Here is a 131,660-nt window from a genome sequence, read left to right as displayed (position 1 = left end):
ATTTGGGTAGGGTTCCTGAACTCATTTGGCAAGAGTAAGACCAAAAAGGAAATTGCAAGCGGTATGTAGCCAACAAGGGAAGGTTTCAAATGATTGTGGAAAAAGTCTTGCAAAATTGAATCAAGTTTTTGAAATGCGGCAAAGTTCAAGCCTAAATAGTCCTATTAGATGAAAAATTATTTGATACTTCTAATGTACCATTATACTCCCTCTTTTCGCATGAACGATAGATCTCACTATTAGATCCACTGTAATTTTATTTAGACATCTTAAGAAAGTAAATTTGTATAATTATCATTGCCATAATAAATTAATAATTCAACTCAAAACCTACCTTCTCTTCTTCTACTTTTTTTTTTTTTTTTTTATAATTCAATAATTAACTAGTTAAGCTACAAGCTCTTAGTACCCTATCAAAGAACAGTAACGCTTTGTTTGTTTCAACAATGATGTTTTCTAAAAAATAAGTTATTTTCTAAAAAATATTTTCTATAAAACTATCTTATTTTCCCATGTTTGGTAGCAACTTTAAATGAGTTAAAAAAAAATTTCTTAACTTCCCTTATTTAGCTTGCTGTGAGATAGAGTTGTTTTCCAAAAAAATTTAATGGAAAACAATCTCTAAAAATAAGCCATACTTTTTATGTTGACCAAAGATAGTTTTCCTTTGACTTATCTTTTTTTATACTACCAAACACTGAAAATAAAGAAAACTATCTTTACACAAGGTTTTTCATTGAAACAAACGGAGCGTAAATAAACTATAAAAGGGTATAACTCAAATTCTAAATATCTAAATTCGCTTTAAAATGGAAAGATCCAATTTTGTTGTGACGATTATTTTGCATGTGTCTAAAAGGGTACATGGTGACATTTCATTCGAGTTACATTACTAATCGAATCTCATTGAATTTTAGATTTTTTTTTTTTTTGAAATATTAAATTTGTTAACAAAAGAGAGAATTCCCATTGTGGGTATAACTCTCCCTTTGCCATAGAGAGAATCAGAGAAATGCATGGGCATTATTCCAAGAGGTTGTAACAGCCATTTGGAGTAATGGCTAGTGTTGCTCAGCTTGGGGCTATGGCTATAAAAGGAGCCACCAATGAGTAATGCAATGCGTAAGAAAATTTTCTCTATCGTCTGTGGTTGAGTGTGAGGTATCTGAACCATGGAAATTGATGTATCACTCCTTTTTTTTTTTTTTTTTTTTGAAATTTTGATGTATCACTCCTGTAGTATGCACCATCAACAAGAGAAATCAATAGCAAAGTCGAAACTGTGAAAAACCACGTAAAACGAAACTGGAGTCCTTAGGTCATCTTGTCCTAAACAACATTAAAAAAAACTCTAATTTAGTGATATTTCAAGCCAAGTGAGGTAGGTCCGAAATTAAAACTTATTTCACTGAGCATATCATTTCGGATCAGATCTCTACTATAAAATTCAAACCAATTTTCTCCATTTCAAAATAAATAAGGAGGACCATAAGTTAACCTTGCTTATTGATGATGCATGGCAGGTCCCTCCTAATAAGGAGAAGTTATACCATGCACCAATTATATGTTTCCTCTCTCTCAAAGTTGGTGGGTCTCACTCCTTAGTAGGATCCACCAACTGTGAGAGAGAAGAAATATATATCCAGTGCAGGGTATATTTTTCCCTTGACAAAGTTGGGTTAGGACATGAAATCCCACGTATTCCAAGAAAACAATTCTTGCAGTGACTCCCTTGCGGATTTTGTTGTGAGGCCTTTTCATTGAGCTATTGTATAAACTTTGTTTTGATGCTTCTAGTTTGTGTTTGTTTGGTATGAGTTTATAAACTCTGTTTTTAGCTTTTTTGTATAGCTTTTTAAAAAAAATTTCTTCTCACTTTTTCGAAGTATGAGTATACATAAACATGTTACATTAGAATGATAATTATCTTGAAATAGGAACAAGTATCGGGGGGAATACAATAAGTTTTATTAATGAAATCATCAAAATTAATATTTTTTTAATTCCATATTTTACTATGTATATTTAAACATCCGACTTTCATATTTTTATTATAATCTTTGATTTTTTTTATCAATTAAAATTCTTCTATAAATTGGGTGATCATATCTTAAATTCCATATATAGTATATAAGTATATTATATTAAAATACAAAATCAAAATATTTTATATAATATAATATAAGACTAATAGACTCATCGTACGTGCTTTGCGTATGCAATAATGTTATATATATATATATATATATATATATATATATATATATATATATATATTTGTTTTTTTAGTTTAGTGTTATAATGCTTAAAAGTGATATATGTATAATTAACTGTTTTTTTAAGAATGAGGTAAGGTAATGTGAAATAATGTTTAAAAATGAGATAGACTGTAAGAAGTTAAAACCCAATGGGACATTTGAATTTATTAATTGGGATAAGAATTGTGATAAGTAAATAAATTTGAGATTTGATAAAAAAAAAAAAAAAGATGATATACGTTAGTGTAGATGAATGAAGATTTGTGATAACTATATAGAATTTGAATAACAAAAATTTTGGAATGTTTTTTTAAAGAATTAAAAAAAATCGTAGAAATTTCTGGATAAGAATGAGCAGTTTTTACTTTTTACGTGAGGTAGGTTTTTTTTTTTAAAAGACGTCATTTTGTATTTTTATTTTTATAAAGATAATTGAAGTATTTAAATTCAAATAGATAACAAGTATAGATAGAAATCAGATATTTGGATACAAATGAGTGGTGAGAATAACGGTTTTTTTTCTCTTTTGTACGTGAGATAGTGTTACTGTTTTAACCTTTTTTTTCTTTTTTGTAGGAAAAAAAATTAAACTAAAGGGTATGTTATTTCAGAATTTGTATGAGGATATTTTGGTACGTCAAAAATTGAAGATAAAACAAGAAAATCCTTTTATTAATAGTTTAAATAGATTATTTTATTTGAAAACATTGCCAAAAGTTAAAATAATCTTGTTCTGTTACAAACACTAGATAGTGAGAGAATATTTGAAGTGGAGGGCGAAAAAGCTTTAGAAAGGTCCACCCTAGATGGTCCCGCCAACCTTAGTACTAATGCGTCCCGCACAACTCGAACTCAAGCGCTAAGACAAAACAGACAATAGTATAACACTCCTATAACTAAACATTTTTTTTTAATGAGAAAGTATAATTCACAATTGAATACTAATTTAAAAATATAACTCAACAATTGAATGTTGATTATAATAATTGTTTCATTAATGAATCTGTAAGGTACAGGAATTCCAGTAAGATAATTGCGTCATGTGTCATACCCATGGCCGAGGAGGACTGTTATCCTGCCGAGGAGGCCATACCCTCGGATTGTAAGCTTACGTCAATAGCACGTCATCAGAAGAGGTAGTGTTGTACAGAAAGAGCTTTTGGGGAAATGGTCAACACTAACATAACTGGAAAGTTGGTGGCTACCACCACATTTAATGCATCCCACCAAACCTCCTGGATGCATTTATGTGGAGAAGACTCCTAAACAATGTTGTCTTGGCTGTCGCGACTCACAAGAGGATTGGGAAAGTGTCTGATGGGACAGGCACTCAAATAGTGGCCTAGATGATCAACAGATGGAGGGCCAAGATCAGCAGAAGGAGGCTATATAATGTAAGAAATTCTCTAGGAGAAGGGGTTCATCTAAAAATCTGGGAAGGAAACACTGTAGCAACAAGAACTGAAATTGTAACCAAGTCTAAAAGGAATATATTCAAAAACTACTTTCCTCGGACTTTGCCGATGAATGATTTCTTTGCATAAAGCTTGTTTTTTCTTTGCTTTCTTATCATCTTTAGACCGTTGTGAGTATTGTTCAATTCATTGAAGCCTAGTTTTTAGTCCACTCTCTACAAATTCATTGTTTTGGGCTCTTTGAACCTTGAGCCTATTATTTCCTGGGCTTAGGATCCAAACCTCGCCCTTACAAAATCTATTCCTATGTACAAAACGTGCTATGTGTCCTACATCCGTATGCATTATATGAAATTGCCATAAATGTATTCGCTTTGACCTTGAAGTGTGTGGTAAATTGACTTCTAAGATTTTGGAGGGGGTCAAGGTAAAGTTAAAAATGTGAAATCATAGTGTTGAAAGAGTAACTCTTAACTACTTCTAGAATCTAGAGCACAGAGAATGGTGTTCCTACTTCTCACATTCATAATAGGGTCTATTATGAATGTAAGAGGGGGTAGCTTCATTTCTCTATACTCTAAGAATACCTAATAGGAAATACTTAAGAATTTTCTGTGTTTGAAAAATGACCAATCAACAAAATGTTGTCATTTTTTCCTCTTTAGACCCCACTAATACTCCTACAGTCCTACTATCATCAAATGACCAAATTTAATTGTCTCTCTCTGAATTTGAAATTCCCATCATTAGTGTTCTTGACTTCTCTCACTTTTACTGCATTACATAATCTCTTGCCCCTTCACATCTAGAAAAGAGATGGCCACATGTGTGCGTGTGTGTATATATATACATATAAAAGATTAATAATTTGATAACTTTACTATTAGATTATATATTCCATCTATTTTAATATGTTCTTCAAATTTTGTGTTAATTGAGTAGTATTTTCTTTTTTATTCATAAATTCATGTATGGTGTATAATTTAAAATAAAAATAATCTTGAAATTAATCATTTTATGATGAAATAGTTATTGATATCCAATTATCTTCATTCTTTGAAAGCATAAATAGTATAAGACAATGAAATCCAATGATTGATTTGCTGAAATACTTGTTTGATAAAAAAAATTATAGGGTGGTATAACATTACAAAAAGTTATATCATATGTAACTTGAACCTAATCCTAAATGTGTACGTGTGTTAATGCACATCAATTTGGATCATGAACACCTACAAACTAAGGTGGATTTTATGCCAAAACATGAAGCCTAAAAATGAAATATGGGAGATATTTTCTCAAATTCGTTTCTAATTTGGGTTTTTCCTATATAAACCTCTTTTAGTGAGGTTTCCTTGATTTTAACCACCTTATGGGCTTATAATGAGGGGGTATTGCCTAATTTTGGCAAGATTTTGGGCTCATAATCGTTCCTTCTCGTAATGGTGAGTATCAGTCTGCCCATCCTCGATACATAGCCTTGGTACTCATCTTTGATACTCAATTTATTCCCTAGTTGAAGTTAATGGCATGCCTTGCTTGGGTTGGCCATGCCATTACCCAGGAAATATATCTTATCATGTCTCAATAAACATGAAATGCATCAAGATTCTTTCACATTTGAGTTCATTAGATTCTTCTGTACACACAGATACATAAATATATTTCTTTTATATATACCTTACTAGTTACAACTACACTGAGTACATTTGTCTTTCTTAGTACTCTTACCACCACCATTTTCTTTCTCTCACGAGCGTTGTCATCACCCAATTAAGGATGATAAAATGTCTTTACCCCATTTTTACGCAAGTTTTTCAAACTAAGACAAGGCACTCATAATCTAACCTTATCTCGTTCTATTGTCATCTCTATCTAAATTTAATTCCTTTTCATTTCTTTTTTATAGATAAATACAAGTAGCATACATAGCATGGCAAATAAATCAAATAACAATAAGAGATCTACAGTGTTTGGGGGAGATTACAATTAACACCAAGCTTCAAGTTAATTGCATGATACATTTAAGTCCCAACAAGAATATTTGTCACCAATTTGTGAAATGTGATGAATTCTAGTGTAATCTATTGTTGATTTAATTAGTAAAGTTTTTTATATCCAAATAAGTATTCAAAGTTAGTTTTCTTTTTTTTTTTTGAATGTCTTGCTCTTTAGCCACTTTAGACCCTTTCTCTCTTTTCTTTTCTTTTTTTTTTTTTTGGTGTCTTGTGTGTTGTCAGATGTGTGTGGGTGTTCACTTTGACCAGATAAAATCAGCTAGGCATTTTTTATTTTATTATATTTTTGTTTGTCTTGTGTGGGTTTGTTTTGAGGTGTTGTTTGGGCTTAAGTTTGCTATTGGTAAATTTATTTCAGATTTTAAATCAATAATATTGTTGAGGGAGGCAAAGTACAAATTTATTTAAACAAATTGCTAAAGTTAACACACACACACATATATTGAAAATTTGGAGGGAGGGGGGAACTTCCCCCCAAAATTAATCAGTATCTTTGCCTGATGATAAAAAGCAATTATCATAGAGCGGATACTATAGATTTAAAATAATATCATATCTATAAAAAAATAAAAAAAATAAAAACTCTTATAACATTGGTCATTATGTTTCCTATATATTTAAGTGGAGTTTGCATCAAGTAATCTATAAAACATGGGTCTTGTTAACAAATGCATTTAGGAAAATTATTAATAAACTATTTTTGAAAAGTTTTGACATTAATTTCATGAGAAATATATAAATCGTAAAAAAAAAATTAATATCTTTTTTTTTCCCTTAAAAAACTTTTAAAATATTTTTTAAATTAATACGGCATCCGTTAGCTTTTCCCATAAAACATTGAAAATTGTGTTATCTCCAAAAAAAAAATAAATGAAGCTTGATGTATGATTTTTTTTTTGTGGACATTAAAAGTAGCAGTGGGCATTTGTTCTAGCTAGCATTTAAGGAGTCTCTCTCTCTCTCTCTCTCTCTCTCTCTCTCTCTCTCTCTCTCTCTCTCTCTCTCTCTCTCTCTCCTACGAAAGGCTTATAAACTAACCTAACAATAAATACGATTATTATCACATCAACAATATAATAAATAAATAAATGAAAATCATTAGCCTACTATTTAAAAATAGAAAATGCTAACGAATGCCCTTAGGGCATTCTTTAATAATCAATTTAAAGAAAATTTTTATGGGGAAAGAAAGAAAAGTAATTAATGTTTTGATAGCTTTTTTCATTTCTTATAAAAGTGATGTCAAAACTTTCCTAAAATGGATTGCTAACAAATACCCTAAGGGCACTCATTAGCATGACCCTTTAAAAATAAATAAATACAATAGAGTTTTAACTTATGTCTTTATGATAATCCTCGGCCTACTTTTAATGTTCCACTTTTTGCTACACCTATTGTAGTATTTCATGCATTTTTTTTGTTCCTTATTAAGTAATCAGAATTTAAAATTAAATATAAAAAATACACATAGCATATTACAAATTGTGAAGCATAAAGTGAAACACTAAATGAAATAGAAGTTGGTGAAAAAATAAAAAAGAAAGAGTGGAACAAAAAAAATATTATAAATAAAAAAAATTTAATTACTTTTTAGTTTTGTGTTTAAAAAATTGAACCATCAATATATATGTCATATGTAGTAAAATTTGCAATAACTAAAAAAAGAAAGGGGGTAACATAATGAATGACATGTTATGATGGTTTTTTTTTTTTTTCATATACTTTCCATGTACTAGGTCTAGATGGACATTCAATTTTAATAAAATTTATTTTACAATATATTAACATGATGTATGCATTAGTTTCGGTCAACGAGTGTCGAATTTACTCCATGCACTTTGTTGAAAATTGGATTTAAAAAGAAAATATCACACAAACTTTTTCAAAAGCTCAACTATATACCTGAATGGAAGAGAATCCTTACTTTTTAGAGCAAGCTCTTTTCCATGATGTATTGTGCGTTACGTGATTTTCATTAATAAAGTTTACAGTCTCCTATAAAAAAAATTATAAAAAAAAAAAAAAAACTCAACTATATACAAAACAAAAAATACCCTTTCATCCACAATGCAAAGCACTAGCCTCTAAAATTCTTATTTAACTCAGAAATCCATGCCAAATCTACTACCATTCCAAATCAAAGGTTTGGTCTACTCCACCACCATCCCAAATCAAAGATCGCTTGACTCCACAATAATCCCAAATCAAGCTCTTCTCCATGATGTATTGTGCATTACGTGATTTTCATTAATAAAGTTTACAGTCTCCTATAAAAAAAATAAAAAAATAAAAAACTCAACTATATACAAAACAAAAATACCCTTCCATCCACAATGCAAAGCACTAGCCTTTAAAATTCTTATTTAACTCAGAAATCCATGCCAAATCTACTACCATTCCAAATCAAAGGTTTGGTCTACTCCACCACCATCCCAAATCAAAGATTGCTCGACTCCACAATAATCCCAAATCAATGATGCACTTGACTCCACCACCACCAAAAGGAGAGAGAGAGAGAGAGAGAGAGAGAGAGAGAGAGAGAGAGAGAGAGAGAGAGAGAGAGAGAGAGAGAGAGAGAGAGAGAGAGAGAGAGAGAGAGAGAGAGGACAACAAAAATTTATGTGTGTTAAGAGGCATTTATGACAAATATTTATCTAAACTTTAATTGTAAAGTTTTTATTAATAAAACTGGTAGAGTGTAAGTGGTGCAATTAATACTCTTTGGAAGAAAAAAAAATTAATGCTCCTTATCAATTAACAAATGTCTTATGTTAAAGATGTTACAACTACCAAGCACTCTTAATGTGATGATCACTCTACAAATACAGGCTCTTATGGGAATGAGGGGGTAAGGTCGGGATCCAAGTCTCTAGGAATGATCTTTATACATACATACACCTAGATTAGATTGAATATGATATCTATCTCAATTTTTTTAAAATGTTATTAATTTGTAATTTCTACTAATTAGAGTTTACAAACTAATGTATCACCAATCACTAGAACACATTTCAAATATATGTCATAATTACTTTCTATGATTAATGTCACATCAGTTTGTAAAATTAATATAGTTAAATTTGTAGTATCGATCTCTAGCATCAGACACGTAGTAGTGAATGTGATTGGCATCACATCAACATATTAAAATTTTTAATTACTTTTTTTTTTTGTATTTAAAAAGTCAACATGTTAATTTGTACAATATCATATCATATTCTATATAATAAAAGCTAGATCCTAAAAGTCATAGTTGCACCCAGTGGCTATCTTTTCTATGTGACAAAAGGCTACACTCACGTTAATTATTAAATTAGTTTTTTCTTATTATACTAATTGTTATGATATATTTTATCAAATCAATGGAAAGATTTAAGGATATTTTAATTTAGGTAAAACTCTATTATTTGAGTTTCAAGAAATTTAAGATTATATTCTAACTAATATTAAAATTTTATTTTAATTATTTCATAATCTATCATAATTTTTTATTTTAAGATGGATATTTTTTTTTAATTCCACGTATGGGATGGACATTCAGTTTCAATATTAATTTAACATTAAACAAATTAACATGAGGTTGTCACAATTGTGAAATGCAGAGACATCAGCATGACAATTTCAATCCCAGCTTCTTAATTCTTACAAGGCAACCAATAAGAAAAGAGACTAAGATGCCTAGAATTCCTCACTTATGATGCTTAACCTTGCCTTCATGAAATAATTCATTCATATTTGAGATTCAAAAGACACGTGCTCTTTATCTTTTTTAGACTTTAGCTAACACAAATTTCTAACCCTTTTCTTCTCCTAGAGATGCTCTAATCCCTTTCTCATTTTGAAACTTATTCACCTTTCCACCATCTCTTTTTTTTATCGGGTCTGCTCCCAAAAATTCCCGAAGACCAAATATGATTTACTTTACTACACGTCCCAAATCACGTGTATTAGAATTTTTTTTATCGCAGCCTTAACATGCTCACTTTGTAAGTAGCTTCATATCCCATTGGCAAAGTCCCTCTTGGACCTGCATGGCATGGTGGTCCAAAGACATTCATTTAAGTTTTTTTTCGTTTGAGATTCGAGCTCTCGAGAATGGTTCCTCAGTCCTCAGTCACACCCCCTCCATTCTCTCTCTCTCTCTCTCTCTCTCTCTCTCTCTCCCCTCTCATCTACGGGTGTACATTTGCCTCCCTCTTGCTGTGCCACTTGTGAATTATAAATTCTAAAACTTCTATAACCAGATATGAGATTGCATTGAGTGGGGAAGCAACATGCAAGGGCAGCATTCACATTGGGAATGACATATGCCATATGTAGGGAAAATTTAGCATAAAAGCCCAGAGTCTCCCACACATCCAGACTTGTAAAAACCAAATATTGCAAAAAAATTGCAATAGTGCTACAGTGCAATTCTATTTATTCACTTACTCTATCAATTTCTCTCTCTCTCTCTCTCTCTCTCTCTCTCTCTCACTGGGTTTTTGGGTTTTTGTTTTTATTTGAGTTTTGAGATATATTATTTTATTGTGTAGAAATATTATTTTAATGTGTTATATTATAAAATAAAAGTTGGAATGCTGAGAATATTGTAAAATGGTATGGTAAAATTGATAAAGTAACTTTTTGAGATGGTAAAAATAAAATAGGATGAGATAGAATTTTGGGATATGAATGCTCTAAACATTTGCACTGGCACTGCTATATGCCATATGTTGGCAAATTTTACCATTTTTGCACAAAAACCAAGCTTCATCCGAACTTGTATAAACCAATTATTACAACAACAACAACAAAAAATTTCAATAGTGGTACAGTGCAATTCTAAAGGTAAAATTGCACTGTAGCTCAATTCTTAAAAAAAAAAAAAAAAAACTAATATTTTATTCACTTACTTTATCAATTCCTCTCTCTCTCACCGGATCTTTGGGTTTTGGGTTTTTGTTTTTATTTGAGTTTTGGGATATATTATTTTGCTATGTAGAAATATTATTTTAATATGTTATATTGTAAAATAAAAGTTAGGATGTTGAGAGTGTTGTAAAATGGTATGGTATAATTGATAAAATAGCTTTTTGGGATGGTAAAATAGGATAGGGTAGAATTTTGGGATATGAATGCTTTAAGCTAGGTACTTATTCCATTATATTTCAAATAATTTAGACAAAAATAATACTAATGAATCCCAACCACACATAAACTTCACAATAGTCCTGTTTGATAAATTATAAACTGCGATGCATATGATAAATTATTTGTTCCAAAATTTAACCATTATTTTATTCAATAATTTTTATTGACAAAAAAAACTTTCTCAATTCATGAAAAGGGTGAAAAGATTTAACCCTTGTAATGTGCATAGCTTCCAAGTAAAACTATAAGACATAGGTTAGGGGTCAAGATACTTGCCAGTTGCCACCAGATAAAATATGCTGAATTAGTAACGTTTCTAGACAGCTTTGTTATTTGATTCCCACCTCCCTAAGTTTTCTAGTAATATACTTTTCCTTTCCTAAAAAGAATCAGATAGTGCCAAAAACTAGCAGAACAGCAGGGAAGAAAGCCATGGGTCCATATCATAGGATGTTTAAGCAAGTGAAACTGCATGGTTTTAAACATGATTGCTTTGAACAGGGAATAATGAAGTTGGACCCTTTGAACAGGGAATAATTCCAATGGTTTTGGATTTAAAGAGACTCTTATCTGCTAATTGGTTTTGACAACAATGATTAATCTGGTCCTCCTAAGCCTGTTTTATGTCTAGATCTCCTTGATAAATGAGCTGATTAGAACGTGCTGAGCATTGATATGAAAAAATCAATATAGCAGCTAAAGACTTGTTAGGAAGAACCTTTTCCCGTTTTAACATCCATGATCGATATAGATTTTAGTATATGACTATAAATTCATTCTTGATAGTTGAGCTACTTCAAGTTCCTAGTGAAAATATCGAACGGTCAGCCTTGCTGTCAGCTGTTTGCTATTCAAAGTGACCCCACTGCCTCGAAAGGGAAGTTTTTTTGCAGAAATAATTATAACAATGGAGTTTGATGAAACTATGAGAAGAAATTTACCATCGTATATGAAAGCTCAGATTTGTGTTAAAAATACAAGAGCTTATTTAGACTCCTAATTAAAAGTTACGGCTAGATTGCTTTTACTCTAACTTATTTAAGTGCGGAACAAAAGTAAATGAAGCGCAATAAACAGATAACTACTCTAATGCATAAACATGAACAACAAACAATAAAAGTAAAGCACAAGAGTAAGGGAAGAAAAATACAAACACAAGATAATACGTCAATGTGTTATCAAAGAAGAAACCGAAGAACTCGGCGAAAAACCTGTCCACCGCCCTCTAAGCGGTAAATCGATCTACTAGACAATAAGTTAGGATACACAAATAGCAAAAGACCCTCCAAGCCTAATCTACCTAATGCCCCTAAGCCCTTCAAGCTCCTACTCCAACAAGGCTTCTCAGAACCGTGTCTTGTCTAGCTTTTCAGATCCCGCAGTGCACCCAATTGCATCCGCCAAGCCTCACCGATTTCTTTTGGCAAATTTCTAAAACTTCCCAATCTCCAAAACACTCTCTACACTCTAAAAATGTGTTGATTGTGTTTGGGTACAAATCTCCTCTCAAGGCATGACAATGGGAGATGGAAGAAGAAAATACCACAATGATTTCTCACTAAAGATGAGTAGCTCTCTCTCTAAAAGATAGGTGTATATGTGTGTTGTAGAAAACCTATCTAGGGTTTTTCTTTTTAAATGGTCTTCTCATAATTTATGTGGATAATGAGGGTATATATAGTATGGGTGAAGGGTAAGAAGGTTATACTTAAAAATCCTTCAGGCAAAAAGTTTCGCGAGTACTTCGCGAGAAGGCCTTACTCGCGAGACACTCGCGAAATTAACAGTCTGGCACGACCTTCAGCTTCCAGCATGTGCTTCTCACGTGCCCTTTTCGCGAGATGCTCTTCTCGTGAGTTAGTCGCAAAATTGCACTTATTCTTCATTTCATGCTCGATTTTTCACCAACTTAATACTAAACTCAATACAATAAAATCCCACAAAATGCAAGGAATAAAATTAAAGAAAATACAATACTTTTTGTCATAAAATAAAGCCAATATAAAATATAGTTGTGAATCACAACTTTACAATTTAATCATATGAGTAGTCAAACAATGATAAGAAATGTCACTAACAATGCAGGCCAAGAGGCCTGGCAATAAGTCCAGATTACACAAGTACAAATTGTACAATACAAGGCAGCCTTTATATTTAATTAACACATGGCATTTATTTCCAGCTCTAACAATTTGGTGGGTGACAAAGAAATTAAACGTGCATGGATTTAAAACTAGATGAAAATATGCATTAAAATAAAAATACTCAAGGTAGCATAGGACTAGCTAGTAAAAAAGACTGGCTCTGGTTTTTAATTTGCATGGAACATCATATAAAGTTAAATTTTAAGATAAATTACGATTTGCACTCTCAAAAGTTTACATCTTTTCATTTTTGTATATAGCTACCCTTCTATCTACCTCTGTCCAGACTATGTCGTTAACTCCCATAAAACGAACAACATAAATAATTTTACTGTTTTTCTAATTTCAAAATTTTTGAGAGAAATTAGAAAAACTATTTTTGACTAAAATACATTTTTATATGTACTAAAAATTATTGTATGAAATAAATGAGTAAATAATCAAACTAAACTTTTCTTTTATATGATTCAGTCTTCATGGTAGCATCGCAGTGGCTTGCCTCACTAATGCAATGCTCAATGACAATATCATTGATTACTACCTTGTAATGTTGAACTGTCATGGCCTATCTCAATTCTCACATTGGACCTTGATCCTAAAGCCCATTGGGATCAACATCATTTTAGCCAGTGAGGTCGACATGGAAGAGGGGGTTCGTGTACCAGAGGCTGTGAAGCTTGTAAAATATGGCAGAGTCGACGAGGCCATATTGGATGGACAGAAAGATCAAAACGAATTTGTGAAAAAGGGAGGAGGATCCAAATATGAGATTCGGGGCAAAATGAGTGTTTGAATGGTGACAAAAAGTGAAAAGATTTGAGAAATTGAGATGGTTTTGCTTGATTGTCGTTTTGGTCAAAGGGGTTTGGGAGTTTTGGGAGATTTGAGCTAAATTCAGACAAGTCGAGTAAAATATGATAGGATTAAACAATAACCTAACGGTAATAAAATCATTTGTACTGCCTAATTTGTGGTGCCTAATGTTATGCGGTTCAAACTTCAAACTCCATCTTTCTCCTGCCCTACTATCTACCTATTTGAAAATAAGATAAGATTTTTTTATATATATAATTTGATAGTTACAACAATAGATCAAGAGGATTTGAACAATAAACATCTCTTTTAGAAATACCAATTGAACTACAAAACTCTTGAAACATATGATAAGATTATGTTTGTCATTAGGATGAAACTAGATTTATTGCAGTAGTCCAAGTAAATAGCAGTTGAGTTGTTTGGACATGGGTACAATGACATTGTCCCCGGCTGGTAAGGATGAAATTATCTTTTAAATATATTTAAAATCTTAAAAATAACAAAAACGGTAATTTTATAGGAAGGTGGGATAGAAGGTATCAATGAGATCCAAATGAAAGTTACGAGAGAATTTGAAAACAAACCCAACTTAGAGGGTGTCTTTTTTAATATTATCAACATAGTTAGGCTATAATCAGGTGATGATGAACAAGAAGGATGACAATTTTTGAACACAAACCTTCAGTATCACAGTGTGGAGACTCGCAGCTTCTATTTCGCCAAATTTTATGCATATTATCATTCAAATCTACCAGCAAAACAGGAGACCCCCTCCTCAAAAAAGGAGGGATAGGTGCATGCAGGAACATCGCTAAGAAGCTACCAAAAGTGACAGGAACATATACATCCAGCATTTATATCAAAAAGCTTAAAACAATAAAATACTGAAAACTTTAGAAGTAGCTTCAAAGAATAAGTTATATGCCAAGAGCCTGGTAGTTTAGAGAGATAACCAGTTCTCATGTACTGGGAGAACCAACTTTCAAATTCCCCATCCCCCAACTATCAAATTATCAACAAAAAATAAAATAAAAAGAAGAAGAAAGAAGAATAGTTAGACTAAGACCACTTAACACTAAACTGGAATTGCAGTACTAGGTGACAGGACCAAGGTTGTCAAAATCGGGATCCTACGTAGGATCGTAGGAGGTAGGTGAGATCGTGGATCGTAGGATCGGATCGTAAATCGTAAGATCCTATATTATTTGAGAAAAAAACAAAAAAAATAAACATTTGTATGTTAAATAATCACATAAATTATACATTCATTAATATAATTACCATACATCACTATATTCATTTATAAGCATCATTTAAAGAGGTCAAAAATCTCAAAACATGACACTCTATTGGAATATTTTTTATTCGGATCCAATTGGCACACTCTCTACATTAGAGTTGAAAATTTTGGTCTATTGGGATTTTATTTTTCATTTAAGTCCAACTGAGCAATTTATTAAGTTTAAAAACATTACAAGAAATAAAAATCGTTTGGGATCGTCAAAATCGTGTGATCCTATCGATCTTGAACGATCGCAAAGATCCTTGAAAGATCTTAATCGTTTTGAGCAGGTGAGATCGTAAAATCGTAGGATCGTAGGATCCAGATCGGGATTTTGACAACCATGGACAGGACTAGGGTCATAGTAATAAACTTCAACCAAGTCTACGTGATAATTCATTTTGCCACTCCAAACCAACTGCCAACCGCTGGCCCAGGGGGGGTAAAAATACAAGCCCCCCCAAAAAAATGTCTAAGTGACAAACTTCAAGGCCAAAAAAACATTTTAAAACCCCAATCTTCAAAGACATTTAATATATGCAACAAAGATCATTCACTGGCTATTAGAATTCATTCACACACATCAAGTTGATACTACTGGAGACTTTGGGACATTAGGAAAATAAAAGTAGAGAAGTGTCCTAAAAAATATCTCAAGTCTCTTTAAGCTATGAAACTAATAAAATGAGATACAAATCATCATAAGTACATGATGCTTATAATGACACATTTGATCAGCGCTATGCAGGTTACAGAAAATGTATGACATTCAAGCCCACCTCCCTCAAGGAGCACAATATTCCATTCCTTATGCCTCATCTATCTGCTCCTGCGTGAAGCAGAAAGAGCGTTGGTTTAGAAAACTTTACAATTTTGAGTCCACCATAAAGTAATTTGTAAGGCTTTAAAAACTAGAATGATTGTGTAAATTAAAATCCTGGTTTGACCTGTTTACACCCAATATTGGCCACAGATATAGTAACCATTCCAATTTGACTGGACAACAAAACTGGATCAGATTGATATACCAGTCACACCTATTAAAAGCTTTGGATTTACGAAGCAAGGCAACTAACACAACTGGCTGAAGGATGCCATTGGGTCAATAGATCCATAGACTATCATGAGGGTGAACATGCATTTATTAGTTCAACAGAGGACAAAATTGAGGCCATTGGGTGAAGGGGATAAATAAGAAAAAACATACATCCAAAAAGAAGTGGGAAAGAACATCAGCAGTAAATGAAGAGAGGAACTGATTGAGAAGATTTATGAGTCTGACGACTAAAGCCTGAAGCTGTGTAATATCCATGGCTGCTTAACTTCTATTTCAATTTCAGCACTTTTAGATTCAGAGTCATTTATTCAATCATTTATTTCTTTTTCTGGTATGTTTATGCATTGTAGCATTTAAAGCAACGGTCATCAAATTTTCCTAGTAGTTTCAACAACAAACAAAAGGCTTTGAAGGATTAGGGCAGGTGGAATTCATCAGAGTTTTGTTCTCCACTTCTCCAAACTGCCTCATTGATTAACCTTCATAGGCCTTAAGGGACCTGGATTATCCCAACTGAGCCACCATTCGCTCCGGCACATCCATGCTCAGAATGAATAGAAATTTTGGTACACAGCAGCATACTAAATTAACGTTACCAGATAATAAAAGGATATCTCCAGACCACCAGGGATTGAAGCCATTCAATTTTGTACTATATAGCACTTCTAGTAAACCCATTTCGTTTTTTCCAATACATTTAATAATTATATCACACCATCATCAGGATTTTTTTTTTCTAGTCTTCAAGAGGTTATTCTAGTGATGCTCTGTAATTTTTCATCCTGTATCTCTTGCAGGCCTAATTGTGCTTCTAAATGCTAGGTAATAATGTTTAATGATTGTGCCTCAAATAAAAATAAAAATAAAAATAATTTTTAAAAAAAATTTAATGATTTTGTTACCCCAGAATGACCAAATGCCCCTTTAATTTCAAGTTGAACTTACCTGCATATCTGAAGTCCAAAGAGTGAGGTTGTCCCTCAGCAATTGCATGATGAGAGTGCTGTCCTTGTAAGACTCCTCACCCAATGTGTCCAGCTCAGCAATAGCTTCCTCGAATGCCTGTGGATAAATACAAGGTTTAAACATCCAAATCAGTAATATTTTATGTAAATTAAAACTGATTACTATTACTCAGACTCTAGCAGAACATTCAACTTTATCATATACAAAAGTGGCCCAAGAAAAGGGGTGCTTTCATATCTACTATAGACCAAAATTTGTCCCATGTATTTATCATGCAGCTTTCATTCTTTCTTTCTTTTTCTTTTTCTTTTTTAACTTTTTGATTGTCCTTATTTTATTTTATTGTATTTTCTTGGTGGGGGGGGGGGGTATGATTGTGAATAAATTTTGTAGTTATAGTTATACCTTGATTAGTTCCAAAGTTCCTTAGGCATCACACCTTGATTTAGTTCCCAAAAAATGAACTTCCATAAGCCTATCATTCAATCCCTAATGTGCTAAATTTGCACCTTCAGTTGGTCACTCGTTCCAATGCAACTGGGGCGCTCGGTATCAACCTCAGCTTCTCTTCTAAAGAGTGTTTTTTTTCCAATTAACCAGTAGAGAAGTTCAAGAATACTTACACTAAATGCTGCCAAAAATCTGACACCCGTGACCCATCATTGCATTTACTGTTAGTCTGTCATATGTTCTTGCTTTGCTATTAACCAGGAAGTAAATAGAACACAGAGAAACCCCAAAACAAGAATAGATGACCTTTTATTTTCTTTTTCCTGAAATCCACCTTCAATTTTCATTGGAATCAAACCAGTAAAGGCCCCAGTCTACCAGTGATATAATGTGATCGTTCATAAGTTGTTAGATCTCCAACCTCAATGATATAGCCTACGTGCTTACATACCAAAAGATTATCTTAACCAATTTATTACACCAGAACAACCTCAACATAATAGTACCAGCAATATCATGTGATCTTCCTTTTTTTTTTAATAAGTAATATCATTTTATCTTCCATAAGCTGTTTGATTCTCCAATCCCTTGATGATATAACCTTCTAACCCAAATCCCAACAATATCATGTGTGTGTGTGTGTGTGTGTGTGTGTATTAGAAGCCACATCCCTTCATTACCACATAACAACCATAACTTTCACCAAAAAATAATAAATAAATAAAACCTAACCAATATCTTAATCACCGACCAACCTTAGCACAAGTAGTACCAAGCTACATCCCTCCAGCAGTTTGGTATGCTCAGAATGGAAATAATTTGCAGTGCCTAGTTTTAACAATTTGAGACGGGCATTGTGATTCGCATTAGGATTTAAACTCAGTTAGGGTTTTCCTAGGACATATGGAACATTTCATGTGGTTGAAGTTATTCCCAGATTCAATATGAACCAATATTGATCCTACTTTATGCCCAAATTGAATGGGGAAAAAAACTTCCAAGAAAAAGAAAGATCCAATGGCATCCACGATGATGGCATTCTACCACATGAAATGTTCAGGCTTTTGGAATTGAAGACAATGTACTTGCAATGCAAGTGACCTGGATATGGACCCTATTGTTAGAACAGATTGATTGAACCAAATATGGATCCAAATTTACTTTGAAAACGTGGTCCAGATTTGAAGTCACATTAATCCAGTATAAATTCTATTCAAACATTACAAATTAGTTTTCCCTATATTATGTCATACTTAATTAAATTACGCAACCTCGATATCACTCTTCAATTGATGCACGTAGCACCATGGTTAATTATTAAATGTGCAAATGCTGAAATGCAGCATGTACACGTATGAATTCACTGATTCATACAAGAAATAGAAGATAGATACCAAGAGACAAATAGGGAAATAGACAAAGGCATAATCATGATAGTGAAGCAGAGTATAAAAAATCAATAAGCTAGAAGTTTTCCAGTCCTAATCATATTTACAAAGACTCTTATTTGTATTCCATTCCATTTATATTTGCTTCTCCTTTTAGAAAAGTTTATATTGTTTGTTCTTCTCCACTGTACATGCGGTAGTTCATCACAAAAAGAAGGCACAAATCTGACTCATGGGGGTATTATGCAGGCAGTTGTTGTGTGCCCTGTTGGGCTAGGGTCAATCTGTGATATATAAGTAGGTATAGGTATCCCCAATTGTGATTAATCAGTTTGAAGTATTGCACAGCTATGGCCAGCCCATCTCTAGGTTGCATACCTTTACCATTAATGGTCCAACAATAAACCACATAAACTCACTGCGTACAGCTAGCAGCTAATCATGGAGTTATTTTTCCTTTTATTTATTTGGTTTGACAAGAAATGGGACTCTTTATTTTTCTGAAAAATGAAAATATATGTACATACAAATACAAACTTTGTCTATTAATAGGATTTTCCACCTGAAAGATATCCCCGAAAAACTTTGATGGTTCTTAAATCTTAATTCAGCAGTTAGACATGCTCATGCCATAAGAAGATACAAAGAACTATATTCCTAACTTTTAGCAGTCAGAGGAAAGGAGCAAACCTGTTTTGCCATGTTACATGCTTTCTCCGATGAATTGAGGATCTCATAGTAAAAAACTGAGAAGTTAAGTGCCAGCCCCAGCCTTATAGGGTGTGTTGGAGCAAGATCGGTGAGTGCAATATCCTCCAAGCCAATAAATAATCACATAAGTACATAAATGAGGGCAGGCCTCAATGAAACTTCTTCAACTTGATAAACGAAGCGCAGATATAAATTTTAGTTTCCTAAAATCCAAAATAAAATTCCCTTTTTGAGCAAAAATAAGCAAAGTAAACACCCTATAGAACAACCAACAAGAGATAGAGAGAGAGAGAGGAACACAAAATACCATTGCATCAGTGCAATTGTGCAAACATAAAAACATACATTAACATAGCTAATACTTTACAAAACATACATTAACTCTTTAACATCTCTACCCAAGTGGCCAAGCCCAAAAAAACTTTTAACATAGCAAATGCTAGCTGACTATTGATAATAGGTGACAAGCGATGCACGCGGCACCGTATTTCATTAATTAAATTCATGGTGGGACCTACTATTCACGCGAATCACGCAGAGAGAGAGAGTATGCATTTATAATCAATGTGTTTAATTTTAACAAATGATATTTACGGTGGAGACATAGTTCCAACTCAAGCTTAAACTGTTAATTAATAACTAATGAATTTAATCAGTAGTTTGATACCATTGCAAAAAAAGCTAAAGACTACAATTTAATAATTTTATTTAATTAGTATTCAAAAATTAATGAATAAAATTTTAAAAATTAAAATAAAAAAAAATACCTGAGCCGCCTTGTAAGAGTGCATAGTGTCCTCGGCGGCAGCTTTCCTCTCATCGCCGACCTTGAACTCAGCCAAATAGCGGTGATAATCTCCTTTCATCTTGAGATAGAAGACCTTGGACTCGCCGGTGGAAGCAGAAGGCACGAGGTGCGACTCGAGCAGCCTGAGAATTCCGGCGCAGATCTCCGTGAGCTCCGCCTCTACCTTGGAGCGGTACTGCTTGACGAGCGCCACGTGCTCCTCGTTCTTGCGCCCTTCTTCTTTTTGCTCGATCGAAGACACGATGCGCCAAGCGGCTCTGAGTGAGCCGATCACGTTCTTGTACGCCACCGATAGGAGGTTCCGCTCCTCCACGGTGAGCTCCGACACCGGCGTCGTTCCGGTGACCAGATTCTCCATGTACTGTACCATTTCTTCGTAGCGCTCGGCTTGCTCCGCCAGCTTCGCCATGTACACGTACTGCTCTCTGTTCAGTGAGGAAGCCATTGGACTAAACACAGAAAAAAGAGAGAAAGAGAGAGAGGAATTCAGTTTGAACAGGTTTGAGAGAGAGATGGAATATAAGGTGGTTTTGGCTGGCCTTTTGGATTTTTGAGACTGTGACCACTTGACGTACTTCCCGCGAGTAAGATTAACGTGGCCTACTCGCTTATTAGAAGGTTGTGATTTGGAAATTACGGCACTGTACGAAACGTGAAACTCATACCTTTTAAACAAGTGGAGGAATTTTAGTGGAATGGTGTACTAGTATTAGATTCATGTATAAGCTCAAAAAATTTTAAATAATTAAAACTAAATTATTAAATAAATAGTAATAATGAATTATAAAATAAGTAAATTATTTTAATAAAAATATTATTTTTAAGTTTTAAATTTTTATTTTTTTAAATCTCATCACTTAGTCAAAAGCATTGTAACTTAATATCCTAATAAAATATTAATTTAATAAAATGTAACTTGAGAAAAACAAAAAAACAATAGCATGAATTGTGTGGGTTTTAAGTTTAGAAATATTTTGTATAATAAACTTTTAGTTTAAGTAAAATATTATCACTTAATTGAAGAAATATATCTTAACAAAAAATATTTAATTAATTTACTAATTATTAAGAGTAGACATCTGGCATAACCATATCTTTTAAGCCCAATTTTTATGATACGATAATTAATTATAAATTTTTTTATAAATAAATAATAGAATTATTTGTGCTTATTTTGTCATTACAACCCGATGTTTGCATATAATATGATAATTTAATGAAAGATATTGTAGAAAGTCTTATGGAAACCTGTTTTTATGCATTTATTTAATTAACAAATAAGACAAGTTTAATGCTAAGGCTAAGTTTTCACTAGATTATTAAACAATTTTAACTTGAGCCTAATAATAATATGCACGTAAACAGACTTGTAATTATGAGGTTTGATTAATATAAATACTATAATATGTTTATATGTTAAAATATATTTATGTAAACTTTTTTTTTTTTTGACAAAGTTGTGGATTTTATTAAGTAACCAAAGCTAGGTCCACTTAAATTGCACCTAAGAGGTGAGGTGGGACATCTTTCATCCATAATATAAAACCTGTGACATCACTAACATGTAAAACATGTCTGGTAAAGTTGTGAGTTACAAAATTACCTTCATGCCTAATGTGAGAAAAATGAATATCTCTAAAAGCCTTTACAGTAAACTTAGTATCTTAAATCAAATTACCAAAAGAGGACATAGTGATAGAAGTAGACTCGTATCTTAAAGAGTTGATAACGATCTCTAAATCACCCTCAAGGATCACTGAGTCAATACCAATATCTAAAGCAAAATCCAAAGCTCTTATAGCAGCCAAAAATTTAATCTCCACAACTGAAAGCGACAAAGCATTAATCTGGGATAGAAAGGCAATAACTTGCCCCTTATCATCTCTAATAACAACCCCAATATCTGCTTGATCTTCCTTATTAGAATATGATACTACCGAAGTTTATTTAGAAAAAATTAATGGAACCACCGCACTCTTAATGTGGTAGTCACTTCACAAATATAAATGTTTGTGAGGTGTGAAGGGTAAAAGCTGAGGTTCAAGTCTCCAAGAGGGAGCTTCACACACATATACACTTAGATTAGGTTAGAGTAGAAATTATATCTTATATCAAAAAAAAAAAAATATATATATATATAGTGGTTGGAGGTAAATTCCAAATCAACTCTGGTATAGCTTGATGATGGGAGAGTCATAGTTAGGCACTGACAAGCTCACGTAATGCATCAAAAGCTCGTTGAATAATTAACTCAATTGGGAAGGCTTGTGGTGATATTCGAAGTTGGTTTCTTCCAAACCAAATAGTCCACGAAATCATGGAAAAGAGCTTTAAATTCTTGCCCAATTCCATGACCTATTAGACCAAAGAAAGGAAGTAAGGGAAACTCCTAGACATTCAAAAATCCCATTGTGAATCACCACCCCAAACCTCATAAAAGTTTAGGACAAAGCCACAAGGAATGTAGAACATCTTCTGCACTTTGTTTGCACATGTGACTTAAATTAGACCATGTAAAATTGTAAATAACATTGTAAGATATCAAATTATTACTTGTTATTTTTTAAAATTAAACAAATATAACCATATAAGGTTAGTTAATTTGATTTTTATGATTTTAAAAAAATTATTTTTATAAAAATATAAACAAAAATCATTTTATCTAATTTACTCAAATAATATATATTTCTTATTATAATTTGGTTATTGAATTATTAGCATAGTTTTGAAAATGGGCCCAAAAAAAAAATTCTACTATTTACTATATATGAAAAAATTATAAAGCTATCTAATAATTCATGAATAAACTCAAATTTATTTGATAAAAAAAATAATTCGAAATAAATGTAAATGAACCATTCTAAATTTTTGGACTTTTGTACTGGCAGAAGATTTGAACTCTATTTGGAAGGAGATGTATTGGGTAAATTCGTAATTTAGGTGGGGAAGAGGTGGCATATTATTGTGCTTTGGATTTTTGGGACGTTGTCGTTTCGGAGATCATTGTAGTTAACGGATATGCATTGTGGCGGAGTGGGGACACAAGAGTGGCGAGTATAGTTGCTTTGGGTGTACAAGCGCGTGTGGAGATATGAAATTAATGGTTTTGATTGGTCGATAATTATGAGAACGAGATAGAAGGTGATCTGGATGAGAGTCAGATTCCACCACTTAATACTCCAAGTCAAATTTCGGCGCCTTGATGGGATTAGAAGGAAGGAAGAAGTTTCTCAAAGCCCAAAAACCCCCCAAAAAAGAAAAAGAAAACACTAATATTTTATTATTATTTGTCCTCTGTCCTTTCTTTCTATTTTAGATTTATTTTAGATACAATAATATTTAAATTTAAGATGTCCGATTGATATTGATAATGATTACTTATTAAAATTGAAATAATATGGTAGACTTATTAATAACATTTAAAAATATAGTAGAGTTCATGAATAGTAATAAAAATAAGTTAAATGGTAAAATAAGCTGGCAAACTTCATCCATACCAAATAAACACTAGATTATTGTTTCTCAAAAAAATTTACTATTAAATTATCAACGTATTTAATTTTTATTGTAGAGGAGATTTGATTTAATGTGTTTTATTTGAAATTAACAAACTTGATCAATTAAGTTAATTCAAATATAGTGTGTGTTTGGCAAAAAATTATTTTTGCCAATATATTTTATTATTCAGTTTATTTTGTTACTATTTATGGGCCCCACTGCACTGTACTATTTCAGCTAACTTTTACCTTTATTTACAGTACTTTCAATAAAAAAATTTCACTTTCAACAAAATAAGCAAATCTTAAACAGACCCATAGTTTTTTTTAACTTTAAAATAAAACTTTTAAATTATTTCTCCCCCAACCCACCCACCTTTTTTTTTTATCAAAGGCATATCTTCCCTTATTTAATCTATTTATAACTTCTTTTAAAAATGATATAGTCTCATTTCAAATCATCAGAGAAATGTAATGACTAATGACTTTGAATGATGTGTATGTAATCATATAGCCTATTAGTTATTTAAACATTTAACATGGCAATTGTTGGATGAGCTAGTTTTTATTGACTTTTTTTTTTTCAAAGCTAAGTACAAGCACAAGAATACCTATAAAAAAGGCCAAAATGACCCAATAGCACATTTTTGCAAAATATATAGGGATGTACCACTGTTTCGAAAATATATAGCAATGTACCATTTTTTCGAAACTTAAATTCCATAAACTCGAGTTTCCCATGGAACTCAAGTTCCATAAAAAATGTCACAGTGGCACCGCTGACCTGAAATTTGTTTAATTAAAAAAGGTAATATGGGACTCAATTTCGGTAGAATCGAGTTGTTTGTAGGGTAGAACTCAAGCTTTGTAAACTTGAGTTCAGTAAAAAAAAAAAAAAAAAAAAAAGAAGAAGAAGGAAATAGAGTATAGGTGTGTGTACCTTCTGCAGAACTAAATAGCAAAGGGTTGCAACAGATTGAAAATGGCAAAACTTTGAAATGGCATAACGAATTAAGCAACCCAATCACACCACCCACCACCTAACATTGGTGAGCAACCCAAACATACCATCCACCACCACAACCGCCGATTTAAATCCAAACTCAAACCCAAATCACCTCCGCCACCACCATGGTGAAAAAAATCCAAAACTCCATCAACCAAAACTCAAACAAACCACCAGGACAAAAGCCTAATAACCACCAAATCTTAAGGCAAATGCCGGAACTAGGCCTAGTAACCACCGAACCAAACCCAGCAACCAATGCCACCAAGAGACACTGATCTGTCACATCCCCAACCATAACCCACCACCGTACCAAACCTAGCAACCAATGCCAGAATGAGTTGTCGATCTACCACATCCCCACCACACCACGCACGCTAATCTGCCAAAGGCCCACAACTCCACGCCAACGAAAAGCTCTGAGAACATAAAGGATTATGAGTCTGGGACTGATAGAAGAAGAAAGAAATAGAGAGGTAAAACAAAACAAACAATAGAAAAACAAGGTACTCAACTTCCTAGGGAATATGGGCATTTGTCCCTAATTTACAAATTATGTAGCAGAATACTCCTGTTTTGAAATTATTTAGCAAAATGCCCTTATTTTTGTAACTCAAAGTTAACAAAATCGAGTTACAGGTGGAGCTCGACATTAGTAATGTCGAATTCTATGCACATTTTGCCACTTAATTTTTTTAAAAAAATTTAAGTGAAATTCAATATTACTAATATCGAGTTTCACTCAAAAATATACATATAACTTGTTTTGAGGATATCGAATTTTAAAAAACAGGTTCATTTTATTAAATAGTTTCAGAACATGGCAATTTGCTGCATAGTTTGTTAATTAGGGGCAAATGCCCATTTCCCCCTTCCCTAAGCTCGAGTACTATAAAGAAGAACATGATTTCACTAAAATTGAGTTCAATGTGGCATTTTTTATTTGCAGAATTCTAGATCAACCATTAATCTCAAGTAGAACTCGATTTCTATGAAATCGAGTACTGTGCAAAACTCAATTTCCTAAAAATCGTGTTTCGAAAAAGTGGTACATTACTATATATTTCCAAAATAGTGGTACATCCCCATATATTTTGCAAAAATGTGCTATTCGGCCCCTTTGGCCTCTATAAAAAAGTAAAGTTTTAAAAGAGTCAAAAGATCATTGAAGTCCATTTTTAACCCTTAGAATTTAGTGTTGTTTATACTTTGGTTCCTTATATTTCAGAATTTTTATTTACACTTTTAGTTTATGTTTGATTTTATCTCATGTTAACATTGTCGTTCAATTATATTAATAATATAATCTTTTAAGTGCCAGGATTTGTCTTGCACACTCGATGAAAAAGCTCTTTGATATACAATCCACAAATTTGCTAGTTTCGTCTAGGTATGTTCCACGAATTTTTTTTGTTGTTTTCCATTGCATAGTCTTAAATTGGTCAGGTTATTGTTGTTCTCTCCTTTTTCTTTTTTCCCGATTTGACTTAGATCAAAATTTATTATTCCCACTACAAGTTGTTGTCAATTTGGTGTTTCGTATTTTGCTCGTCTTCCTAGTTGATTATAGGTTATATATCTACTGCTATTTGAATGTGTATCAACCAATATTTTTTTCCCTGGTCTATTATCATTTGGTACGATCTACAATGTTTTGATATATATGGTCTAGTATATTTTTTGCTAAAATGCAAAACTGACCCTCTAAGTTTCTTTATGACTAAGGTTTCTTTGTTTTTAAGAAAGCTTCTTGCTTCTCCTAGACAGTTGAATAGTTGCCCCTTCTCTTGGAAGGCGAGATAGTAATCCTTGAAGTAACTTGGTTATTTTAAGGTTTGTTGGGTTTTCCTTTGTGGGGTGGGGAAACACTTGCAGTATCTTTTCTCAGATCTCTATTTATCTCAGTTCTCTGTGAATTATCTCTAAATCATGGAGGATTTGACCTCTAATTGGACTCGTCTCACACTGTCAGATAGAGAGGGGCTGGGCTGTGATCTGGATGAGGAGTGTGAAGTGCAAGAGTTCATCATAGCAGCTAAATTTCTCACCAAACGTATTCTGAATATCAATGCCATCGCCAAGACTTTCTCCCCTCTTTGGTGATCCCGTAAAGGTTTTGAGATTCAGAATATGGACAATCATACAATGCTCTTTGTATTCGACAACAAGGCCGATGCAGATAAGGTGATCCTTAGCAAACCATGGGGCTTTAACTAGCACCTAATTATCATGCAAAGCTATGACAAGGGCAAGGCTTCGGAGGAGCTTAAGTTTGACAGAACAACATTTTGGGTGCAAGTGCACGGCATTCCCATTAGATTTATGAACGTTAAGGCGGCTAAAAAAATCTACGGAGTATTAGGTACAGTGATACCTACCTCAAATCCCAGTGAGAATAGGGGAGGAAGCTTCATACGGATTAGAGTCTTCATAGATGTTACAGTTCCGTTATGTCGAGGTCGCCTAGTGACAGTCGGAGGCAACAAAAAGGTTTGGATTAGTTTCAAGTATAAGAGATTGCCGAACATATGCTGCTGGTGTGGCTGTCTCGATCACGATGACAAAGATTGCGACTTGTGGCTGAACAGTGAGGGCTCACTTTTGAAGGAACAGAGGCAATATGGCCCTCCTATACTAGCGTAGCCTTTCTCACCATCTCGCAAACAAGTAGTTTCTGTTCCTGGGTTTTACACGACAAAGAAGTCCGGTTTAAGGGAGCAAGTTAAAGGTTCATGAGGGGAGAAGAGTCTTCACGAACAAAGTGATAGACACACCGGAGTTCATGCTCCGGCGCTGGTGAGGAAGAATCAGTCGAACAATCAAGGCATCATTAATCACAATCAAAATCACGAAAGGAAAGAAGTCCTTAGCTTGGTAATGCATGCCTCAGTAACGGTAGAATCAATTAATTCCAAGGGGTCTACCCAGCTACACCCAATTCCGAAACCTACGGAAACCCTAAACTATCAACCACGTGCCTCATTTAACCATCCAACTATTGGTGCAACACATGATGACATTTATCAGGCGGCGCCAATAGAATCCACTACAAACATTACTACCCAGCCAAATCGTAACACCCCATCAACCTTAAACATAATTTACAACCCTAATAATGTACCTCAGCCACACAATAACCACCCTAATAACCCTCCAACAACTGGCACCTCACATGACACACATGAGGCATGTAAGTCTAAAAAAATTCCAGCACAGCCGCGATGGACTAGGATTGTTCGATAGGCTTCAGTGCAATCTATTACCCAAGGCTGTGACCTTCAAAAATATGGTAAACGTAATCTCATGCCTGATGAGGACCACTCGGAGTTACCTTAAAAAAAACACAGGTTTCAAGGAGAGGTTTGGACACTTAATTCGAATTGGTGGAGGCTGAGGTTTAGCCCTGCCAGTCACCATGAATCTTTTAGTGTAGAACTGTCGAGGGCTTGGGAACTTTCGAACATGGAAAGAGCTTGGAGAAATAATCCGGGCGAAAGATCTCTCTATCGTGTTTTTAGCAGAGACATGGGCTAACGAAGCAAGGCTAGAGATTGTACAAATAATATTGACTTTGAACACAAGTGGTTAGCACCTAAAGAAGGGCGATGTGGGGGGTATTGCACTCTTTTGGAAAGCCTTGGTTAACATTGAAGTGGTGAATTCGTCTAATTACTACATTGTCACACTGATTAAGAAGGGCACAAATAATGAATGGAGATTCACAGGTTTCTATGGGGAACCAGAAACTTCAAGAAGAATCAAAGCTTGGGATAGCCTTCAATCTTTAAACCACCATTCTCAGGTACCGTGGCTGTGTTCTAGAGATTTCAATGAAATCATTAGGCAAGATGAAAAGAAAGGAGGAGCACTTCGAAGCAATGGACAGATGTAACTCTTTAGGGATGTAATAGAGAAGTGTGGTTTTATGGACCTTGGCTATGTGGGTACCCGATTCACTTGGAGTAACCATTTCACGGATGGGCACTCCTTATGGGAAAGACTTGATTGAGGCTTAGCAAACAATCATTGGTTCATGAAATTTCCAGGTTCTATAGTTACTCATCTCCATTGCAATTCTTCAGATCACTGTCCATTATTAATTAACCTTTCAGGGTTTGAACCACCACCACGTAAGCAACTCTTTAGATTTGAAGAAATGTGGTTGTTCGGTGAAAGATGTTTCAAAACTATGGAAGCTTCATGGTCCTTGGTACATGGTGGAGCATGTGATGAGTGCATCTTGAAGCAGGTTGAAACTTGTGGAAAAAATTTAGCCTGGTGGAACAAAAATATCTTTGGGAATGTCAGGAAAGAGTTGGAAAAGAAGAAAGCACAATTAGCTCAAGTTGAAAAGGAAGCAATTGTTAGTGGGGTGAACCATAAAGTCCGTGAGCTAAAGGAGCATATCAATGTACTCCTTCATAGGGAAGCAAGATTATGGTGTCAACGTTCAAGAGTACTTTGGCAAAAAAATGGTGACAACAACACCAAATTTTTCCACTGCCGAGCAAGTAAAAGACATAGGAGGAACCTGATCCGTGGGATTAGAGATGAAACAAATACTTGGCAGGTCCATTCAGAGCCAATTGCTTCGGTTTTCATCAAGTACTACCAGGACTTGTTTGCCACCTCAAAACCGGACACACATATGGATATTCTTGATCACATCCCAAGGGTAATTACAGAAGATTTGAATGCAACACTTACGGGTTCATTCTTAGAATTCGAAGTGGTCACGGCACTGAAGCAAATGGCCCCATTGAAAGCTCCAGGCCTGGATGGAATGCCTTCATTGTTCTATCAACACTTTTGGGGCTTAGTGGATAATGATGTTACGAGCTCAGTTTTATCCTAGCTTAATTCAGGTACTCTCCCTCACCCTCTAAACCCTGAATTGGTTCAAGAATATCACTCCATTGGTTTATACACTGTTCTTTACAAAATTTTCTCTAAAGTTGTAACACTCCATAATTTTATTACTTAATTAATTCTTATACGTAAAATTAAAAAGGAGGCTCACAATTAAATGGATTTAATTGATTTGAGCCTAAGATATTAAGATATATATATATATATATATACACACACATGTGTGTGTGTGTGTGTGTGTGTGTGTGAAGCCCAAGTGAGGTGGCATAAGTAAATACATGGGCCTTGATGAGCTTAAAAAATAATAATAATAAAAAAGAAGAAGAAGAAGAAAACCCTAGCCTTTATCTGAGTTATATGTGTAAATAGTTATATATATAAAAATAGGAGACCTCCTCTCTTTTAGCGGCACCAAGCAATCTTCTTGTTTTTAGTCTTCTCTGCGGCTGTGTGTGGGAGAATCAGGTCAGCCCTCCTCATTACTTGGATTCTTTTATTTATGTGATACCTAGCAAGTGTCTATATAGCTAAAGGGCTATTCACATCTCACACACCTAGGATAGAGAATGTTTATGTATGTTAGTCTATGTGCTGCGTAGATTACAGGTGGTTAGGCGTGGACTTAGGAAATTAGTTTGTCACCATGCTAATGAGAAAAAGTTGCTTGGGGTTTACTATATGATTGCACACACCTGCCAATGTTCAAAAGCTTGTCCTTATGTCTTACGGCATCAAGAGAGTTGTGAGTCATTTATTGGATGAACTGAGATATATAATGTATGGCTAGAGAATCATCCCACGTTTTCAAGGAGGAATAGTTCTTGAAATTGCTTTAGTAGCTAATAGGACAATAGGCATGAATTCCTAAAATCTAACATATCAATATATTAAATGTAGAAGGACATCTAGGCATACATTCTGATCTCAAGAACCCCCACTTATCCTTATATCATGGGAAATATCATGGGAAAGGATGTCCTATGGTTCTTATTATATTAGATTAGGAGTGATGGGTATAACTACATGACAAGAAAGGATGTGAATTGTAGATTGATGACATTTCCCTTATTCGGCCATTTTGAAGTCTTGAATATCCATGATTGTATCAATGGAAAAAATAGTTTTGGCAGCAATATTTTTTAAGTGACTAAATGAAAAGTTTTGGATATATTAGTATTGTCTAGGACAAAATTATTTAAGCATGAAAATAGATTTTTAAAAAGGAAATTGTGTATTGATGGAACTATCTTTGGTGTTGCTAAGTTCTGATTCTACTGATTTGTTGTGATTCAAGTGAGGTTGATTTCTTTTATTTTTGCAACTTAGAGGTAAGTGGTGTTTGCTAATTTTGGGGGTTTTCTCAAACAGTGTTGATTATTAAACTATTTTATATCAAATAAATATGTTGCTACTCTATATATATAAATGGATATTTTATAATTGCTTGATGTGTGCATTAATTATTCCTTTTATGAAAAACTTGTGTGAAAACCTAAATTTATTTAAATTTGTATGTGTGAATATATCCTTATATTTTTGAGAATTATGAATGAAATATTTTTATGTGAGCATCTTGAATGGATTATTTATGTGAGCATCTTGAATATGTTTTGAAAACCTATGGCAAGTTGTGATTAAAAAGCTCAGTATTATGTTAGTCCTTAGCAAGAGACAATCATACTGCAGCTAGTCCTTAGCAAGGGACGGTCCCAGAAAAGGGGACAGTGCACATTTGGTAGCACCTTAGCAAGGGAGTATACTATTGAGGATTCAAAAAGGAAGCTCCTTAGCAAGGGAGTGCACCTTTAGGTTCCAAAGGAACCATCCTTAAGAAAGGGGATGAAAAGGAGGTTCCAGTCCCAGAAAAGGGGATAGCACAACCCTGTCAACGGGGCGTAAATGTTGACCACGAGTAAAGCCTAGGAAATTGTGTTTGTGATGGTATTAATATATATATATATATATATATATATATATATATTATGATGGCTCGCAATATATTTATTTATTTTTATATGAAATATTTGATGATAATTGGTGATGAGGTACAAATTATGAATTTGTTGTAAGAATTATTTTTGAAAGGTTGTTCGCACGCCCCAATGTTAGTGAATTCCACTTATTGAGTTATCTCACCCCCTTTTATTTCCCCTTACAAATACATTAAAGGGATTATTGGAATAGAGATTTCTGGAAGTCAACAGTTACGAATTACTTTGTGGGACTGAAGATTTTATTATTATTTTTATGTTATTAAACATTGTACTAGAGAATTATTTTGAGGATGTATTATTTTTGGTGGATTAGAGCTCTGACATTTGCGATGAGATTTTAAGTTGCTGGTTTCTTTTATTCAATATTTTTTTTTTGGGATTTTTCAGATTAAATAGACTTTTATTGCCTATGAATTTTGGGGCGTTACAAAAGTTCTAGCTAATAGACTTAAGAAAGTTCTACCCTTAATCATCACCGAACACCAATCTGCCTTTACAAAAAATAGACTCATTACTGATAATATTTTGGTGGCTTTTGAATCATTGCATTGTATGAAAAACCAAGTCTCAGGAGATACAGGTTACATGACGATTGAGCTTGACATGAGCAAAGTTTATGATCGGGTTGAATGGGTGTACCTTGAAAACAATATGAGAAAAATGGGGTTTAGTGAGCAATGGATTGGATTAATCATGGCCTGTGTTCAATCAGTGACATATTCGATTATAGTGAAGGGAAAACCCCATGGTTTGATCCATCCAACTAGAGGTATTTGACAAGGGACCCTTTGTCTCCTTTTCTCTTCCTTCTTTGCACTGAAGGACTAAATGGCCTCATACAACAGGCGGCCGTTAGGGGGGATATCAAAGGGTTCTCCTTATGTCGAAGGGGACCAAAACTAACCCATCTTTTGTTTACAGATGATAGCCTAATTTTTTGCAGGGCAACCTAAAGGGAGTGTGGGCATATTTTGAACATCTTAGAAAGATATGAGAAAGGATCGGGGCAAAAGGTAAATAAAAATAAAACAACAATTTTTTTTTCAACAAATCAACCTCAGAGAGCAAAAAATATGAGATCAAAATAGCCTTGGGGTTACAGGAGATAGAGCACTATAAGCAATATTTGGGTCTACCATCCTTGATTAGGAGAAGGAAGAAACAAAGCTTCAACCTCATTAAAGAAAAGATATGGAGAAAATTACAAAGTTGGGAAGGAAAACATTTGTCTCAAGCAGGTCATGAAGTATTGATTAAGGCGGTCATTCAATCCATCCCAACCCTCGCTATGGGGTGCTTCAAATTACCATTGGGGCTTTGCCATGATATTGAAGCCTTGATCAAGAAATTTTGGTGGGGACAAAAGGGGGAGAGAAGGAAAATTCATTGGTTGAATTGGGAAGAATTGACAAAATCAAAATTTGAAGAAGGAAAAGGGTTTAGAGACTTGGCTTTGTTTAATGATTCACTTTTGGCTAAGCAAGCATGGCGACTCTTGAAAAATGAAGACTCTCTATCCTATAAAGTATTTAAGGCTTGGTTTTTCCCAAAGTGTTCGATCATGGAAGCCAAAAATTCTAAGGGGGGGGGGTGTATGCATGGAGCAGTATTTTACATGGGAAGAATGTGTTAGAAAGGGGTTGTAGATGGAGAATAGAAAATGGGAAAACAATGGGCATATAGGGGAGTAATTGGCTTACAATGCAACAAGCTCCACAAATTCTTTCTCCAATCTGTGAAACTTTGGCTAAGGCAAGAGTCGAGATTCTTATTGACAGTGAACCAAGGCAGTGGAATCACAGCATGGTTGAAGGTATATTTGTTCAAGAAGAGGCGGAGTTAATCAAGAATTTACCATTATCAACCGAGGCATGTGAGGACAATCTCTTCTGGCCTTTCACACACAACAGGGTGTATAATAGTAAATCCAGGTACCCATTTCTCAAAGTAGAAGAGGCTCCCAACGAGGCTATAGAATAGGTTGCTTCAGATAAGGCATTGTGGAAGGGTGTTTGGTCTTTACAAATCCCAAACAAAATGAGAAATCTGTTATGGAGAGCCTGTCGGAATTCTTTACCCACAAAACAGAACCTGGTTCGTTGCACAATCATCAACAATCCTCTCTATGACAGATGCAAGTTGGAGCCTGAAACTCCCCTTCATGCCCTCTGGTCATGCAGTGAACTGGACGTCGTATGGGAAGATGAATCATCATGGGCTTGTTGAGGAACCACTACATTCATGGAGTTCAAAGAATTGCTGTCATGGATGATTAGTACGCAATAAAATACAGAGTTATTCTCCGTCACGGTGTGGACAATATGGACACACTGGAACCAAGTCAGAACTAACCACCCTTATTGCAATCCCAACCAGCTCGCAAACATGGCCAAAGAACTCCTATCGGAATTCTAGGCGGTACAATAACCTCCTTCACCACAGTCCACACTGATCCGTGCTCATTGGAGAGCTCTTATCTTGGACATGGTAAAGGTCAATTTTGATAGTGCACTATTCAGTAGGGAGCAAAAATTAGGGATTGGAGTTGTTATATGCGATGCACAGGGAGCTGTCTTAGCCTCTCTATCCAGGATCCTACGTCGAACACACTCACTGTTTGAAGTTGAGGGTATGGCTGTAGCCTCTAGCTTGCAGCTAGCTTCGGACCTGGGGTTCCAAGAGGTCATTTTGGAGGGGGATTGTTAGGTTCTCATGCATGCCCTCAAACATGACAACCCTTTCTTGTCACTAGATGGTATAATGCTTGATGTTGTGAGGTCAAAGGCTAGATGTTTTAGTAAATTACACTACTCTCATGTTAAGAGAGAGGGTAATATGGTTGTTTATGGTTTAGCTCATTTTGCTTTAAATGTTTCAAATTATAGTGTGTGGATGGAGGATGTTCCACCACAGTTTCATTCTTTTGTTTTAGCAGATTTTGATTGTTTTCATTGAATAAAAGGCATTACGTTGATTCTAAAATAATAAAAAAAAGTTTCTTCAGATTTATTCTAAAAAAAAAGTTTCTTCAAATTTCATTTCAGTCATTTAACTTTGTTTTTGTTCATTTCAGTCCTTTAAGTTTCAGATTTATTCAATTAAGGCATTTTCATTAACTTTTGTTGAAATTTTTTGAAAAAAAACAAATCTGAAAAATATTTTTCAATCATTAATTGAATTTTTTTTATTTAAAAAATTTGAAGAAAAATTTATAAAATTGAAAAATTAACCATATCATATAACAAAAGTTGATGGAAAATCCTTAATTGAATAAACTTGAAAGTTAGAGGACTGAAATGAACAAAAGCAAAGTTAGAGCATCCACATCAGTGGGTGGAAACTCCTCTAAAATACAAAAATTCTCTCATTTTACACATTTTGGGCAAAAAAAACACCTACATAAGTGGGTGTAAACTAGTGTAAAGTTGTGCAATCATTTTCATGAGCTATAGTAACCGTGTATATATACACGGTTACTGTAGCTCCTCTATACATTATTATAATAATTTCTAATTTCACTCCTTTTTTCTCTCTCCTCTCCAACTGCAAAACGAACTTCCTCATGATCTACTTCTCCCTCTGATACACACACTCCCACAGACAAAATAAAAAAACAACCACAAAATCAACCAGAGACACCACAAAACCAAACACACTCAAAGACGGACACACCAACGGAGACAGAGAGAGTGGATTGGCGCTGTAGCGGATCGGCGTGCTTGGATCGGCGTTCTTCTCGCTGTGCTTGGATCGGAGTTTCAGATCGGAATGCTTGGATAGGAGTGTTTGGATCGGCATGCTTCTCGTTGTGCTTGGATCGGCGTTCTTCTCGCCGTGCTTGGATCAGAGTTTCAGATCGGAGTGTTTGGATCGACGTGCTTCTCACTGTGCTTGGATCGGTGTTTTTCTCACCGTGCTTGGATCGGCGTTCTTCTCGTCGTGCTTGGATCGGCGTTCTTCTCGCTGTGCTTGGATCAGCGTTCTTCTCGCCGTGCTCGGATCGGCGTTCTTCTTGCCGTGCTCCTGCTTGGATCGAAATTTCAAAGGAGGGTTTGGATAGAGATGAGTTTCAGAGAGGAGTGAAAATGAAGCCTAGAATAGTCTGAGTGGAGTGAGTGGGATAGGGGAAAGTGGGGAAGATATTAAGTGGGGTAGGTGGGAAATAATAAAAAAAATGAGAAAAAATATTATTTTAATAAAAGAGTGTGTATAATAGATAAACTGATGTGAAGATTTTGTAAAAGTGATGGTGTAAAATAGAAAAAGAAGAATTTTAGTGTAAAATAGACAAAAAAATTTTAAACGAGTTGGTGTGGATGCTCTTATAAGACTATAATGAAATCTGAAGAAACTTAGAGGGTCAGTTTTGCATTTTACCCTATATTTTTAAATCTCCCAGCAAAAATAAAAGTAGTTTTTAATTATTCCTCGCTGAATTTCATGATTTGGGTGTTTTCTTTTCATTTATAAATCAATAATATATAAATATATTTATATGGACAAAGTTTAGCTATAAAAATAGTTGTAACCTAAGGCTAATAAAATAAATGTTTTATGCATATTTTAAAAATCCAACAGTTGAATTGCATATATATATATATATATATATATATATTTTTTTAATGTTTTTAATACATATATCAAATTTATGTGAATCGATTATTATTTACTATATGATTTATAAACTTATATTTTATACATACTTTTAAACTATAAAAACTTGCAATTTAAAAAAATTTATTGGTGACATAACTATTGATATTTAATTTTTTAGAAATTTTGCAAGCATAGAGGATATAAGAAGAAGATATAATCCAATAATGGATTTGTTAAAATTCACCTCTAATAAAAAGATATTGAGTAAAGTTGTAGTATTAGACTGCAATCAATTTTGTAACTAAACTTTGTTCTATATGTATATGTGTGTGTGACTTTATTTCATAAAAGGCTAAACATTAAAATACTTGATGAAACATTTTTTTAAGACTCAATCAAACACTAAAAAACAACTTTTTGTTTAATTGGGGGTGAAAAAAGGGATATGGGGAAGGAAAGGGGATATGAAGATGTTATTTTTCATTATTTTATATTGTTAGACACTTTTTGTTTGCTAATGTTCTGTGTAATATTTAATTACTAGGTGTAATTGCTGCAATGTATGATGAAATTTAATAAAAATAAATGTTTTTTAATGTAAATTTTGATAATTATGGTAGTTATTAATAGGTATTTAATTTTTTAGAAGAATAGACATTAAATATAATTATGCTTGTATATAAAATTATATATATATATATATATATATATATATATATATATATATTGAGAATAAGTATATAGAGCTATCTATTTTAGCATTTTAAGACAATTATGATATGACAATATTGTAATATAAGGTTTAAATATAGAATAAAAGTTTAAATTCAATTAAAAATATAATATTATTTAGGTTAAAAAAAATTAAAATATAATAATGATATTTAAAATTAAAAGGCATCCAGAACCTTTGTAACACAATATTTAGAGTTCAACTAAAAGTTAAAAAAAAAAATGTTTTATACATATAATAGTCAGTAGCCAAAAGTTAAATAATCTAAAATAAATAATTAAACTTTCTTTTGATGAGATAACTAATTAAACTTATTTTTTCAAAAATTGACTATATAATTTTAATTGGAGTAATATTTTAAACTTTAGTTATATAGCTCACATAACACAAACCAACTTAATATTTTTAATACAATTATGAGTCACATGACGAAAGCACTCTATACAATAGGTATCACTTGTGTGAAATTGTGTGGTGAGGACTATTTTTTAATAGGGATAAAAATTTAAGTGTGTAAATATGTATCACTTGTGCCAATTGTGTGATGAGGGCTATTTTTTAATAGGGATAGAAATTTAAGTGTGTAAAATAAAAGGAATGCGCAAGATGATTCATGTGACATGAGGAGAGAAAACAAGAAAAAAAATATAGAGAAAAAGAGAAGATATTCATTTGTTTTTGGGTAAAGGATGATTCATTAGACAAAACTAAAAGGAAACAAGAGGTTCAGGACATATTCTGTTAAAATACATTCCATTGAGGTCATCTTCATAGATATCAATCATGTTTGCAGGCGGACTATCAAATAAAGAAAATTCAGAAGTTTGACTGAAGCCCATCCTAGCAAGTCTATCTGCACAACGGTTAGCTTGGCGAAAACAATGCTTAATCCGAAAATATTCATTTGTCACACACAACAAAAGCATGTTCTATGAAAGTATATCATTTATATGAATATTAATCTTTTAACTTTTCCTTATTCTATATCAAACACATAAATTATAGATTTTTTTTTTTTAATTATCATTTCACAGTTTACAAAAATTAATCTCCACAATCTTGGAAAAAAAGGGGAAGAAAATTGAGTATCACATAGACGAGAAATGACTTATTTACCCTTACCCATTTTTATTATTAATACAGTGCACTTTATTTTTGCCTTCTTTTTAATAAAATGTATATTATTTTTTGGTCCAAGGTTTTATTAGTTGTGGTTGGTTTGTAAGTTTATAATAATTAAAAAAAAATTACTTATTATAACATATTTTTTTAAAATTAAACTAAAAGAGAAACTATTAAAAAATTAGTTCTTATGTAATTGAGACATAATAATAAGCGCATATTTTTCTCCTCCCACATCTCTAAACTCTCACTCAACCAAACATATATGGTGAAAAGCTTTTTATTTATTTATTTATTTTTTCTCTCAACATTTTTCACATTTCCCACTTTCCTATCTACCCAACCAATAAGTCCATTTTTTTTAAATTAATATTAGTATTATTTTTCTTCTGCCGAGACAAATACACACAATTACACATTCCAATGCATTCGATAAATTATTGTTTTTTTTTCCTAATATTAAAAGGGTGAGAAAAACAAAGAAAGGAAACCCTAGCCACGCCCTCTTATAAAAAACAAGGTGGGCAACAACAAGTGTTCGATCCAAACCTCACTTCACTCTTCACTTCCGAATCCACAGCTCAAGCGCAGCAGCAACAGCCTCCACAACCATGGAGCTGTGCACCACCATCACAGCTCGACCCATCTCTAATTTCCACACACGCACACTCCTCGCCACTACTAAGCCTACCCATTTCCGCTCCAACCCTTCTCTCCCTCTTAGAAAATCGATTCTCTCTCCCACAACCGCTGGCCTACGCTCCCGTATGTTCTTTCTCGTAGTTTTAACATGATTTTTTTGCATTTGGGTCTTTATATTTTTCTGATTGGTTGATGGGTTTTGGATTTTTTTTTCAGGGCCGCTTTATTTTAACAATACATTTCCAAGAGCAGCGTCAGCTGAAGAAGCATCAGGTGGGGCAAACAGGTATATGGGTGAAGAGCGCGACAGAGTGATAACGTTGGATGATGTTTCAGTTCCACCAGCTGAGAATAAGACATTAAGTGAAAACGGAGCCACAGAAGTGCCTAAACAAGGTCCTCCTGCCGAGGAGAACCAAACAGAGTCACTTGAGTTTTTGGATCAGCTTAATATAAAGGTCCCTTTCAAAATCCTATAATTCTAGTTTTATGATTGTTTTTTCTTCACATACATGCATGTATCAATGTATATGTGTGTGTGAGTGAAAGAATTGTATGTGGGTTAATATCTGATTGTTTAGGAGGGTTTGGGGTTCTTAAATGGATGATGTTGATAAATATTGGCAACAGATTTTAGATTGGTAGTATTATTATGGTTAAAGATTTAAGATTTGAGTTCGAGACTGTTTCTCAGCAGTGTATTTGTTTGTATTGAATGATTGTTGTTGGTCATGTGGGGTTGATTATCTATTGAATTTCTGTTAGCAGATGCTATAGTAGAACTAATAATGTTCTTTTTATGACTAGTCATGAATAGGGACGTGTATTTACCCGACTTTACAATGTAGGGTATTAGGTGTTTGTAAAAGACAGATGAAGACAAAGCTGTTGGATGCTTGATTGAATATCTATCCTCTTTTGGTCTCTGTTGGAAATAAAAGGAATGCCTTTCTCATTCTTGTTTATAGCAAATCAGTCATAAGTTTACTAATAAAAAATAATCAGTCATGAATTTTATTTCTCTTTTTTCTTTCGAATCTAATTTTTAGAGAAAGGGGTTTGATGAAATTGCAAACTTGGTTGCTATGATGATTCTCTTAACGGTTGATAGTGTTCATGGAATGCTTGATGAAATTTCGACAGTCATGTCGATCCTGAGCGGTTACCTGAGCAACCCTAAATATCAGTTCTTAAAATACTTTTAACACTCAGTTTTCATTCTTTTTCTCCCTTTTGTTCCAATTTCCTATCAGTATGCTTTTACACTTCTACATTGTTTTTAATATATATTTTAGTGGGGAAAACGGAATTCAAATTTTGGTCTCTGCTGGAAATGAAAGAAATGCCTTTTTCATTCTTGTTTATAACAAATCAGTCACAAGTTTATCCAAAAAAAAAAAAAAATATAGTCATGAATTTTATTTCTCCTTTTCTTTTCAAGTTCAATTTTGCAGAGAAAGTGGTTTATTGAAATTGCAAACTTGGTTGCTATGATGAATGCTTTAAATGGTTGATAGTGTTCATAGAATGCTTGATGAAATTTCGACAGTCATGTCGATCCTGAGCGGTTACCTGAGCAACCTTGAATAACAGTAATTATAATAATGTTACACTCAGTTTTCATTTGTCTTCTCCTTCTCTCCCATTTGTTCCAATATCCTATCATTATGCTTTTACACTTCTACGTTTTTTTAACGTATTTTATAGTGGGGAAAACGGAATTCATTATGCTTTTTACACTTCTTTTTCATTCTTGTATAACAAATCAGTCACAAGTTTATCCAAAAAAAAAAAAAAAAATCAGTCATGAATTTTATTTCCCCTTTTCTTTTCAAGTTCAATTTTGTAGAGAAAGTGGTTTAATGAAATTGCAAACTTGGTTGCTATGATGAATGCTTTAAATGGTTGAAAGTGTTCATAGAATGCTTGATGAAATTTCGACAGTCATGTCGATCCTGAGCGGTTACCTGAGCAACCTTGAATAACAGTTGTTAAAATACTTTTTAACACTCAGATTTCATTCCTCTTCTCCTCTTATCCCATTTGTTCCAATTTCCTATCATTATGCTTTTACACTTCTTCATTTTTTTACAATATATTTTAGTGGGGAAAACGGAATTCATTATGCTTTTACACTTCTTTTTCATTCTTGTTTATAACAAATCAGTCATGAATTTACCAAAAAAAAAAATCAGTCTTGAATTTTATTTCTCCTTTTTCTTTACAAGTCCAATTTTTAGAGAAAATTGAGATTGGTGGGGGGGGGGGGTGACTCTCACTCACTCTTACTGTCTTACAGCTTGCCAGTGGTGCATTTGAGTCCTTATAGACCAATATTCATATATTTATTTGCTCTGCTTGCAGTTGGTCTTATTTTTTGTCCAGTCAACTGATATAATGCTTCCTCATATTTCTAAAGGCCTTGTAGCTGAATTGACACCTCCTCATGTTTAAAGTACTTGGGGGTCTAGGGGGGAAATGGTTCGAGGTGCGGGATTAGCATCATGTTGTAATTATCTCTCAAAAAAAAAAATTGCTTCTTCATATAAATTCAACTCTGAGCGCTTACCTGAGCAACAGAAAGCTCCCTCCATCCATTTTTTTCTTTTTCCCTTTTCTATTTTAACATCTATTATCCTATATTTTGGGGGCTCAAACTTATTTGTAATCTTGTTTTATATAGTCATATTTTTCCACAACGACGATCAGTTTTTGGTCTATGTTGCAAATGTTTTGTATTTATTTCTCATGTATTTAACTATTTATTATAAAATTTTTGAGAGGATATTTGCAACGTCTTGGTCCTTTCCTTCATGAAAGTGGCTTATCTTTCACATTGGTTATGATCCCATTTTACATGAAGGTGTTCTCATTTTTTTTCCTTCTCCAGTGTATGCTTTATTTCCTCTTTTCCTTTCCCCCTTGTAAATGTTCCTTTGTTTTTATTTATTGGTGGAGTTGCTGTTTTACTGCTTTTGACTTATCTTGAGGTTGATTTTTTTCTTTGTTCATTTGTTCTTCCCTCTAAGTGTATGTATGTGTATAGTCTTGCGTTTAGATTTATTTCAGCTTGGGGCCATGGAAGTAATAATCTTGAAATTTGTTCATAAAAAGTAAAATTTATAACCTTGTAATTGACTTATGGACTTTGTTGTCTGTAAAGGAATCAGTCACTAATGCTAGTGGTTCTTAACCCATGCCCCTGTTATGTAAGGATTGGAGGTTGAGTTTGTTGGTTCAATTCTCTGTGGCTGTTAGAGTTGTGTTATGATCAATAAAATTTGGTGCTAAATCAATTATGGCTGTGTGAGTTCAATCCCCGGACTAGCTTGTTGCCCCTCACTATCAGACCTTTAGGGGATTGTTTTGATTTCTATTTGGTCAACAACATACACTGACTAAATCAACTCTGCAGGTAAAGATAGCTAATCTAATTGTTGTTTTCCTACATTGGAGGTTATGAACTCCAAGCACATGAAAAATGTAGTGCACATGAAAATGAAGTCAAAATATTTTGTAATTATGACGTGTCAATGTTGATACTATACAAAACTTACACTTTTGTCTGGCTGAGTTGTCTTTGAATTTAATTCCCATATTTTTTGTATAGCAATACTGATGGCTTTCTCGTTATCATGCAGTTTGATTCGTACGATACATCTACCATTCTTCTATATGGTAGCGGTGCTTTGGTTGCCCTGTGGTTATCATCAGTCTTTGTAGGCGCTATTGAATCTATTCCATTGGTGCGTATGTGTGTGTGTGTGTTTTGGGTTAATTCCTTACCTTTTTTGGAACTATGAACAAATTTTATATTGCTTGTCTGGAAATTGATTTTCAATGTTATAAAATCAGTTTCCCAAGTTGATGGAAATCGTGGGTCTTGGCTACACATTCTGGTTCAGCTATCGCTATCTGATCTTTAAGGTAACCCCCCACAAAATGAGTTGAATTTAAAATTAATCCTTGATTGTATGAATAGCCATACTAATTAACTTCTATTGACTTGCAGAAAAATAGGGAAGAGTTGGCTGTTAAAATTGAAGAGCTTAAACAACAGGTTCTTGGTTTTGAGGAGGATTGATGTGGCGGAGTCACTTTATCTTGGCTTGTTTGTCTTGCAAGTGTAATCAGTGTAGAGTTTATACATAATTTCTAGTTAAGGCCATATATTTTCTTTTTCTTCTTTCACTGAAAGATTTGGATTGTAGTTTTATTTTTGATGAGCAAGTAAATATATTTACTTATTGTTCTCGCATAACAGTTAGTTCCTTTTCTCATTGGTGACAATATTAAATTGAGAGGGTGCCCAGGTTCAGCAAAAGATGGGGAGAAAAATATGCTGGAATTTGTGTTGGGGCCCTGCAGGAGATGTCCACTCGTCTTTTGTGTTGTCATGCTTGAATTTAGAGCAAAAAGGATCACTTAAAACTTTTACCATTTTTTTCACTGATTAGTTTACCAAAATTTGATTCGACTACGTGCTCAAAGCCAAATTGATAGAATACTTCCCGCTCTCACTCGCTACTTATGAAAGTCCGAAAAATATCATTATAAAATAGAAGGGTCTCATAAGCTGACTAATAGGTTTGTTGTGACCTCTCAATAACAATGTGGGTTATTGCTCATAAGAGCTTAGCGGTTGAGTATTATGAATTAAATTTTGTTTTTAGGAAAATGTTTTCTGAAGGTTGTGGAAAACTAAAATTGGTAGCATAAAAAAATACAGGTTAAAAAGGAAAACTAAAATTGGTTGATGGAAAATTGCTTGTTTTCCGCTTTTATTTTTGGTGAAACAATTTTTGGAAGCCTGACTCTCCTGTTTGAAGATGAGTTCTTTGTTCTCTCTCCTCTCTTGGAATGAGACCAGGTTGGCTCTCTACCGTGGTTAATCTTGTCACTGTCTGCTCTTCTCATCCTCGTGATGGGTCATCTGATCTCTTTGCAAAATTCTGCTAATAGTTCATGCCTTTTTGCAAGCCCAGGCTTGACCTGTTGTTGAAAGTTGAAACATTTCGGTTTAAGGTTTCAATATTGACCTCCTTCTTGCATGGTTGAGTCTAACCTCCCTTCTTTAATTGATAATATGGCTAGTGGTCAAGCCGGCCCTAGTTTAGTCTATTCTTCTTATGAAACCATAAGTTTACCAAATATTTTTAGACCAAGCAATGCAAACTAATAGAGATGTCTCAACTTTATATAGGAAAAAATCATAATGTGGTCTTTTTTGGTCGTTTTGTGCATGATATCAACTAGTTGATACTGATAAAGTGATAAGTGATTCTACTTCCAGTGAACTTAATTTTAGCCCTCTGTTTTCTGTGCCCAGCCCTGTTCTTACTCTTTGAAGGACTATATACACGTAAATCACGGTGTTACAATTTGAAGATCTAATTCCATGTTCGGTGTTCACGCAAATAAAATAACTAAGAATAATTTCAGTACCATATAAAATATTATAGTTTTTTAATAACTATTTTATTTGTCAAACTGTGACTAACTGCCTATCACTTACACATAAATCTATCACTTTTTTTCTACCACTTAGTCTGCTACACGGGCAATTGTGGCACAAGTTATGGCATTTTATGTGGTCTTAGAATTTTTGAATGAACAATGAATATCGGTTTTCATAAAATAATAGGTACTCAAATTATTCCCTTTTGGTACAGTAAGGAAGCTTATTGATTTTTTCTTTGAAAAACTTAATATAATCTTAAGTATCCAACTGACTTTGTATGATGCATTCAAGAATCCTTATGCTTTAAAAACTTTAAGGTTCTGTAAGTCACATGATCTAGACACAAGGCATGCGTGTAAAGTTGAACTCATCACCTCAGGAGATCACTATATCCTAAATCTTAAGATCATCATCCTTCCCTTCACACATTTCTTGTTAAACCAACATGATAATGGTATCTAAAAAAATAAAAAATAAAAATCATCACGGTAGTGCAACTTTTGAGCCATAGAATCAAGAAGATTAACAACGATAATTTAAAGGCTTTCCTTTGATGAGGGATAAATTCACCTGTTTTTTTTTTTTTTTTTTTTAAATTTTTTTATTGGAGATACTTTTAACTCTAATTGTTGTTATACTTTTTTCTCATGACCTAACAAGTGACTTAGACTGGCTCAAAGCCTTAGTAGCTTAGTGGTATTGCACAATCATCTCATTGAGAAAATCCTAGGTTCAAATCTCCCTTTTTCAATTGTTGCAAGGGAGAAAAATATTAATTGACAGAGTGATTTGTGTAAAAAGTTAAAAATAGTTGCATAGTATTACATGCTCAAAAGAGAAAATATGTATGGGTAGACGTTTTTGGATAGAGCACCCCTTATGCACAAATTACACTACATGCATTCCAAGTTTGCAATATGATAACCTCGAAATAATACAGTGATAGTGTTGATTTGTATCATCATGTGTGTGTTATAAACATAGAAGTTAAAATCCACATATTTTATAAGTTCCAATAGCATGTTGTATAACCGTACAGTTAGTATAACTTGATATTTTATCTATTACATTTCATGGGCGTTTTCATATTGATATAGTGGTTGTATATTGTTACGGTATGGTATGGTACCTAGAAAAAAGAAGAAAAAACAATGATTTTTTTTTTTGGATAGGTAGATAGTAAGAAAATGAGAGGAGAAGTTTGAATTACAAAACATAGGATAACACAAAAAATGCCATTATCACTGAGTTATCACTTAAACTCTAACATTGATTTCATATTAATTCTTGGTTATTACTTAAACGGTTGACCCGTAACCATGATTTCATAATATTTTTATGTAACACAAGCCTTTTTTTTTTGTAACATGGATTATGGACCCTAACTAATTATTAACAAATTAAAGTACGTTTACCTAGGGCAGTTTGAACATATGAATTTGGAATAGTTATTTTGTGAATTTTTTAATTGTTTTTTTATATGTGAAAAATGGTTAGAAAGGATGATCAATGTAGATTCCATACTTAGGCATTACCATAGTTGTCATTAACATCTCCCGGCCTGCCAAAGACAATTCTTAACTGTTGTTTTCTTGAAAAATTAACTCAGAATGCTTATTTTTCAATTTTTTTTTGAATGAAAAAAAATGTCAAAGAATTTTTTTTTCATATATTGTTACGGACCCAAATTTTTATTGGTTGCTTCAAGGGAACTCAAACATCCAAATTTGATAAATAAACTAATTTAAGGGAGTCTAGACCTCCGCGACTAACTAACAATTTATAATTTAGAAATTCATGACTGTTTTTTATTCATTATCAACATTTGAATTTATACAAACTTCCAAATAGATAAAGAAAATACTAACTTCCTATAATCTATTCATAAACTAATCATTATTCATCCTAATCCAAACTAACTAATCCTAATCTAAATTAATTTATTTAAATGAATAAAACATATCTCTTCCATTATTTATCCAATAGTAATTAAATAAAAATAGACTCATAACAAATACACACACACACACACTTTCAAATAGATAAAGAAAATACTATCTTCTTATAATATATCAGAAAAACTTATTTATTATTTATCCTAATCCAAACTAATCTAACTAATCCTAATCCTAATTAATTTTATTGAATAAATAAAATATATCCCTTCTATTATTTATCCCATACTAATTAAACTAAATTAGACCCATAATTAATTATATTAATTTTATTAGAAGAATTAAATTAAATTAGACTTTCTTTTTATATATATATATATATGTCTTAAAATTTACTAACTTTGTATACAATATAAAAATATTAACAATTATCAAATCAATAAATATCTTTCTTTACTCAAAAAAAAAAGAAAAAGTATTGCTTCTCTATATTTATAAAAACAAATTAGAAGTATCACTCACATTCTTTATTTTATCCCTTAGCTTTCTTGGTCTTTTTTTATTTTTTATAATATTTTTTTTTCCCATGGGAGCTTTCTTGTTCTGTAAGCTTCCACCGGAAAGGTAAAATTATTAGCAAAGATCCTTGGGTACCACAAAAATTCCAAGTCAGATTGAAAGCAAAAAGCCGTACTAACGTGACCAAACTAATCAAAATCCCAATAGTATTAGCGTCACCCACGGTGCACGGAAATAAAGAATAGAAAATTCGACCGTTTAAAAGGAAGCAGAGCCACGTAAGTCCCGCCGCGACGACCACTCGCACGTACGCTTCTGTTTGTTCCTTAAAACCTTTCGTGACCCTCCCATGTTCTATAAAACCTTCTATTTCTATTTCTGTTCAAATTTTTTAATAATTATTACTAGTAATAATAACATTAATAAAATCGAATCTCCCACTATTTTAATTTTGTTTTTTTTGTTTTTTTTCCAAAAATCTAAAAAAAGCCGAGGGAATATAAGTATATATAACTCGATGAAAGAGAAGGCAGAACCAATAGAAATAGAAGCAAAACCCATCAAATTCCGCAGTCTCTTTACACTTCGTTTTCTCTGTCTATCACTCTCTCTCTCTCTCTCACTGTAAGTAGTCTGAATGATCGATATCTCTGTCTATATAATACTTTCCATTTTTTGTTACAATACTTGCATGTGTTTCAACTAGGATTAGTAAGTTTTTTTTTCTTCTTCTTTTGTTGGTGATGTACATTCTGTGATTTTGTGTTAGTCAGATTCCGGTGAATGATTTGAGTGTTTGTGGTTTTTGTTGTGAATGTGATCATCACTGGTTATTTTGTGAGTCGGATTCCAAGAATCGTGAATTATCATGTGTTTGGTTCCCAAGAAAACTTGGTTCTAAGCAGTAATCTTGGTCCAGAAGTCACGTTTGTTATTGTTTATTAGTTTATTTACTGCAAAATATTGATTCTGGTTTTAGGATTTGTTTCTTACTCTGAGTTTGTTTTTTTCTTTGTGAAGAAGAAACCCAAGTACAATGTTCACGGAAGGACTTGACAGTGAGAATCTTAGATGGGTTCGAGGGGTAAGCCAGTACTGAATTGCATATATTTGTTATATTGTTTGTCTATGAAATTTTTTCGAGTTTTTGACTAGTTTGTTTAGTATGAGTTTTAGTGCCTTTGATTTTAATTTTGAGGATTTGTATTAGGAGGATGATATTCAGAGAAAAGAAAAATCTGAACGTGTTGACAACCTGAGGAGTAGCAATCGGGTCCTCCGATTGCCTTCTCCGGGCGTATTTGGATGTGCACGTTCACCCATAAATGCGATTTCAGTGTCGCAAACAATGCCACATGTGAGTGGCAATGATTGTGAGTCAGACATGGACTTATCCTCTGACTCAGAAAATGAGGTACATTCTTATTTCAGTTCGTCTAGAGAGACGATTCAATCGAAACAAGGAAAAGGGATCCGAGTTGGGCAGCCTCATCACACAGAAGAACTGTTGGATTCAGCCACCAGCAAAAAAGTTCCGTTTATGCAATCTATGAGTAACAAAGTTGGGGAATGTGACAGAGGAACCTACACTTTGGGTGATTGTTTGCCTAATGTTACTGCAGGGGAAAATGTGGAAAGAACTGCCAAGCAGGTTTCCTATTATGCATAATCATGTTGAATTGTGAATGCTTGCTATTGAAATTGTTTTACAGTAAAACAATACAAAGCTATACTGTGAAATATATGAAAGCAACGATGCCTGACCGCGTAAAGTTATCTTTACTAACTAAGCACAATTAGAACCAAGTTATATAAGGTTAAAATTATTGTTTGATGCCTCTACATGATGAAATGATGATCTTTCTATTTTTCCCCTGTGGGTTTGATTACCCTGATGATGATGCCTCTACCTGTTGCCATATTCAAAATTAAGAGGGTTCTAAATATTGCATAGTTAATTGTTTTGATCAACTTGTTTATAATTATATGTAGTGATCTAGTTGCTATGAACATTTTTTATGGTTATTGAAAGGTCTAAATGCTAGAGAAAGCTTTCTGATGGAAATAGTATAGGTACTGTCTGACAATAAGGCAAGTTCATCATCATTCTTTGCTGGCCTATCGCTTATGGGATTCATTAAGAGTGATAAGATAAATATTTTTATTAGTGCATAGTAAATAAGTTAGTCCTCCACAACCATTAACACTTTGCATACGCATAATACAAACTATACTAGGTTAGTAGGTTATACCAGAAATCAAGGGGTGGGCATTGTTCATAACCATAAATATTGACCTTTTTACTTTGGATGTAAATTTTTTGTTGCAGGAAAATTTTTTGAGTTATCTGTACATCTTTGTTCAGTGATTGGCTTGTAGCTTATATAGAGTTTAGATCAATATGCAGGTGGGCCATGAAAAAGCATTATTAGATCTGAAGCATAACTGTTGATGTTTTATATTCAATGTACAAACCTCTTATCTTATGGATGTTTATTTAGATTTTAGACAAATAGATAAGATTGAGAAAGGTTTCTTGCCAATTTTCTGCCCAAGTCATTCTCTTATTGATTGTGTAAATCTTAGTTTACTCTCATTGGATTCTCAGCTGGACAAGTGCCTGCAGGATTTTTATGGAAGAGGACTGCAGAATAAGAAGCCTTTGGATAATTGTATTCCCAGTGCGCCTCCATTTGTTGGGTCTGAATCTGACTTAGAGCAAACTTCTGAGCAAATTTTAACTTTTAAAGCACATGGGACACCTTCCCTTTCATATTCAAGTGTTTCTGCCACCACAAATGATTCAAAAGAATCAAGAAATACAACTGGTCATGGAATTCCTAACCAATCAACTAGGTTTGTCTATACGTGTTTTCTACATCTATTTATTTTGTTTATTTCTCTATTTACAAGAAGTTATTGGTGATCTGCCATTAGGCATCACGAGACCTCTGCTGGTTTTGAAGTCGATGCATCTTCAGTTTCTTTGCCTACTCAATGCCCCACGTTTCATGCAAGGTTAGTTAGGTTGCTGAACTATAATTTGGGCATACAGTTTTCTCTTGGTTTTTAACTTCAGTGTCAAAGATTACTGTGCCCTCTTGAGTTTAATGGTTATTAATTTACGAGTGTGGTTATTATTTTTATTAGTCCAATAACTATTTCCACTGTACTTTCTTCTGTGTTGCATGAATTGCATTCAGTGGGCAAGGTAAATGGTGTGCTTTGTTCTCATATGAAGCATGTTGTCGTCTCTGTCTTCACTCATGGTCTCAGCACCACTGCATGGAAGCTCCCTATTTCTTGAATGATGATTTTGCAGCGTTGCGAGAGGCATTTGGGTGAGTGCAAGGTGTCATTATTTTTCTTACTCTTGAGTGAGAATGTCTATTACCAAAAAAACAGATGTACAATGAATTCCAAACCCAATTTAGAGGTCCCTAATCACTCAAATACCTACTCAATAAACTTTTTTTAAAAAAGAAGCTACTCACAAAGAAACAGAAAATCAACATAAATTCAAGCATAATTAGAATGCTCAAAGGATGAGAAATTTTCACACTTTGGTTGTTTCAAGGTAGTTTCATAGCTACCTCCATAACTTTCTTATTTAGTTTCAATATGATTGACTTAGGTATCTCCTTATTCACTCAAATCTCAACACATATTCAGTCATAACCAAGTATTGTCCGATGACTAGTAGGCTCATCTGCATTCATGGGCTCACCAAGGATGCTAGTAATATATTCCAATCCTTCCTTAGACCACATTACTATGTGCAGGTTATAGTTTAACCCAAACTGGCATGCTGTCAAAAATAATCTTTCTGAATTCCAAATCATGGTACCATTTCTTGAGGACAATGAGACCCTATGTACATAAAGTCTTTCATCTTTTCAATAATGGTTATTTATGTATCAAATTTTTTTTTTTGAGGACAGTGATCTTGCCTACAATATTGTCAGGGACACCATCAAGTATGCCGCCCAAAATTTCCACATTGGAAAACTGGAAAATAAAAACCCTTTATATTTATTATTATTTATAAGTAATGGGACTATGTTTTTGTCTAGCTTATTAATACCCTTTGCTGCTTTAAGAATTATGAAAACAAGATTCTGTCTGTGTCCTGATATGTGGAAAGGAATAATTAGAAGTTGAGCTATGAATGGGAAGACACAGGGAGAGTTGTAGTTACGATAGGACTATTCCTAGGAGAAGCATTTCACCTTCTTCCCAAAAAATTTTCTAACTGTTTAAAACAACAAGTCAAAAGGGGGTAGTTGTTCATGTGACACTGGAGATGCTTTGACTCCAAGCAAAAGATCTTTTGTTCCAGTGAAGCTTTAGTGAATAAATCACGCTTTTTATTGGTGGTAGATTCTTGCTCTGTTGTCTCCTCTTTTTAGCTTTGGTTTGCATTTTAGCAGATGTTGGTACTGAAATGGGCTTAGGGAACTGAATCTTATTTCCCATAATTTGTAATTTGTATATATCTTATTTCTTTAATACACATGCAGTGCTGTCTAATGACATCATATTTAAGTTTAGTTTGCATTTTATAATTGTAACAGGTTTTACTTTCATTATTCCTCTTTTTGGCCTTATAATGCAGTTTACGATGTGTATTATTACAACCAGATGAAGAACTATTGGCGAAACGATCTCCAGAGATAGTCAGTGAGGGAGCTGCTCCAAAATCTAGGAAAACTTTGGGCAAAATGAAAATGCAGCTTCAAGGTACTGTCATATTATATTCATCAAGGCATTTTTGTTGTGGCTTTAATGATAATTTCAAGGCTTGATACTATTCATTTAATATATTTGGTCATTGCACAGTGCGTAAAGTGAAAATGGGTTTAGACCTGCCTGCTTGCTGCAGATTTTCACTTGTAAAGCCACAAATGATTAAATCAGGATCACTTCGTTCATATATCTCCAAATTTAAATCAAATCTATATTCTGAATGGGAAGCTACAAGGAAAGTTCAGGTTGCAAGTGATACTCCTGCAAATGGTTCACGCAGCCAGTTTAAAAGACAGGTCTCTGGGCTTTTAAAATCCGGGATGACTCCTATGCACAATAGTTCTTCAAAGGAAGTAGTGTCAGGTATGTAAGTTCCTTGTACTATCCTGGATTGGTTACATATATATATATACACACACAATTTGTACCTGTGAAACTTCGCCAAAGCTGGGAAGTAAGTAGTCATGACAATTGCATACACTCGTGAAGTTTGATCCCAAGCTTATGAGGATGTGAATTCTATAACACAATCACTCCCTCCATAGTCATACATTTTTGCGATGATTTTCCTCACAGTGCTAGCCCACATCATTTGCAGGCTTCTTCTTTTGGTTCGTGACTTACATTTTTCTATTGTCAAAATAACACTTATTCCTTTACTTGGAATTGCTTAATTTATACATTTTTGAGATGATTTTCCTCACAGTGCTAGCCCACACCATCTGCAGGCTTCTTCTTGTCATTTGTGACTTACGTTTTTCTATTGTGCAAAATAACACTTATTCCTTTACTTGGAATTGCTTAATTTTTAAGCCTTAGAAGCTACAAAGAAAACCTGCACATTTGAAGAATTTATGAAGTTCACTATTAGTTAAATCGTTCAGTGATAATCCAGATCCATCTATTCTTCTCGCATTGATTCATCAACGAGGATCATGTTAAAAGCCAGTCATTGGATGAATCGTCTCTCATCAGTGAAGTCTTTGGACATTCAGGACTTATAGCTTCAGGACATAGCTCCTCACTCCTTATCAATTAGGCAGGAAAATGACCTTTCTGGCTATCTTCGTCCAAGGGGGCTTAGGATTCATACTCATAGGAAATAGACCCTTCTGGTTTAGCTGCTAGGCATTTAGCTTGAGACTTCAGGACACTCATACAGTGGCGTACAAAGCTGCCTACCAGCTCTTTCAAATGGCTTAGGCTTGCTAAAGGATGGCCATAAGCTAGCTTTTTTTGGAGTTTAGCGTAGGATAGTACAAGAAACGGTTTGCCCCCTTTCCAAACCTCTCCTTGATCAGATTATGCTTTCTGAAATGTGGGCTGCATATTAGGGGGTGGGGTGGGTTAACTGTTTTTGAATGTTGTATGAATTCAATTAGTGTGTTGGGGCAGTACATTCACCCTGGCAGATCAATATGTTTTAGAATGTGGTTGTGTTAAAATTTTTTACATTTCTTTGTTCACTTCTTCAGGAATGAGATAAATGAAGGAAGAAAAACTAAAGCTCTTTCTGTGTTAAGAGGTGTGCACATAGGCATTAGAGTGAAACAGAGAAGAATTTTTTTTCTTCTCCTGATAGGAGCATTTTGTTACCCTGTTCAAATATGCATTGTCCCTCCACCATGAATTTTAGAAGAAATGAAACAGGAGATGGTTCCTCATGACACTACTTCCTATGACTTCCAAGGATTTTTCATGCTCTGACGGGCTAGCATAGTAACAGCAGCACCTTTCAGAACATCTCATGAGTGTGATTTAATGCAGTTCCAATTAAGTAAAGAAATAACAGATCCAAAATATCATTTAATTTGTCATCCTATGGAGCTTTCTTTACACTTAGCTTATATGGGTCTATGGAATAGTTGACTTATTAATTTTACATTTTAAATCCATTTCCTTTTAGAAGACATCTCATGGGCATGATTTTAACATAGCAGCGATAGCGCCAACTGAGTAAAGAAATAATAGATCTGAATTTATCATTTTAATTTGGCATCCTGTGGAGCTTGCTTTACGTTTAAGATTTTTAAGGCCCATAGAATAACTTGAATTATTCATTTTACAGTCTAAATCAATTGCATTTTTCTGATATTTACTGAGCAAAGAAGTCAAGAAAGGAAGCTGCTTCTGAATAAGAAAACTGTTCTCTTCTGGGCTTTAGGAGAACAAAAACTGTAGTTATAGGAAGCATGTGTCTAAATCCACCACACAACAGTGTAATGAGTAGCTATAACCAATTTATTTAATGTCTTCATGCTATAAGAGTAATATTTGATCTTCCTTTCTTTAATGAGCATCTTACTTAAGTTGATGAAATGATCTGTTATCAGAACGATATTCTTGTTGGTTGAGATTGAAAAATTCATCTGAGGAGGATGCAGTTGAAATGCAACCTGGATCTGGTGAAACACATGTGTTGTATGTACCTTTTCCTTTCTGTATTTGTTCCTTTTTGTTTCTTGGAGGTGTGCATTTGTTAAATTATTTTAATGTAGCTTTCCAGATAGTCATGGTGATGATCTGATTATTGAAGTTCAAGATTCCAAAAGACAGTATAAGGGTCATGTCCTAGCTCAAGTGGCCTCTATCGCTGATGAACCGGTAAGATTTTGAGAATTCACCTATATTCTGTATGGATTGGGTAGGGAAATAATTATACTTGTAGGTTTAAATATTGGTTCAATGAAGGGAAACAAGCTTCGATGGTGGCCTATATTTCATGAGCCAGAGCATGAACTGGTCGGCAGAGTACAACTCTACATAAGCTATTCAATAACTCCAGATGAGAATAAGCATCTAAAGGTACATGCAATATTTCATCCTTCAATAACTAAAAAAAGAAGATGAAGAAGAATAAAATTAATTCAGTTTACAATTAATTTTCTTTGGCTGTTTTGCATTAAAAGAAAGTTCCATGTAAAGAAATGTCAAGAAAGAGAGGGCCAATATATTCCATATTATGTCTTTGTATTTAAGGGATATATACCTATGAAATTAATATGTGTGTGTGTGTTTATAAATTTGTTTATGTGTGTTCTTAGGCTTTGTTTTTTTCAACACTATCAGTATTTTGGCGGCCAATATTCTTAAAATGCCTAGTTTCGATTGTAGTTCAAAAGCTGAATATCTTATGTTCTAAATAATTGTCTTCATATATAAGTAGTATTGGACAACTAAAAGGGGTTCGATTCCATTTTAATCTTATTTATTGAATGCACACATACATTTTCAAAGGTTCCTTTGGCTTCCCAGCCTGCCTTCTTTCTGTTGAAAGAGAATCCACTTCTTGCCTTCTTGGTTTGAAAAAATATCACCTCTGTATGAAATAGTTAATAATGTGGCCTACAGTACATATGAAATTGGTTCAATATCATCAATTGTTTAAGCGCAATCTTTACATCTTGATAATCTTGGCTATAGAATTAAGGTTTTGTTCACTTTTTTCTTCTAGTGTGGCTCTGTTGCGGAAACTGTGGCGTATGACTTCGTGTTGGAAGTTGCAATGAAAGTTCAACATATTCAGCAAAGAAATTTGTTGCTACATGGCCCTTGGAAGTGGTTAGTATCCGAGTTTGCATCTTATTATGGAGTATCAGATGCATACACCCGACTAAGGTAATGGGAAATGGTTGAATGGGTACTTTTATGATGTCAACTATGATAATTTTGTAATGCATAGTTGGAAATTTAAACTGCTATTACATTGGGTAATTTCTTATACTACTAGCAGATACCTTTCCTATGTCATGGATATGGCTACACCCACAGAAGACTGTCTGACTTTGATACATGAGTTTCTATTGCCAGTATTTATGAAAAGCAAAGGCAAGATTGCATTAAGTCACCAAGAGGTACGAGCTAATCTTTCACCACAGTTTTCTTTAATATTCATGCTACCTTTCATGTTTTTGTAGTCTTGGAAAAATTCTCAGCTTCATAAATAAAATTTGAAAGTCAAGATAAACAATGTTTTAATATTTCAGATTGTAATGATTTGACTGTGAACATGTTACAGTTGCTAATAATTTATCTCAAATGTGTTCTCTTCATTTGATTTTCATATTTTAAGTTAGTAGTACATTTACAGCAGGGATTATTTGATTTCTAACTTTGTGGATGTATTGCAAAATATCAATCAGAATCGTATTCTAGGGGAGATTGAGGATAAAGTTCAGCAGATCATTAAATTGGTTTTTGAGAACTACAAGTTGCTAGATGAATCTTCCCCATCAGGGATGATGGATGATTTCAAGCCTGCCACTAGGATGATACCTCCTGCTTTGATCCCTGCTGTTAAGCTATATGGTTTACTGCATGATGTTCTAAATCCTGAGGCACAGTTGAAATTATGCAGATATTTTCAGGTTTTAGAAAATAATTTCTTTATGATTATGCTTCCTTTTAATGTCTTTCCATTCTTCTGATGAAGTGCCAATGATTGTACAGGTTGCCGCAAAAAAGAGGTCAAGAAGGCACTTAGCAGAAACAGATGAGCTTATCTTGAGTAGTGAAGGGGCGACATTTATGGATCCCATGTCTCTTTCAACTTCTTATCAGAAGATGAATTCCCTTATTCGTAATTTCAGAAATGAAATTTTCACTGACATTGAAATCCACAATCAGCATGTGCTTCCAAGGTAAAATCTTCTCATTGTAACATTGGTAATTTATCCACATTAAATATGTAAATATTCTTGGTGTACCTCAGATGTTATGAATGTAATTATCTTTTTTTTTTTTATGGTTAATCTTATAATTGGAGGTTAGTTGGTATCTTCATTTGCCTTTTGGAAGCCTGGATTTCTTAGTTATTGACTTCTTGTACTATGACCACATTTTTGGACTCTTGTTGTTTCCTTGTTTGGGTAATCTATAGCTTTAAGTTCATACTCTATTTATTTAGGCATTTATCATCTAATTTATCCTGCTCCTCAATTTACTATTGTATAAATGCTTCCAAAAAATGAACAAAGTTTATTAGTATTTGGTCCTTGTTCTCTGTAATACCATGTTTGAAAAATAATAGCATCTGTCTACTTTCCACTCCTCTCTCTTCTTTTCTTTAAGTGGGGTTAGTGTCTATTTTCTCCTCTCTTGCTCTTTTATTTATGAGCCAAAGGTTTTTATATAGTCCTTATAACTAAGAAAATCTACATCAATGAGTAAGCGTCATCAAGAAAACAGTGATAATAATATTATGAGCACATGCCTTTATTGTAAATTCCTCCTATATTTGCATACTTTTACATATGGAAATGTGAACTTTATTAGATTTAGGAGCAGATAAAGATATGCTTGTGTTCACATCCTTTCTTGTGCAATTTTTAATCAAAAGTCATTGCATTATCTCTTTTCTTTTTTCTTTTTTTGATACTTTTCATGGTGATTCATGTAGACATTTGTTCTTAAAAGAGTAGTTTAAACAACTAATTGATATACCTGAAATCTTAATTCTCATTGGCATTCCATATTGACTTTTATGCAGTTTTATAGACCTTCCAAATCTTTCTTCAGCTATTTATAGTTTGGAGCTTTGCAATAGATTGTGTGCATTCCTTGTTGCATGTTCTCCTCCTAGCCTTTCAGCTCATGTTGCAGAACTTGTTATTGCAACAGCAGACTTCCAAAGGGATCTTGCAAGCTGGAACATAAAGTAATTATTTTCTCTTATTTTTACTACATACTGAAGTGTCATGTTTGTCTCTCTGTGATCTCTATCCACTAATCGTATTCTTCAGTCCTGTCAAAGGTGGGGTTGATGCAAAAGAGATGTTCCAAGACTATATTAACCGCTGGATTCAAGAAAAGCGTCTTTCTTTGCTTGAGTCCTGCAAATTAGACAAGGTACATTTATTTTTTTGCAGTAACTTGTTGAACTCAAGTTCGGTAGAATCTGTTGTTTATATTGGTAGCTTTATAGATTATGATTTCATGTTTACTATAGTTTCCTTACTTTTTTGTCATAATCCAAGGATGTTTCTGAACATGGATTTTGCTTTTCATTTTGCTCAATCACTACAATTTATAGAAAATTTAAGAATGCCTTTGTAGAGCTTTTAGCCAATTTAAATTTGCATAATATTTCCTGCATGACTGGGTCAGAAGCATGTAGACACCACTTGCACCAAACATGAATATCTGAAAGGAACTCTCAGATATTCACATAACACATAACGATTAACATTGTAAATTGATTATTTTCAAGGTGAAATGGTTAGGTGTCAGAACCCGATACTCAACAACTCCTTTTGTTGAAGAGTTGTATGATCGGCTAAATGAAACATTGGATGAATATGAAGTCATCATTTGTCGTTGGCCCAAATACATGTGTCACTTGGAGAAGGTATGTCCAAATATGGTTCTTCATTACTGGGCTTTCTTTTGTTACTTTATTTTTGGCTTTCTTAAGTTTTGTCTATTGATGGATTATGAAAGACAAGACATGGAGGATTTGAAAATTAACCCAAACTTGAGATTGCATGTACTCATATGTGTTTTGGCTTCTCTTTTTTTATAAAAAGGTTATAGAAGATATTGAGAGGGCAATTCTTGAAGCTTTGGACAAGCAGTATGCTGATGTTTTAACACCATTGAAGGACAATCTGACATCAAAAATATATGGCCTCAAATATGTCCAGAAAATTGCTAAACGAAGTGACACCTACGTTGCTCCAGATGAGGTTACTTTGATTCTTAGTTTGTATAGCTGCACTGGTATGTTTCTTTTTATATGGGAAATTATAACATATATTTTATTTTCAGTTAGGAATTCTTTTAAATTCCATGAGAAGGATGTTGGATGTGCTGCGGCCAAAAATAGAAACACACCTGAGTTTGTGGAGTTCTTGCATCCCTCATGATGGAGGCACTACCAGAGAAGATTGTTCTAGTGAAGTAAGCGTGATGCTTAGAGCCAAATTCAGAAGTTACCTTCATGCAGTTGTGGAGAAACTTGCAGAGAATGTGAGTACCCTTTGAAAGAAAACTTAAGATCTATTGTACAAAATGTTAAAGAATGTTGCTAGAACATAAATTTACTAAAAAAGTCTATGATTATTGAAGACAGGAGTTTGATAAATCAATCTCCAATGCAAGGTGAAATTAAAGTGATTGATAGCAGCCTCAAGTGGTAGCACAATGGCTGGGGACCATGTATCATGAAGCCTAGCTCACTAGTACAAAACTTAAGGCGAAAAACTTAATTATCTAAAAAAGAAAATAAGTGGTTGGTAGCTCTTAGTTTAGAATATTTTAAAAAAAATTTGACTTGACAACCAGCTTTTTAAAATTTGTAGGTTCGGTAGATATTATTATTATTGCTTTGGTTATGAAGCACCTTCATTTTTTACTATTCTTACAATCTATTAGATCTCTTGTTTATGGTGATCTTTTATTGCCAACTATTTTTCTTGACAACCAATGCAATGGTTCCTATAAATTAACATCAAATTCCAATGAAAAAACATGATTTTCATCCATCTGTGGCCATATTGGCACCCCCTTATTCTTCTTTTATATTTCTTTTTCATTCAAAAATAGCACAAACCCATTGGGTTTTGAACCAATGACCTCACCCAGTGGAGGAAGTGCCGTTTGAGTCAAAGCTCAGTGGTGGCATGTTCTATCTTTTGCAACACAGCACATCTTCATATCCACTTAAATCAGTTGAATTAGATTTTGACCATTCAAATCGGTTAATGGGTTTTGCCTCTGGTTTTTTTTGGTACATGCAGACTAGATTGCAGCATGAAACAAATTTGAAAAAGATCATTCAACACTTAACGGAAAATGCGGTAGAATCAGACATACAAAATAGAATGCAGCCTTTGAGGAATATCCTAATAAGGACAATAGATCAGCTCCATACTATCGTTGAACCTAATGTGTTTCTAGCAATATGCCGTGGTTTTTGGGACAGGATGGGGCAGGTAAAATTATACTTGGAGCATTTCATCTTCAAACTTTTCTGGATTATGAATGTGAGTTGGTTTTTCATTCTTTACCTTTCTCCACAGGATATACTACGTAGTTTGGAAAACAGGAGAGAAAACAGGTCATATAAAGGCTTGCGAATTGCAGTTTCTGTAAGTAGAATCACAGCCACTAACTTTCTTCTTGAAATTGAATTTATCTGTTGCAGGACAGATTCAATTCAATCTTATAAAATTCTAAGTAAAAATTAACTTGTGAAAGTTTTAACATCCAATCCTCTTCTATGTGGAACTGATGAACTCTACACCAAACCGTCTTGGGCTGATTGTAGGTCTGGCCACTGCTGTCAGTAGTTTAACTATATTATCATCATTATCATTTGAGCTGACATAATTTACATACCGGGAAGTTAACGACCTTTCCTCATTTAGTTGGAAAAAGAATATAAATTTTTCCTTCAACTCCCTCTTAAAACATTACATCGCACCTCACATCTCAAGTATTTAGAAAATATTTGAAAAAATGTGCTCTCTTGTTCTTTTGAGATGAATGCTGAAAAAAATTAAATATTGGAGTTTTATTCTCAATTTCTTATTATGACCTCCAAAACCTTGTTGAACCAATTTTTAGCCACTATTACCAACACTGGCTTTGTTCAATTGTAAGCTATATCCACCATGGTTGGTCTTACATCCACCACTTCAACCCTCCACTGGAATTCACAACCACATACCACCCAAACCACCACTGTCATACCCTTCCTTGGATTACAGCTTACTCCGCCACCATATTTTGCTTAAAACTGCCTATGAAGAACAAATACAAGGAGAGAGGGACTATGTAACAGTGGGGATGGATTTTACTCAATGGAAGGGGAGTGAAGAGAGAAAAAATTGAAATTACAAAATTACTCTTATGGTTCCTTCAAGACAATGATATTAGGTTGACATCATTTTGGTTCATAAAATTGTTGTATTCTGCTATTCTTCCTCAGTGAGAACTATGTTAGTAACACTGTAAATGTAAATATATCTGCTAATCTACGTATTTATTGGTTAAGTCCTGCTCTTGGTTTGGAAGTTCTCGACTACCAAACCTAAGCTAAACTGTCTGTGAGACTAGTGGTGATAATCTCCACTATGTAAATTGGACTTGTGACATAATTTTATCAAGTGGCTTTGTTAATCTATCTGGACAAGCTCCAGCTGTGTTTAGTTATCAATTACACTTGCATGATATCACTTACATGTTTGAGAATGAGAGAGCATTACATACCATGCTGTATATGCCACTCTTTGACATTCCTATTGCGTAAAAATAATTGCAGTCTGACAATGCAGCCAAAGAACCTAACAAACATCTGTCTGATTAATAGTTTGATGCGTTTGGAAGTTTTCAAACCTCTTTGCTAGATAGGTTTTGTTTTGGTTTGATCTAGTCATAAACTTGAAAGTATACTTAAAACGGAATTGGCATACAAGAAGTTTCAAAGCCCTTTTATATTATCAAGAAAACCTTTTCATTGACATATAGTTTTATCTTCTAATCATCTGTGTTGTTGAATTCATAGATTTTGGATGACATATTTACATCAGAGATACAGCAATTGCTTGGGAACACACTGCAAGAGAAAGATTTGGAGCCGCCGCCAAATATTATGGAAGTGCGGTCCTTGCTCTGTAGTGATACTTTTAAATACAAGGACAACTACTATTAGTTCTATTTTTTTCTGTAAATACAAAATTAATGAGAGGGTGTTCAGTTTTAATTTCATACCATTGGAGAGTAAACGAAAAGTGGGCATGGGGACAACGAATCATCGTTGATGATACAGGTACGTAGTTCAGGATAATGCAGTCTCCTACCGACAAGTTTTTGGCAATTTTGAACTGGTTCTCTCAATTTTTTGTAGGTTGACCACCATATCCTCAATAATATATTTTCATTTCCTTTGTTCCTTTCTTTCCTTTTGGAATATGTAAAATTTTGGGAACTCCATAGTGTCCTAGGCTATTTTTAAGTGGTCTCAATTTTTTTTATGAAATATTGTAAATAATAATAAAAATTTTGTCATATTATTTTTGGCAACTATCTTTTTGCATTTTATTCTTTGAAGATCTTGAGTGCTGCTGATTTAGGTTTCTTTGTATTATTTGTTTTGGATGCATGAATAATGAGTTCCAATGTATGTTTGATTGAAAGTTAGTTTGTTGTGACATGATGATGAGCTCCACCCCACTTCGTCACGTGTGACTTCAATCAAGTCTAACCTAAGGTTTTCTTTTTGAGTTGGTTAAAGACTCGAATGGTGCAAGGCTGACTACTCAACATAGAAAACTTTGAGGCATAAGAAGGTCGTTCCCTGTGCGGGGAAAACATTGCACATACACTGCATCTATATGTTTGGTAAACCGTTGTTGTTATACCACGTTGCCGTCAATGATTTGTCACTTATTTATATCTCATAATCAGCAGGTAATCAAATGCCAACCAAGTGTATCAAAATTTGTTGGCCCTTCGAGTTCTATTTCTATGTACAATACCATGTTTTATATTTATTTATTTATCCTTTAAGCGGTGCTACAAATACTTCCAATTTAAGTTCTAATCGGTCTTCCATAAAAAAAAAATCGGTCTTCCATAAATAAAAAAAAAGTACAAATCCGTTCAACTACGTTCCTTATTTGACGTGAACAAGAACTTTGTTTTGGTGAATGTCCTTTTCAATTACGTTCTTTATTTTTTCCCAAAAATTGTCTTCCCTCTTGCCTTTTTAGCCAATCTTTTTATACTTTAATTTCAAATGAGGCTTGCGAATTCAAACATGGTTAAAAGTTAAAACTTAAAATTCAAAGGTCCTTAGAGTCTTTGAATTTTGCATTGGCAGAAGAGTTGGCCTAGTATAAAGTCAGAGCAATAAATGTATTAGTATGTATTACCAATAGGCAATAGGCAATAGGCAATAGGCAATAGGCAATGGGCCTTGACGCTGCAAATGTCTTGCACGTATCCATGTGTCTCAAGAGTCTCAACTTTGAAAGTTTAGACGGGTTTGTGTTTCAAATTTCAATTGCTTTTAGGATTTTGGGGTGTGAGAGACAGGACGGAACCAGGATTTGAACCTAGGGGCCAAAGTATGAACCAAAAAAAATTTATGTGACATGGTTTATTAAAACAAAATCATGGTAGACGAGAAATTGCACTTTATTACGTAAATATTTAAGTCAAGAAGGATATAATATGAACCAAAAAAATTGAAAGTTACAACATGATATTCTAACCTTTTTCGAAGAAGAAAAAAAGAAGAAGAGGACTTCAGATCTCTAGATTTTGGATAATTAGAATTAATATGTTGATTTTATCATGTTGACTAATTTATCAATATGATAATCTCATACTTTTGGATGCAACTGAAAATCACACTAATGAAGTTTTTCAAAACTTTGTTTGAGGATTTTAAAAAATTGGGATATCAACATTAAAGATTGGCAATGATATGTCACCAATATTGGCTTCTAAAATAATTTTGGAATTTTATCTTTTGAAAAAAATAGAAATATTGTAATTCACTTTCCCATAATTTATAAATCAATTTAAAGAGTCATATAAATTGTTGTAACCCCGTAAGAGATTTTTTTTTTCTATGAGATTTTTTTTGTTATGAATTATTGAATTATGATATTGGTGAATTGGGAATTTTTGGTTATAAATTAGAGATTTTTTGTTCATCCTATATACTATCTAAATTTTTCAAAAAATTTGGGGCTTGGGGGGGGGGGGGGCGGCATGGCCCCCAGCCCCTTAGTGGGTCTGTCCCTGGTGAGTGAGGCCTCTGCATGCACAAAAAAATTGATGACTTTTTTTAAACTTTTGTTGAGTTGACAAGTTTTCATTAGTTATAATCGCATCCATTGATATTATTTTTTAACTTACAACTTAATAGGTGTCAAATTTTTTGTATATTTAAACTTTCTTTGAGAGTATTTGCTTGGAGCTTCAAAGGATTTCAGTCCAATTGGGATTTAGCTATTGGACCCCATAAATTTTGGGGCACTGAGGTAGGTTTAAATTTCTTTGGAAGTGAGTAAATCTATCAAACAAAAAATAAAATAAAATTGTATGGTTTGGAGTAATGATTTATATTAATTAGAAAAATCAAGTGCGTACTTGATGATCTCACGGCATATTTTATATTTTAAATACATCCAAATATCAAGTTTAATAAAAGAGTTTTTTTAGTGTCTGTTTGGCAAATATTATTTTACTATTTAGCTCATTTTTGCTACTATTCATGGGTTATACTGTACTATTTCAGTTAACTTTTATCTTTATTTACAGTATTTTCAACAAAAAAATTTCAATTTCAATTAAATAAGTGGATTTCAAACGTAACCATAGTATCATTTTATTATCAAGTTTTGTGACATTCCTTTATAGAAAATGCATTTCCTTATAGCTTCTAGTAGTAATAGATATTAGTGTCTCTTAGGGTTGGTGAACTTATGAAATGACTTACGGAGTTTGAAGTGTCCAATGAAAAAGATGAATGAAAATACTAAACATGTCTTTTTCTAGAAAAGGTGGGTGGGTTCATGAAAAGTATTCTTGATTTGAAGTGCATATATGATACATCCAAAATAATGTCTCCCACTTAAAATTATTACTTCGGTAGCTTCCCAGAAATTTCCAGCCAAATTAGGAACATAATTTCATAATGCCTATTTGATTCATCGTAACAAAAGTTGCAGAAACTTTAAAAAGAAAAAAAAGGGTACGTAAAATAATCTTTTATTAGTAAAATACTAAAAGACAATACTCATGCTTTGGGAGACTTATAAACAAGATGATCGAACTCTCTTCCAATCAAAAAAATAAAAATTGATGTTTCCAATCCAAGTTCATCCATAATTAGTGAATGCATATATTCACTGGGTCCCATCCACGTGGATCGACCACGTGCACGATGCAAATTCATTCTAGCCTTTCATGGAGCAATCTCCTCCATATTCATCTACTAGCTAGAAATAAGAAAAGCCAACGGTTGCTCCTCCTCTTAACCTTTTATTATATGAAGAAACGAATTATGCTGTTTTGGAGGGAATAATGCTATTTGCAATTGGCAAATTGGTATGAGAACTTGGGGCCCAACAGAGGCATGAGCCAATTATAATCTCAAGTATATTTGCAAAAGTGAGTGAGATACAACTACAAGTCTACAACACTACTTGCATTACAACCAAAGAAACATTGAACAAAAAAACCAGAAGGATACAAGATTACAAGTTGCATGGCCCCCACACCCACAGCTGCAATGCTAAATTCCAAACGTTCGGTGTTTGGTCATGTTCACATGCCCCCAACCAAAAGAGAAATCCAAAATGCAAACTGCATTCTAGTTCCTAGTTTCTTTCCTTTGCTCCCCTCTCCCCCACAAAATTGCCACGTTCTATGATAATTGTTCTTAATTATCATACTAAGACAATCAATTTTATATATATATATAGAAAATATAGGGCCCCTTGGGGCGTGGCGCTTTGGTTGGAGTCTCAAACCTGGTCACACTTGCGAGTTCAAGAATTGCCGGGTTTGAGTTGTGCACTTCTAAAAATGTTATGCCACGATGCGAATAGCCCTAACGTGCCTAGGAGTGTCCCACGCCATCAATAGCGGATTCATGTGAGCTGGGTCAATGATCACACGTGAGGGCCTTTTTTTCATCAAAAAAAAATATATAGAAAATCTAGGATTCAAATCTAAGTTTAATATTCAAGAATAACACTTTAATAATTAAGTTAATTGAAATTCACAACATTAATTATCTTATTTTTAAAGAATTTCATCAAAACAAGGAAGCATTACACGAGATTAGAACACACACTATTATATTATCTATTAAAAAAAAAATCATTTCAAGATTTGGAACACGGCAATTTTCCTTTATTGGTTGACATTTTTTCTCTTTTGAATCTAATATTCTTTTTTCTTTTTTTTGGTTAAGAAAACGGATCTATATTCCTAGTATTTTACTTGCCAAATTTTTTTTTTTGAGTGGTTGACCTCAAGCCAATAGCCTTGATGCCTGTGACGGTAGGTTGTTCGAGCTTTCGAGAAAGCTCTTTTGGACTTTTAGAGCATCCACAGCGGTGGAGTCAAATTTTTAGCTTTTTAGCATTATAAAAAGTCATTTTATTTATTTTACATTCTCACATTCAACAACGGTGGTTTTATTTTAGCTTTTAATATAATAAAATAATATAAACACTACAATAAAATAATATTTCATTTAACCACAAAAACACAACCACAACCAAAAGTAGTGTGGACGCATGATGGACATTGGGAGAGAGAGGGAGAGGTAGTGAGCAAAGAAACAAAAGCAGTGTGAACACAAAATAAAAAGTATTTTTTTTTTACCTTTCACTTATCATGCACAGCCAAAAGTAATTGTGTACTATAGCTGTGGAGCCAAAAAATATAGCTTTGGCTCCATTATTGTAGGCTACATTTTGATATTTAGTGGTGCAGCTATAGAGCTATTTAACACCACTATTGCTAGTGCTTCTATACTTCTATCAAACTATCTTTAGATTCTTTACTGCGCAGGCCCAAAAAAAAAAAAAATTCCTTTTATTGTCAAAATCAAAACCTCTTCTTTTTTTTTTTTTCTTTTTTTCTAAACGCTTGATTCAGATATGTGCTAAACATTCAATTCACTACCTGTATTCTTGCCAAATATAGCTAGACCAATTTACATTTCCAGCTGTTATTACAGTTTCAATTACGTTAAGTCATACTTGTAACTATCATGCAAGCAATAATCTCAAATACACCCATCAAACAAACATACAGCAAATGCACGTTTTTGTTTTTTAGTGAACAAATTGAACTTCTCAACTCTCAAATGTGATGTGTAGAATTCTTTGCTCGATTGCTTCTAAACTCTAGACAATAAAACCCGCCAAAATTGATACAGTTTCAAGTTAGACTAATTAAATAATGGTAACTTCCAAAATCTTAAAATTCCAGGCCAACTTCTGAATTTATACAACATTGACTTCCAATTAAATAAAAGATTGAATAACTTCTATAATCTAGCTCATTACCTCGTCATCTTGAACAAGTAGATCGAGTTTGACTAATACTTAATTGAATAAAAAAGAGTTCGTATGAGAAACAAATTGAAACGCTATCACAAAAAGACATGCTGACTATCACCATAGGGTGTGGTTTGATAATAAGAGTTCTCAAATTATTTCATTTGGTAGGCAGTTTGAGCAATAACACTAGCAAAACTCCGGTGATATATATGGTATTACTTGTTGTAATCACGAGACATGAAATTGGTGGAGGAAACTAAGTTAATAAGAAATAGAAATAATATACCCATAATATTTTTACAACGAATATTTTTCACACAAAGCACACGATTGTTTTTTGTTTTGACTGTGACTAACCTGTTCTAGTCCTCCCAAACACAAGGAACCCAAACATAAAATAAATCATTAAAAAAATGAAAAGTAAACACATGACATTAAATAAAAACGAAACTTTAATTTAATATATTAATCAGTAACATTTTCGTCATCATCGACTATCATATCATGGAATCTCCATCAGAAATCCTTAAGCAACTTGCGAACCTGTTCGAGCGTGACGAACAGGACGACAGTGAAAGGTCCTTGCCTCGAGATCGTAGGAACAAACCCTTTGTAAAGAGCAAATGGTCCCTCAGCTCGCACAGTTTTCAACGCACAATCCCAAGCACCGGAGTAAGGTGGCTCAGTCCCTGGCTCCACCTTCATGTTCATCACTCGGGTCTTTATCACGTCGACCGGGTTCGACGCCACCGCCGCCACGAACCCCGCCGCGAAGCTCGCCGTCACGTGGGTCCCGAGCCCGTCTCTCATCACCCCCTTTTCCAGTATCATCTCCTTGATCTGATCGTAAGAAGCTAGCTGCGAAGCCGTGACCAGCATGGCTCGGTTTATAGTCAGACCCGAGCCGCGCCACAAGCTCGGCACTCCTTCTTGGCTCGCCATGCGTGAAATGGCGTCCACTACGCTCTTGTAGTTGCGCCGCTGAGCTTGGGGGAGCCGACCGTCGGCTTGCATGCGCACCATTGCCACGTCAGCCGGGTTTCCCACGGCGGCTCCGACGGCGCCGGCGATGAGCCCAGCCGCTATCTTTTGCACCAGCGTTATGTTCCCGGACTTTGGGTCGGACCACTTCTTTTTCAGAATATCGTACAGTCCCATTCGGGTCGTCGAATAGAGTGTCTGCCGGAGGATCGTGGCGGACACGCCCGTGAACAAAGCGGACACGCCTTCTTGTTGGACGATACGCACGCCGACGGCGATTGGACCCACCTTCGCCGCCGCGGTGGGGAGCGGCGGAGGCATGTGGATGGACCCAGGAGCCGAAAGCGACGTCGTGTGGAAAGCTAGAGCTGGGCGGAGAGATTGGAGGTTCGGGTTCGGAACATGGGTTTCGCCTTGAAGTTGCATTCGGACCTTGATGAGGTCAAGTGGGTGAGTGGCACAGCCTGCCACAATTGAAGCTATGCCTCCTTCAACGAAACCCTTGAGACCCATTTTTTTGAATCAGCAAAAAAAGCTTAAACCGTTCAAAAACAAGAACTTTGTGAATGTTAGATAGAAAGAATGGAATTATATGGGGTTTAGCTTTTAGGGGCTAAATTTAGAATATTCAAGCTCAAGGGAAAGTCTTTATTTTTATTTTTAAGCTTTTCAATGAAAGGACCAGTTAGAGTTTGGGTTCATCTCACTGGAAACCAAGAGATGAGAATGGAGGCCCAAGGCTATGGAAGAATAATGAGGAACGCTAGGCCTTTGAGACATATGCTATAAGAAAATGGCTCTTTGTCTTTTTTTGTGTTTGGGAGAGAAATGACCAATGGGTTTTGGGGTTGAGAGAGAGTGAGGAGAAGAGAGAATTTATAGAAGGGAAGTGCAGGTTAAGGAAAGAAGGTGGAAGGTTAGGTTCTTAGTTCTTACGCGAACACGATGATGAGTCGATCAGCAGTGAGAAAACAAAACTTACCAAATTGAAACACGGGGTTGTGCTTGTTGTGGGTCTCCACTAGTATAATTTTAATTTTAATTTTTTTTGAATTTTTTATTTTTAAAATTGTGTTTATATTCAAATTTCAAAACTTTTTTTTTAGTTATTTAATTGTCTACGAATCTCCACCTCACATCACAACCTTTCCAGAGACCTTCTGCTTGACTTTGAAGGTCGCTAAAGATGACTTGGGCTACCGACGACCACGAGCCAACCCATTTACTAGTTAGTTAATGCTATGCCGACCCTTTTTTTTTTTAATTAATACTAGACCAAAAAAAAAAAACTTGTTTTTGAGGTGTTTGTGTGCTTTCATTACATTAAAAGGAACTTACTAAAAAAACCAGGAAATTAATGATGATAAAGAATGATTTCGGTGGTTGTAGGCATTTTTGTGTGATTCACCCAACTTAGAAGATGGTTCTATGAGAGCCGTTTTATTTTTAGAATTATTAGATTTTATTAATTTATGATATTTTTAATTAAATTACAAATTAAATTATCTAACTTTAACTTCATCTAAGATTCAATTTAAATATATGGGCTTGATGAGTTTGGGATCTAGAATTAGAATGAGTCTAAAGAATTTGATGATTTGTATAGATTTACTTGCTAAATTCAAGAGAAAATATAGGCGAAAGTGAGTGGGGAGAAGAGAGAGAATCGGATGAGAGAGGAAAGATAAAAAGGGGAAGAGAGAGAATAGAATTATAGAGGAGAAAGATAAAAAATTAAAATAAAATAAAAAGTTATAGCAACACTGTAATAAATATACACAGTTATTGTAGCAATAATGGATACATACAATGTTATACATAGACATATGTGGATAAATTTTAAACAAAATTTTTTGAAATTGTCCACTTTTTTTTTTTTTTGGCACCGATTGGTGCAAGTGCTCTATGAACTTTTTACCAAATCCAATGAGGCTTATCACAAAAAATGCACCAAATAATAGGGAGAGCAATTTTTTTTTTTATAGATTATCAATGTGGAACCATCAATAACTAATCCTTTAGAAATGCATTCCATGTGCCACACCGAAATATTCACACAAGCAGCAATGTTTTCACACTTATTAGTTATTAAGAACTACCATACCTAATTACGTATGATAGTTCACGTAGTGTAAGAATGAGGAATTGGGTTTTATCAATCCTACAACGTTTCCAATTGACACGAGAAGAGTTCGAGAGAAATTATCTATATCTATATACTACTGTGGGGTACGACAATTTAATATGATAACAATGCCACGTGTCATACCCGCCGCCGAGGAGCCCAATGCAGTTCTGAGGAGACCATCCCTTTGGACAGTGAGGCCAGATAGGTGAGCCATGGCCACGTCAACGGCACAACATTAAAGGAGGTCACACTGTAGGGGAAGAACTCCAAAGAAGGGGTTAAGCCTGTCGTGTCTGAAAGGATGGAAGCTACCATCACATTAATTGCACCCCACCAAACTCTCTGGCCGCATTTATGTTGAGAAGACCCTTGAACACCGTCTTGGTTGTCGCAACTCACAGAAGATTTGGGGAAACGTTTGATGGGACAAGCACTAGGGTGGTGGCCTGCGTGATCAACAAATGGAGGGTCAAGATCAATGGAAAAAGGCTATATAACGTAAGCAACCTACCAGAACAAGGGATCATATGAAAATTGTTGAAGAAGACACTGTAGCAACCAAGAACTAGAATTGTAACCAGGTTTAAAGAAGTATATTCAAGAACTACACTTCTCGGACTTTGCCGAGGAGGGATTTTCTTTGCACACAGCTTAATTTTCATTGCTTTCTTACTATTCTTAATCCACTATGCGCGTTGCTCAATCCATTGAAACCTAGTTTTTAAGCTCACTTTCTACAAATTCATTGTATTGGACTCTTTGGGCCTTAATCCAGTCATTTTTTGGGCTTAGGACATAAAAACCGCTCTTAGAACTACTATTTAAGGGGCTTCCCTATTTGGGATTCACTTTTTTTTGTTCAAAAATACCTCTACACTCTTAGGTTTAAGTAAAGACAAAATTAAAGGATAATCCAGTAAAAATACAACTCTAACTCCCACTAAAATATTGCCTAAAAAATAAGGTTACTCTCATGTTAAATTTTAAATTGTTTTATCCACTTATAAATTAAATTCTCAAAAAAAAAAAAAATAAAGACACAAATTTCTTTTTTCTATACTACTATTTAGGGGGCTTTCTCTATTTGAGCTTCTCCTTTTTTTTGGGACTATAAAATAGGACCATTAACCCCAATGTTTTCACTTTTTTTTTTCTTTTCCTTTTTCCCCCATTTATCAAGACTTAAACCTCTCTCTCTCTCTCTCTCTCTCTCTCTCTCTCTCTCTCTCTCTCTCTCTTTTCAAATCTCTTCTTCTTTATTATTGAATTATAAAAAAAATGTGATTTTTAATGTACTCCCTTTTTTTAATGATTTGTTTATTTATTTATTTATGTTGGTGTTTGAGTTGTTTTCTTTCACATCTGTTTGTACTAAATTTATTTTTTTCATTTTAATGAATGTATTTTCTATATCTAAAATAAAAATCACTATGCGTGTGGTTTAATTGGATAGAAGAGAAAAATGTCTCAAATTGAGATGAATGAAAAATTATGACACTAAATTCAAAAAAGCCTCATTGCATGTGTGAAGCATATGTGATGAGATTAGTTTCTCTTAAATTTTTTATTTTATTTATTTAAGGCAAGACTTGGGTATAGTACTTAAGTACTATTTTTTAGATTCCCCTCTTAATTAAGATTCTGCCATGTAACTTTTTTCTTATATGATAAAAGTGTATTTTTTAGTTAAGTAATCACATGACAGCATTTTAAGAGGAGAATCTAAGGGATAACAGCTAAGTTACAGTAAGTTTTGTCATTTTATTTATGTATATATAATAACCATAGATTTGAGCCCATATTCCTTTTTTATAAAAGAATAAGGTAAACCAATGAATCAAAAGACTACTCGCAAATTAAATCTTATTTAATCAAAACGATTAATAATATCAAAAAAAAAAAAAAAAAAAATATATATATATATATATATATATATATGTCACCCTCATGAGAAATTCTCAAACTTAACTAAATCTTATATCATCATTAATTTAGTAAGAATAAAAATTTCTACGGATTTCATTAAATCATGAAATGGCTAAAATCATTACTTAAAGCTATGGTTCAAATTCTTTTAAAGGCTCGAATAGACTTTGTAACTCTTATGAGTCGATGATAATAAATTGTGACTATTTTTTAGGATAGAAAATAAGTTATGACTCTTAAGGATTTCAAACACCACCTACTTTATTTACCATTTTTGACGAGGGATAGAGACTAGAGAGGGTGGATTAGTTATTGGATGAGGTACAAGAAAGTGTGGTATCGATCGTTGATTCATTTCGGGTTCTATCCCATAATCCCAGCTTTATGTGACATTGGTTGCTATTCTTTAAAAAGTCATAAAACTCTTTTATAAAAAAAAGTCATAATCTTGTTTGTGAATTCGTACGTAAGATACAGCACAAAACATCAAATCGATTTCTCAAGCATCACGTGACATCCAAAATACTTCCCCCATAAACGCGTAGAGTCATAGATGGATATTTATAATTACATATTAGAGATTCTCCTAGATTTTTTTGAGCAAGAAAAAGTGCATGTAATGAACCAAATGATTGCAAGAAATTTTTTTTGTTGGATAGTTTATACCTTTTGGTCGGGACGAATTTTGAATCTAAATCTTTCAATCAGTAATACAAAATTTTACCAATTAAATTAATCAAAATACACCGTAATCGCTTAGGACTGAGATCACCTGATTCCCAAACTTTGCTTCTAGAGGTCAAAAGTGCCATTAATTATTATACAGGGATAGGTCCTTGGTTGGTAACCAGTAATCCACAAAGGATTTGGTTAATGCTAATCAGTCATGGCCTTGTGGTAAAAGTGTTGAATCTTGGGAAAGGTGGTGGTAACGTGGCGGAGGGCACATTATTCAGTTTCAAATTAAATACATGCAATTGAGTAGGGGAAGAGTCTATTTAGTGGGCACCAAATGCTATTATTGACTTGGACACCCATTTTATTTACCCACTACAAATCTTGAAGAAAGTTTTATATATATATATATTAAGGCCCTTTTGGGTCTTTCCAAATGCTGTCCACCTGTCCAGTTTTGATTAGAAAAAATAGTAGAATGGCACCAAGGGTCACTGACTAGAATTGCACAAGTCCTGACTCACAAGTCCAATCAATGACTAGAATTGCACAAGTCCAATCAATGACTAGAATTGCACAAGTCCAAACTGACCAAGTTTAGGGCTCAGAGTCAGACCAAAAAGTGCGAGGTATTATTTGGGGAAGGCATTCAATTGAGCCGGCTTCTATAGGCTAAATATATATAGGCCTCTTTATGAATACTAGTGTGGGTGGCATGTGCCTTGAACTTGCCACCTCTTGAGAGAAAAAATTAAGGTTGTATTTTTATTTGAAGAATTATGAAATTATATACATAAAAAAAAATATATGTCATACAGAGTTAATTTTATTCGTATAAAAATTTTAATACATATTTGCTAAAGGTAATATCTACTCATTAAAAACTTCTAAAAATGATAATAAATATCATAATCTTTCAACAATAAGCAACTAAATTTTGCTAAAACCTTGTCACAATATTTAAATTTTTGCAACGAATGATGTTATATGTTATAATTGAAACTCTTTATCAAATACCTATTACCATACATGATGAAAATGTTTTCATTCATACTTTCTTCTTTATCATTCTACATGAGTCTAGGTGCAATTTTTAGTTTAATTAGTTTTTAATGAACACCCATTTTAGGCAAAAAAGAAAGAAAGGGAAAGATAGGTAAAAAAAGGCAAGGAAATAAAATATCTTATATCAACATTCCAACTTTCTAAACATTACTACCATCTAAAACTCAAAATACATGAAGAAAATTTTTGGAATGTTAAAATTTAGGGAGAGTATTTTAGACATTACACAATGGAATATTTTAAGAGCTTTCATTAGAGTTTAATTGAGAGAATAACAGTTCTTTTTCCAAAATATTAAGGGGGAAATTGCTTGATTTTAAAAGTTTAAGGAGGAATTGTGAATTACCCTAAACATAAAGGGTGAAAAGTATTTTAATCCTAAGTTTTTGTGTGTGTGTGTGTCTAAAACTATGTATTTTTACTTAAAATGGTGCAGAAGGAAAAAACAAAAAAAAAAACAAAAAATCAATCTAAGAAAACTATAAGTGAAACAATGAATTTTGGCTCAACAAAAATTGACTAATAAAAAAAAAATTTCTAGAGACACAAAGAATGGCACCACATTTTCACAATATCTTTATAACTTTGTTATATTTTTCTTTGACTTGTAAAGAATTGAAACCTTAGCAGTTGTGAAAATATTGTGACAACAACAAAATGTCTTAACATTTTTCACAAGAGAAATGTTATGTCTATGATATTTTCATTATAAATCATAAGTTGTAGGTTGTTACGAGTTGTTATTGGTAGGCAAAAAATTAATTTCATTGGTAAGTTTAAATTAGAATTACAATTTACCACTAAGATTTGTTATTAAAATGTTATGAAAAATGTTGTGAATGTAGTACTTTTTTTTTCGCAATACCTTTATTTTTAGTTGTGATAATAGTATTAAATGCTAAGTGTTATATCTATAATACTTTTACAACAATTTTTTTTTTTTTTTGAGAAATCAAAAAGGAGTATTATTACTTCAACACAAACTTTTTCAACACAGACAAGGAAGGTAACATCACTATGGATGTCCTCTTGCTAGATTTGAGGGCAATATGTTGGGAAATTGCCTCAAATTCCAATTGTGACTTGAAAAGTCAATTAGGTTTCCTAGTTGAATAAGTAAAAATTAATTTGGATTTCCTTATTGTAGAAGGAAAGACTATTCCTTAGTGTGAAGGAAATCTATTCTTTATTACAGAGGTAATGTATTCCTAATCCAAGAGGGAATAGATTCCTTGTTAAAGAGGTAATGTATTTCTAGTCCAAGAGGGAATAACAAAAGAGTCTTATAAATAGACAATGCTACAAAGAATTTGAGGGCTTTGACTTTGGCCCAAGGGTCCTCCCTATGGGGAGAGGGAAAATAGAGTGTGAAACCAAGAGAGAGAAAATGGATTTTCGCTTGGGAGGAATGCAAAGGAAGGAGAGAGTAAGGTACTGCCGCCTTCAAGAAGATAGTAAGGGAAGAGAGAGCAAAATGTTGCCGCCTTTGAGGAGATAGACAAGGAGGAGAGAGTAAATGGTTGCTGCCTTCATGAGACACAAGAGAGTGTGTGTGAGCAAAGAAAAACAAGAAGGTTTTTCTTTGGCCATGAGACACAAAAAGAGTGTGTGTGAAAGCAAAGAAAAATAAGAAAAATAAGAGAGATTTTTCTTTAGCCGTGAGACATGCACAAGAGATATTGTAATTGATTTGAGAACAGTGAAATTATTCGGAGTTTGTTCAGTGGTTTTTTCCCTTCAAGAGAAAGAGTTTTCCACTTAAATATTTGTGTTCTTGTATGTGATTATTATTTTGAATTGCAAATATTGTTGATAATATTATTTGGGACCCAACACAATAGAATGTTTTTCCAATTTGACTAACTTATTAGCAACGGCATTGCCATTGCGTTTTACATGAGAAAAATAACATGAATAGAAGTTAAGAGCAGCACACTTCGAGTCCTCCACTATATTGCCAAACGATGCTAGGCAATCTGATTCAGAGTTGAGGTGTTTGCTGATAGTTTTAAAGTCCCCTTCGATCACCACGTCTCACAATCCTACCTCATGTGCAAAAGACATGGCTCTTCGGCAAGCCAAAGCTTATATATCTTCTACAGTAGGGGGCAAAGAGGTTTTTTCAGAGATAGTAGCTATCACTTCGCCCTTGGAGTCACGTATCACAATCCCAATACCTGCCATTCGGAAATCCTGAAAAATGGCCCCATCGAAATTCACTTTGTATGTGAGGCCTGTGAGGGGGTGCCAATGAGGAAGGTGAGTGCTCGGGGAAAGAGGGAGGATCGAGGGCTGCACCTGAGCCATTTGGAACTTCCATAGCCACTTGATTGCATCTGCATAAATCTTGTGGTTTGGCAGGAAGCTCTTGCCCATTGTCTTAGCGTTTCGATTAAACCAGATACTCCAAGCTAGAATTGCAAAAGTCTCAGCTAGCATTGGTCTTTTGTAGAGGACAAAACCTTGAAATAGGTCCCTAAAATTTGCAAAATTTTCATGTAGTGGATTTTGCAGGTTTGTTCTTCCCACCAAATATCCTTGAGACTAATGCCGCCCCACAAAGCATGAACTGTATCTTCATTCTCTCTATGGCAGAGATCACAAGTGGGGTTAGCAGCGGCTTTCCTTTTGAATAAGTTCAGTTTAGTTGGCAGAGACTCGTTGAAGGCTCTCCACATGAAATGTCTAACCTTGTTTGGGACATCAAGGTTCCAAAGTTTCCGCCAAAAGGCCTTATGAGCCCGTGGATTTGATGACCCTAGTTTTGCAGCAGCTGAAGTTTCAGCGAGTAAACAATAGGCACTCTTTGTGGAATAGGTACCGTTATTTGTTTCTCGCCATATGAGAGTGTCCTCAGTGGATCAGTTGCTTAATGGGATGCTTAGGATGGCTTCAGCTTCAAAGGGCAAAAATTCATGTTGAACCCGATTAACAATCCAGCTTGGGTTATCTTCATCAATGAAGGCGCAAACCCGCAAGTTGCTTGGGAAGTGTTTATGGGGAGACAAAACTTGACTTGCTTGCTGGCCCGGAAGCCACTTATCACCCCTAATTCGAACCTTCTTCCCATCACCAATCCTCTAAGCAGCACCTAGCCAGACCACTTCTTTTGCTTTCAAGATACTCTGCCATGCATAGGAACCTTTTTGCCCAACACTGTCACCCAACATAGAGTAGTTCAGAAAATATTTTGCCTTAAATACCTTGTAGAAGAGCGAGTCTGTGTTGTGCAATAGACGCCATACCTGTTTTCCCAAGAGAGCCAAATTGAAGTTTCGAATGTCCTTAAATCCCAAACCACCTTGGCATTTAGGATGGCAACGTTTATTCCACCCAACCTAATGAAATTTTCTGTTCTCTCTCTTGTATCCCCACCAGAACTTTCGAATAAGAGATTCAATGTCCTTGCATAGACTCTTTGGTAGTTTAAAGAACCCCATGGTGAAGGTGGGCATAGCTTGCAAAATAGCCTTAATCAGGACTTCTTGCCCCGCTTACAACAAATCTTCGATTGTAAGTAATTAATGATTCTAATTTAAACATACCACTAAAATTATTTTTCCCAGCAATAATAATAAATAATAATTTGTTACTTAAAATTTATTATAAAAATGTTGTGGGCATAATAATTTTTTAATGTTAACAATTTTTCTTTCTCACCAAACTCACCTTTTACAAAAGACAAAGGTACCAAATTTACTGTAGCCAGAGCCATTGGCTCTTTTTATATAGCTAGTAGATGAGGTGAAAGAACCAACTAAATATAGGCCCCTTTATGAATATGATGTGACTTAGCTTGCAAAATAGCCTTAATCAAGACTTCTTGCCCCGCCTATAACAAATCTTCGATTGTAAGTTATTAATGATTCTAATTCAAACTACCACTAAAATTATTTTTCCCAGCAATAATAATAAATAATAACTTGTTACTTAAAATTTATTATAAAAATTTTGTGGACATAATAATTTTTTTAATGTTAACAATTTTTCTTTCTCACCAAACTCACCTTTTACAAAAGACAAATGTACCAAATATTCTATTGCCAGAGCCAGTGGCTCTTTTTATATAGCTAGTAAATGACGTGAAAGAACCGACTAAATATAGACCCCTTTATAAATATGATGTGAAAACACCAAAAAGAAAGAAAGAAAAAAGAAGAAGGTCCTACGCCCCTTTATGAATATATGTGAAAGAACCAAAAAGGAAGGAAAAAAAAAAAGGTCCCTTTATTAATATGATGTGAAAGAACCAAAAAAACAAAAGGGTTGCGTCGCCTGAGAGATTCGAACTCTCGCGGGGAAACCCCATGTACTTAGCAGGCACACGCCTTAACCACTCGGCCAAAGCGACTCTTGATGACATTTCGACAGCATAGAAAAGTATTAACAAAGGATATTCGCTTATGATTTGCATGTAAGTTACGTCGTTATTGGCTTATGGGCGGCTTGTGGCTTACACATATTTTGATTTCTTCGCAAGAGTTATTATTTTTAGTAAAGGGGGAAGATTATTCTTTTCTTCTCTCCTTCGAATAACAACAACATGGAAGAAGACTAGTCACGTTGCTTTCATTAAAGAAAAAGTTAAATTGGTTATCTCAAGCTACATTTCCCTACGTAAATAGAGATGGTTAGAGATTATATGAATCAGAATCATGTTATATTAGGGGCAAAATTAGAATTTTAAGAATGAGAATTAACTAACCAATATTATTCTTAGAGCACATGATGAATTAACTAACCAATATTATTAGAAGGGGAAGGAGTTTATTCCTTTCTTCTCTATTTCGAATAACAATAATAAGGAATAAGAATATGTATATTATTCGTCTTACTTTTCTTACTTATATTAAAGAAAAAGCTAAATTGGTTACCTCAAGCGACATTTCATTACATCATTAGTAGAGACGGTTAGAGGTTGAATGAATCATTTCATGTCATATTAGAGGTGAAACTAGAATTTTGAGAATGATAGGATCAAAATAATAACAAATATAAAAGTTTAACAAAATTTTGAAGTCATATAAAAAATATGAAGATTTTAAGGAACCAATCATATATATTTAAAAGTATTTACAATAGTTCCACCCTGGCCTTATATATAAAGAAAGTAGGAAACGGCTTGGGACCAAATGCATTAAGATGTGGAGACATGTCAAACATTTGTCATGTGTCCACATTTTAATGGGATCACTAGACCTAAACCTTGTCCTATATATAAACCTATTGTTAACTTGAGATTGTTTGTTTATTAATATTTCGACCATTTTTTCAATCCAATTTATAGCCTTGCAAGTTGTAGATGTCGGTTTAGTTTTTGACCTTCTTGAGTTTGATGGGTGGATTAGTTTTGTGAGTGTTTGAGTCAGGGGTGGCTTTACCTTAAGGCTTGAGGGTTCAAATGAACCCCTTGACCTAGCCATATATATATAAATTTTTAAATTTTTTGAGCGCCTAAAATAAAATTTTGAACCTCCTAACACTAAATTTCGTTTAAACCCAGTTGATATAAGTTTGAATACAATCATCTTAATCCTTATTTTACAATATTTTCACAATAAAGGTTAAGTGGCAAGTTGTACTTGGTTTTTATCAGGACTCACAATTAACATCACTTTTTTCTTACCTTTAGCAACTTGCCCCCTAGGTTATGTTGTGAAAGTGTTGTGTTAATAACATTACTCTTAAAAATATTTAACTTTATAAGAAAGAAAAAAAAAGTATCAAATTTTTGCTCATTCGTTAAAAATAAAAAAAGACTTTTTTTCCAAGACTTTGGCTTACTTTTCCATTGGCAGCAGAATAAAGTTGTTATTTCCTATACTTTTCTTCTTCATCAACAAAAAGGTACACAATTGTTACAACTAACAGATCTCTATCTATATCTATGATTATTTCCTCATTTTCTCTATCCTTCTTTTTCCCTTCTATGTTTTTTTAGTTTTTCTCTCTATTTGATCAAGTAGTTTGATAAATGATCTGTAGATTTCCAAAGCCAAAAAGTCTTTTAGTACTTGCTCCAATTCCAAGAGACTAACCAAGTGTATGGTTAAAAAGTCATACACTTCGAAAGTTAAAACTTATATCAGTTACTATTTTTTTTCTTCTTAGTTTCACATTTACTGTTAGTCTGACTCCAAGAGACTGACTACGTGTATTATTAGTTATTTATTATATTTGTTTATGCATTCAATGATTGTTTTCCTACTGATATTTATACTAAATTATATTTAGAATATTATTTTAAATTATTGTATAATGTATATAATATGGAAGTTGCACATATAATTTTTTTTAATTATTTTATTTTTTTACTTGCCCCCATAATAAATTTTTAGCTCTATCACTGTTAGACCCTCTAGAAAAAAAATCTTGGAGCTGCCACTGGTTTGAGTAATTCCAAAATAACATTACCATGTCATCAACGCACATGTTTCAATGGCACATTCTATACTGTATAGCATCCAACAGTGGAAGTAGCCAAATTCTTATCTAGCACTATAGATGGAAAGTATGTTCATCCACAACATTTTATGTTTTAATTGACTATAATTAATTTGTCCAATAATATGAAATTTTAGAGCCATGATTTTCTTTTTTGAGATAGAGAACGGTAGGTAGTTTGAGCCATGAAATCTTAACAAGTAGCCCTCCGTCTCAAATTAGGTAAATGCTTAGATCATTCACATTCATTTATACCAAAAAAAAAAAAAACATTTTACCTCACCAAAAAACTAATTTACCTATTTTATATAATTACTTTAACAACACATTCTATGTCTCATTCTTTGTGTAGGGATGGTAGGCCCAAAAGGGTGTATTGGGTCAGGGGTCCTGTTCGAGGAGATTCAATGATCCAAGGATAGGTAGACGCTTGCGTGGGGGTGCAAGACAATGGATGGGCAAAGGGGTTTAGCTTTAAGGTTCCAGGAAGTATGTCCGAGGACAACTTTCACCTCGGCTTAATAGGGCAGAGGTCAAAAGGGTTGGCCTGACATTAGGGGCAGCGTTCTGGGCGATTCTACTGGTCGGGATAAGCATCAAGAAGGGATAAGATAAAAGGGAAGCTAAGAAATATTTAAGAGAAAGCTGCTACCATCGCATTAATGCCCTACAGCTAACTCTCTGGCCACATTAATGTGGAGGTGATACCTGAACAGTAATATTCAGCTTTACAGCTATCCCTAGAAATTTTAGGAGGGTGCTGATGGGATAAGGATTAAAGCCAATAACTTGACCTACATGTGGAGGGTGAAGATGAAGAAGAAAGAAGGGAATGTAAGGTAAAGAAATGCCATTATAGAGGATCTATATGAGAATTGAGAGAAAAAGATTGGAGCAATAAGAGTTGGACTTGTAACCAAATTCAAAAAGAGATATATACAAGAACTAGTCTCCTCGGATTGTGCCGAGAGCGATTTTCTTTGGGAAAAACCAGTTTATTCTTGTTTTCTTGTCATCTGGATCCACTATAATTGTTATCTAACTCATCAAAGCCTAGTTTTCTAGCCCACTCTCTATAAATTCATTGTATTAGGCTCTTTGGACCTAAATCTTTTTACCTTTTGGGCATAGGAACCAAACTGTGTCCTTACACTTTGTTTTATAATATATTACATTAAAATAATATTATTTGAATGATAAAGTAAGAGAGAAAAGAGACAAATTGTGGGTTTTTTTTTTTTTTTTGCATTTTTTATGAATTGTATTAGCTATTTTGCATTTTAATGAGTTATGCATAGCCCAATGAGAATACTTTTATAAGATAACACATGTTTTAATTTTTAATGGAACAAATAAACATTTCAATATTTAAAAGGTTATATTAGAGCAACTAGATTAGTTCGTGCAAATTTTTTGTCTATTTTGTAAGAAAAAACCTACTTTTTCTATTTTACATATCTACTTTTACAAAACACCCACATCAGTTTATCTATTCTACACATTTATTCAATAAAATATTCATTCTTTTTACATTTTTTATTATTTCCTTCTCTCCCCTCTCTGGAACCCTCTCACAGACCCAACACAAATCCAAAATCACCCACACCCAACCACCGTATTCTCTGTCGAGCTACAGACCCAAAACAAACCCAAAATCACCCACACCCAGCCGCCAGCCACCATCTTCTTCGTCGAGCTACAGACCCAACACAAACCCAAAATTACCCACACCCAACCAGCCACCGTCTTCTCAACGCGGAACTCGAAGCTCGACCGCGAATTCTCTGTCATCGCCAACATGTTAAAGAAGATCGAGCCCTTGGATACTTTGGTTGTATCCAAGGTTGTTTCTGATTCGACCAAGGATTCCACGAAGCAGATCATTTCCACTATGCTAGGCTTACTCCTGTCCAATCAATTCTCCGTCACCATCTCCGTTTCCAAACGGCCAAACCCAACACAAACCCAAAATCACCCACACCCAGCCACCAGCTACCATTAACGATCAAATAGAACAAACCCGTCGGAATCACCGACGAGTTCAACAGCAAGTTGAGATGATCGGATTGTTGGATCGGAAAGGCTGATCGGCTTTGCAGTGCAGAGTTGAGATGAGAGAAAGAGAAAGTTGTGATGAAATGAGAAAGAGAGAGTTGAGATGAGAGTCAGAGGTAGGAGAGAGAAAAAAAAAATAAAATATCAAATACACGAGTTACAGTAATCGTGCATATATGCACGGTTACTGTAGCAATTGTGTATAAATACATAATTTTACCCCCACTAATGTGAGTATTTTTTTGGCCAAAATGTGTAGAATGAAGGGATTTTTGTATTTTAGAAGACTATACACCCATTGATGTGGATGCTCTTACGTGGACTATGTGTATTCTGATTCTTTATGCTCCCACCCACATGTGTTTTGTGATGTTGGGGTTTTATTATATTTATTTATGTTGGGATTTTGAGAATCCAATTAGCTTGAGTATTATATTTCTTGCAAAAAAAAAAAAAATCAGAAAAGTTAAGATTATAGATGTCAGATGTAACTGAATCCATCTAGACTAACAACGAAAAAATAAAATATTACTCTCCTAGCTGATGCATATGCTACACCGCATTACCTTTTTTTTTTATAAAAATAAGAGAAATAGTAGTTTTGAAGAGAACTAGCCAAAAATATAATGTCTTTAATTAGATGAACAAAGGAAGAATGAGACGTATCACTTGGGTGAAGAGTATTTATGACATGCTGTGAATCTCCTTCAAAGATTGAGTGAGAAATTCCAACTTCTTTTGGCAAAAAAAACAATTGAGTCATTTAAAAACAATGTTGTAAATTGTGTGAAGAATGAAGTATCTAATAATAAAAAAATCCCACTCAGCCTTGTAATTATTGTTTTCCCCCTTTATTTAGCTTTTTATTTGCTTTTGTCCTTAATGATATTCATATCAATTGTAATCACGACCAAGAAGCACTAATTATTTTATTATTTACTTGTTAGAACATTTTAATATTAATTAATTAAAATGGATTTATATGACTATGTAAATGAAAAGATATATGATTTAGTATGGAAAATAAAGAGTTAGTGGAATGTTTAATCATATATTGAAAAGAAAATAGACAATTTTATTCTTTTTATTGTGGTGATTAATAGGCTGATATGTATTGTAGCAATTTGTGGGTTAGATACATTCAGAATAATTTCCTTATTCATTAGTGAGTAAATGACATTTTTTATTATGGAAAATGAAAAGTCATTCAACTACTTAATGGATTCGTTGTTAAGCCTCTTTACTTCTTCAAAAATTCTTTATCTCATCCATTAATTGTGTAACTTCAGCTCATCAGATTTATATTCAGAAATTAATCTTGTAATACCCATTACATTATAATAATGGACTAATTAATTAGATTAATATAATTTCTTGAGGCCCATTGAGCCTACAAATAGATTCATTCAGACCCAATCCATGAAACTGAAATATAACAGCGTTAAAACACAAAAAAAAAACCCAGCAATTGCAAGCATTCTTATACACTAAATAATAGAGAGGTTCTTGGTAAAGAATGGTGTTCAATCTGGCGGAGCTTTGGGTTTGGACACTTTGTGCTGAGGTTGTTTTAGTCATACGATATTTGTTGGACTGTTGTATCCTAGGGGAAACAAGTCAAAGAACGTTTGCACCAGCTACAAAGTTTAGCCAACCATGAGTTTGAATCTCCTTAAAGAGAGCGAGTGTCACACCTCAGTCTAAATAGTATTGTGTATTTTCCATTGTTTTAAAAATTGGACAGGATCGGCCGGTCCGATCGGTTCAACAGGGGGCTAGTTTGGTCCGGTGAAAACTGGTCAAAAACCGGGTTGAACAGGGAATTTTGAAAAAAACGTTCAGCTCTCGGTTCGGTTTTTAAAACCATGGTATTTTCTAATCTCAAATAAACAATATTCAGAAGTATTATTTAGTTTCTCTTTTTATTATTTACATTATTATTGTGTTTGCACCAACATTACTTTAACTTTTCTCTCTCTCTCTCTCTCTCTCTCTCTCTCTCTCTCTCTCTCTCTCTCTCTCTCTTAAAATCCTCACTTCTCCCTCTCCTAAATCAAATTCTACGTAGCCTGTGATTGATGGTCATTCTAGTTGTACGATGATGTTCTCAATGATGGCAAATTTGGTTGTGGGGCATTGTGATGGTGGTTGTTAGTCAGTAGTGTTGGATGCAAGATAAGTGTTTGATGAAAATGCTGAGCAAGTAAGTGAGTGTATATGTTTAAGTTCTCGGTTGGTTATAGTTGATTCTCTCAACTCTCTCCACACTGTAGAAATCAGTTTCTTTTCTCTTTTGAGGAAGATGACCAGATTTTACTCATTGTTGTTACTTAGTTATTTTTTGTTTAGGTCTATATAGTTGTAATGGAGGATATTACAAATCGCTGGACTAAACTATCTCTTTCTAATAAGGAAGGTAAGATAGTTGTTCTTTCCAAGGGTAAGCAGATTCAAGAGTATGTGCTGGCTGTGAAGTTCTTTACCAAAAGGGCAGTAAATATAGATGCAGTAGCCAAAACTTTCAGGCCATTATGGAGAGAGAGACATCGTTTGAGTATTAGAGATGCAGGTAATAACCATTTAGTGTTCACTTTTGAATTTGAAGCCGATGCAGAGAAGATTCTCTTGGGTGAACCCTGGTCATTTGATAGACACCTTATGGTCTTTTAGAGGTATGATGGCAAATCACCATTGGCAGACTTGGATTTTAGTATATCAAAATTCTGGGTCCACTTGCATAATCTACCTTTAAGTCTTCTGACACCAAAGGTTGCAATGGACATTGGAAAATCTTTAGGAATTGTGGTATCGTCTGAAAATATTACAGAGATGATGGGTGGAAATTTTATGCGTGTGCAGGTGGCAATTGATATTACTCAACCACTTTGTTGAGGAAGGAAAGTTTCTTTTGATAATGGGACAAAGGGTTGGATTTCCTTTAAATATGAGAGACTTCCAAATGTATGCTACTGGTGTGGACAAATTTCTCATGATGATAAAGATTGTCTCTTATGGCTTCAAAGCAAGGGTTCCTTAAAGAGTGAAGATCAACAATTTGGGCAATGACTTCGTGCCGCACAATTTAATTATTCAAGAAAGACAGTGGTGGAGGTGAAGGGTTATGATGAGGACTGGATAGCAAGATCTGATTCGCCACAAATGGGAAAACAGATAGTCGATGTATCCCCTAAGACTGCAAGCATTCGGGTGGATTCTCCCAAGAATCTTGCTTTACGAAAGAAGATTTGCAATCAATATGTGGTGGTGGAGTCTCCGGTGGAAGTTTTGCATGAAGGGCGCTAGGATATGTTATTTCTGGAAACTTTGGAATTTCAGTTACTGAAAAACCAACTCTAGATTTTGAGGAGACACTTAAGCAGTTAGATAAGGAGCTTTCTGGGGATTGCACGTATCAAAAACAGTTACCTAAAATTGTGGAATCTAAAGGGGCTTTTGTTGACAGTCTTACTGCTAGTGTATCGCACGTGATATTGGATGAGGCTAAAGAGAATAGGGCTTTTAAGACACATGGGGATACAGTTGAAGCTATTTTGGCTAAGGACAAAGGGGTCTCTTCTGAATTGAGGCCCAAAATTGATACATGGGTCAGAAAGAGTGCAAGGTCTGATAAAAATACTCTGGGGGGAAATATTGAAGCGGGTTCTAAAAGGAAATCTCCAATAAAAGTTCCTATTGCAGGTTTGGAGAAGAAGGTGAAACTGGAGGAGGAAACAAAAAAACTGAGTGTACTTTTGGCTACAAATTTGAGTCCGGCGGAGGTTGCTGAGCAACCCAACAAAAAGCCATGAATCTTTTGAGTTGGAACTGTCGAGGATTTGAGAACCCTCGTACAATAAATGCCTTAAAAGTGGTGATTAGGATAGAGAAGCACAATTTTTTTTTAATGGAAACTAAGTTAGATAGGGATTGGATGGAAAAGATTCATGATCAATGTGGTTTTAAGCACGGTTTAATTGTTCCTAGTAGAAATAGCAATGGTGGTTTGGCTTTGTTGTGGAAAGATGATGTGAGGGTTAATCTTTTAAAGTATTCTATTTCTAATATTGATGTTGAAGTGTTTGGTGGGGAGGATGTAGGCTGGTGGCATCTAATAGGCTTTTATGGGAATCCAGAAACTGCTAAAAGAGTTAAGCCATGGTGTCTCCTTAAACAACTATGTGGTCTTTCACAATTACCTTGGTTAGTTATTGGAGATTTCAATGAAATAAAATGTTGTTCAGAGAAGGAGGGTGGGGCATCTAGACCAGCATAGCAAATGCAAAGGTTTGTTGACACTATTAACTGGTGTGGTCTTAAAGATTTGGGTTTTATTGGACCCAAATTCACTTCGCTTTATCAACAACAAAATGGGACACAAATACGTGAGAGACTTGATAGAGGACTTGCTACTGTGGATTGGATAGATAGATTTCCTTCGGCAAAACTTTATCATCATACGTCTTCAGCTTCGGATTATTGTCCTCTTTATTTGCAGTTTAAAGAGAAAAGGAAAGTCAAGCGGTATGGAAAAAAATTCAAATTTGAAGCAATGTGGCTGAAAAATTCTAATTGTGAGGATGTGGTAACTTCAGCATGGGAGGAAGGAATCCTTATAGGATCAGATTATCCTATCGAATGTTGTTTGGATAATTATCAAAGGAAGTTGGAGGTTTGGAATAGGAATGAATTTGGACATATGGGGAATAATATTACCAGATTCTAAAAACATCTAGAATGGCTGGAATTACAAAGTGCAACGTTTGAGGTTATTGCTTCTATAAGGGAGACTAGGGTGGAACTGAATTGTTGGAGAGATTAGGCAGAAGCTATGTGGCATCAGAGATCTAGAATTGATTAGATTCAATCTGGAAATAAGAATACAGCTTTCTTTCAGTCAAAGGCTACCTCACAGTTTCAAAAGAATTACATAGATGGACTTCTAAATATTAATGATAGTTGGGTGGAAGAGCAGAAAGAGGTGGAGAATGTTGTGCTCAGCTACTTCTCTGATTTATTCCAGTCTTCTAACCCAACGCAATTTTTAGATTGGTGTCTGCTATTTAGCTGAAAGTGACATTAGAAATGAATCAAATGCTTACAAGGGAATTCCAAGAAATTGAGGTATGTAAAGCTCTTAAACAAATGTACCCTTTGAAAGCTCTAGGTCCTGATGGCATGCCACATTTATTTTTTCAGTATTTTTGGTCTATTGTTGGAGGGATTGTCACTAAAAATGTTTTGGATTTTCTTAATTTTGGTATTTTCCCACCAAAATTTAATGAAACCCAAATTGTTTTGGTCCTTAAAATTAAAGACCCTGTGCGTATAACTAATTATTGCCCTATTAGCCTTTGTAATGTTGTTTATAAGTTAGGCTCCAAAACTCTTGCAAACAGACTTAAAAGATTCTACCATCCATCATTGGAGAATCTCCGAGTGCTTTTGTACATGGTAGGTTAATCACTAACAATGTATTGGTGGCTTTTGAGACGATGCACACATTAACCAAAAAAAGAGTGGGAAGGTAGGAGAGATGGCTTTGAAGTTAGATATAAGTAAAGCTTATGATAGGGTGGAATGGGTTTGCCTAGATAAAATTATGGAGAAGTTGGGTTTTAGTTCTAGATGGAGAGATATCATGATGCAGTGTATTTCATCTGTCACATATTCTGTTCGTATTAATGGGACATCTCGTGGTTGTATTACTCCATCAAGGGGTTTGCGCAAAGGGGATCCTTTGTCTCCTTATTTATTTTTAATATGTGCAGAGGGTTTATCTGCTTTAATTAAGCAGTCTATTCAGTGTGGTGATTTGGAGGGTGTTGTTGTTTGTCATGGAGGTCCTAGGATTTCTCATTTATTTTTTGCAGATGATAGCCTTATCTTTTGTAAGGCAAGTTTGGAAGAATGTGATACTTTATAGCATGTTTTTAGAGTGTATGAAGAGGCTTCAGGTCAACAACTGAATCGAGCTAAAACTTCACTTTTATTTATTTATTTTACAATCAGAATACTGGGGAAGATATCAAAGAGGAAATTAAAAGAAGGTTTGGTGCTCAAATTATTCATCAACAGGAGAAGTACCTTGGTCTTCCATCTTTGGTTGGGAGAAATAAAAGGAATACTTTTAATGTTATTAAAGAGAAGTTGGCAAAAAAATTGTCGGGTTGGAATGAGAAATTACTTTCAAAGGCTGGTAAGGAGATTCTAACTAAAGTGGTTGCTCAAGCTATCCCAACATACTCCATGAGATGTTTTAGACTTCCTGATTCCCTGTGTGATGAATTGACTAGCTAGTATGATAGGGAATTTTTGGTGGGGACAAAAGCAGGATGAAAAAAAAAAAAGCTTGGTTGAGTTGGGATAAAATGTGTGTACCAAAAACATGTGGAGGGATGGGATTTAAATAATTGAAACCTTTCAATCTGGCACTTTTAGCAAGGCAAGGGTGAAGACTCCAAACTAGACATAATTCCCTTGTTTATCAAGTCTTTAAGGCTAGGTATTTCCATAATTGTGACTTTGTGCATGCTTCTTTAGGAAAGAAACCATCGTATGTGTGGAGAAGTATTATGACTGCTCAAGAGATTGTAAAGAAAGGGCTTTGTTGGAGTGTGGGAAATGGTAGGAAAATTCGGGTTTGGCAAGATAATTGGATTCCTAATTCATATTCACATAAAATTATCTCTCCTAGGGGTCTGTTTCCACTGGACTATAAAGTCTGTGAGTTTATTGATGATGAGAAGAAATGCTGAGATTTGGAACTATTGAATCAAACTCTTCTTCCTTTTGAGGTTGAGGAAATTGTTGCAACTCCTTTAGGTATTAGATTACCTGAGGACAAGCAGATCTGAGCAGAAAATTCAAATGGTTTTTTCTCAGTCAAGAGTGCTTACAAGGTGGCTGTGGAGTTTGAGGCTAACAAGGAGATAGGTTCTTGTTCAAATGGGAGCAACTTGCGTCAGTTTTGGAAGTGATTATGGTCACTCCAAATTCCACACAAGATTAGACACTTTGCATGGAGAGCAACTCATGATATCTTGTCGACAAAATCAAATCTGGTATGTAGGAATGTTTTGGGTGATAGTACATGTGAAGAATGTGGGGGAGCTTTAGAATCTTTGTTACATCTCTTCTGGGAGTGTACAAAAGCTAAGGAAACTTGGAGTTTGTCTTCCCTTTTCCCTCTGCTGTCAATGACTCACTTTAGAAGTTTTTTTGACTTTCTATGGCACATTCTAATGGATGCTCAATGGGGAATGAAGGAGTTAGGGCTGGCAGTGACAGTTGTTTGGGCATTATGGACAAATAGGAATGAAGTGCGTCATGGAAAACAAAGAAAGGCAGGTATGAGTTTACTTAGTTGGTGCAAAAATTATTTAGATGATCATCTAAAAAAATTTATAGAATAGTGATGCCCCTGAACCCCTTGCAAAAACGTTTTAAGTGACAGCTTAATGTTGTCACTATTATTCCTAACTAATTGAGAGGGGTTAAAATCTCTTATAAATAAACTTTAGCGACGTCATTATTTGTCTCGTCGTTAATTTGAAATTTGCAAATAACTAATTGCGAGGGTATAAAGGTTCTCATAAATAGTTGTTTAACGACGATTACTTCCCCTCGCTAAAAATAAGTTGCGAGGGATTAAAAGCTCTCACAAATAAATTTTAGCGACGCCATTATTTGTCTCTAAAAAGTATGTCGTAAATTTGAAATTCGCAAATAACTAATTGCGAGGGTATAAAGATCCTCACAAATAGTTGTTAACGACGACTACTTCCCCTCGCTAAAAATAAGTCGTCGACTTTTTTCGTCGTTTGCTAATATATTTGTGAAGGCGGGTTTGTTTAGTAACGACAGTAGATTGCCCTCGTAAATTATCTATTTGCGAAGGTATGGTTACAAAATCTCTTTTAGCAACAAGGGCAAATACGACGGCCTTCGAGGGCCATTTGCCCTCGCTAATAACCTTTTGCGACGATATTTGAATTTTTATGAGGGCATTGTTTTCTCGCTAGTAGACTCTTTTTCAGTAGTGTGAGTATTGGAATGTGTCTTGTTTTTCCCCAAAAGTTTCTGCACAACAAGTATCTCACTACCTGGAAGCAAAGTGGTCTCCAACTAATTATCCTCTTTATAAGATTAATGTTGATGGTGCAGTTTTCTCATCTCAAAAAGCTACTGGTATTGGTGTGATAGTTAGGGACCATGAGGGGAATTTCATTGCTGGTTTAAGTAAGAAGATCCATACTCCTTTGGGTGCTATTGAAGTTGAAGCTAAGGCATTCGAAGCTGGCATCTTTTTTGCGAAGCTTTTGGGCATTAGAGAATTTATATTGGAAGGGGATTCTGCTATGACAGTCCAAGCTTTTAAGAATTGTCACCTGCCATCTTCTATTGCTTATGTGATTTATGGATCTCTAACTGAATGTCATGAATTTCGAAATGTTGTTTTCTCTCATGTTAGATGACAAGGCAATAGGCCTGCTCATTTGTTAGCTAAACATGTTTTAGGTGTGGTTGATTTCTCTGCTTGGATTGAAGAGTTTCCTAGTTTTTTAGAATAAGCTCTTATTCATGATGTTTCTGTGCCTTTAATTTCATGAATAAAGTTTTAGTCTTTTAATAAAAAAAAAAAAAAACATTACTTTAACTTTATTAGTTATTTAAAAAGTTTTGTATCTCAAATGTATCCTCCTAGTATTTTCAGAAAATGTTTATGATTCAAATCTTTCCTCTCTATTGTAACTATCAAATTATTCCCGAAAAAAAAGGGAGCAATTTGAATTTATAAAATTGAATAAAAATGAGGCAGTCAAATCTTAAAAAAATAAAATAATTGAATTGATTATTCAATGACTACGAAGAGATGCGGTGTAACAAATCGAATTGAATCAACTACCACACACATTTCTTTTTCTCGTACTTTAAATAACGTGACATTTTAAAAGTTAAAAAAATAATAATATAATGGATTATTGATAATTTAATAATGTGATTTCAAATTTTTAGAACTCCTATGCAAATTGTAACACAGGACTTCGATTAAAAAGGTGGTACAATCCTATTGTAATTTCAAAACTTTTCATACTTTGTGTGTTTGGATAGGATGATTACATATATTTGGAGGATTAATCAAGCGCTGGAAGATCTCTAGACATCATTGTTAGTTAAAAAAACAAATTGTTTAAGATAACTTATTTTTGGTATTGTTAGTTAATTTTGCTTTATAAACAAATTTTAAAACTTTGCATTATTTTATTTCTAAGATCCAATTGTGTATGTATTTGTGGAGATTATGTTTTAAGATTAATAAAGGCGAAATTATGTTATTAGTCTCTCAAGTTTATCATATGTGTGTAATTGGTTCTTCAAGTTTCAAGTGAGTATTTCTCCTAAAAAAAAAAAAAGTTTCAAATGAGTGCAATTGGTCTCTTAAGTTTTCAGAATGAGCAATTATAAGTCATTCTGTTAATTTCTGTTAGTGGTGTTACTTACATGACTAACAAAATAAGAATGACATGTCATTTTTTTTTTAATGATGTGACATTTTTATTAAAAATTTACAAAAATGAATTTACTATGTAAAAAAAATTTGACCTGTTCTAGTTTAAGTAAAACCCATGAGAGAGATATTGAATCGTTCCAAACCGGCCATTATCTTTCAAAGTAAAGACAAAGAGCTCGATATTGATCATGGAAGAGATGAAAAAGAAGAAGATGTGAGGACAACTACAGTGTTCGTAACAACTGGATGATACAGTTGTTTCCGATGGTTGGATCTCGCTTCAAGTTTTGGCAAAAGTGCCGAGCAGAGGCGTGGTAGTGGTGGTGGCAACAATGACTGGATTCTATGTATAGGAATATGATTCTTGTGCTGTTATGCTTTTTAGAGACTTTTTGAAGATTGTTAAGTGTCAAAAGGCATATGTATGTATAAGAGAGAAAGTAGCGGTTTAGATATAGAGGCTGGGAGTGGGACACAAAGAAAATGAAGAAAATAAAAGTTGTAGAGAGAAAGAAAGTGTTATGTCAGAGGCTATATGTGTTTGTGGCAAAGATCAATGGAAGCTCTTGATGTCTTTGAGAAGTTGAGAAGTCAGGGTCTCAGGGATAACAATTGTTGAGTTTGATAGGTTCTTTTGAATGGTATAGAAATATGTTAATTTCTAGTATTGTTTAAACATCTAATTAGATTAGCTTAGTTGTTTAAATTGTAAACCAGTTGTTTTGGTAGTTTTTATCAGTGATATTGGGGCCACTTTTGCACATAAACTTTAGTAATACCTTGTCTTGTTCTAATTGTATTTGAATGATGAGGGTGTAATTATAGAATTGATTGGAACGGGTCAGTTTAAAAAAAAAAAAATTTATTTTTGTAATTTTTTAATAAAAAGAAATGTTACTTTATTAAAAAAATGACAGATTATTATTCCATTAGCCATGTAAGTAACATTACTAACGGAAGTTAACCGAAGAACTTATATTGCTTATTTTGAAAACTTAAAAGACCAATTGCACTTACTTTAAACTTGAGGAACCAATTGTGTACACAAAGTAAACTTGAGAGACTAACATTGTAGTTTTGCCATTAATAAAAAAATCTAAAGTGAACTGTATCAAACAAGTGATAGAACTTGCATGGAAGTTTTTCAAAAAGGTGTGTAATTATAGAAAAATGGTTCCTTGAAACCCATTAGTATATAGAGGAATGTAGTTCATAAAAATGACATCAATATCGCAATTTTTTTTTAATATATTCCATAATATCCATATTTGAAGAAACATCAAAGCTTTTAATACTTTTATAGAATTGGAAAAATTATAACTAATGTGATCTACATTGTCCAATAAATCTTTCAAACAAAACCGATTCCATGTCCAAAGTAAGGATGAATGTTAAAGACAAAGAAGAAGATAAACTGGTAAAGCAAGTTCTAGACAATCCAACCCTATTTAGAAGAGTGAGAATTAGGGGCGATTGGTAGAGATAGCAATTTAAGCTTTTGGCGGGGCAATTGGACGCCTAAAGGGCCTCTTTGTCACTTGATTCATGGCCCTCTAAGTCGAGAAGGGGACCATTTGGAGGTGAAGGATGTTGTGATTGACTTGGGATGGAATTGGGACCGACTTCAATTTGTTCTTCCTGCAGAAATAAAGGCAATGATCCAAGCAATTCCAGTTTCAACCACAAACCGGGGTTGCCATAATCTAGTCTGGATTGGTAGTTTGAGAGAGTCATTTGATTTGAAGAGTGCCTACTCTATGACATTGGATGTTGATTCTATCATTGCAGTTAAATGTGGTTGGATATGGAAAATTGAATTGCTCCCTAGGATAAAAACTTTCTTGTGGCCATGTGCACATGATAATATAGGTGTCAAATGTTGTTTGGTGAGCAGAGGAGTGGGGGAAGATGACAGATGTCCTATTTGTGAAATGGATTCAGAATCAATTCTTCATGCCCTTAGAGATTGCTTGCGAGTCAGGGCTGTGTGGATTTAGTTGGGAGTTGAGGTTTGGAATCAAGACTTTTGGAATTCTAATCTCCAAGACTAGTTGAGCACAAATGGAAAAGCAAACAATAGCTTCATCTATGGCAAACCTCATTGGAGATTACTCTTTCCTTTTGCTGTGTGGTCGATATGGAAGAGCAGGAATCAATTTGTTTTCAATGGGAAAAACGCAAACCTGAAGCTGCCTTCAGTCATTGACAGTCAAGTTATGGAATTCATGCACTGTGTTCCTTTGCCTAGGCAGTCCACTCGCAATGTGTTAAGGAGGATTCAGTGGGAGAGGCCTCTAAGTGGATAGAAGAAATTGAATATAGATGGTTCGTGCGTTGGCAACTTGAAGAGAGCCGAATGTGGAGGAGTTGTGAGAGACGAACACGGAGAATGGATTATGGGGTTTTCCTGACACATTGGGACAACAAGTAGTTTTGTAGTAGAAATGTGGGGGCTGAGGGATAGGCTTGTCTTATGTAACAATCTAAATATACAATGCCTTATAGTTGAGGTGGATACTAGTATGATTGTGGCTACTTTGACAAACCCAGACTATGTAAACAATATAATATCCCCTATCCTTGATGAATGCAGACAATTGCTGAACCGCTTCCAGCAAGTTCAGATTAGGCATTGCTATCGGCAAGCTAACCGCTATGCAGATGTGATGACGAGGAAGGGAGATGAGCAACAGTTAGTTTTTTGTGTTTTTAATAGTCCGCCTGTGGACTTGTTGGATACTTTTAGGGGAGACTTTAATGGCATGTATTTTAATAGATTTTGTCCTGAAATGGTTGTAGTTTGTTAGTTTTTATTTAATGAATCATCCTTTTAACCGAAAAAAAAAAGAATTAGGGGCATGTGTTCGAAACATGCAATGTCACATTAATGGTGAATGACAGAATGTACGATTGGATGTGTTCCTTCAATTTTCACCCAACTCACTATATGACCCACATTATAGGATATGGTTAAAATCATGGAGTAATAGCCAATGGCCTATATAACTATAAGCAACAAATGTTGCTTGTGCCAAGGTATGAAAAAAAAAAAAATCCCAAAAACAGTGAATACAACGTATATAATTTGAATTTAAGTAGGTATCAAATAAGTTTTTGTCGGCAATATAATAGTGTTACTATGAGTCTGTTTGGATAGAACTTATTGCTGAAAACTGAAAATACTGTAGTAAAATAATTTTTAAATGTGTGAATAGTATTGTGGGACCCATTTTTAATATTTTTTTTCTGAAAAAGTGCTTGTGGGTTTCATGAACAGTGCGTGAATAATGCATGAATAGTACCTCTGGTCTCTCACACAATAACTCCATGTGCATGAATAGTACCCATTACTGTTCACGCATTGGAGAAAAAAAAAAAAATTGAAAACGCAACAGTAAAACGTGAATTCAAACATATTCTATAAATTTATGAGTAATCTTTTACTACCGTAGGTTTTTTCAAAACTCGTTTAGACATGTGACCGTTAATTCTTTGCATCATCAACTGCATAAATTGATTTTAAAACTTTTTGGCAGCAATTATGTAATACAATAATAATTGGTTTCGTTTCGTTTTTTAAAAAGCTTTGCGTGGCAAAATGTTTCAAATAATATTCTCTCGTGCCTTAATTCAAAAAGACTATGGGTTCGTTTGGACACAGTTGAAAACTGAAAACATTGTAATAAAATAATTTTTAAAATGTGTGAATAGTGTCGCGGGTCCCATTTTTAATTAAAAAAACTGAAAAGTACATGAATAGTGCATCACTGTGCGGTTACTGTTCACGCACATTGGTGAACAATGCACCATGTTTCTGGTTGAAATCTGTGCGCAAGAAAAAAACCAAAAAAATCTGAAACGTGAAAATTTTCAAAGGCAAACGCAAACGCCAACCACTCTATCCAAACCCACCCTATCATAACTTTTCACACTTCATTGTCAAAATTTGCGCTCACCCAAAAGAAGAAATATCAATAAAAATTCCAAGAAACATTTTTCACCAAAACTGATTTCAATAAACAACCAAACTAAAAAATTAAAGACATACGCATGCCATATTTTACTAAAATATTAGTGAGTTTTAGTTAGTTCAATTGGTAAATTTTTTATGGTTAAATAAGCAATTTAAAATTTAACTAACAGACGTCATAAATTGAAACTCTTTCTAAAAAAAAAAATTATAATTTGTTAAAAATTATCGAATCAGTTAAATAATTACATTTTTATTTTATAAGTCAAAGTCCACAATTTTAAACAAAATAGTGAACAAATGATGTGACTGAGAACGTATAATTTTTTAGTCACGTGCATGGAAAGAAAAAAAAGAAAAGAAAAGAAAAAGAAAATCAATTCAGTAAAACACACGCGACAAATTAGTACTACTAGCAATTGAGACCTTTTCGCTAGTAGTAATATCACACGACAAAAATAGCACATCATTCATTCACTCACTCCATTTATTCCCTCTCTCTCTCTCTCTCTCTTCCTCTCTCTTTCATTCTCCATTTTTAATAATTGTGCTTATCGTCATGACTACCATCACCAGTCCCACCTGAAATTCCATTTTTGCCCTCCACCTTCACCGCCAACACCGACCGTTTCATCCTTTACGAGTCCAAAACCACCACCGTCACCGCCGCCGTCGCGAAATCTATGTATAGCAAAATCACAATCCTAGGGTTTCTCTGTTCTGGATTGATTCTCGGCGCCGGTTAAGGCCAATGCTGGTCTCCGGAATCTTAGGGTTTGAGATCGCGCTCTTAACCCTAATCTTCTTTGTCGGTGTGCTGATTCGCCACAAGTGGAAGGATGCGGAAGCGAAGAAGGAGGAGATCATGAGGCTTGTGGCTATGGCCTCCGAAGAGGCCGCCATGGCCGAGGTCGAAGCTACTGTACAGTACGGACCCGTTTCAGTCGTAGGGCAATACCAGTGTGCTGTGTGCTATAGTCCCACCACTATGCGCTGCTCTCAGTGCAAGCTTACTAGATACTGGTTCGTACTTTTGAGAATTTTTGTTGTCAATTTTGGTAATTTGTGTTTGGTTGCTTGTGTAGTACTTTTTTTTTCGTATTCCTTTATTTTGATTCTTGAAGTGATTGAAAGGCAATGAAAGCTTAGAACTTTAGGAAATGTGTTGCATTATTTGACAAAGAATCTCTTCATTTTGAGATGGGTGTGGGTGATATTACCATTTAGGGATGGGACAAATACAATGCATACTGTCTAAGAAGTTAATTTGTTAGCAGTCTAGAGGGATAATATTCGTCAAGACATTGAATTACCGGTGCTCCTCGAGCAGTCTTAACATGGGTTTAGAAATTCCTTGTCCGACCTTGTTTGTTATTGTGGGTAAGAAATGTGTTTCATTTGGGGTGAGCTTGAGGCTTATGCTTATGCTTATGAGCTCCAGCCACTTATCTAATTACTGTGGTCGTGATGGAGTCAAGTTTTGTGATTGATGGTACCGTTAAGGGGGTAGACATGCATCAGCGGCCAAGGCTATACTTTGATGCGTAGGGTTGTTTAAACTATCCTCTTCTTCAATTGGACTTGCAGTCTGTGTGATGAGATGTTTGTTATTGATTTTTTTAGTACTTTTCAAAAGAGAACAGGATTGTAGTAAGGGTAAATCATTAAGTACAATCAATCTCTTTTTGGGTATAAAGCAGTGCCCAATGTTCTAGTTTGATATGTTAAGTCCTTGCGTTGTCACAAATCACATACAAGTACAATCAAGTGCACTAGTGTCTTATACCTATAAAAAAAGGTGCACTAGTGTTTTACATAATATGCTGGTAGACACGAAGCAGATACAAGTAGAATCAAGTGCACTAGTGTTTTTGATAATATTCTGGTAGACACGTATGTTGAGGATGTAGCATTTACTATCCGTAAGGTCTATTTCATTTAGGAGTGTGAGATTGAAAACCAGCAGGAATTTAGGTACTTTCCTTGTGCTGTAATATTTAGGTCAAAGAACTCACTTGGGCTTTCTGAGGATTTATTTTCTTGACTATTGGAGATCCTCAGAACTTTGCTATCAACCCAAACCGAAGATTTGTGAAGAAGGTGGGATGTCTCTTGTTGATTCATTTCTCTATCTTAGATTAATGTTGTTTGGTAACTATTCTCACTCCTTCGATTGTATTTCCATGTGGTCTTAGTGTCTTTTAGTGTTTTTTTTGGGGGGGGGGGGGGGCAATAGATATCCCCCTTTGTTTGAAGAAATGATAAGACATCATATAAATTGACAATCATACCTCTCTTTTTTGTTCAATTTAATGAAATAGATATAAATGGACAACTTAAAAAATTTAATACAAGTGGAACCCCTGCCCTTCCAAATTCCCTCAACTTGGGGGAATTAAAATTGAGTGGTTTGGAGGGGTAGGAATGCCCCCAACTCTTTCCCCCTCCCTTTAAAAAACATCCAAGCAGGGTAAATTAAACCGTTTCCCTCTATCCCCTCCTCCCCATCCATCCAAACATACTGTGTAATATACATTGTTGCTATGAAAACTTGAAACTTTAGCAGATTATATTGGGCAGAATAAACTATTTATATTCCTGGGCCAAGATAGTCGGTAATGCCACCTTACATTTTGGTTGGTCAATCTAATTTTATCACCGTACCAAACTAAAACAGAATAGAGTCATAATTACATGTTTTCTTTCTTCAGAGAGCAGATGCTATTGTATTTATTGATTAATTTGATTTTCTCTTTGTAAACTTTTCCTATGTTGCACATGCTTTGACATTTGAGCGAAAAAGTTTACAAAGAGAAACGTGATGATATTGCTTAACTAAAAGTAATATCATCATGTATTCTTTGATGATGATATTGGATTTTGTTTTGGTGAATTTCTTCTGTCATTTCTGGTTGAGCTGTTAGATGAATATTGATTATAATTAAATTCTTTGGTAATCTGGTTGTTTGATTATGCTTGATTACATTAGTGTTTTCCAAGCAATTGAGTTTGTGAACCGGCGTCCGTGGTTGTAAAGTTTTTTCTATATTCTTTTAGAGGATATTATTATTAAGGAAAATGAGTTTAATTTATTTACTTGGTTTGTTGTTTATGTTTTTCTCTCTCTCTCTCTCTCTCTCTTTTTTTTTTTGGTGTTGGGGAGGGGAGTCTTGGTTGTCTGGTAGGTGGGGTATAATTGTCAGCCTGAGGGAAGCTATTATCTTTTTTTGACTTGTCAGACACATGCGCGCGCACGCTTACTCATAAAGTGATATGTAGTTGAAGTATGTTCTTGCATAATTTTTTCTTCTTTAATTTAAACTTAACAATGTTATGATGGTTAGCATGGATCATTTAACCTGCTCAGATGGATCTCTATTCTTCTAAGATTTGTTAGCTATACATCACTGGCTCTTAAACTTATCAATTGGATGGTGTAAACTGTGGAATTTTAAAAAATAGCTCTATGTCAGGCTTTTGTGATCTCTTATTGTATGTTTCACTATTTGATTTTGGTTGTCTACTGGCTGTAATTTTGTGTCTGTTATGATTATTATTATTATTATTATTTTGCCCCCTTGGGTACTGCTAGGATAGTTATTCACTTTCAAATTTGCCTATTTTTTTGGTTGTAGTTCTGGCAAGTGCCAGATTTTGCACTGGAGACAAGGTCACAAAGATGAATGTTGTCCTCCAATTGCCACCATGCCGTTCGAAGAGGAAAGTGACTTTGATGGGAAATCAATTTTGGAAAGACAGTCTGAAATTAATGGTAATAATTTTGGGATAGAAGAAGAATCTGAAATTTTTTATAATGCTTGAATAATGATGGACGATGTTAATATTTTATGGTCTTCTGCAGATACCAAAGGACCACATTCTGGTTTTGCGTCTCCTAGTGCCTCATTGTCTGCTGGCTCCTCTCCATCTCGTGCTAGAAGTAAACGATCTATAGATATTTCTTCCAATCAGGTCATTAGGTCTGGCACTAAGGATGAATTAGAGAAACCTCTTTCTGATGATGTTGCCACTGATATGGTTGGTACAGCCGTTAGTTCTAATGAGATGGAACTAACTAAGGTGCTACCTACACAGTCTACTAATGTGGTAAATTATGTAGATAGTATTTCTTGTGCAAGTAAATCAAGTAAGAAGAAATCTGGTCATATTGATGAAAGGGCTGACTTCAAATCACAATTTTCTAAGCCCGCTCCAGTTATAACTAATGATGTTAAGCCAAAATTTTTTGGCAATAGTAAGCCCACAGGATCCGCTTTGGCAGGAAAATTAGTTGCAGATGCTACTAAATTTAGGTGTTCACCATCAGGGTCAGATTCTGTAGCTGATGATGGGGAAGATGATTCTGAATTATTTAAGCGTAAAGAAGTGAAGTCTTTGTCCTCTAATACACCTAATGGTCGTCCATCTTCAGCCATTGGAGGACAGTCAATTTCCCATCCCAAGTCTGCAAAAATTGAAGCTTATCATGCCTTACCTGCAAAAGTTGGTAGCATCCCAAGCTTGCCACAAAATGTTCGTAATGGCTTGAAAACATCTGTGCGAAAAGTTGTACAGCAGTTTAAAGCCTCCAAAGAGTCAAAGCCTAATCTTTTAGATCATGGCAACGAGATTGGTGGAAAGAACAATTGCAAGGTGGTTACAAAAATGATTTATTTATTCTTGATAGGATAATTGTTTTTCGCAAACAGTTTGGGAAATTTCCCTTAATCCAGTATGTGGAAAGTCAAATGACTTCCCATGTATTTTAATTACATGAATCATTGAATCATTCAAGAAATCATATGATTATTAAATAGGTCATGTGATTAAAAGTACACATGCATAATCATTTTGATCACCCCATGGTGGGATTCATGACTATCTGTCCTATAGCTGCCTCAATATTTTCTGTGTTATTACTTGTATTGATTATTTTCCAAAACTTGGTTTTGTTTTGACAGATAGTCTTTCCATACGAACTTTTCATGAAACTTTACTGTTATGATAAGGTGGAACTACGTCCATTTGGCCTTACAAATTGTGGGAACAGGTAATAAACTTTACAGCTTTGGATTATAAGGCTGCTAAATTTATGCAGAAGAATAATGTCTTTCTTGTATAGTGTGTTATTATTATTATTATTTTAAATTCCATCGTATTTCCCCTATCACTTCATGTCTCCTTAATTTAAAATTTCATTGGTAAAAATAAATTACATGAAAAAAATACCGCAAGAATGACTCATGTGTCTGTAATATATGACGAACTAAGCTTATAGTCTACTTCCTTATTATTGCCTTTAGATTTCGTTTTTAAATCTTTATATAATTAGCCATTTTATTTTTAATTTTATTGTATTGTTAGTATCATTTTAACAAGGGTCTACATTCTACCACCTTTTGGATATAGATAGTAGAGTTGAAACTGGAGAGATTTCCTATAAGGCTTTGATAATACTTGGATACCCTATTACTCTCACCTACAACAGTACTGTTTTGTGTTTTGATGTCCTCATGTTCTCTCTTTTCTTTTTCTCCTTTTTTTAAAATTCTCATCAATTTTCTTACTAAGGTATATTACTTTTCTCGGGGAAATTTTTTATATAGCTCAGAGTTGAATGGGTAAGAGGCAAGGGTGACTTTTATGTATCTCTAGGAAGCTGGGTATCTGGGAAGCACGGGTGTGGCTTTAGGGCCACCGCACCTGCACTTGACTTGCATCGATGTGCCGATTTGCCACTTTTTTTTTGTTCTCAGATTGATTTGGACCGATTTGCGCTGATTCGGGCCAAAACCGGCTGAAATTTGCCGAAACTGGCTGAGAAACCAGCCGAAACACATGTTAAAAAAGAAAAAAACTTGAGTTGATTTCTTATTTAGTTATTATCTTATTATATGTTTGTCAAATTATTTGTAGGTTAAATTACTTAAATTGAAATTACTGAATTATTTGTAGTTATTATTGCTCTTAAATTGGTATATGTTTACCGTTTTATGAAATTATATTTAATAATTTGTAAATAAAAATATATTTAATAATATATTAATAAACGTATCCCGCCGCACTCACACCCTACTTTTTCAAAAATTGCTGAGTGCCGCACCGCACCTGCACCCAAACTGCACCCGTGCTTCCTAGCTGGGCATAAGCCTCAAAACCTAAATTGTAATTATCATAATTTTGCCCAAAGCTATAGATAGTAAGTATGTTATGGCTGTATACTCACTGTATACTCAGGTGACACCTATCTTCTTTTTATAATATATTTTTTATTACTTATAAAAAAAAGGTAAGTATGTTATGGCTACAATTGAAGAGCAGCTATATATAAGTAAAGATACTAGCTAAAAAAAGGGGTAAAGAAGAGTTGTCATCTAATTACCCATATCCATATTCTCTCACTCCTACTTCCGCTGCTAGTGCTGTTCTTTCTGCCTCTTCTCGGTGTGGAGTTTTATGCCATCATTTTCTATTCCTTGCAATGTATAATAAGAACACAGAAACATCCTTTGCTTCTTTCTCTCTCTGAAACATCCTTTGCATTTTATTTTATTTTATTTTTGCCAAGGCATCTATATCATGGAGTTGGGGGGTAGCCCATCTCACAAGTGACCATTTTTGCCAAGGCATTTTATTTTATTTTATTTTTATTCATTAATACTTTTTCTAATTATAAACTTTTCTTTTTTGCAGCTGTTATGCTAATGCTGTGCTCCAATGCTTGGCATATACTCGTCCTCTTACTACTTATCTTCTTCAAGGGCTTCATTCTAAATCATGCAAGTTTCTCTTCATGATTCTACTGTGGGCTTATGACTTGTTCAATTATTAGGACTTTGTACTTATCAATATAACTATTAGGATAATGTGCATAATGTCTCTCTTATTATACAATGTTTGTCTCTTTCCCAGGCCGAAAGAAGGGATGGTGTTTTATTTGTGAGTTTGAATGTCTAATTCAGAAGGCAAAAGAAGGCTATTCCCCGTTGTCTCCCATTGGGATACTATCCAAAATACATAAAATTGGAAGTCATCTTGGACATGGGAGGGAAGAAGATGCCCATGAATTTTTGAGGTTAGCCAAGTTAAAAACTTGACCAGTTGTATTTATAAATTTTAACGTGAGAATCTATCTTTTTTTTTTCTTTTTCTTTTTTCTGCTCCTCAAATGTGTACCACATGATCAGTTACTAAGATGACAGGTATGCTGTTGATACAATGCAATCTGTTTGCCTTAAGGGAGCTGGGGCTGAGGGTCCAGTGGCACAAGAAACAACTTTAGTTGGCCTGACTTTTGGGGGTTACCTTCGATCTAAGGTTCTTCCTTATTTTGATGTTTCACATAGGCTCATGCACTTAAATAATTGATTGTCTTCTTACCATAATACAAGTCATTCTGGTGTTGTTAATAATTCCTGTTTTGAACTGCCATGACTGGGATTCTCAGATAAAGTGCATGAAGTGCTTTGCCAAATCTGAGCAATATGAGCGGATGATGGATCTTACTGTTGAGATAGATGGGGACATTGGAACTCTTGAAGAGGCTCTTACTCAATTTACAGCTACTGAAATCTTGGACCGAGAGAACAAGTACTATTGCAGCAGGTTGGTTCATTTGCGCGCATTTGGATCAAATGCTCATAACGCTCACTTTTATTTTAACAAGAGAAGTCCTGTAGTGCCTTCTGCTCAGTTTATCTGTGTACTGATTATGCTTTCACACATTGATTAGAGTACTTATTTTTCCTGTAACAAGAGAACTCCTGTATTGCTTTATTTGCCTCGTTAGACCTTTTATCGCCATTCCCAGCACCAAGATTGTGGTCTGCAACTGTGGTTTATTTTCTCCCTTTTCTTTTGGTTTTTTCTTTGGTTGGGGGTTGAAGACGTTGGAGTGAGGAAGTTGGTTTTTTTGTGCTAGATGGTCAGGCACCTTATTTTATATTCTATGCCCAACACCTTTTGTTTGAGTTTTTGTTTTCCAGGTAGTTTAGAAGCTTTTATGGAGACTTATAGAATGTTTTTATAGGATGCCAATGAGTTCTAGCTGAGATAACACCTCCTCACTTTGTAAGAGCAAGGTGGAGGGTTAGGTTGTTGGTTCAAGATCCATTCGTACGTGTGTAATTACAAAGAAAAAAGAGAACTTTTTTAAAGGAGAGTTTGTGAATACTTCAGACCTCATGCGATTGTTATCCTTCCTCTCTCTTTTCTTTTTCTTTTTGGGGTGTGGGTGGGGGTGGGGTAATTGCACTGTTAGAACATCATATTAAGTTTTGAACTTGAGACCAATAACTAGAACAAACTGAGCCAAACTTGTTAGTTATGGTTTCTGCAATTTAATCTATGTCACACTTTTCACCTCCTCACTTTGTAAGAGCAAGGTGGAGGGTTAGGTTGTTGGTTCAAGATCCATTCGTATGTGTGTAATTACAAAGAAAAAAGAGAGCTTTTTTAAAGGAGAGTTTGAGAATACTTCAGACCTCATGCGATTGTTATCCTTTCTCTCTCTTTTTCTTTTTCTTTTTGGGGTGTGGGTGGGGGTGGGGTAATTACACTGTTAGAACATCATATTAAGTTTTGAACTTGAGACCAATAACTAGAACAAACTGAGCCAAACTTGTTCGTTATGGTTTCTGCAATTTAATCTATGTCACACTTTTCACATTTGATTATGAGTTGTGAAGAGTGAAGCTTAGATTTATGTCAGTAATTTGAACCATCTTTGTTACTTAGTTTTAAAATGTTTTTTCTTTTTTCTATTTTCTGGTCGAATCCTCTGATTATGTGCATTATTTTTATTTATAAGTTTGATCATTTGACTTCTTTTTACTGGTTTAATCTAGGTGTAAATCTTATGAAAAGGCCAGAAAGAAGTTGACAATATTGGAGGCGCCAAATATTTTAACGATTGTGTTGAAGCGATTTCGAGTAAGTTTGTGATTATTAATTTCTTTTTGGTACTTCATGCTATTTTTAGTTCTAACGTCTTTTCTTCAATTCCTTGCAGTCTGGTAACTTTGAGAAGTTAAACAAATCAATTCAGTTTCCTGAGGTCCTCAACATGACCCCGTATATAAGTGGAATAAATGATAATTCTCCTTTGTACAGTCTTTATGCAGTAGTGGTTCATTTGGATATCATGGATACTGCGTTTTCGGGTCACTATGTGTGTTATGTAAAGAATTTCAATGGGGAGTGGTTCAGGATAGATGATAGCACGGTAAGTTCTCTGTCTATTTTTAGTATCAGTACATATATTATCAAGTTGGGTTCCTGACTTTTTCTTTTATATACGCTTCTTCTTTGAATCTCTCTACTCTTTTGGGTTCGGGGACATGAGGGACCTTAAGTTCTATTGAACCTAGGGGTTTTCAGATCTTTCTGGATATTTACTGCCAAAATCTGCTTGCATCTCAGATGAAAGAGGCAATCAATCATCATGTTCTGAATTGAAATCTTTGTTGCTGATGTTCATTCCATAACGTACGAATATACTTATGTTTTGCCATCTTGTGGATCATTCATTTGGATGAGAACTTCATAGAGAGTTGTGTCTGTGGGTAATTGTGTTTTTATGGGTGCTTTAGTTGATGCATGTATTCTTGATTATAATATCTAATGCTAGATGATACCTAAGAATGAGTGGCTTGAGTTCTATTCTCTTAATTTTAGACCGATTGGTGGCACCCATTTTTTATGTAGGTGGAACCTGTGGAATTGGAGAGGGTCTTGTTAGAGGGGGCGTACATGCTTCTATACGCTAGGTAACATGTCTGTGGAGCACAACTTTGCATATTTTATTTTATTTTTTATTTTTCTTTCAGAATAGACTTCATTTTCAAAGTGTTAACTCTTATTTTATTACTAGGCGCACTCCACGAGTTTGTAGTGGCAGAAGATTAAAGACAGAGTCGGTAACACATCAGAAGCCTGCGAGACACAACAATCAATCATTCCATCCAGATGATTGGAGAATCCATTCGATGCAAAGAATTTCTGCTATTGATTCAGCGAGTGAGAGTTCCTCCCTTTTCAGCAGCTCAGACGCAAGTTCTTGCAGCACAGCGAGCATCAAAGACTCTGCCAGCACAGGAGACTTGTCTGATTACATATTTGGTGAAGTGGGACGCAGTTGGTATAACAATTATGGGCTTTCATCAGACTCGGTTCCATCTTCCTCCTATGGAGACTTCGATGCAGATCCAGAAGTGGATGATTACGATTGGAGGCAAGCATCCCGACGGAACGGCTGGAGAGAGGATTTGAATGGGGATGGAAACTCTGCAATTTTGTATACTGACACAACTAGACACCGTAGAAAGTCTTGCAGCCAGTTAGGTTGTAGTAGTACTAGTAGGGACACTGACTTTGGGCAATTTGCCTTTGCTAACCCTCCTGTTGTAAATTCTGGTGTACCATTGAGAAGAGCAGGTGGTGATAGATCAGCTCAAACGTTTTATTGAGGTTTGAGTTGTGAGATGAAAGTAAGCGTTGTCATTTATGTTATTAAGGAAAAAAATATATATCAATCATTAATTCTTAGCTCCCCATTCCCTGTTCACCAAGTCTTTGATCTTTACCTTTTCTTTATATATATATATATATGATATCTACCTTTTCTTTTGGCTTGAATATTTAACTTGTCAGGTCTCCTCTTACAAGAGAGGTGGGATAATTTATTTAAAAATATTTTTGAATCATATTAACGAATATCAACTGTGAAATTTTTTTTATGAAAAATAGGATTAAGAATGAGAGGCATATAATTATATATGGGGAAAAAAGAAACAATACGGAAAAGATAAGAGGGGAAAAGATTTAAATAAAAAAAAAATTGTGAAACTGGTGGGTCGTCACTCGTCAAGTAGACACTTTTGTAGGCGATAATAAATAATAATAAAACCCAAACCAAAACCCAAATGCAAATACAAAGGAAAGAAGTGAGAAAACAAAAACAAATGCCACTACTATCAATATCATCAATAACAACACCCACTTATTATAACCGCTACCAGAAGTTAAACCACCGTATCTCCGCCTCACTGGTGGCCCTAGTCGGAGCCAAGAGAGCGATGGTGACTGCGAGCAGTAGCAAGGGTGCAGGTGCGTTCACGACCATCAAAGAGAGAGTAAGCTTCGAGAAGGAAATAAAGAAGAGCAAATTCATCGCCATCGCTGGCCCTATCTCCGACGAGCAATCCGCCTTCTCTTTCCTTTCCCAGGTTTTCCTTTCCTTTCCTTCCCACCCATTTTGATCAATTGCCCAATTATAATAATAACAATAACATTGCTTTACTGGTATGGTATGCCACGATTCCTATGTTGCTTCTTTTCTAACACTACCACCTTTGATTCATTTATGATCATGCTCTTTATTTCTCATCTTTTTTGAATGTTTCATAGAATAAGCTTGAATGTTTTGATTGCTTTTTAGGTCCGAGATCCACGTGCTACTCACAACTGCTGGGCGTACAAGGTACTACATTATTTTATTATATGCAATTTCCTTTGCTAATAATAATAAGTTTAATTGGGTTAGGCTTCTCAGAACACAATAACAACAACAGCACTAAGTCTTTGCTTCAAAAAAAAAAAAAAAAAAAAAAACTGCGCCTTTGTCTCAAAATTTTTGGGGTCGGCTATGGATCCTCAACAATTTACCTTGTCTTGTTACCTTATAGTATTTTGTAGGAGGAAGGCAGTTTGATAGTGAAATCTTTTATGTTTCACTTTCACCTGAGTGATCCCTCCTCACCCTTTGGGTTTACAAACTTGTTCGTGTTCTTCTTTCTAATGCAAACTTGTGGGGACCTTGATGAGGGTTTCAGCTCTCAACATTAGACTTGTAGTTTTTATGTCCTCAGAATGAGTGTGGAAGAGTGGTTCAAAGTTGGAAAAAAAGAAATTGAGGAATAACTTTAAGCTTTATTTTATAAGTTTCTATGGCCACTTTTTTTTTTTTGGGATAAATAAATAAAAATTCATTGAATAAAAGAAAGATAATACAAGGAACCGAAGCACACAGGCAGTGTGCTAAAAACCAGCAATAAAAACTACAGTGCATAAAAATTTACAACAATCAAGCAAATCAGCCAGAGAAACAAAAGTAAAAACACCTGAAGCATTTGTACATTCAAAGAAGGTCTGAAAAAAAGATAGATTCAAGTCATGGGTTGATCTCTCACTTCCTTCAAAAGAATAAGCATTCCTTTCTCGCCAAATACCCCACATATGAGAATGAGGGATCATGGCCTGTTGAACTTGTGCGACCAGGTAGCTAGAAGTTCTTTAACCCCACCTAGCATCACCCACTGAACCCTGGATAATGAAAACACCATGTTCCACAACTCTCTAGCTATAGGGTAATGCATAAGTAAATGATCAATAGTCTCCCGTCTCTCCTGCACATGCAACACCAGTCAAACACAGCAACTCTATGCCTCAAATTATCGGTAGTTAAAATCCTCCCCAAAGCAGCTGTCCAAAGGAAGAAACTAACCTTTGTTGGAACTTTGCCAAACGGTTTTCCAAGGGAAAGAGAGTTGGGTAGTAGACTCCCTAACAATTTCCTATTCAGACCCATATGCATTGCATATTTCATTTTTCTGGAAGCTAAACAGCATATTCTGCCATGCAAAAGATGATGGAAGTCCATTAAAGAAGGTTGTCTTTGACATGGTTTTCTCAATTTAGTCCCATGTTCTTCTGCATCTCAGGTTGGAGATCAATATCGGTCTAATGATGATGGTGAACCATCGGGTACAGCTGGCAAGCCAATACATTCTGCTATTCTTTCTTCAGGAATAGATAGAGTTATGGTGGTTGTGATCAGGTAAGCATTTCCATGACTTTCTCGTGAATGATAAGTATCATATTCTTTTACATGTATGATGCTTTAACTTTTAATTCAAAAAGATTAAAAAAAGCTCATAATGTTAATTTTTCCCGAGTACATATTGTTATGTTGAGTTCTCATGTGTGGATTGGATTCTCAGCTTTAAATTAGTTGTGTTATATACATAAGCTTAGGTTGGTTATATTTTGTTGCACTTCTTGTTTTTGCTCCAATTAAATACCAGGTATTTTGGAGGCATCAAACTAGGCACTGGAGGATTGGTCAGGGCCTATGGAGGAGTTACATCAGAGTGCCTAAGAAATGCCCCAACTTGTGTTGTGAAATCTAAGGTATTGAATTTCTTTTGGGGTTTTTATGCGTCTTTACTTATGAGTTATGATTGCCGCTGCATGCTGTTCCACTTAAATAAAAAAGTATGTGAAGATAATTACATATATGTCATGGAAATTTGTTAGTTAATTTTGAGGCTATTTATCATTGGGAAAGGAAATTTCTTGGGATAAATAATTGGAATGAATATGATTGCAGGTTCCAATGGGTGTGGAGATTCCATTTGATCTTTTGGGCATTCTATACCATCAGGTGATCTGAGATCATATTTGTTTTTTATGTCTTCGCATGGTTTGAATTATGTATATGACATAACTGATCTGGGAAGAAAAAGTTTCTCTTTGCTTCTTTTAAGGACATTTTTGGTTGTTATTGATCTTCATGATAAGTCTCTGCCAATGAAATAGTAATACCTTGACTGCCCTCCTTCTATCTCTTTTCTTATTTTACCATCTGTTATGACCGGGATAATTGAAAGATAACTTAGTCGATTTGAGGTGACTAGCTTCATGAACTTGAGAGGGAGAATAAACTTTTTGGGTTATTTTTTGCTTGCTTCATTCATATTCCTCTACGTACATTAATACTAATGAGGAGATTGCCTCATCACAACCACCTCCTAAAACATAGGATCCAAATCCTATTTGAATTTAACTACAAGGCAACTCCTGTTTAAATTTAAATACAATTTGAAATGAATGCAATGCTAATCCGCTAATCTCCTGCATGATTTTATTTGAATTCAACTTAGAACTTTATTTTAACCTAAACTGATCCTTATCTTGTGTTGTTTGAATTCCGGACATAGCATTCACTTTTACAAACCATGTGATTATGAACTCTTAAAATGGAAGTTTTGCTAGATTACCTTCTCTAATATGAGCCACCATTATGATTGCATTTTTCTTTCCAGCTTGTCTAACAAGGAGGGCATAATTGAGTGGGACTTCTTTGAAGACTTTAGTCAATTCTTTCTAATTTAAGTTCTGACTTTATCCTTTTCTGGTATCAGTGAATTGATGGTGATAAAATTCTTTTGAGTTAAGGTATAAGTACATTTATGTCATTTAATCTGTTAAAAGGAACAGATGTAAAATGCTATGGTAAATGAAGTCCTTTATTATTTATTTATTTATTTTTTGTGGTAAGTATCAGATGCTTTTTTTTTTTTTTGTTGCTGATAAGTTATCAGATGCTTTTCCTTGGTGAAACCTTTTTTTTTGGTATGGCAATATATGGCATAAATGAAGAGTAGAGACCTTGCGTCTTTGAAAAGTTAAACTTAATGTTTGTTACTCATATCTTGTGCTTGGTATTTACAGTTACAATCTTTTCAAATTGAAGACATCAAACAGGATTATGATACTGGTAAAGATGGTATCAGCATGGTCACTTTCAAAGTCGATTTTGACCGGGTGGAGAAGTTGGAGGAGGCTGTCAAAGCCAATTGTAGCCGAGATTTGGTGTTTTTTAAACAATGAGAGACTTGGCCATGTCTTATATGTGGGGTGCGAACATTGTGAGCATTATTGAACCTGTCATCAAGGCAGCATTTCAGGAGCTGGTATGTTCAGCCCTTTTTCTCCTGCCTTGCTCCAATGATGTGCTAAATATGTCAGCAGATTTGCAGATAAGCCTGCCATTGGTTAATTTATTGTTTGAGGGAAATTCATAGAAGAATTAATTACAGGTAGATGCTTAAGATAAATATTGAATTATTCTTGAGAGGTGGTGGCGATCTGAAAATTTAAGAACTGTATATATGATCTTCAATTCATACAGAAAAAATACCCTGTTTCTAATTTTACTGATGTTGTTGTAAATTTGTTTACTCTGTGCACTGTGCTGATCTTTATGCTGTTCAGCACATTGGTGCCTTCCTAAATTTGTGAAAGCAATTATAAAGTAAAAAGACAGCAGAGAAACCTCACTTTTAAGTTGATTTATGATTTGAATTAGTTTTCTCCGTAACCTGAGATTGGTTGACCAATTTGTACTTCTTTATTTTTTTCCCATGTCAATTTCAATGTGAGGAACGCAATATTTTGAATGTTTGTTTTAATATTATGTATTAGTAGCTTAATTTTTGATTTAATTAATGAATAATTTCCATAAAAAAAAGCAAAGTGTAGCATGTTGGCTCATTGCATTGTAGGAAGGATAGAAGCATGATCCTGAGTTCGGTTGAATTTAGAGCTGGTTTTATAGTTTGTGCTAAATAATGTCTCCCCCACCCCCATGATCATCTTTTGTGGCTACCATAGGTAATTACCATTCTTTTTGATATCTTCGATTTTTTTTTTTTTGGGTGGGGGGAGAGAGGAGGGGGGGGGGTGGTGTGTGGGGAGGGGAGAACCCTCAGGGAGAAGGGGTGGGGGTGGGTGTCTTTGCTCATTTGTTTTGTTTAATTTTGTATTTTGTGGCCTTCATAATTTTAAGTTTGGGAAGTTAAAAAATCAACATTTTGAGTAAAATGACCAACTTATCTAATATTTTGAGGACTAGATGACAATATCACAAGTGATTTGGTTATTTATTTTAGGTAGGGGGAAAGAGAAATATGACTTTTTAGTTTTTACAATCTCTACCAAGTATACTTAGGCTAACTTGAGACATCCTAGATAGTAGCAACAAGCCAGGATTGAAAGACTCTGTATGGCTGCCACATTCAAGGGTCATTTATTTATTGTCGGAGGAAAGGCAGAACTGTAGCATCAAAAGGGCTAGTTTTTCAGTTTGATGGGGATGCGATGAGGCATGAATAATTGGTGGTTCAGATCAACCTCTACCAATTTTTTCTTAGTCTTATGGAGGAGATTGAAGCACCATTGGCAAAGTTGTTTTTGATGGAATGGAGGGGATTTGAGGCATGTTTGGCAAAGATGGACTTGCAGAAAGTGGGTGTTGGTTGCTTGGAAGTGGCAGCTATGTGGACTTTGGCGGAGTTGATTCTAATTGAGTTGGGAGCACAGGTATGTGGTTGATTTTTCTTTTTTTTTTGCGTACATCAGGTAGGGTAGGGGGTATTTGAACACATACTCTAATCCTTAGGAGAATTGGGTAATGCCATTGAGGTACAAGATTCTTGGTGGATATGTGGTAGGTTAGCAACTGTGTCAATGTGTATTTAGGCACTGTTGGCTGGGGCAGGAGTTGGGTGCTTGGTAAAAGCGACTTTGGATGAGTTGGGTGTGTTGGCAGTGTTGGGAACGGGATGGTAGTGATGAGGACAAGGAAGAACTCAAGGTAAAAGAAGATTAAATATGCAAAGATTCAAGAAATGTGGTCTAGTTTGGATGTCGGACCTTCTTTGCACCTTTGATAGGTCATTTTAGTTATTAGTATTGAGTCTTTTAGGCTGAGAAGCTGCTGGATCAGTTTTAATTAAGTTCTATTAATAAAAGGGCAATTTGGTAATTTTTAGAAATTTGGAAAAAGGCTGTCATTGGTGGTACCAAAGGTCCATGAGCCTTATTTTATGTTTACGTATTATTAAGTCTTTTATTTAATTATTATTAGTATTTCTATTCATCCTAAGAATAGGTTATTTAGAGTCTAAAGGTGCATTTGCGTAGCGGCTATGTTGCGTTTTCGTGCGTTGCATTTTTTTTGGTTGGTCCCATGGCACTGTTCATGGACTAGCCAAGTGATAAAAACGCGTGAATAGTAATTTGCAGTAATAAAAAATATTTTGCTACAATGTTTTCAGCAATAAGTTTTCAATTTTTAGCAAAATAAGTGATATTCAAATGCACGCTAAGTCCTATTAGGAAAAGGATAACTATAGCTTCTATATAAAGACTCTTTTGTAGTCATGTTATTGTAGAATATTTTGATATATAAAATTCAGCATATTATTTTAAGCTTTTGTTTGTGTGATGCAAACTTCTCCGAGGTGTGATGCCAAGGAACCCTAAGAGTGATGCTTAGGAAGACCTAGGTGTGATTGCCTAGTGTTTATTTACGTTATTTTTTGTTTATCCCCTGTTTCAGCCCCAAACAGCCATCAACATTCATTCTCTTCTAACTTAGACTCTTAAACATCACTCCTTATTCAAGAATTCATCAAGAAACGTAATCTAGTGCTGAATTTCTTAAACGGTCCTGCATCAGGTAGGCAATTGTGGCAATGTGGGTTTTTACCTGTGTTTGCTAAGAGGGTATTTGGGATGGGAGCTTGGCAATAGTGGCATCTTGGGCTTTGGTAGAGAATATTGAGTCAGCATCCCTGGCAAAGGAAGGCGAAGTGACCTTGGGCAGAGATGGTATTGTCTGAAGTATCAGTGCTGTGGTCGTGTCCAAAAGTTTTTCAAGCTGTTTAGGCTCAAATTAGTGCTTGAGAATGGCAATGCTAAAACAATAAATCTATGACCACAACCCATCTCACACCTATTTTCATACCATTTCCACGTGTCATTACATCATCACTTTTGATCCCAAAAAACACCTTTAATAGTTAATGCCTCATATATATATTTTTCTCTAACCTGACTGGACTCTCTCTCTCTCTCTCTCTCTCTCTCTCTGATGATGATGAGGAATAAATGTTAGTGAATGGGAGAAGAATGAGATGGGTTCCGTGACCCATTAGAGTCAGAGTCAAAGTTAAGTCTTACAGAGAATCCGGTGAGAGAGAGAGGCTTCATTTTGGCTCTTTCTCTAATGGGTCACGGAACCCACCTCATTCTTCTCCCATTCACTAACATTTATTCTTCATCATCACAGAGAGAGAGAGAGAGAGAGAGAGAGAGAGAGAGAGAGAGGCCCCTTTGGGGACGCTTCCAACAAATAATGATCTGAAAATTAAAATATTAAATTTAGATAGGACCATATAACTGTAACAAATTACAAACCATAGGATCGTTTTTCCATTACTAAGATCGACAATAGAACAGCCTTTTGCAAGCTGATATGACTACCTAAACAACAATAGAAGAGCCTTTTGCAATTTGATACAACTAAGGAATGCATGAATCATGATGCATGAAAAATGAAGCCTAAGAATCTGTAAGACTAATAAATATATAAGGACTTGCTAGTGTCTAGCCTGTAAACAAACTCAAATAAGAACTATACAGGTTCTATTATTTATCAAGACTCCAAGGCATTGAACCATTAAAAAAAAAGGCTAGGCGAAAGATGAATATAAATGTTACGGTTCCAGCATAAGTAGCTCAATTTGAAGTGGGTGTAAAGAGGGAAAGAAAGTGTTGGGATAGTGGTTGGGGTGGGCATTGGAATAGATGGGAGCGGAGGTAGTGTTGCCTAGGGAACCGTTGGGATGGTAGGCAAAGGTGAAACTTGTGCACTTGGTAATGGTGGCAATGTGAACTAGGGGACATTTGGTTGGTTGGTTGGCAGTGATGGTAACGGATCGGCAGATAATAATAGCAATGTGGCTTTTGGAAGATATGAAAATTGGGTGCTTGGCAATGGTGGCACTGTGGGATTTGGCAGGGTTGGCGTGGTAGGCAACGTGACAATGCTATTATCAAAGTGTGAGTTGTGTCTAGTGGTCAATTCCACTGAACACGTTAAGATGCAGACACGTGTCTGTATCCTAGCGTGTCCTATGGAATTAGCCACTGGATATAAGCTTTTCCCTTAGTATATAATAGTAATAGGTGATCACACCATAATATGGTGCATCCTCACCTATATAATAACATCCACTTGGTGGATGGTGTTGCTTTACCAATCAATAGCAGAATTAATTAAGCGTTAGAGTTAGTTATTTATAGAAGTGGTGTGTTTTTTGATAAGATACAACTCTGGGTAAATAGATATCTTTTTCTTAAATATATGGTGTGATCACCTATATAATAACACCCACTTGGTGGATGGTGTTGCTTCACCAACCAATAGCAGAATTAATTAAGCGTTAGAATTAGTTATTCACAGAAGTGGTGTGTTTTTAGATAAGATACAACTCTTGGTAAATAGACATATCTCTTTCTTAAATAGAAATATCTCTTTCTTAGAGACATGAGGAGCTTATAAATACTGGGATTCCTCGTTCATTGTTACAATACATAATTTATTCTCTTTGTCTGTGTTGGTGATTCCTTACCATACACAATAAGGAACTAACACAAAGGTGGGAGGAAACAATGATTAGATAATCCCAGGGATTGATAGAAGTTTTTCGGATCTGGTTCACATGAAGAGTTGGGCCTATTGGGTAGATGTTTTTCTTATTGAAGAAACCATGTTCCATAGGAGTGTTTACAGTGGGTAAAGTGTTGAACAATCATGAGGATCTGAGTAGCCAATACGAGTTTAATGGGATGCGGTTGGAGGAATCGTGAACAAGCTTTATTTAGAAAAAGGTAATAGCTAGTTGCTAGTGCACACACATTATTGCACACAAAGTACATGAACATGAGTTCCTTTTTTTGTTATATATTTTGTGTGCAATATTATGTATGAAATAAATACCACCCTTAGTAAAACATATAGGGAAACAAACCTATTTCGATGGTATAAAATTTTTATTTATTTATATTTTTTTGAGATAGACATTTCTTGTGTATTGCGGTTACATCAATGATCAAATATTACTTCTACGGGAAATTTCTCTTTGCATTCAAATTGATAAAAATTGAATGCTTCTACAGTTCATGGTACATTCTCATGTTTGTTATGATGTTATCAACTTGTCATTTATCCATTCCCATTAATATCTTCCTCGTCATCATCACATGGACCAGTATTGCGTTAAAATGGGAGGTTTTACACCCTAATTATTCGTTTTAGTTTAATTTAAGTGGTTTATGCAACCATTTCTTATCTTGAGTTTCCTTTTGAGCTAGAAGAAGCGGTTTGATAAGATAGCATGTGCTAAGAGAAGCTCCACACTAACAAAGAAATTGTATACATAATCATTTAGGAAAAATCATAAGAATGACACTCAAAAGATTGAAACAACTGAAGAATGAGTCTGGAATAATGGAAAATAAAATATTATAATCTCTGATACAAGCAAATACACACGAACCTACTCACGCAGGAAAAAGTACTCGAATATAAAATTAAATGCATGCATTGAAAAAAATGCTTCAAGCTAGTAATACAAAGAACCATCCCAAGATAAATGGAAAAGTGGGGCATGTCAAGGACTAGTGGTTCTCATCGAAGGGAAGTGGGAGAAGAAGGTTGGAGTTGTCATTGGAGGGTGTCAACTTGGGAATTGTGGGGATGGCTGGGAATTTTGGAATTGGCAAAGATGATATCTGGGTGCTCGGCAATTGTGGCAATGTGGTTTGATCAGGTAGTGTTATTGGCAATGTGGGGTTTGGCAGAGTTGGCAATGCTGGTGTGTCCAAAATGTGACGCGCTGCATGGCTAGCTTGTGGTTGCTAGTGTTAATGCTAGGACCAAAGACAGGAGGAAACAATAATTAGAAAACGCCATGGTTTGATGAAAATTTCTCAAACTTAGGGAAGAAATATAGTGGAAGAGAGTGAGAGATAGGAAAATGAGATTTCTATGTTTTCATATATTATACAATGGTATTTATAGCTTTGAATCTAACATAATGTTAGTTCAATAAGTAACAAATTGGGATGGGTTAGGAGACTAATTCCTGTAACGAACTTCAAGTTTCAACGGCTAGTAACAGTGGTAACAAAGTGAATAGCACTAACAGAATTTTGAATTTGAAGTCACACTTCATGAAGTTTAGCCACCTTTAGTAAGACGACACCGTATTGTTAAGGGTCTAAAGTGTGCTGAGAGCCAGAAACGATGCCGTGTTGCTGTGGTTGTTTGAAAACGGTGTCGTGTCTAACAGTAGAAACTTTGAGAAGCTGTGAGAAGATGTTGTAGATTGAAAAATCTAGGTGGCTGATGGCCATTAGTGATGGGTATTTTTAATGGGAAAACGTTAAAGGATTTTGAGGACTGAATAAACCTTGGAATATTATGGTTGGAGGAAGTATGAGGAAACCTTGGTTAGTTCACCTCCCAAACTAGACTAATTGTTTGTTCAAAAATACCAGTACCAACCGATGCAATTGTTCCAAAAAAAATAAAGAGAAGAAGAAAAGAAGATGTAATAGGAAAACAAACCTACTGCTTATACGAGTCTATCATGAGACTCTCTTTTTTAACTAATAATAATAATAATAATAAAATTTATAAAAAGACACTTTTTCTCTATGAATTATCAAATGAATACACTGACTTGGATATTTGACCAATTTTTCATGTGATGCTTAGTAGATGATGGTAATTTATATTTTGAAGAGGTTTCAAATAAGATCTTATATATGCCAAGAGTGAGTAGTTTAGTTAACAGTTTGATATCACTTGGTGTTTTCAATGGAGACTCATAGGGGGATATTTGACCAATTTTTCATGTGACACTTAGTAGATGATGGTAATTTATATTTTGAAGATGTTTCAAATAAGATCTTATCTATGCCAAGAGCACGCAATTCCTTAGTTCAAAAACGCTTCCCGGTTTGGTCTTTGTTGTTACTCATTTAACAAAATTATCCTACGTGGCAAATGGTCCAATAATAAATGTTGACGTGTCTATTAAAATAATATTAAAAAAATTATTTATATTTTTAAAAATGCCACATTAGCAATTTAATTTTTTTAAAAAAGCCACGTCAAATAAAAATAATATAAAAATTTCTAACCTAATTATTTTTTTAAAAAAGAAAAGAAATTAGTTAAATTAATTTTTTTCTTTTTTTTGGAAAAACATGAAGAACTCAGCTTGACCAGAAAATGTGTTCTGCCCCAACTAAGCTTGCCCAGAAAATTAAAAATTTACTTTTCTTTTCTGTGCAGCCCAAGCCCATTCCTCCATCTACCCTCCCCAACCGCTGACCCATCTCCCATGCCCAGCTCTGACCGATCTCTTCCTCCACTCGGCAATGGCATGGTGGTTCATCGGCGTTTTGGGTTTCTCGGCGTTCTGGGTTTCTTGCTCGTTTTGTTGATTTTAAACCGGACCGAGATGGTTAAGGGTAGTGGGTTGATTTTACGAGATTGTTTTCATTGGTTATGTGTTCTACGAGATGAGTTTTGTGATTTGGGTTGCGTGTTTTTTTGGGTTGTGCTATGATTTGGCGGGGTTGTGGCTGGTTTAGCGGTGGGTTTTCTAATCTGGTTTTGGCCGTGGGTTGCCGTGACTTTTGTGATTTGGGTTGGTTGTGGGTTGTTGTGAATTTTGTGATTTGGTTTTGGCCGACGGTTTTGATTTGTGTGGTTGTGGTGGCAGTGGTGGTGGTTTTGGCAGAGAGGAAGAAATAATCACTTGGTTGAAACTCATTTGGATGTGGGGTGTGTGGCTCGCACTTGGCTGGTGATGGGTGTAAAAATTAAAAATTAAAAATTAAAAATTAGTTTTCTGGGCAAGCTTAGTTGGGGAAGAACACATTTCCTGGGCAAGCTGAGTTCTTCATGTTTTTCCAAAAAAAAAAAAAAAAAATTAATTTAACTAATTTTTTTTTTTTTTTAAATAATTAGGTTAGAAATTTTTATATTATTTTTATCTGACGTGGCTTTTTAAAAAAAAATTAAATTGCTGATGTGGCATTTTTAAAAATGTAAATAATTTTTTTAATATTATTTTAATGGACACGTCAGCATTTATTGTTGGACCGTTTGCCACGTAGGATAATTTTATTAAATGAAAAACGGCAGGGACCAGACTGAGAAGCGTTTTTTAGGATAGGGACTAAATCCGGTAAAAATAAAATGTAGGGACTAAAGTGAAAATTGACTGAAAATGTAGGGACAAAAAAGTGATTTTCGCCAAAATCTATTAAGTTGGGAAAAACTTATATATAATTGCTTAGGTGTTGGATATTAGATTATTCAATTAAATTCAAACATTTGATTGTATTAATCAGCGAAATATTAACACTTTTCACTACACTTAAATTCTTTATTTATATTTTAAATTTAATAAGGAAATTTAACGTACTGTAATAAAGAATTGTACTTAAGTTTTATACTTAGAAGTTTGTGTTCTATTATGAAATTTATAAATTACTAGTATATACTAGCAGTCTAGCATGTTTGTGCATGTTAGTATACATGCCCACTGGACTCTAGCTATGCCCATTGTACTATACTTATACTATATTTTATAATTATTGCACACATATTACTTATGTAGGTGCATAATTGTACTCGGACCCAAAAATGAATGTTGGGCTCAGGCCCAATGAGCCTTATACAATAAAATTTGTAGGGTATGGGTTTGAAATCTAGGTTCGAGATGTTGGAAGTTCGATTAATAGGTTGGAATGTTACAATCTGTGCAAATGACGAATGAATATAACAAATAGATCTCCTCGGACGTAAGCCGATGATGGTTTTTATAAATATGCTCTTTCCACGTCAAAGTTTACAATCCTTAGTTCCTATTTTTTGTTAAGCTGGCAAAGTGTAGATCCCCCTCTCCTCTTTTTCTTGCCTCCTTATATGCTTCTTCTATACTGGCTCCTCCACGTGTCATACAAATCTTCTCCTTAGATACTTGTCACATCCGCCGTCTTTTTAAAGTCTTCAAACCATAGCAAGAAAGCTGAATTCTACTGTTCAGAGGTCATTTTCTCCATTAATACGGCCAGGAAGGTAGATGCAGGATATTTTATGTGGAGGTAACAGCCTTTTCCTTAGATATTTTATCTCACATCCTTGCGTTTTAGAGTGTGCTTGGATCACCCTCTTACCCATCAGTTTTTCCAAGATTCTGTCCTTAACCTTCTTGGCAAATCCCAGGGTCTTCGGCGGACTTGTCCGAGGAGACATTCATCCTCGGACAACTCCTCGGACCTCTGCAGTATAGGCTGACTCGTGGGCTTAGGGACCCAATGACAGAAACAAACTGATACCAATTGATCAAGCCCAAAGTCCATTTGTTTATTTAATAACTCTTACCCCCCCCCCCCCCCCCCCAACTTATGCTGCCTATGTATAGGCAACACCATTTTGTATAATTTTATGGATCAACATATAAGAGAATTGATTCTTTATTCTAACAATATATGCAATATACGAATTAATTATAAGTTATTATTTTTTTTGAGAATGAATTATTTTTGAGAATGAATTAATTATAAGTTATATGATATGCTAGTTTACAATCCATAAGTAACCCATAATTAATCTCATTACATATTTGTTTACAAGCATTTTTTTCACAGTCGTACACTTTTCATTCGCATAATCCTCTTCCAAAAAGTATGACAATTCCATTCGAATTGTCACAATTTCATTAGAATGCTTGCACAGTTGCACGCGCAATGTACACTTTGAATCAAAGACCGATGCAGAAGGTTTTGTTAAGAGAACCTTGGAGATATTGTCGAGTTTAGACCTTTTCAAGTATGAGCAAATTGTAGCATGCGTGTTTAATTTGAAGGGCAGCATGCACCCATTGGGGTTTTACAGAAAATACGTTAAATATTTAAGGATCCCGAGAAATTAAATTAATGAGTTGTCACGGGAAAATCTTTAATAGTTAACATCTCTCACTTGCTTAGTTAGAGTTTCACTTATAAACTAGTTAGCTAGACGAATGGCTTCAATTCTCGGGTCAAGGGGCTACATTATGGTTAAATTTTTATACCAAACCATTTGGTATATATATATGGTGCTTGAGCCATCTGACTCTACCCATAATTTTTCCTTTTTATTTTTTGTTTTTGTTTTTTTGTTTTAATTGTTAGCAGATATCTCGTCTACCCTGTGTCATTTATTACTGTGGCCAGTAATATGGCCTTACAAGGATGCTAATGAAAAAATAAAGAAAAAAAAAATCTGACCAGTGTCATGTATTAATTTAAGATAGAAGGCTGATCTCAGATTATAAGTGAAACTCAACCTTCTTTTTTTTTGTTTGAAAGATTAATTAATTAAGTGATTTATGCAATTATTCCATATCACAGATTATCATATAGTATACTGTATGTAAGAGAAGCTCCAGACTTTTAAAGAAATCATTTACATATATAATCATAAGAATTATACTCCAAGTGACACTGAAAAGTATTAAATGATCGAAGAATGAATCTAGAATAATGGAAAATAATACATGAGAATCCTCCCTGTGACAAACAAATACACATAAACCTAGTCGCGCCTATAAAAGCACTTACATATATAAAACCAAGGCTAACAGGTTTCCACCACACATTTAAAAAATGCTTCAAATAGTGGTACAGAAAACCATCCAATGATGAAGCTAGAAGGAAGATGAAAGGGAATTTGGCATATCAGGGACTAGTGATTCAATTTGATGGTGGTGGGGAGAAGAAAGGAATGGTTGGAATTGTCGTTGGAATGGTGGGGATTGAAGGGATTGTGGTTGGGATGGTGGGCAATGGAGTAGCAGCAGGTAGAGGAGGTAGTGTCACCTTGGGAACTGTAGGGATGGTTGGGGAAGTTGGATTTGGCAAAGATGGAATTTGGGTGCTTGGCAATGGTGACAAAGTGGACTTTGGTAGAGTTGGCAATGGTGGCAATGTGGGCTTTGGCAGAGTTGGTGGAGTTGGCAAAGTTGGCAATGGCGTGCTAGGCAGTGGTGGCAATGTGGCTTGAGGCAGTGTTGGCACTGAGGGCAATGGAGGCAATGTGGCCTTGGGCATACTTGGGATTGTAGGCAGTGTCAATGCCGGAGGTGGAGCGGCTGTTGTGTCCAAAAGCTGGCGCGCTGCAAGGCTTACATTGGTGGTTGCGAGAGAAAATGCTACGACCAAAGACAGAACGAAACAATAGTTGGAAAATGCCATGGTTTGGTCTGAGAAGAAGATTTGAGAAGCTGCTTCGCTTTTAGTATTGGCTAGATAGATGTTCTTGATTGAAAAAACCATGTACTGCATGGTTATTTATAGTGGGAAAATGTTGAAGTATCCTGAGGATTAAAGCATCAATATGAGTTTGATGGAATGTGGTTGAAGGAAGTACGAATAAACCTTACGTAGTTCACCTAGCAAACTAGATTAGTTGTTTGTTAAAAAATTATTAGCCAACCTAAAATGATACAATTGACTTGTGGGAGCTTATAGGAAAACAAATCTACCTGATTATAAGCGGTGACTCATCACACCTTTTGTTTTAGGGCCGTTAGGAATGTTCAAAAGAATAATTGAACAAAAAATAGAAGCAAGAGATATCATAGGACACCATTGAATTCACTTGTGGATAATGCTGGGAAGTTCAATTGGCTTAACGTGTTGCTTTAGATAAAGAATAACTTATGAATAATGCTAGAGATACAAACTATTTTACAAATTTTTTTACAAACTGCTGATATGGTGAGTGATTATTGATGAAAGAAAAAGTGATATTAATGGTGGGCCTAAATAAAACTAATAAAAGGTTGGCCACATCAGCAGTTTGTAAAATATTGTAAAATAGTTTGACCAAATTTTCTTGTCACACATGTAGATAATGATAATTTATATTTGTAGAAGGTTTGGAACGAGGTCTTAGGAATTTTATGCCATATGATGAAATTTGTAAGGTAAATCGTATTTTTGATTCCTCACATAGTGAGATCTATTTGATTTTGGTTTTTAATTTTGGAAAGTTTGAATTTAGTTTCCTCAAATTTTTTAATTTTACTATTTAGTCCCTCCATCTATTTCTCTTTTAACGAAATGTTTAAACACCCTATATGTCATTGACCAAATTTGAACCAACCCTATATTTAAGGTTTAAATTGAAATTAACCCCATGTTTTAAGAAAAAATGCAAGTAAGAAATGGATGGAAAATAGATGAAGTGACAAAATTATTCACTTCTTACAATTTGAGGGATTGAATTACAATTTTTTTTTTAAAATTAAGGGACCAAAATTGCACAAAACCTATATCTATGGGACTAAAAATACAATTTACCTAAATTTATAAATAACTAACAATACTTTCATGCGATGTATATAAAAATTAAAAATTATGTAATTTTATGAAAATAGTTTACTAATATAATCACAATATATCAAAAAAATTGATAGTGAAAAAAAAAAAATTCAAAATTACATGATTGAACTATACCCTTTTAGACAAATTTTTTTATTAAAGCCAAATAATGTAGTAGATGATTTAGATAAATATTATATTTCTTAGGATGAAGATTTGATTAAAACTAAAAATTGTAGATGATGATTTAAATAAGTATTGATTTTCTTTTAAATCTATTGAAAGTTTGAAGAAGAGAGTTTTAATTTTCGGTGGTATTTTAAATTTCTTAAAATTTTGGTAATAAATTTCTAGTTAGAGTAAACTATTCCAATGATTAGTATTTAAATTCACCAAAAATCAAAGATTTTAATAATTATAAACCACATAACAAAATATAGTTTACAATGTGTAATGTATACAGTAACGACATATTTTATATATTGTAATGGTTATTACAAAGTAATATAAATTAATATTACAAAAAATACAAGAAGGTAGAATGAAGAAGGCAAAAATACATTTTTCGTTCCTACATTTTGGCCCCAAAATTGATTTCGTTGCAAATTTTATCTCTAAAAAAAGAAAATCATTTTTAAATTGGTCTCTGCTGTCAACTCACTGACGGAAACCTCCTACGTGGTAGACAAAATGCTCTGCTTGCTGACGTGGCAATGTTGTTGGCATCTTGGGCTTTGGTAGTCTGAAACTCAGGCAACCTGACATTGGGAAAATTCTGTTGGATCAGAGGTGGGATTGTAGATTGTGTCAATGCTGGGGTTGAACTTGAATCCGCACCTGTGTCCAAAAGTTGGCGAGCTGCTAGGCTCGTATCGGAGCTTTATTGTGACAATGCTAAAACCAAAGACAAGGCGAATAAATGTTCATAAAAAGCCATAGCTGATAGAAGCAGAGAGTTGAGAGTTAAGGGCAAGTTCTAGCCAGTTAGTGTTATTGTGAAGAGTAGCATGTATACCACTTGAGTTTTAATAGGAAAAATATATTTAGAAATCAAGGATTAGGAGCCAGATTCCAACCTAAACTTGATGAGTAGTTGCTGGGGACAATTATGAAAAGCATTGGTCACATATTTAGCCTCTCTCACTGATTTGTTGCAGCTTCACATATAAACTAAGTTAGACAAATAGCTTCAATTCATGGTGGTCACGATTCATCCAAAGGCCTATAGGTTATTGAACGAAATTGGACCAACAAAATTTTCATGGGGCGTTTTTGAGACGTTTGACTTTCCACCATTTTTTTTTTCTTTTTGGTTGGCCGAGAACTCGTGTAACTTGTGTCATATGGTGTATTTGGCAAGTAATATGGCCTTACAACTTACAAGCGCACTAAAGAAAAAATACAAGAGAAAATAACCGCTACAATGTGAGCTCCCATTGTCAAAAAATCCTGCAAGAAGAACAGTGGGCTGGGGGGGCTAAAGGGGCCCAGGCCTCGACCCAAAAAAAAAATTTAAATGCCATGCCCAGCTAAACCCAGCCTAGCCCTAAGCCCACACTGAGAGAGAGAGAGACACTACAAAAAACGCGCGCTGTAGCCGTGTTTATAAAAAATGCGGCTATACCTGACCTATAGCCCAAACCTATAGCCGCGTTTTTTAAACGCGGCCATAGGCTAGGTCTAAAGCCGCGTTTGTAAATGACTTGAGCAGCGTTTTATAGGTCCAACCATATAATATTTTTTAACAGGCTAGCATGTACAGTCGAACAAAATATTTTTTTATAAAGGCGGGCCTATAGCCGCGTTTTAAAAAACGCAGCCATAGGTTAGGTCTAAGCCGCATTTTTTAAAACGCGGCCCTAGGTTATATCTAAAGCTGCGTTTTTAGGTGTTTTGAGCTGCGTTTTTGAGTTTGGCCTGTAGCCGCGTTTTTGAAAACGCAGCTATAGGTCCAGCCAAATAATATATTTTTTTTAAAAAGATGGCCTGTGCATATTTAAAAAAAAAAAAAAAAAAATTCCCCTATAGAGGACCTATAGCCGCGTTTTTGAAAACGCGGCTATAGGTCTAGCCAAATAATATATATATTTTAAAAAGATGGCCTGTGCATCCGAATAATTTATTTTTGGGTAAACTACATATTTAGTCCCTAACCTTTACACCATATTTCAATTTGGTCCTTAACCTTTTAATTGTGTCAATTTGGTCCCTAACCTTTTAATGTTATGTCAATTTAGTCATTGTCATTATATACTAGATGAAAATTGCTTACATGACAAACGGCCAAAATAAAATTTTAGTTTATTGTCATATCAACGGAAACTAATTTTTTAATTTGGCCATTAGACACGTCATCAATTTTCATCCAAAAGATAACTATAGGGACTAAATTGACATAGTACTAAAAGGTTAGAGACTAAATTGACACAATTGAAAGGTTGGGGAATAATCAATTTTGTGCATAATCAATTTTGAGCATTTTATTGAAAGTTTGGGTAATTCATGCATTTTATATTTGGTTTTGGAATAATGGTGAATAATCAATTTTGTGCTTAATTGAATCTTATTGCGTGAATTTATCTTTTGTAGGAGAATGGAATTAAATAAGTGGATTTGTGCAAAGAAGAAAGTTAATGGACTTTACTTTTACAAGGGCCATGATGAAGTTAAAGAATGCCAACTCAATTAAATTTAAGTCCAATTGGAGTAAGGAATCAAAGGAAATTTGCATCAAATCCAAGTTCAATTCGGATTAGGATTCCAGCCTGCACATCAGTTAGTATTTTTGGCATAACTTTTAGCTCAGATGTCCAATCGAGATGATTCAAGTTGAGCTGGAAAGTTAACTTAAAGGGTTACAACTTTGTAGTTTACCAAAAGTCCGAATTCTGACATTAAATGGGCCAAAATTGTCGGTTAAGTGAAACCTAAAAATCTGGAATTTTCCCCAAACGGAGAATTCAACTTGTAATAGGATTCCTTGACCTATTTAAAGGCTCTTTAGGGCAAAATTCAAGGAGGCGAGTGCTAGGGCTGGGGGCTGAACATAGAGAGTGCGGCTACTTCTTTAGTTTTCTTCCATGACAGTTAGTTTTATTTTATTTGTCTAGTTTAATGTTTAGTATTTTATTCTTGTGTTTTATTTTAATTACTATGAGTAGCTAAATTTATAATTAGGGTTGAGGATGAAACCTTGTTAAAGATTATTAGTAATATTTATGTGATTTGATTTTTCCCACAATAGTTGTTCTTTAATGATTTAAATTGTTCTTGCTTCATATCAATTGACTAAGATGAGATTCTAGATATGAGTTCAATCATATTTTTCTCATGATTTAGGATTTGTCTTAATTAATTGAATGCTTGGTTTATTAATTCTTGATTATAAAATTGGATATCGCTTGTGATTTATCTATCAATGAATACAATTTATGATTTGATTTTTAGAATTGGATATATCTTGTGATTTGTTTGGCTATAGATACAATTGATGATTTGATTTTATACTTAAGAAGCGAAAAAGAACATGCTTTTCATTTTTAAAATAAGGATTTTAATGAGAATATTTTCCATGATAGCAAGATTGATTTCTAGATTATCATGTAGTGAGTTGGAAAAAATTAATGATCATAAATATATGCTGATATGACTTACAAGGCAGATTCCAAAACCTTAATTCCTTTCCCTTGATTGTTTACATCTTTTTATTACTTTATATCTTTTGCTTAGTCTAATTATTTGCTTAGTTTATTTACTTTCAAAATAACCAATTTTTATTAAACTATATTTGAATTAATTTGGTTAAGATTTGATTAATTTTCCTACGTTCATTCAAGTCCCTGTGAATTCGACCTTGTTCTTGTCAAACTATACTTCGGTACGGTTTGTACGCTTGCGAGTATGTTAAAATTTCACAACAATAGGACAAAAGAAAACTATGAAATATTTAAAAGGAAAGCTGTTACCACCATATTGAATGCTCTGTAGCTAACTCTCTGGCCGCATTAATGGAGAAGTGATGCCTGAGTAGCATGGTTTAGCCTTATAACTGTTTCCAAAGGCTTTAGGAAGGTATTGATGTTAGGATATGTGCCCTTAAATCCTATTGTATGATGCTATGTATGACATTATGTATGACTTAATGTTGTGATTAATAAAGTTATTTTATTTTTATCTAAAATAATGGTAACATGAATATTTGGACATTATCATATAGTCCATGAGATGCATAGTATGTGATTTAGTCACGGAAGATATAAGTCACAAGTTCTTTGTAAACTCAGAATTTATAGTTCATAGTTAGTGATGAAATTGAGCATTCTATCTGCGAAGATTATAACGTATCAACTAAGATGATTTGTCTTGATCATGAAAGTGGAGACTTCTAGTTGATATTTTGATATGTTTTAAGAGTTAAGACATATTGAACTGGACCGCTGTGAGATTTATTATTCTCCTAACGACTGTCAAATAAATAATAAATCTCACGATTTCTATTTGCATAAACTCTTAATCCTGAGAGAATAATGGATCTGATCATGACGTGTAGGTTGCTTTGATATATCAGGAATGAGATCTAAAGTAACGGTCAAAACCTCAGTATGTTAGGCAGCCACATTTTGTGTTGATGGAACATATATTCTCAAGAGGGAATTCATAGTCTCTTGATGGAGAGATAAAATATTTCTTTGAGATAAGTTTAATGGGTTCAGTTATTCAGAGAGTTAGGTCTAACCACTTTGGTAAGAAATTACTAAAATATATATTTATGAAATTGAATTTCATAAATATATAATGAATAATTTTAAAGGATTAAACCGGGTACTCAAGGATAAGATGTAGTAATTTACAAAGTGGCAGTCTATATTTATGACTTTGTATTACAACGAATATTTTATGAAGGGGTTGCGTGTATAATAAAGTCTTGAAATATAATTTATTAATAAGGCATAGAGTGCAATTATATTTATATAGTGGTATTAAATATAATTAATGGTTACTTTGGACTTGTCAAGAGTTGACGGAAAAGCCAAAGGCCCATTGGAGCTAGTGTCTTATTGGTCCCTTTTGGTCCCACTCCAAGCCACACACTAAAGCCCAATTGGAAAGGCCCAATAGGCCAGCCCAATTAGATAATTAGTTAGTTATAAAGGGAGAAACATACATAATTTTTATTAGTGAAAAAAATAAGAAACGGTGTATGTGAGAGTGAGACACACTTTCATTCTCCCTTTTGAAAACTGATTGAGAGATCACACATCTTGGGCGTAAAGTGGAATTGGAGTGAAGATTAAAAGTGTTCCCAAGTACTTCTAATCTTTGTTTTGAATTTCTCCACACCAAGGTACGATATTTTGTTCTTAAATTCTGAAATTTACATAGTGCACGTTATCAATCATGAATGAAATAGATTCTTATTTGTTGCTTCCGCTATGTGTTTTGTATGAGATACAAAACCAGTTTTTTCCTTCAGTTGATGTGACAAGAATCCAAATGAACAAGCTAATCCATACATGGAGGTTAGAGAGGAGGAAGAATAGTATAAAAGGCAGAAGAAACTCCTAGAATAGAGGGATCAGAGAAGAAGTAGAAAAAACACTGTAGACCAAAGAACAATATTTGTAATCTATCTTTAAGGGAGATATACAGAAGAACTAGCCTCCTCAGATTGAATCCGAGAACGATTTTCCTTACATAAAACTATTTCATCTTTACTTTTTGGTCATCTTGGCCCATTGCAATTGATAGACAAACTCATTAGAACCTAGATTTTAAACACACTCCTTACAAATTCATTGTATGGGGCTCTTTGGGCCTATTTCCTTCCTGTTTTGGGCTTAGGTACAAATTGTGACCTTACAATTACATTCCAATTTCCAAAATGATTCACAATTTTTTTTGACCATCTTATGAGAATCCCACATTCCATTCTCCAAAATGATCTTGAATTATGCCACCGACTCTAGAGGGGCTCAAGATCATTTTGGAAATTAGAACGTAGGATTCTCATGCAAATTGTACATCTAGCTTATTCGCAAAATTGGGAACTATTCGGGATGGATTATCCCTTGCTTGGGAGTTAAGTTATTATAATCTCATATTCAAAACTGACTCTATTTAGGCATATTTAACTTTCTTACTAGTGCTTTTATTTCTCACTAGTTGCAGACCCTGCGCGTTACGCGTAATAATATTTTTAGAATGATCTCATTAATATAAATGTATTTTTCAATTTGAACTAATTTAATAAATAATAATATAATTCATAATCATATTTTCATTTATTATAGTGACAATCACAAATGTAATATATATAATTTCTGTCGTACCAAAATCAAAACAATACAATTTTTCTCAAGAATTCAAAATGTAAGTTAGTGAAAATATTAATTTTTTAATTAAATTTATTTATAATATTTTGTGTATCATCAAAAAGTGTATAAAATTTGGAAATTATTCTTTTAGTTTTAAATAAACTTTCTCAAACCCAATTTTCTACCATTCAATCAAAAACACCAAGAAATGTAACTAAAACAGTTAATAAAACTCATCAAAACTACAATTTAAAATAAAAAAGAAAGGGAAAAATAAAAGGTTGTAACCATTTTTCCTTTAAAAAAAGAATACAATTCCAAAGGGGAAAAAAGTAGAGAAATTTTTTGAAAAAAGAAGAAGTATTGTGTTAATGCTGTCATAGTCTAATCTAACTTCTAATCCAATATGTGAAAAATAAATAGATAAATGAATAAATTTAAACACAAAATTGAATTTGTTTTCTTAAAAATCTCATAGAATACACTAATAAGATAAAGAAGATGAAAAATAACATAAAATATTTGTAAACACTTAAATCAATTACCCTAGCATCTAAGAGAATCATATAAAAAATACATAACAATTGCTACTAATTTGTTAAGCAAAAAATTCTTAAATAGTGAAAGGAAAATGCACAAAAACCGTTGTCTTCAACTGAACTAACTGTTCTTCAGAATTCTAAAAAACACAAACATTCATCAATCTAAGGTAGAAATGCAAGAAAAATAATAATAAAAAATCCAACCAAAAATGAAAAAAATTGAGAGAGAGAGAGAGAGAGAGAGAGAGAGAGAGAGAGAGAGAGCCTTTTTTGTATAGGAAAAATATGCGTAGAATGGAAGCTAGAGATCGAGTGGCAAATTCATAATAAGATGATGAGAATAAGAAGAGCCAAAATAAGGAAGATAAATGGGCAAAATAATATTTAAATTTAAAACTGTGGGGAATAAAAGGACGTAAGTAAGTATTTGGGCCTTGGGCTTTATTGATGGGCGCTAGTTCGTTTTAGACTAAAAGCTTCTAGAGCTGCAGGTCAGCCCATGGGTCGAGAGTCCGAGGACGAATCTCTCCTCGGACAGACCAGCGATGACCTTGGGATTCGCCAAAAAGATCAAGGCAGAGTTCTGGAAAAACCGTTGGTTAAAAGGGGAATTCAAGTACCCTCTAGACGCAACGGTGTGAGAGAAATATCTCAGAAAAAGGCTGCTACCTCCACATTAAAGATCTCGCACCTACTTCCTGAACAGTAGGAAGGGCCTTCTGGCCATTGCTGAAGGACTTCGGGAAGGTGGTGGAAAGAGGAGAGAGGATCTAAGGGTAAGATTTGTGTGACACGTGGATGAAGAGGGAAGGAGAAGAAGTATTTAAAGAGGGAAGAGAGTAAAGAAAGGAGGAGGCTTTTTTGGAAAAGAACTAGGCAAGGACTAAGAACTGTAATCTTTGAAAGGAAAAAGAGAAATAATATATAAATTGTCCTCGGCTGACGTTCGAGGAGGTTCAGTTTTGCCCCATTCGTCCATTGTTGGCAAATACTGTAACATTCTAGCTTGTTAATCAAGCTTCGAACACCATTAAACTAGATTGCGAACCCACACTCTACAAATTTCATTGTTTAAGGCTCATTGGGCTTGAGCTCACGTTTGTTTCTGGGTCCAGGCGTAATTGTGCACTTACAAAAACCACCTAAGAGTAATATATGTAGACAACACCTTTTTTTTTTCCATTGATTTATTATTTAGTTATAACATCAAAATTTTAATAAATAAATATGTAAAGTTAAAACCACCAAAAATAAATTTGTAAAGCTAAAACCACCTAAAATGAATTTGTAAAGTCAATATATTTATATAGTTAATATTGTAAAAAAATAAATTTAAAAAATAAATATAAAAAAGACTAATGATATGGCGGATAAGATGATTGCTACGCTTCAGCTTTTAAATATATATAAATCTGTCAAATAATGTTTTAATTATTGATTGCTAGAACGTACATTCTTGACAGGCCTTAGCAAGTTTGAATCCAACACATCTACCGTGGAGAAAATAAAAGTGTCTTCACTCTAGCTGTTTCGAGGTCATCTATTAGGCAACCCTTTTGTCTATATTGGACTTGTCCATCATATTTGTATGTTGTGTATTTATGGGGAAGTCCAAAAAAATAATTACTCCTAATTTCTCCTAAACTAGTGTAATATGTTTATCTTAGACGATTTTATTATAAATAAACTTTATCCTTTTTTGTGTTGGGGAGGGGAGGGGAGGGGGGGGGGGGGGTGGGGAGAGAAGAAGATAAAAAGAATCATCATTAGAATAAATAAGAAATCATATTGTAAGGGAAAGCATGACAAATACAATCTTAATGACACTAAATTAAGTAAAGAATGAGTCTACAATGACAAATACAAACGAGTACTATCATAAACCCACTGGTTCCTTTTAACACATATGTAGAAGCAAGGCAGGCTCCAACAAACTCGAGAAACGCTTCAAGAAGCCATGCAAACATACAGCCATCCCAAAATGGGAGAAGGAGAGTAAATGCCTGAATGGTCTCGTGGCTGCAGCGTTTCAAGGACTACTAGTTCAGTTTGATTGGGGTGGGGAGAAGAAGGGAATTGTTGGAATTGTAGTTGGAATTGTAGGAATTGTTGTAGGAATTGGACACACCAGCATAATGCAAAGATATATATAAATAAATGAAATCAACAATGTCGGCAGGGGATGGACTATCAAGTAATCGACTTATTATGAGAATGGACTATCTGATGGATTTCAAAGTTACAAGCTTATGCCTCTTGCTTAGTATCATTTTTCAAAACTAAAGTTTGAATAAACGATATATGAGTTTGAATGTTTGATGGAATATTATGGTTGGAGGAAGTATGAGGAAACCTTGGTTAGTTCACCTCCCAAACTAGACTAATTGTTTGTTCAAAAATACCAGTCATCCTA

The 131,660-nt window shown here is 34.3% G+C and overlaps 7 protein-coding genes and 4 non-coding genes across 13 annotated transcripts; 8 read left to right on the top strand and 3 right to left on the bottom strand.

Moving 5' to 3' along the window:
- Nucleotides 1–15,569: 15,569 nt before the first annotated feature.
- On the bottom strand, nucleotides 15,570–20,967 carry LOC142625804 (14-3-3-like protein G-BOX factor 14 kappa). 2 transcript variants are annotated; one of them, XM_075799526.1, is made up of 4 exons: nucleotides 20,406–20,967; nucleotides 19,618–19,740; nucleotides 17,069–17,185; nucleotides 15,570–15,895 (listed from the first exon to the last, which is right to left on the bottom strand). In XM_075799526.1, exons 1-4 carry the CDS (start codon nucleotides 20,889–20,891, stop codon nucleotides 15,875–15,877), a joined length of 747 nt encoding a protein of 248 aa, XP_075655641.1. In that variant the 5' UTR covers nucleotides 20,892–20,967; the 3' UTR covers nucleotides 15,570–15,874. The 2 variants fall into 2 exon arrangements, with proteins under 2 accessions (XP_075655641.1, XP_075655642.1); XM_075799527.1 differs by having other exon boundaries at nucleotides 15,570–15,889; nucleotides 20,406–20,945.
- Nucleotides 20,968–38,690: 17,723 nt separating this feature from the next.
- On the top strand, nucleotides 38,691–43,166 carry LOC142624552 (protein CURVATURE THYLAKOID 1D, chloroplastic). The gene is made up of 5 exons (XM_075798155.1): nucleotides 38,691–39,028; nucleotides 39,122–39,363; nucleotides 42,547–42,651; nucleotides 42,761–42,832; nucleotides 42,918–43,166. Exons 1-5 carry the CDS (start codon nucleotides 38,875–38,877, stop codon nucleotides 42,987–42,989), a joined length of 645 nt encoding a protein of 214 aa, XP_075654270.1. The 5' UTR covers nucleotides 38,691–38,874; the 3' UTR covers nucleotides 42,990–43,166.
- Nucleotides 39,986–40,079, top strand: LOC142626551 (small nucleolar RNA snoR128). Its single transcript, XR_012842547.1, has one exon. It is a non-coding gene; the product is annotated as a small nucleolar RNA snoR128 (small nucleolar RNA).
- On the top strand, nucleotides 40,391–40,485 carry LOC142626550 (small nucleolar RNA snoR128). The gene has a single exon (XR_012842546.1). It is a non-coding gene; the product is annotated as a small nucleolar RNA snoR128 (small nucleolar RNA).
- LOC142626548 (small nucleolar RNA snoR128) lies at nucleotides 40,786–40,880 on the top strand. Its single transcript, XR_012842544.1, has one exon. It is a non-coding gene; the product is annotated as a small nucleolar RNA snoR128 (small nucleolar RNA).
- Nucleotides 43,167–47,331: 4,165 nt separating the features above from the next.
- On the top strand, nucleotides 47,332–61,517 carry LOC142625932 (uncharacterized). The gene is made up of 23 exons (XM_075799689.1): nucleotides 47,332–47,404; nucleotides 47,801–47,864; nucleotides 47,991–48,431; nucleotides 49,407–49,636; nucleotides 49,718–49,798; nucleotides 49,984–50,121; nucleotides 51,396–51,520; nucleotides 51,620–51,889; nucleotides 53,860–53,947; nucleotides 54,025–54,130; nucleotides 54,218–54,331; nucleotides 54,981–55,144; nucleotides 55,260–55,380; nucleotides 55,669–55,893; nucleotides 55,976–56,166; nucleotides 57,015–57,182; nucleotides 57,268–57,373; nucleotides 57,735–57,872; nucleotides 58,051–58,209; nucleotides 58,292–58,492; nucleotides 59,263–59,457; nucleotides 59,545–59,613; nucleotides 61,032–61,517. Exons 2-23 carry the CDS (start codon nucleotides 47,817–47,819, stop codon nucleotides 61,176–61,178), a joined length of 3,525 nt encoding a protein of 1,174 aa, XP_075655804.1. The 5' UTR covers nucleotides 47,332–47,404; nucleotides 47,801–47,816; the 3' UTR covers nucleotides 61,179–61,517.
- Nucleotides 61,518–66,992: 5,475 nt separating this feature from the next.
- Nucleotides 66,993–68,493, bottom strand: LOC142626422 (mitochondrial uncoupling protein 5). Its single transcript, XM_075800245.1, has one exon. It carries the CDS (start codon nucleotides 68,050–68,052, stop codon nucleotides 67,075–67,077), a length of 978 nt encoding a protein of 325 aa, XP_075656360.1. The 5' UTR covers nucleotides 68,053–68,493; the 3' UTR covers nucleotides 66,993–67,074.
- Nucleotides 68,494–77,602: 9,109 nt separating this feature from the next.
- TRNAS-GCU (transfer RNA serine (anticodon GCU)) lies at nucleotides 77,603–77,684 on the bottom strand. The gene has a single exon. It is a non-coding gene; the product is annotated as a tRNA-Ser (tRNA).
- Nucleotides 77,685–86,108: 8,424 nt separating this feature from the next.
- Nucleotides 86,109–86,555, top strand: LOC142625458 (uncharacterized). The gene has a single exon (XM_075799110.1). It carries the CDS (start codon nucleotides 86,109–86,111, stop codon nucleotides 86,553–86,555), a length of 447 nt encoding a protein of 148 aa, XP_075655225.1.
- Nucleotides 86,556–95,926: 9,371 nt separating this feature from the next.
- On the top strand, nucleotides 95,927–105,881 carry LOC142624316 (ubiquitin carboxyl-terminal hydrolase 17-like). The gene is made up of 12 exons (XM_075797853.1): nucleotides 95,927–96,336; nucleotides 98,949–99,085; nucleotides 99,176–99,966; nucleotides 100,275–100,363; nucleotides 102,007–102,092; nucleotides 102,226–102,388; nucleotides 102,516–102,630; nucleotides 102,761–102,918; nucleotides 104,160–104,244; nucleotides 104,324–104,536; nucleotides 105,019–105,080; nucleotides 105,185–105,881. Exons 1-12 carry the CDS (start codon nucleotides 96,065–96,067, stop codon nucleotides 105,777–105,779), a joined length of 2,766 nt encoding a protein of 921 aa, XP_075653968.1. The 5' UTR covers nucleotides 95,927–96,064; the 3' UTR covers nucleotides 105,780–105,881.
- A 338-nt stretch (nucleotides 105,882–106,219) lies between these two features.
- Nucleotides 106,220–110,473, top strand: LOC142624317 (uncharacterized). 2 transcript variants are annotated; one of them, XM_075797854.1, is made up of 6 exons: nucleotides 106,220–106,538; nucleotides 106,751–106,792; nucleotides 108,033–108,148; nucleotides 108,396–108,501; nucleotides 108,701–108,754; nucleotides 109,847–110,473. In XM_075797854.1, exons 1-6 carry the CDS (start codon nucleotides 106,236–106,238, stop codon nucleotides 110,033–110,035), a joined length of 810 nt encoding a protein of 269 aa, XP_075653969.1. In that variant the 5' UTR covers nucleotides 106,220–106,235; the 3' UTR covers nucleotides 110,036–110,473. The 2 variants fall into 2 exon arrangements, with proteins under 2 accessions (XP_075653969.1, XP_075653970.1); XM_075797855.1 differs by having other exon boundaries at nucleotides 106,223–106,538; nucleotides 109,825–110,473.
- The last annotated feature ends 21,187 nt before the right edge of the window (nucleotides 110,474–131,660 follow it).

The sequence above is a fragment of the Castanea sativa genome, chromosome 2 (genome assembly GCF_040712315.1).
Source record: "Castanea sativa cultivar Marrone di Chiusa Pesio chromosome 2, ASM4071231v1".
NCBI classification, from domain to species: Eukaryota; Viridiplantae; Streptophyta; class Magnoliopsida; order Fagales; family Fagaceae; genus Castanea; species Castanea sativa.
The sequence above is the reverse complement of the archived record's forward strand: the minus strand, read 5'-3'. Positions and strand labels throughout refer to the sequence as shown.

Coding starts and splice junctions, on each gene's coding strand:
- LOC142625932 (XM_075799689.1), top strand. CDS start 47,817: ATGTTCACGGAAGGACTTGACAGTGAGAATCTTAGATGGGTTCGAGGG. Junction 57,183..57,267: donor CTTGCAAGCTGGAACATAAA/GTAATTATTTTC, acceptor CGTATTCTTCAG/TCCTGTCAAAGGTGGGGTTG. Junction 57,873..58,050: donor ACATGTGTCACTTGGAGAAG/GTATGTCCAAAT, acceptor TTTTATAAAAAG/GTTATAGAAGATATTGAGAG.
- LOC142625804 (XM_075799526.1), bottom strand. CDS start 20,891: ATGGCTTCCTCACTGAACAGAGAGCAGTACGTGTACATGGCGAAGCTG. Junction 19,741..20,405: donor ACTCTTACAAGGCGGCTCAG/GTATTTTTTTTT, acceptor ATTGGCTTGGAG/GATATTGCACTCACCGATCT. Junction 15,896..17,068: donor TTTGGACTTCAGATATGCAG/GTAAGTTCAACT, acceptor TGCTTCACGCAG/GAGCAGATAGATGAGGCATA.
- LOC142624317 (XM_075797854.1), top strand. CDS start 106,236: ATGCAAATACAAAGGAAAGAAGTGAGAAAACAAAAACAAATGCCACTA. Junction 106,539..106,750: donor CCTTCTCTTTCCTTTCCCAG/GTTTTCCTTTCC, acceptor ATTGCTTTTTAG/GTCCGAGATCCACGTGCTAC. Junction 108,502..108,700: donor CTTGTGTTGTGAAATCTAAG/GTATTGAATTTC, acceptor ATATGATTGCAG/GTTCCAATGGGTGTGGAGAT.
- LOC142624552 (XM_075798155.1), top strand. CDS start 38,875: ATGGAGCTGTGCACCACCATCACAGCTCGACCCATCTCTAATTTCCAC. Junction 39,029..39,121: donor AACCGCTGGCCTACGCTCCC/GTATGTTCTTTC, acceptor TTTTTTTTTCAG/GGCCGCTTTATTTTAACAAT. Junction 42,652..42,760: donor CTATTGAATCTATTCCATTG/GTGCGTATGTGT, acceptor TTATAAAATCAG/TTTCCCAAGTTGATGGAAAT.
- LOC142624316 (XM_075797853.1), top strand. CDS start 96,065: ATGCTGGTCTCCGGAATCTTAGGGTTTGAGATCGCGCTCTTAACCCTA. Junction 102,389..102,515: donor GATGCCCATGAATTTTTGAG/GTTAGCCAAGTT, acceptor CTAAGATGACAG/GTATGCTGTTGATACAATGC. Junction 104,537..105,018: donor TCAGGATAGATGATAGCACG/GTAAGTTCTCTG, acceptor TTTTTTATGTAG/GTGGAACCTGTGGAATTGGA.
- LOC142625458 (XM_075799110.1), top strand. CDS start 86,109: ATGCAAAGGTTTGTTGACACTATTAACTGGTGTGGTCTTAAAGATTTG.
- LOC142626422 (XM_075800245.1), bottom strand. CDS start 68,052: ATGGGTCTCAAGGGTTTCGTTGAAGGAGGCATAGCTTCAATTGTGGCA.